Source organism: Camelus bactrianus, chromosome 3 (assembly GCF_048773025.1).
Source record: "Camelus bactrianus isolate YW-2024 breed Bactrian camel chromosome 3, ASM4877302v1, whole genome shotgun sequence".
Taxonomy (NCBI): Eukaryota; Metazoa; Chordata; class Mammalia; order Artiodactyla; family Camelidae; genus Camelus; species Camelus bactrianus.
This window is the reverse complement of record NC_133541.1, coordinates 14151645-14295823: the sequence shown is the minus strand read 5'-3', so window position 1 is coordinate 14295823 and position 144179 is coordinate 14151645. Positions and strand designations below refer to the sequence as shown.

Sequence of the window (144179 nt, the reverse complement as noted above, 5' to 3'; positions counted from 1 at the left end):
AAGTGTGAAATCCATTTCTATTCTATCCTTGATCATTTGCCAACCTTCAGTACTTTGTTCAAACCGCCTGGACAGACTTAAGCCAGCATGTCTGTGTCCCAAGTATCGAGAGCCATGCCTGACACTTTTTTTTTTTAATAAGCACTTAGATCTTCTCAAACGAATGAATGTATAAGTGATACCAATTTATTTGGGTTTAAAATAAGAAAATATGTGAAGACAGTCTGATGAGTCTGATGCATTCAAGGACTTTGATATAACTATTTACTTGCTCATAGTGCGTCATGGAGATCAGAAAAAGACATCGAGGATGCATCATTCTGTAAACGTCATCATCTTGCAGCTGCAAGTTCAGTCTCAAGCATCGCAATTTAGGATTTAAAGAAGCAGGGCAGCCCCTTCACCCAGCCACTTTCTGGCACAGCAGTTGAAGGATTTTGCCGTTGCTCTTAACTCCAATCCATCCCGAAAGCCTCATCTCGGGGGTCTTACTCGAACACCACTGCCTTGGTCTACTCAGGCTGTCATAACAGAATACCGTAGACGGGGTGAACCCAGCAACAGAAATCTATTTCTCACAGTGTCGGAGGCTGGGAGTCTGAGATCCGGATGCCAGCATGGGTTCTGGGAGGACCCTCTTCCTGGCTTGCAGACACCTGCCTTCTTACTGTGTCCTCATATGTCAGGGAGAGAGAAAGAAGGAAAGCTGGGGTGGGGAGGGGCTCAGCTGTCTCTTCTTATAAGGGCTTTATTACCACCGTAAAGTCCCCACACTCATAACCTTCGTCTAACCCTACTTATCTCCTAAAGGCATCATCTCCAAATATAGTCACACTGTGGGGTTAAGACTGCGATATATGAATTGGAGGAGGCGGAGGTGCAAATATTCAGTCCATAACGACCATCTTTTGTGTTTCTATCCTGCTCCCTGTAGTCTCAGCTCAAATAATTACTTAACACTACTTAACTTTGCCATCCATTGGCCCTGCCACTTTTCAGGGTCCTCCCTCTCCCTGGTGTCCTCCTTTTCCCACCTAGCCTAAATTCCATAATGGCTCAGTTAAAGCATCCACTCAAATACATTCTAAGCCACCAGAATCTCCCTCCACTATCCTGTGAGGTGACTGTTATCATCATCCCCATTTTACAGGTAAGAAAACCGAGGCACAAGGAGACGGGGCCAGCCAAGATCCAATCCCAGACTTCAGAGCCTCCACTTCTTCTTGTTTGGTTAAGTTGATTCACCTGGTCATTTGCTGCAGCTGGTTTGCTGGTGACTCCACTACGGAGTTGGTTTAACCGGAACTACTCCAAGCGTGGCCTGCTGACCAGGGCCCCCTGTAAACTGGTTGTTACCAGTTCACCACAGCGAGGTCGCTTCAGAAAATCTGGTACTTGCCTTCCGGGCTTCTTTTTTTAATCTCATTTTTCTAGTAGTTTATTTAATTGTATTTTATAGAAGTAACAATCCAGCATGGATTTGAAAATTAAAAAACAAATGGAGGAGAGGGTAGAGCTCAGTGGTAGCGTGCGTGCTTAGAGTGCCTGAGGTCCTGGGTTCAATCCCCAGTACCCCTATTAAAAAAATAAATAAAAAATAAATAAACCTAATTACTCCCTCCCACCAAAAAAGTAAATAAAAATACAAACAAACAGAAAAAAAACATTTTTTCACAGATAATGTTTAACGCTCTAGTTTAAACAACTAAAAATGCAAGTATATTTATTCCAGTATGTTCTAGATTCCAATTTTATTGGAAGAGAAAAATTTGTCATATGGGATTAAATGACAATTCCAATTAAACGACACTGATAACTTTAACACGGAAACTCAGTCCAAAGCCTTTTGAAATAAAAAAGAATATTAAGTATCTTTTCCAACTTCCCCCAACTCTTCACATCCCCCTTGTTACACATCTTTTTACCTAAATATGCGGATGATTATCAAATGGCAATATTTTTAATTTCATGCAAAATAACAACTTGAACATTTTTATTGCCTATTTTGCTAAATACACCATGCTTTTTCTCATTATTGGAATTTAAAACTAATAGAGAAAATCAATAGTACATGGTCTTGTAGTTTTACTTAGATCAGGATTTCCCAGAATACCTGGAAAACTTGTTAAAAGAGGGACTCCTGGGCAGAACCCCAGAGATTCCAATTCAGCAGATCTGGGATGGCCCGTGAGTTTCCCTCCCTAACAAGTTCCCACGTGGTGCTGACGCTGCGGATATGCCCGCCAAAGTTTGAAGAAGCACAAAAAATACCAGGTCACTCTGTGAATTCAGCTGAGATAGTAATTCATTCAATTATTTTTGTATGTTAAATATAACTTAGCAACTTAGAAACTAAAAGCGTGTTTTTAAATAGATTCAGATTAAGATCCGAGCTATTTGAGAAGCACCAGCTCTTAAAGATGACTATGGCAAATGACAGTCACACTTTCCAGCCCATAGCACTTTACACACTGTGGGTGTTTCGTAAATGTCAGCAGAAAAGAAAGGAAGTGGAGAGCGACAGAGAGTGTGGAGCCTCGCCTAGTTCCGTAAAACGCTTGGGAGTGGAGCTATCGGGATCTCAGGTCATGCATGTGTTAATCCATCCTGGTATAATCATGAACATAAACTAACCCGTATTTTGCCAAATAGGCTACTCTTCTCATTTGACTCCTCTCCCAATTCAAAAATATTGCCAGAGAATACCCTCAGATTGTTTGAAATATCACAAAGCTCTCAGAGAACTGGGATTCTGAGCTTTCCCATTCTCCATCTTCCCCGCTTTCCATGTGTCCTCCTCAGGAGAAAACCCAAAACTCCTTGCCCTTATGTGTGTAGTCTGGTCTCTAATTCAGTCCCCCGTAGCAGGCCTCCTGTCCATCCGTCTCCCATAGATGTAGTGAAATCTTCCAGATTAGCCCAAGCGTCAGCTGACGGTTAGGGTGTATTCAGCCCACCAAGCTCATGTCTTTATCATCCTCATTAGTTGGTAACAGGCAAGCTACTTCCTAGTTAAATATTTTATCTTAGGCTATCTCAGACTGATCACTACTCAAAGGCGTCTATTACAATTCTTCAGCTACATCCTGCGTGTCTGTGCAACTTAAATAAACATTTCGTTCATGCTAATATAGGGTCAGCTTAATAGACGGCCACATATCAGCCATCTGTGCTGTATCCCCATCATTCTTCTTGACATCTGTGAATAACAACTCAACCAACGGTTCCAGCAATGCCTTCGAGAGGTTGCTTTTCCATACGTTAGCACCCATACATCTTATAGAAAAGAAAATTGAGGCCTAGAGAATTAAACTATTTGCACAGTGGAACAATACTTACACAAGCTCTATATCCCAGTTCTCACTCTGATTCTGTTTATTTGGTCAAAGTGAAGAACCATATCAAACATATTCAGCTAAAGTCCATGTAGGTGGGAGATGGGAGGGAGTAGGAGGTAAATTCTAGTCCTGGGGAGAGAATAATTATAATTAAATTATAAATAAATAAATACAATTAAATAATTCTATAATAAATAAAAATATAACATGATTAAATATTATAAAATAGATCATTTAAATATAACTAAATGAAATATTTATAATTATAAATAGTATGAAACAAAAAGAAAAAGCTCATCATGCATATTTCAAGCAATACAAGAAGAAGAAAGAAATTTACATTCTGGAGGAGAGTAAGGGAGAAATACTCCCAAAAGGGAAAAAAAAAACCTAAGAGCTAGAAATTAGTCATGAATTGGTCACATTTACACAATAACCTTTAGCCTGCTTAAAAAATTCAACCTCATTTTTGTTTTCACTGCAAAACAGTACGTGTCCCAGAGTAGGGACTCAGAGTAGGTATTGTGGAATTGAACTTGAATTACTCCAGTTTGGCAAGATTATTTCTTTTTCATAGTGCTCTGAGGGAAAAATCATTAAACGGATTTTTTCATCCCACCTCTTATAAGTGATTCTGTAGTGTCGGCCCAGTGGAGGATTTGCCTTTTCAAGATTTTTACAGCTCGCTTCTTACCCGCTGTAGCTCCCTTCTCTGCTCTTGCACCAAAACTGCGAGTAAGAGAGACCCTCACTTGCCAAGCCCCCACTGTCAATTTTCAAAGAATCATCAAACATGTTAAGTGTCTTGAAGCCAACCTGTTTCCTCAAAGAGCCACCTGAACCCTGATTTTTGTTCCTGTGATGTTGCAGTCATTGTTTTATTTCAACCACCGCAGGCAGGGAAGAGGATTTTTCCTGGACTCTCAAGTCCATGTTTGTGTTTATTTAGAGTTTGCAAGTGCCCTGCACATTATCATAAACAAGAAAAACCGTTGGGGAACTTTAGAACTCTAGTTGGGGAAATCATTGCAATCAGCTCTTTCGCTGGTGGGTAGGCTGAAAGGCCCACTGGGGAGCCGATCAGAATTTTTGTTAACACAGTGTTAATTTTCCTTGAAAAGTTTGCATCAGTATGTCAAACTTCACAAATTCACCACCTTTTCAAATAAGGGCTGTTGTCTCAAAAGGCTTAGAATATATCTTGGAACTCATTCTCACTCCCATTTCACAAAATTATACTAAGCAGCAAAGTTTCACGTTTGAAAGAGACCTTCTCCCACTTTCTTCTTTAAACTTGTCCCACAGTCAGGGTCAGGGGAGAGGGGCTGACCTGGTAATTTCCCCATCTTGGGTGATTTTCCATTTATTTAAATGCGTAAGACTCTCTTCCTTTGGCACACACATGTGCGCGCTAATTAAAGTTTAGAATGGGTCAGCAAAGGCCATCTGGTCCCACTTTCTAAATTGACTGATGGCAAACTTGAGGCTCAGAGAGATTAAAATCCTCTCCTGAGAGGAGAAAAAGAGCCAGAATTAGAAGTAAAATCTACATAGAAGTTTTGTGGGGTTTTTGTTGTTGTTGTTTTGTTGTTGTTGTTGAGGCATAGTTTACAATGTTGTGTCAACTTCTGGTGCACAGCATAAAGTTTCAGTCACACATATACATACATATATTCATTTTCACATTCTTTTTCATTATAGGTTACTCCAAGATACTGTATATAGTTTCCTGTGCTGTACAGCAGAAGCTTACTGTTTATCTATTTTATATATGGTAGTTAGTATCTGCAAATCTCGAACACCCAGTTTATCCCCTCCCACCCCCTTCCCCCCTGGTAAGCATGAGTTTGCTTTCTCCGTCAGAAATGAAATCTAACAACTCCTAGGTGATTCTCTCCTCCACTCTAACCTCATAGGATTCTTCTACACTGTCATTTAAGTTTTTGTTTACCGACGTCTTATCTTGCCAACTAGATTGTCCTTAGTTTGGTTCCAAAACTATTCCCCAGTGAGCATCATCTCTGTTGTTGGTGTCATCCTGGATGCTAGTCAAAGATAAATGACACCTACCCCTCCTCCTCAAATGTTTGCCTGTGATGATTAAAGTTGAAGAAAATCAGGACTTGGTACTGATGTTCGTTCATGCATTCATTCACCAGATATGTACTGAGCACCTGTACTGTGACAGGTATCGTTTTAGGTACAACAGTGAATGAAAATAATAAAATTCCTTCTCTTATAGACATTATACTCAATTGGGAGGAGAAGCAGGAAATTAACAAATAAACATATGTCTGTTGGTGATAAGTGCTAGAAAGACAAAGGGTGAGGGGGACAAAAATGATGGGGGCATTGTTATAAATGGGCCAGAAAGGTCTTTCTGATAAGGTGACCTTTGAACCAAGACCTCAAGTAATTGAGACCAACCCAGCTGCTCGCCTGGTTTCCTCTGGGCCTGTCAGAAGTGCAACGATTGGGAGGGAAAAGTTGTGAGCATAAGGGGCATAGAAATTGAGTCTTTTTGTTGTCTTCTAGGTTTAGTCTTTTAAAATTATTTATTGAGATGAAATTCACATAACATAGGAGTAACTACTTTAAAGTGTATAGTTGAGTGGTACTTAGTACATTCACAGTGTTATGCAACCACCACCTCTATTCCTAGGAGATTATCCTCACCCCCAAAAGAAATCCCCATCCCCATTAGCAGTCACTTTCCATTCCCAGCAGACCCTAGTGACCACCAACCTGCCTTTCATTTCTACGTACTGTAAGATATTCGCTAGTCCCCAGATTTGCCAGTGGACTTACTCCAGGTTTTGCCCTGACGTTACACAAACTTTGTTGTGAAAAGCAAATGGGAAGAGATTGTTGTGTTTCTGATTGTGTCACTTGGCATTAAAGGAACCTCTAATTTATTTATTTAGCATGCCTCTGCTGACATCATTGCCCTGAAGCAATATCAGGCAGGTCTGATCCCAGCTTGTCTGCCACCTAAAGTCAACACCATTTAAATGAATTGTGACAATGAAAAGTCCCTTTCAATCGAGAGCCAAATATCTGCTCAAATAATCACTTGATCATTCGAAGCGCTGCAATTTTGGAAATGCACCAGAGCTTAGGAGACTGGAGATAGTCTTCGTCTTTCTAGGACTTGTTTGGACCTCCAAGCCCATAATCTGGCATTGCTCTACTTCCCCAGGATATTAAGTTACTCTACCTGACCTTAAGGTTGCAAGACTTATCCTATGTTTATGTTTACCTAATCCAATCAATATAGTCAAAATGATTATGAGTTGTACAACTCACTCCTTAATTAAGACTGTATTTCAATTCTTTTTTGTCTTCAAATACTGATGGGAGAGAGGGTTCTGTTTTATTTTATTTTTTCCCATGTTTTTTATTGAAGTGAGACCATATTTCAATTTTTAACATCAATTATGCCTTTTTTTTATTTCAACTAAAGTTTCCTTCATGCGTTCTGATATTAATAACGCTGATGAGAGAAAAAAGCTTGTGATGACTGGACTAACTCTGCAGTTGGAAGTTCCTCACCAACGCCAACCCCACGTCCCCGCAGAAGTGGCAGTTGTAAGAAAGACATGTCTTTCTTAAGCAAATAAAACAGTTCTCCTCATGATAATCAAGCTCCCTGTTTATACCTTTGCACCTAAGTTTCCTCTCCTTACAGAAGCAAATTCTGGCTCTGTTTTCAGTCACTGCAGAGCCGTCTACCTTCTCCATGAATCATATTGCAGACAGAAGGAAGCTTTCAGAAAACTCCCCCCAAACGTTCAAAGAAAAATACAGCAACAAGAGGTCTTCATCATCTCAGAGTTGAGTGACCCAACTGAGTTATCGTCACAGTTCGGCCAAACTCCAAGCAAAACAAATAACATCGTAAGCAAAATTTCTCTCAAAAGAAAAGTATTTTGCAACCTTGAAACTTTATTGCCATTGACTCAGTGAACTATACCCTGCAGACAAACAGGTGTCTGATGCCACAACCTCCATTTTCCAACTACAATGTCATTAAGAGGAAGGATCTGTATTTCTGGTGCCTGGTGATTAATATTATGATGCTGGATGAAAATGGAAATGAGTCGGTGCTCAATTTATCTTAGATGCTGAGCAAGTAGGTTCAATAAATTCCTCTTCCTAGAACTTGCAAACTCAGGGAACAGGCAGTTGTCAGTATTGCCAAGACTGTTGCAAGTATTTTAATCCTTTATTTGCAAGTATTAAATAGACCGTTCTGGAAAAAAAAAAAAAAAAACACCAATCATTTTGTAAGAAGGAATTTTTTTCATTTATTTCAAACTTGCTCTGCTGTCTGTCTTTCTCCTCCACTGGACAATAAACTGTTTCCTGGAAGAGACTATATCTTACTCATTGCATAACTGCACCAACTAGCATAGTGCCTATAATAATTCCTAGAATTTCTAGTTCTGTAACCATTTCTGTTCTTGTTAAACTGAATCGTTAAGAGGTTAATGATGAGATAAATCAGTCAGGTGGGACCGAGGCCCCACTACTAAAAGCAATTATCTCCTGACTAAGAATTTTGCACAGGAGCAATCACTGTTCCACTGACTCTGTGGTTGAAGGCAGTCTCTCCCACCCAGAACAAGTGGGAAAGAGATGGCCTGGGAGATTTTGGCCCCTTTGATTGAGAAAGGCCAAAAGCCCTTCCCAAGTCCTGTCTCCATGGTGGCAAAACTCATAGACATTATGTCCTGCATTGGTTTCTCAATGGATTTGAGGTTTCTCAGTAAAATTCCACTGCTTTCCCTTGAAAGAAAAATAAACACGTCTCCCTGAGTGCACGAGGATCTGTTAGGAACCTTTCACTGTAAGGCTAGGATTTCTGAGACAGAGCATGTTACCTACAGGAATGTTTTCAGACACCACCCCACGCCTTCAGCCACTCTCACGTTAGTCCCTTTGGTCCTGCAGAGAATGGTCAGGGCCACAGAAGGAGAGTATGGGACCTGCACATACACCAGGGACCCCAAGGAGAGGTGGGGGAGCTCTTTTGGTGTGAATGAACTTCCCAAAAGTTGTGGTATAGTGGAAAGAACACTGGGGGAGAAAGAAAGGAAGAAAGAACAATGGAAGGGAGGGAGGCACGGAGGGAGGAAGGAAGAAAGGAAGAAGGGCAGAAAAGGAGGGAAGGATGCTCATGGATCTGATGCTCATAGAAACCTTATGAGTAAGGCAAGGCAGGAGATTTCATCTCCATTTTATTAATGAGGAAATTGAGCCTCAGGAAAGTTATTTGGTCCAAATCTCACAAGTGGTGTCGATTGACCCCAAGTCTTCTGGTTCCTGGTCCTGTGGTCTTTCTGCTACAGATATTACAACACCTCTCTTTCTTCATTTTCCTTCCCTGTGCCTAATTAAAATTTCTGTGAAAGATTTATTGGCACATGGATGAAATTACATGGGTACAGGGACACCCCACTCTAGCAGGGTCTGTGGCCAAACTGCTTGGCGGTTCATGCAGACGGGAATGATTAGATAAATTATCCCAGGTATTGCCTAGGAGCGTGGGACAATTTGACGTGCCCTGATACGGCGCGATCTTCAAGATACATTAAGTGTGAAATAGGTGTGATGCGTATCAGCCGGCACAGTTATCAACGCAGGGTCCTCGGGAGTCAAGGCATCTCAACCAAGGGAGGGAAAGTTCTGTGCTCTCCTCTGGAATCCACCTTCACTCCTCTGCACCCCCGTCCAGCCCAGCTAGGGTGCAGGGCTGTGGGAATCCCTCAGTAATGCTCCGGGAGCGGCTCTCTACAGAATCTTGGCCGTGTCTGCAGAGCAAGAAACCCTCTACATAGGACACCTGGGAGTATGTTCCTCCAAGGAGCAGTTTACTCCCCGTAGAAGCCATAGAGTAATGACAAGAAAAGAAGTTTCCTCAGCAAGAAAACCAAGCAGCAGACAAACATCTCAGAGCTGTAAGATGGAGCAGAGAAGTGTAAGTGTCCAGCAGTTTTCAGTAGAAATTCTGGCCCAGGAACAGAAGTTGGGGGGGGGGGCTGTCTCAGAAGCCAGGTCTCAGCATTGAAGCAGCAGTGCCAATGGGGACCTCAAGGCAGTGGCTCAAGCTGCCAGTTGGATGCTCAGCAGAGCAGTGGTGGAGTCTTTGAAATCCCCAGAGCTGCAAGACCGGTGTAGGTGTGCAGATTCAAGGCTGAGAGGGGTCCAAGGGGAAGTCATAGAAGTACAGCCCTGGTGAGCGAGGGCGTCCCTGGGGGTGACATTGGCTGGGTGCCAGGCAGAGGTTCTCTGTGATGACCACCATCATGGAGGTGATGAGCATCTTAAGATCACCCGAGGGTTCACATCAAGGGGGTGAAATGTGTTGGTTCCTCCCCTCCCCACAATCTGTACAATTCAACTAATTTGGCACAAAGCTGAGTGCCACAAAGCCAACTCAAAGCTGATAAAAGATCCCCAAATAGTATTAGCCTGAGACTTTTATTACCTAGGACAAAATCTGGGGGTACCTCACCTACATAAGGATAAAAAGAAGTTTTTAGTAGCAGGGTGACTGTGTGACTATTCCAGTGTTTACTGAAGGCAAGAACTTTACAAATGAAAGGAAAGAGAGAATGACAAATTGATATTTAGCAACAGAAACTGTTGGTAGACCACATAAAAATATCGATAGAATATTCCTCATGACTGATATAATCCATTTTGATTTCCTGTTTCCATGATTTGATTAAAATGTGTGTTTGTCGTACTGTAGGTATGGCCATAAGGACATTTTACTTAATCTAAATTCCACTCCTACCATCCTAAATATGCCCCCAGCCACATCCTAATAGTTTAGGGAGGTTTATAACCACTGAAGAATATTAACAGGGGTTTCTTTTGTTCTATTATGAATTCAAGTTTTTAAGACTACCTTATGTGTAAGCCTTCTTTCCCCTAATATGCAATTTATAACTAAAGAAAATATACAATCCTTTTGGGAAATACATCACTATCCAGAGTTATACTATTATAACACATTATTATTATTTATTACAGTACATATTATAACATTATTATGCAAGATTACTACTGTAATCTAGCTCGATGTGGTGTCTTAATACGCATCTTTGCCTTTAATACATGTCTTATTTGACAAGGTCAAGCATGGGGGAGACTCAGAGATGGAGTGAATTTCAAAGATAGATGAGGCTAAGGTAATAGGCTGGAATCTATGGGCCAGATTTGGCCCACAAACTGTTATTTTTAGCCCACACATCTTAAAATGTTACATTAACTGACATAAAAATTCAGCAGCCTCACAGAGAAATCCAAATTGGGGGCTTCCTTTGAGGAAAAGGTCTGGCAACTGTGGGCCTGTTTTCACTTACAGCCACCATCTGTGGGAAGTAAGCAGTGGCCAGCCCGACAGCACTTTGCTGCAGTCCCCACTCAACCTTATGTAGCTCCTGCAAGGCCTAGGTTTGCAACTCCTGGATTCACAACTCCTGGGTTTGCAACTGAACTAGAGGATGAAGCAGTGTTCAGGGGCCAAGAAGGATGAGGACAGATTAAGAGCCGGGATGGGAGGAGGGTGAGGATGAAAGTCACAGATTCTGTAGGCTATATGTAGATGGCGTGTAAGGCACATGATTTTACAATTTGATGTGACACTAGAATGTTCTGCTTAATGTCAAAGACTGGTGGGGGCTTTGCCCTGGCATCTAGAGACACAAAGAAGAAACAGAAGAGGAGGCAGTAGGCAGTCCTTATAAAAAGCATGAGTGTCTGATGTGGGGAACAAAAAAACCCAGGAATGACACTGAGCATAATTTAAGCTTTCCTTTGTGATTTGGTCATTTTATACATATCAGATATGTTTATTGTGCATTGTAATGCAAGCTTGCTTTCAAGGGTTCTTGAGAAATGTTGGCAGAGATTCCTTAAATTCACTTTTAATTCTTCTGACTTTATCACTTTAGTATAATTTTTATAAACTTCTTTTTATTGAGGTATAATTGACAAGCAACATTATATGGGTTCCAGGTGTACAACATTTGATATTTGTATGTATTGTGAAATGATCACCACAGTGTCTAGTTAACATCAGTCATCATACATAGTTACAGAATTTCTGTGTGTGTGATGAGCTAAACTTGTAATTTAAATAGGAAAAAAGGGAGTTCTTCAAATTTGAAAAGATACATGCATCCCAACATTCATAGCAGCATAATTTACTATTGCAAAGACGTGGAAGTAACCTAAGTGTTCACTGACAGATGAATGGTTAAAGAAGATGTAGTATATATGTACAATGGAATACTACTCAGCCATAAAAAAGAATGAAATAATGCCATTTGAAGCAACATGGATGGACCTGGAGATTGTCATACAAAGTGAAGTAAATCAGACAAAGACAAATATCATATGATATCACCTCTATGTGAAATCTTAAAAAAATGATACAAATGAACTTATTTACAAAACAGAAATAGACTCACAGACATAGAAAAGAAACACAGCTACCAAAGGGGAAGGGAAGGAGGGATAAATTAAGAATTTGGGATTAATACATACATACTACTATATATAAAATAGATAAATAACAGGGACCTACTGTGGAGCACAGGGAACTGTATTCAATATCTTCTAGTAGCCTACAAAGGAAAAGAATCTGAAAAAGAATTATATATATATATAATACACATACATATACATATACATATATATGAATCATTTTGCTGTACACCTGAAATACTGTAAATCAACTATACTGCAATTTTAAAAAAAGATATGAGAAAATAGAACAGCAACAATTTAAAGAAAAAAGAGTCCCTGAGTCCTGTGGCCCCACTTGTCCTATGCATGATGAACTCAGACTCTGATACTTCTGCCCACATTGTACAGCTTTTTTTTTTGTCTCCTCTCCCTACCAACAACCATTCCTGCGTTATCAGCCATCTTTGTTGTCCACTCCCTTATTTGCAGAGAGACTGAGGACTTCTGGACCACAATGCCTAGTAGGCTTCATAACAGGAATTCTCTTTGATTTCTGCTCATGGTTTTCTTTGGCTTGTTTCTGGGCTAATGTCTCATGAGCTTCTATAAGTCTGACCTCCCCAGGTAAGAAGAATATCACAGCTCTGTGCAAATGTATTGAACTGTTTGGTCTTCATAAAATGTACTTAAAATATTTCAACTGGTTAAAAAAAATTATGACACAAACTTATTTACAAAACAAAAACAGACTCAAATACATAAAGAACAGCTTATGGTTAAGAAGAGGGAAGGGGTGAGGGTGGAAGGATAAATTAGGAGTTTGGGATTTGCAGATACTAACTACTATATATAAGATAGATAAATAGATAGACAACAACGTCCTACTGTATAAGACAGGGAACTATATTCAGTGCCTCGCAATAGCTTATAATGAAAAAGAATATGAAAAGGAATATATATATATATATATGACTGAATCACTATGCTGTACACCAGAAACTAACACAACATTGTAAACTGACTATACTTTAATACAAAAAAAAATTATTTCATTAAAACAAAAAGCTCATTTCTACCATTTGGAATGTACATGAGTATGGCTCCCAAAGTGCTTCAGTTCTTTAACTGTTGATTTTAAAGCCCAATATTTACTCTTGAAGGATGTTTCCCCCAATTTATGAGTGATCCTAGATAACAAATGTATCTTTCTCAAAGACTAGAAACTGTATAGTAAAAACAACTTTGGAAGGTCCAATCTTATTTCCATTTTTAGTCCTACTTTGATTTGATAGAAAAAAATGTGAACTGTTTCTTCCAAAAATTAATACTAACACAGCAATAATTCTTACATTCTTCCGTCTCAGGAGAGCAGAGAGTTGTGGCAATGACGTCATTCTTCACCCAATGCACTGACTGTCAACCAACACTTTGAAGTGATCACTGGTGTTTTGTGATTATCGTCCTATTTCTTCAGTGTGTTCATTTTCTATCTGCTTAGATGCACCTCCATGCACGTGCAAACATACACCTGCAGACACGTTCTTTAGCTGCCTAAGTTGGGAAAATTATTCAATGTCTACTGTCACTTGTTTGCTCACATATAAACTTAAAATAATAATAAAGGGCATGTCTGAATCTGCAGGGTCTCAGTCCAATTTCTTTTTCCTCTTTCTACCTCCAATAAATATGGCATATCAACCACATCCTTATCTGAACAAAAGCCCCTCCCAAACCATATTCATACCTCTCTAGGAACGTTGCCCTTTCAGAGGTCTGATTAACTAGACAAACAGGGCATGGAGCTCCAGCCTTATTTCCAACATGAAAGAAGAGCCTTTTGTTTTAAATTATGATGTTTCTCTGATGAAAACAGTGACTTTAACTTATGGGGACCAAAACGTAATTCCTCAAGGCAAGAATTGAATAACATCTCCCTTATTCCGGAAGTCAGACTTTCGGAAAGTCTAGCCATCTTGAACACAGATATGGATGCAGAAATAAGTTTGGCATTAGTGTGGAAAAAAATCCAGTTCATTAAATCAGAAAGTATGCCTAACATTGTATTTATTTAGCCAGCTGCTCGCTGAGCATGCGCCAAGCCTGTTTATGCCCAGTATTCGTTGCTTCCCCCTTGCAATAATTCAGACCAGAGAAAAAAATTACTTTCAAATAAACAGGCAGTTCAATCAAGAACAAGTAAGGCTTTCAGGCAGATTTAAACTAAGACACTAGCCATAAATCCACAGAAAGTCAGGATATTAGAAAATAGCAATGTAAAAACATATGGATGCTGTCAAACATTTATTTGAGATGAGATTTCCACATGGTAGAAAAATAGCCAAAATGTGAGTAATACTTACCACGGGCCTGGCACTATTAACCCCGTCCATCCCCACAAGAACCCCAAGGATAAGTACCCATTTTACAGATGTAACTGATGGTAAGTAAATAGCTGGGATTATCAGCGGTTCGAGTCAGAACTAGCCATCAAACCCAGTGAGTGAAACCCTTGTGTCTGTTGTTAACAAACTACACCATGTTTCCATGGTACCGATAAGCAAGAGAAATAAATCTTTTCTTTTTACCTGATGGTGTGGCTTTTTGTAAGGACTTTGAAATGTTAAAATATGGAGTGTGGTATCTTTCTTAAAAACACTCTGACTGTCTGTCCAAGACTTTGTAGCTTATATTCAGGTCGGTTTCCCTCCTCTGGTGCATAAGCACATGAGCCGAGCATTTAGGACAGGGCTTACCATCAGACAAAGAAGACAGTCATCCTGCACTTCCCAAAAATATCTCTCTCATCCACTGAGTACACTGCCTAAAATCGCATCCCCAGAAAACACGGGAAATGACCACATAGTTGCAGTTTAATGTAAATGTGTCTTCAAATTTTAATTGACGGTTTCACTCCCCTTCCAAAGATCCCACAGCAAAGGGCACCGGGTTATGGGACGCTTCATAGCAGTGGCACATCTGAGAGGGTGTTTTAACCACCTTTGCTTTACCTTATTGCTCAGGGAGAGATTTCCCACTCAAGAGTCATGGGGATGCACAACTACACGACTGCCAACTGTGGACAGAGGAGACCAACAGCAGCTTATTAGCCTCACACACTCACAGCCCAGGGGGGACACCACTCTACCAAGGCCCACAGGAGCCGTACTTGGAGCGAAGTGAATCAGTGGAGACTGTAGGAGGCAGGCTTTGTAGTAATAAGAAGGGAGAGGTTGGGGCGCTTCCAGAGGGAGGATGCGATGGACTTGTATGAACCAGTCTGTGGACTGGCAGGGAACTGAAGCCTGCTGCTCAGGGATAAGCAGGGCCAGTGCCTGGTCCCCATGACACGGGGGTGGGAGGCGCTGTTTGGCTGGGGCCCCCTGCCCACAGGAGCAGGGAGGCGAAGGAAGCACGCTGTTCGGCCATTCAAGCCCTTCCCCATTTCCCTAGATGTCAAGGCAACACATAATACTGGGCCTTAGTTTTAGGCCTTACACCACAGATGGACAAGGATGGAGGGAGACGGAAGAAAAGAGATGAAAAAAAGCGAGTTTAGGTCCTTGAAGCTGCATGACAAGATGTGTGAAGTTGAATGACCAAATTATTGGAAGGAAGGGCTGGAGGCAGCTCCTAGCAAACTTTAGGGAAAACATCTCAAGGGCAGAGCCTATACAGAGAAGCCACAAGTGATTTGTTTCTTCTAAACTAACGTATCTGTGAAGTAGCTGTAAGTTAGTGGCAAAGCCAGTTAAAGGAGCTCTTTGATAATATATTTTAAAGAGGACCCGATGTGATTTGATTCATATTCCTCTTTTCAGTTGATGGTGTTAGTAGCTTAGGTGCAATAGAAATTATGTTCAAAATAGCGGGAACAAAGACAATTTTTGTTGGGCACAGACAGAGTCTGGTCATTAATTTCCAGGCAGTGCGATGTCCACACTGGGGTCTGGCAAGACGGTGGTAGGTGGTTCCGGGAACCAACATGTAATAAAGCGCAGAGGTGCTTCCTTTTCGGTGCTCTTCAATCCAAACCCAGGTTAAGGCTCAGTTTGATCTAGAGTTTTTTTTCTCTCCACTCCAGCCCTGACTGATCTCCTTGCTTGAGCAAGTGCACCTCCCATCCAGAGTCTACGGCAGACCACACCACCTGGCTAGAATTCAAGTCTTCTGGTATCTCCTATTTATGGCAAATTATAATGGTTTTCCATTTTGACGGTGAAATAGATGTCCCTATTTAAATAAATGTCTCCATAAAAATAAACCACTGAGCTAATCTGAGGAAAACACTTAAGTAAACAAGTTCACATGTTACATGAATATAGCAAAATTATCAAGTTTGTATATGAGCTAGTGAAAGAAAACACTGAATTAGAGACATTTTTAATGTATGCATTTGTGTGTATACATACATGTGTATTTATTACATATATATCCCGATCAGTTTTTTTTTCTATTGAAGTGTGGTAGATTTACAATGTTAGTTTCAGGTATACAGCGAAGTGATTCAGTTATACATAAATATATGTTTTTTCTTTTCAGATTCTTTCCCATTATATGCTATTACAAGAAATTGTATATAGTTCCCCATGCTATACAGTAGGTCCACGTTGTTTCTCTATTTTATGTATAGTAATGTGTTAATTTCTAACCCCTGATTTATCCCTCCCCGTGCTTTTCCCTTTGGTAACATAGTTTGTTTTCTGTGTCCATGAGTCTGTTTTCATTTTGTGAATAGAGTTTGTATCATTTTTTTTTAGATTCCACCCATAAGTAATATCATATGATATTTGTCTTTCTCTGACTTCCTTCACTCAATATGTATATCCTGATCACTTTCAAATCTCCTTAAGTCTGACGAATAATAGCTTTATTTAAAAAAAAAAAAACTATAAGGAACTAAAAAGTATCTTTTTTTTTGGTAAAATAAGCTGTCAGGTCCCAGTGACAGTATCTGAGAGTTAACATTGTAGGTGGCCACACCTAAGTACTCTATAATCCTTTCTGGGCATGTAACTATAAAGAAAGGTAATAAGATTTATCCCTCACATTAACAGAATGGATGTGGGTTATAAGCTCCTGAGTCCCAGTCCAGAGATTAGGCAAAGAACTCTACCCCAAAACTTTCTATAACACCCTTGTCTCAAAATTTCAGTATGTGGTTCTTCTTCTGGTTGACACCATCACCAAACACTCAGAAACATCGGGAACAGCCACCTCCCTGGCACCCACGTTTCATCTCAGAATGTTGTCGGGCAAAGTCAGATTCACTGTGGAGCAAAGATCAGACTAGAGGAGGTAGACCCAGGAATAGGCCTGCCCCTTAATGTGGGGAATGCCCGGACTCCTAACAGTTTAGGGATGAAACTGAACAAAACCCCAGTATTCAGAGAATTCAGTAAATTTCGACCAGTCAAGGCAAACAGTGTTAGGATGTATAGGATGGAATAACAATGGGATTATCTGTGCAGGTAGGAGGGGCAGAGGATCCAGGTAAAAGGTGAAATTCAGAGATGCTACAGGTGGCCTCAGCAGAGACCGTGGAAAGCTCACGTTGGCTGCTGCAATCTTCCCACTGGCAGTGAGCTTAGGACCTGGCCTCCCAGCCAAGAAGAGGACTGTCATCATCTAAGAAAGACCTCAATTCTGGAGGAGTGCAGTTTAGGAAGGTTCTGGGATATGCTACTAATGCTCTTATCCTAAGTGTGTCCAAGGGCAGACTTGTCCAAGGGCAAACTTGTCCAAGGGCCTCAGAACCAAGGCCACAGTGCCATCATTAACCTCAGTGTTGGGCCAAGGCTTCCTAAGTCCCTTGACGAGACAGAGGTCAAGAAATTGTCCCCTAAGGTGCAGGCAAAGATGAACTTCACGTGGGACTGAAGTCTTCCCAGAGACAGGTGGAAGAGGGACTCACAGAATGAGAACCTGGCAGGGGCTGTTCACTGACAGAAGGCAACCGTGTGATCTTTCCATTATCACGTGGAGCACTCGCGACTTGTGAGGGTCAGTGACCCAGCCTTCTAAATCCACCAGGCTGTGCTCTGAGTCAGGGGTTCTCGTCCAGGGACAGGGATTACATTAGAGTCTATTCTTTTTGAGACAATCACTCAGTGATGAAGATTCAAACAGGCCCCAGCATCCTACAGGCCCCTGCTCTGCACAAGCCAAAGTTGTGCAGCATGAATTTGGCCCTGTTTCTATTTTAGTCCCCTGTGAATGTTGGGGGCGGAGGGTATGCTGGGAATGATCAGCGATCCTTTGAGAAACAGAAAACAATAACTCTCCACATATTTAAAGACACAGAACCTGTCATCTAGCTGTGGAGGCCAGGTAATAGCCATTCAACATTTCATGACTTAAGCCTAGCAATTAATCAGATATAGACATCAAAGGCAGAGGCCAAGGAATCTCTGTTTAAGTACCAGATTGGAAAAGACTACAAGCAGACCTTTGACATACACTCCCAGAAATAGATGAGCTCCAATTGTATAGAATAGGTCAATTATTTGGAATCCCATAAGCCCTAGCTATTGATGGGTGGAGCCAGGACCAGCAGTGTAGACACCCCTTGGAAGCTTTTTCTTCAGAAATGATGTGCTTTTGCCCTAGTCCAGACCTACTGAATCAGAATCTGCAATTTAATGTGGACCCCAGGTGACTGATATGCATATTATGTTGCAGAAATACTCTGAGATATATGCTAGTGCCTTCCTCTTTGCCGTGTGTTCAATCATGACAATTTAGCAAATTACATTCATTTCTTATGCAGAGACCTCTCCATCAGTTAGCATCAGTTATCTTGAAATATAATTCTTAATTAGGGAAGGTGAATATATTAAGGAGCTACTTCCCATCTCCACCCTCCACCTCTACCATTTCACAAAATTCCCTTGTACTCAGCAAACCTATTATCAGAAATACACATGGGATGAGGAATGATGTAAGCAGAAGGACGGAAGCCCACAGGTTCAGGAAAAGCCCTGGGAGGACTGGGGAGAAGTCAAAAGGCAGGAAAGATAGACTGGGGAGAAGTTTAAAGCATCGAGCATCTATGGTAAATGCACACGTGGTCGAGTGTTTGGCTTCATAAATCACAAAGATCTCTGATATTTGACCTTGTCCACTGACAAAGGGCCAAAGTGGGTTACCATCTTCTTCATCTGATCTGCTAGTTCCCAGTTAGCATGCTCATTTCTGGACCCTGTGGGCTTTCAGGCATCTCTCCTGTCTACAACTACACCCCTGCACATTGACCTTCCTAAGTGATCTTCCTCAAAGATCACACAAGACTTTCTTCTGACTTCCATAAACCCAAACTGTCTCAAGGAACAAGTGGAACCATAGTCTAAGATTAAAACAAACAAACAAAAACAAAGCCAAAATTCAAATGCAAAGTATCTTTAGGTTCAACTCAACAAAATTATCTGAATCATCAGCTACACTTTGGCCTCCTCTTGCTTTTGAGAGTACTGGTGGCTTGTAACTGGTAAGGATGAATTGTGCTTGCTTCAGAGAAATGGAAGAAGGGTAAAGTTGGAAGAATTCTGATTTGAACATCAGAAGGACCTTGTGTGAATGAATGTGGGCTGTGGAGTATAGATGGTTGGGTGCCAACAGAATGATGGGCCTTAAAAAAAGTTAACCAAGATTTAATCAAGCAATTTCTCAGTTGATAGATCCACTAATAGATCCAGGCATTTCCTCAAAGACCGAGATTATAAGAAACTATCAATCAAACTAGGTTGCACGACTAGCCAGCATTTCTCCCTAAAATCAGATGCCCAGGATAAATGAAGAAACGACTAATGTGAATGTTTTTTAAATATAATAATCCATATGCCTTATAACCTCATACAATTATTTTCATTGTATTATAAATTTGATAAGCAAATTTAAGGATAATAACAGGTTTTTTTTTTCTTTTTAAAAGTGTATTATAGTTGAAGTATATTTTCTGTGTGCCTTGTGTAAATGAAGAATAAGTCATTTTTTAATTGGCGAAATATAATGAAGATATAGGCATATGCTTAGCACACGATATAATGGATGGAAATTATGAACTCTTTATATTTTTACTTTTTTCCATCTAGGAAAAGAAAATATCATGATTCATAAGAAGAAAATCTGTAAGACAACTGTGTGTGTTTCCACCAGAAGTCAGCAAATCACCCCACAGTACATATAGAAAGAAGATGATATGTATGTTAGTTTACTGTAAGGGCTTTGCCAGAATAAACATACTCTCTGGTTACTTAATAACACTGATGGATTGATAATAGACTTAGCGTGTAAAGTCCTAGTTCCTTGTTTTAAAAAGATAAAGCCATTGAATTGCTATTAATTGTCTTTAGAGATTTGGAGAATTAGGTAAGGGAACGCCAGCTCTTGTAATCAGTAGAGAGCGGCCCCGGGAACTTTCAATGGGACCTTCAGGGAAAGGCTGAAACTCTGATTCTAAAACAGCTGTCAAACTTCCAGGAACGCATGAAGAACCCAACAATAAATGTTACTTTTTCCAAAGAATACCAAGTGAAATAAAGGCCATTCTAATTGCTTGTATTCTATCCAGATTGAATACACAGTATCACACAGTGTTTTCAGCAAGATCACTGTAAGGCCATCTGCCCAACGGCTGCCAGTCCCACAGGAAGACTATTGGAGATGCATCGGAGTCTATTCAGACGTCGGACGCTTAGTGAGGCAGCTCTATTCATATAGTAATGACTGGCTTCAGCCTGTGATTCACAGGTGCGTTTTCATTTCTAATATTTGAATTAGAACAAGCACTTACACCCCTTCTTTCCAAGAACTCGAGATTGTTATACTGTAAATTCATTAATAGGATGACAAATCATGTTGTTATCAGGTCATATCATGAAACAAACACCAAAGACAGGATTAGCCTTATTAACTGAGAATCAAAAACCAGCTGCATGTGATGCAGTTTCAGTGGTTCCCAGACGATCCTCACTGATAACGCTGCCCTGCCCACCGAAGCCACCCCGCCCTTCCCCAAATAACTCTCTCTCCTCCGCCTGACCTTTCACCTGAAATTGGACAGCTGAGAGTCATTTTTACTTAAATTTTTTGTCTCGTCGTAAAAGGCAAATAGATCTGGGAGAGGACATAGAGGTCATAGTATGTAAGTCACTTACACCTCAACAAATATTTTTAACATACTAAGTGTGAGGCAACATTCAGAGTACTCGAGATAAGAAAATGAGAAGTTAGGTCCCTGCCCTAGAGTCACACACGGTCCAGTGAGGAAGACACAGAACAGAGACGACTGGGGAAAGTCCGGTAAGGCTGGATTTTAGGAACCATTTGGAGAAACAGAAATTAGGCTGCGTGTTCTCTTTCGTCCCTCTCTAGGTCCCAGGTGCTGTGACTCAGGTCCATTGTATCATCTGCGTGACAACCCCGTGAGTTGCGTGATATTATTCCCATTTTACAGATAAGGAGGATGAAGCACAGAGAGGCCGAGTCACTTGCCTGAGGTCGCTAAGCTCATAAAGTCTCAGAGGCAAGCTTCAAACCAAGGAGTCAGAGAACATCTTCTAAGTGCAGGTTGTGAGAGAGGAAGGGTCAAGGAGCGTAAAGGCCTGGGAGGTCTTTGGAGAGGTTTGAGGTGGTCAGAACAATGTGTGCTGAGCCCACGTGTGAAGTAGGTTCACCACGTGTGCTTTGTTTGAGGTCCAGCCTGCAAGGTCTACTGCGGCAGAGTGGAGAATTCCTCTTTGGCCATTAGGGCCAGAACTCACTGTCCACCACGGGAGTGTTAGAGTTTCATCTCCATGTCTCTCATCTCCAATTATCATCAGTCCACACCCAAGGGGAAGCTTCCGGGGAACCCACGGGCTGCACCGTCATCATTCCCATAATGCACTATGTTTCCTCACCCAGGCTCAGCTGTGCTCTCCTCCCCGCCCCCCAAACTCTGCCGTTATGTGCTGCAGACCACAGTGTCAGCGCAGGCAAATTCCTTCTTATCCTCAGTTCCCTTTTTGGAACATCTCTTCTACCTCCTTGCCTTGACTGAAGACGCTGAGGCTGAGCTCCACCCCTCTCCAGTGGAGCTGGTGAGCACCTTGCTCCTCACTGCGACTTCTAGAAGTCTGTTCTCCCACTCTTTTGTGAAAAACAGCACCAAGTCTGCTTCGAGGCTTCTGCTTCTTGACTTGACCTTCCCTCCTCCTCACATCTTCACGGGCTCCTGTTTACTCCTTCTCTTTACCCACGGCTTGGCCACCAGCCTCCCGGGTGGCACTGCCTTCCACACGGACAACTTATCTGAAGCCCTGGGCTCTCAGCATCTTCACTTCCTCTTATTCAATAACCTCCTCACCCCTTCAGCCACCTTCTTCCCCAGTTACCAGGAGAACTGTCACCATGCAAAACATCTCCACCTCCAAAGCTTCAAATTCAAGTGTCTTGCTCCATGACTCGAACATGCTTTTCCGACTACTCTTACCGTGACTGTGGTTTGGCTTCTCCGGGGTGTTTATCCCACTGACTGCTTTCCTTTCTTCCCGTCCATCACTCTCCTGGTTCTTCACTCCCTCCCGGTCTGATTGTCATGCAATGGCCACCATATCAACAACAATCTTGCCAGGTCCCTAACTGGGTTTGGAGGTCTAGGTTTCTATCACATGCACCTAGAAGAATCCAATCCTGGAGTTTGTATCATTTGTATCATCATTTTAGAGTCCACATATAAGTGATATCATATGGTATTTTTCTTTCTCTTTCCAGCTTACTTCACTTAGAATAACTATCTCCAGTTCCATCCATGTTGCTGCAAATGGCTTTTTTTTTGGCTGAGTAGTATTCCATTGTATAAATATACCACAACTTCTTTATCCAGTCATCTGTCAATGGACATTTAGATTGTTTCCACATCATGGCTGCTATGAACATTGGGGTGCATGCATCTTTTCAAATTAAAGGTTTTGCCTTTTATGGTTATATGCCTAGGAGCTGGACTGCTGGATCATATGGTAAGTCTATCTTTAGTTTTACAAGGAATCTCCATACTGTTTTCCACAGTGGCTGCACCAATTTATATTCTCACCAACAGTGTACGAGGGTGCCCTTTCTCCACACCTTCTCCAGTGTTTATTATTTCTAGACATTTTGATAATAGCCATTATGACCAGTGTGAGGTACTACCTCATCATAGTTTTAATTTGCATTTCTCTAATAATTAGCCATGTTGAGCATTTTGTCACATTCCTGAAGAGTTCAACCATCCTTTGTTATCACTCCCTACTCCAGGAGTTTTTCAGTCATTTTTTCCTCTAGCTGTTCCCTACCTGTATGAAATTTCAATACCACAAATCCACTGTATACCTGTATATGTGCCATATGTGTTCCTGTGGCATACATATACAAAGGGTAAGATTTTTTTACTTCAGATGTGGGATGAATTACAGCCCTTAAAATTGCTATGTTGAAGTCCTAACCCCCAGCACCTCAGGATGTGACCACATCTGCAGATGAGGTATTTACAGAGGTGAAGTTAAAATGACATTGTAAGTGTAGACCCTAATCCGATCTGGCTGGTGTTTTATAAGAAGAGGAAAGTTACACACACAGAGAAACGTCAGGGACACTCGCACACAGAGGGCAGACCGCGTGAGGACACACCAAAAAAGTGAGCATCTGCAAGCCAAGGAGAGAGGCCTGAGAAGAACCAACCCTGACAAACTACAGCCCCCAGAACCAACTTCCACTCCCTTGAGGACAATATTGCCCCCGCAGAGGACACATGCCTTAACCTACCCCGCGGCCAGGACTGTGGATTTTACCTCTATTTAAGTGCCTCATCCGCCTCTTTTTCTCCATTTCTCTGTTGCTTCTGTAGTCCAAGCAGCCCTTCGTCTCAGTCTGGTGACTGCAAGAATTTCCTCATCAGACTTCCTGAATCCATCCTGGACCCTCGTCTGTTCCCCACACTGAACCTAGAATGATCTTTTCTTTCCTTCCCATATGCACCCACCCCACCCCACCCCATTTACATTCTCCTGTGGTGTGAGGAACAGAGTCCTCAGCCTGGCCTGCAAAGTCCTGCTTATACTGACCTCTCTGTGTCCAGACTCATCTTTTCCTCTTTTGCTTTTTCTCTGTGAATTCCTACTACTATGCACTCACCTCAGCTCCTCAAGAATTCCTTGTTCCCTCTGCACACAGGTCCCTAAATCATGCTGTTCCCTCTGCCTACAACATTTATCCCTCTCCCCAGCCTCATCCTGGTTATGGTTTTTCATGGAGCTTATGTTCCTTCATGGTATATAACTCAGATTTAACTATTCATTGTTGGAAGATTATGTTTAATTTTTACCTCTTCAACCACTAACTTTTTCATCCCTTTCAATAATATTTATTGACTTTCTACTCTGTCCTAGGTGCTAGAGGAACAAAAAAAAAAAAAGACAAAAGCTCAGCCTTATGGAGCTTATATTCTTGTGGTGGGAGACAGAATAAGCAAATTATTTAAGAAAAATGTATCATCTATGGATAATTAGCACTGTGGAGGAAAGAATTGGGGAATGGGGAAAAAGAGCAAGGTATGTTGCGGAGGGTAGGTAGATGGTGGGTTGAAATTTAAAATAGGATGGTCAAGGAGATCTCACTGAGAATGTGACATCTGAGCAAAGTTGTGAGGGAGGTGAGGGGGTTTGGAGGACACCTGGGCAGAGGGAATATCACGCTTAAAGACCCGAAATCAACAGGGTGCCTGGGATGGTCCCACTGGAGGAACAGCCAAGAAGCCAGCCTGGTTGAGCAGAAGGAATGAAAGACGGTAAAACTGGAGCTTATGGAGGGAAGGGAAGAAGGGAGACCCTAGGAGAACCTATAGGCAAGGCCTGGTTCATGGGCATGTCACCCGGGCCGACACACAGGACACTACGCTCAGAATAACCTCAGACCTACTTTAATATTCTGACCGTCTTGACATTCCTAAACATTTTTGGACAAGGACTTGCAAATTACACAGCTGGTCTGCCTGTTGTAAATTACACAGCTGGTCTGTTTGCAGGATCTAGTGGGTTACCGTTCCCTCTGCCTGTCTACTCTGGTTAAGACATTGTCATTCCCTCTGGGTGACACAGAGAGCCAGCTGAAGGTTTTGAGCTGAAGAATGACATGGTCTCGCTTACATTTCACCAAGGCCATTCTGGCTGCTCTGGTGAGATGAGTGTCAGAGGGTTGAGACAAGAGCAGAGCACTTGGTGAGAAGGCCCTTGCAATAAGCTGAATAAGAGACTCGGGTGACCTGGGCCAGGGTGACAACAGTGGTTGGATCCTGGTTGTAGCAGATGTATAAAGTCAACAGAATTTTCTGACATGTGGGATACTGAGTATGAGAAAAAGAAATGAGTCAAGGATGCAATCACTGATTTGTTGTATCTGGAAGATAGAGTTACCATTAGTTGAGCCAAAGAAGCCTGAAGGAGCAAGATTGGGAGGAAAGATTAGAAGTTCTTTGTGATCTGTGGCCTTTGAGACACCTGTAAGATGGCCAAGTAGCGGGTTCAAGAGGAAAGTTGTATTTTGGAGTCCAGAGTTGAGGGGAAAGTTCTGGACTCTGTTTTCATGATCATTGTATTCCTAACATTTACAGAAATATGATTCCTGGCAGATAGTAATTGCTTCATAAATATTTGGTGAATCAATGAATGAAGCAATGAAGAACACCCTAGGAAAGCTGACATCAGTGGAATGTTATACATACAGAATAAATAAAGATCCAACCAGAATTAATCTATAAAATAGGATTTTTCTTTAAAAGAGAAACTGATCATAAAAATCAGGGTGTGGGAAAGATGATTTGCCTCAGTCTTGACTATTCACTTGTTTGGAGGGAAATGCACGTTATATGCACAGTGCATCCATTCAATGAGTACTTAAGTTACTGAATTGGTCAGCTGGACTTGGCCAAGGGTCCTAGCCTGGGCTGAGAACCCTTGTCTTGGCCAGGACGGTTCTTTTTCCAACTAGATTCATGCAGCCAATGATGAAACCAATGCTGAGGCTGGAACAGCACAGGCTTTATTCAACTACCAAAGAATGGAGAAGCTGGGATCTAGTTTGAAAATCAACTTCTCAACCTAATTCAGGTGGAGACACTAAATATTTAGTAAGGTTGAGGTAAAAGGGAGGGACTTAGGTAGTGAGAGGGAAATTCAGATTTATCCGAGAACAGGGGTCTGGTTTGGACCTGGAACTGAGGCAACACTCTCTTTCAGTCCTTGTATGGGCATTTCCAGTTGCTGTCATGGCAATCGTCAACTGTCATGGCACTGGTGGGTGTGTCTTTTGCATGCTAATGTAGTGCAATGAGTGTACAATGATGCTTGAAGTCTCCTGGAAGTCAAATCTTCTGCCATCTTGGGCCTAGTTGGTTCTAACTAGTTCTTGTTTTTCTAATCTTTGCAGCTTCTTCCTGAAACTTATATAAGCGTAATTGGCTTCCGTCCAAGGGAGGGGAAGGGGCATGATTCTGGGGCAACAGCTTTGGTAACACTTATATACTACGTACTGTGCTAAACATGACCTTTGATGCTCTCCACGAACCCCCAAGACAGGTACATTCTCTAGTTTTCAGATTAGTATATTGAGGCTCCGGGAAGTGAAATCTGTCCCCAGGTCACAGAGCTGACCAAACAAAAGAGGTAGGATTCCAAGGTCTTCACCTGCCATTCACAAAGGCAATTCATTCTCCCTCCTTGATTCATATCTTAGTTGTCTCTGTACTCTCATTTGAATATTCTCAGGAAAACCATCTTGGATTTTAATCTCCCCCCAAAATGATTTCCATACATTGCATGTGTGTTTTATTTTTTTCCTATAAAGTGGGCTGCCTTGTCTAGGATAATTTGGGTCTTGATTCCATAGTCATTGCTTTTGTATTTCCAAGAAAACATTAAGATATGTCTTCCCATTATATTTTCTTTTACAATTTAAGTAAATAGACAGGCTAGAGCTTACAATCCCAGTTTTGTTTTGTTTTTGTTTGTTTGTTTGTTTGTTTCTGAAACTGAAGCCTCTGCTGTGGTTCATTGAGTATATATCAAGAGCTGGTTACTTCCAGCTCTTTTTAAAAATATTCACAGCAAATTATTATTCTTCCCTTTTTTTTCCTAATGAGGTAATTGAGCCCCAGAGATGTTAAGTAATTTACTTAAGATCGAAGAATAATCCACAAAAAAAGATTCTAACCCAAGTCTCTTCGCAAATCTTTGAAAGTTCCACGATCTCAGTGGATTCCCCAAGAAGGGCTTTATGAAACGTCTCCCTTCCTCCATCTTCCATAAGAACTACTGAGTCAGAAGCACGGCTTGGTGCCTGGAACGTTTTTATTTGAATATCCAAGAAAATTTTCCGTAGCCTAGTTGTATGGAATTTAGGAACCGCTGCCCTGCATTCTGGAAGAGAGCTTCTGGAGGTGAAACCTTAAAAATTCTCTTTTAGTAAATATTCTCCATCAAAGACCATTTGAAATTATCCTGAACATATCTGCTCTTAACCTCCCAGTTATTCTTATAGGTAAATGGTGGGGCGGGGGAGGGGAGAAAAGTAAATTACACATAATTTCCAAGTAAAGAATATTATTCTTTCTGAACAAAGAACAAATGAATATTAAGGGTTATGCAAAGCCAAAAAAAAGTACATTTAAAGTGTATTTGAGAAGTACATATTTAAGATGTATATAATTTTTATCATTTTGGCCCCTTGTACATATTTGCCCCAGTCAGTGTGAATTTGATGGAGGAAGGGAAGGAAGGAAGGAAAGAAAGAAGGAAGGAAAGAAAGAAGAGGAGAGGGAGGAAAAGAGGGAGGGAGAAAGGGAAGAAAGACAGTGACATCATCATTTTAGAATTTAATTAGCCGACCAAAAAAAGTAGTAGAAAACTTGATGGGAAAGACAAAAATGCAGAGGAAACAGAATAAAGAAGAGAGGAAATAAAAAATTATAATGAAGTTCTGACTAGCATCAGAAATGTAAGCAACTCTTTTTTTTTTTTTTTTTTGTCTTCTAATTATGTTCTTTTTGGTTTTGTTGATTTTTACTATTAAGTGAGTGAGTGTGTGTGTGTGTGTGTGTGTGTGTATTTTATTTTGAAACGGTAGAATTTGCTCTGAATGTCAAGGCAATTTCAGCTCCTGCAAGAGACGGCAGTTGAATAGGTAGCAAGCAAAATATAGTCTCTATTATCCTCAGCTAAAAGAAAAAAGAAGAAGAAAAAGAACCCTCTGGGGAATTTGCATACTAGTCAGACTTTGGTGGCTGCTGTGGGTGGTTCCGGCTGAGAGGCCGCTCTATTCTTAGACGTCTGTGCTGAGGCAGGGAGATGGAAATTGTTCACTGCTGCCATTGGACCGTCTTCCAGTCAGTGCTTTTAATGGGGTTCACCTGTCAGATCAAATTTCCCAAACCTGCGTAAAAGGCAGTTGTAATCAGACGTGTCACCCCCTCCTTCTCGTAGCAAATCTCCAAACAGGGCTGTTTCTGTCTGTAAAGGACCAAAATGGAGACTTTCCCTTCCATTAAGAAGATTGCTTTCTTTTTAGGGGCTCAGGGATTTTTTTTTTTTCCATTTTTCTTCACCATTCTTGTTGTTAACAAAAGTGTATCTTAAGTGAATGTATTTACCTCCAGGTGAAAAAGGTGCCCTTTTCCTTTGAGTAACATGATGGGCCTGACTTTCTGGCCGTGTGGCTCTTAAATACAATCCAGTCGACATCAGGGACTGATTTATTCAATTATAAAGCAAGAGTCTTTGGTGCCCTGATCCAACATATTTTCTACTTGAAAAAATTCATAGCTTAAAAAGCCAGAAGATAGTGAGGTTGCCAATAGCGTTTCTAGTGATTGAAACTCAGTCTTTAAGATACAGATATTTTTAAGGTCTCAGAATATTGAGGTTAAGTTTTAAAAAACAAATTTCTTTTTAAATTTAAGCAGCCTTTCCTCACCCACGGCTTCAGGGAAGCCTGCAGCCTGACAGGCTTCGCTTTTGTTACCTGAAATTCTGCCTCAGAATTGGGGACATGCCTGTAAAGTCATAAGAAGATGAGAATTCCTCCAGACAACACTTCTGAGACCCTTTCACTCTAACGCTTTTAAATTCTGGGCATGCAAAAGCGGAAACATATGTGAGGAGAGCAAACACGAACACTTTCTAAATGATTCTAAATTGGTGCTTATCGCTCCATCATTCTGTCAGTCGACCGTTGAGGACATGGACCTGATCAGCAATCCTGTGAGAAAAAGAGAACCTGAGGGAGTTAAAACAAGTGGATACACTCTAGAAGACCAATTAATTTATAAATGAGTGATATTAAAAGTGAATTTTCCTAGACTCAGAGGGAAACATAAAACCATCTTCAAAGGAAACAAAATGGAGAACAAATGTGGTATTTGGACCGTGGGACAATATGAAGGTCAAGCGTACGTGAGATAGAGTTATATGACATTGCAGTTTACTTTAATGTGTACAGTTGTACTCAGTATTCTTTTTCAAGAGCATAGTTCTTTTTCAAACAGACATTCCCTCTAGGAATTTAAATATGTATCCAAGTGGAAGAACATAGCTTCAGAAGGAAAAGTGCTCTTAATAAAATGAAGGCTGAGAGAAACTGGGAGAAATGTACTAAACCAGTGGTTCCTGGACTTTGAGATTTTGTACACTAATAAAATCTCTATCGTTAAAAAGGCATGAAGCATATAGGCTCATGAAAAGAAATTGTTTTTTTTTTAATCAAAGAGATATACCTTTCTGAAAAAACTCTCTATATTACTCTTTTCACTTTTCCATGAGCAGAAAGGGTTAAAAAAAGAAAAAAGAAAAAATTGCAACATCCTGCTCAAATAGCCTTCCCTGAGCTAAAGGATTAAAGATGGACTGCTTGGCTGACCAAAAACAGTATCAATTATAAATGAAACAAACTTTGCTTCCTTTTATAAAGATGCATATAATAGCTCATCTGGTTAATCCCACAAATATTAGTGGCACTGCTATTTGGTATATTCTTAAAATTATCTTCCAATCATCCAATTTCCATACTTGTGCAAATTAGTTAAAAATAAAGATCAAAATAACTGCGCCCGTTTCTCTGGAAAAGCAAAATAGAAGTCAAGATTGAAGATTAACCTCATCACTCTTGAGACAGGACGTTGGATAACAACAAAATAGTAAATTTCCTAAATAGATTTTTTTTTCCATAAGTGAAACTGGACTGAAATTTGCTGTATGTCAAAGCCTTGTATCTGTAAAGGAACAAAAAAAGATGGGTGTCCCAAAGCAGCTCCGGCAGTGAACGTTAATTGATATGTTGAACGTTTCAATGCAGATAGTGTGTTTCAATATACCATGGTATTTCATTTCATGAAAATTAAGATTTTGGGATACTTTATTGGAAAAACTGTATAACTTCTGGCACCTAATAATTTTCCCAACTTTGGCAGCTAAAGAATGTCTACATCTTCTCAGCACCAGACGGCTGACAACCAATTCCCTAATGTACACTGGACCTGGGTCTCGACTGCACCAAATGAAAGAAGACTTCAAGAATGGCCAAGTGGCGTTCCTGGATCGTGGCCATGTGTGGCCTCTGCCTCAGTGGCCAGGGACAGGTTGAAGATGGGCTGTTCTTAGGGCTGAGGCCAGGAATGGTCACCATGGGATGTCTGTCAACCCCTCAGCTCTTGGGGACTTGCGTCTATCCCCATCATACAGAGGCAGTGTCAGCTACTGGACAGGACATTCAAGGTAGACAGACAGAGCTGGTCACCATCGACAAGTTCATTTCAATTCCTGTCAGTTTCCTCCTTGCCGTCTGCACACAGACACTCAGTGTTAGACCCTGGAATCCTTTCTTCTTTGTAAGGGAGATGTTGAACACGCCTGAGTGTGGTGAGTCCCCAAACAACTTGCCTGCTAAGCACAAGTCTGTGTGTTACCTTCCCTTTAAGATCCTTCTTGAGGAGGGAGCAATCTAGGTTAATCCAAAATTAAAATGGATGCCAACATTGTTCCTTCCTGGCTGAGCCAGTCACTCCCACATAGAAGACACTTGCTGCTGATTACACAATTTCAAAGAAGTTTTTCTTAGCGTGGTAAAATTAAGTGTTATGAGCCATGGTTAGGTTAAAATTCTGATTTAAATATTTTGGGTGAGGGGCCTGGTATAGCTCAGGGATAGAGTGCATGCTTAGCATGCACAAGGTCCTGGGTTCAATCCCCAGTATCTCCATTAAAATAAATAAAGAAATAAACTTAATTACCCCCCCCAAAACAAATCTAAGGAAAAATGTTTCAAATAAATAAATACATATTTAGGGGATCACATTTCTGATACTTTTAGATTGCTTGAACACCTACTAGAGTTAGAAAAGAGAAAAATAGCTCAGATTTTAATTCTCCCAGGCAACAACTTTAAATGTAAATAAATGAAGAAAAACGTCCACTTAGTTTCACTTAGCCCTAAATGGCAAATTTATAGTGATTAACGCTACACCAGGAGGCTGATTTGAGTATTCTAATCACCAAAAAGCCTAGTGAAATTTTTTTTTATTAAAAGAAGGGGATGAACAGTGAATTTATAACATATTGCTTCCATCAAGCACATCTATCTGCAAGAAAAGCGTGGTATTTAATATTAGTAACCATTTAAATGCCCTCCATGGTTCAGAGAATCTGTTCTTTCCCCACCACCGCTACCAACCCACCCCCGAGCTATTTTATATAAGCTAGGACACACCCACAATAATTTGGACATTCCTCTGCTGTTTTTTCTTACCTAAAACAGTTGCTTGGTGGTTAATGTGTTTACATATATCTTGTTTGTTGTGCTTCCAAGCATTAATTTCACATTTATTTCACTATAGAAACAAGAACCAAAAGTGCCTAAAGTTGAACATAGATATGAATTAACCCCAACAAGTCTATTTGCCTAATATTCAGTTTCACTGTTTTCTTCTCCCATTTCATCCACTGGCGACACCTTAGGTATGGTCCACACTAGGCTACTGAGAAGATAATTGGAGTACTTTTTTCTTCTTTTTTATTTCATAACGCATTTGAACCGAATAGGGTCATCCTCATCCACCATATCGCTCATGTCCCTTTGGGAATTAATTCATGTATACTAGCCCTTCACAAATTCTGCAGAAAATTTTCTAGGTTAGAGTATGAAATTGTATTTTACTCTGGGTAATTACCATCCAATCCAACCCCCCTATCCCTGCAAAAAAAAAAAAAAAAAAACTTCCACTTAACTGAGAATCATGAGGAATTTTGGGGTGGCTAGGGTTCAATTCTTTTTTAAGTATTTTATGTTGGAGATTTGGTGGCTAATATCCAATTGGAAAAGACCCAAATCAACATCAAGAGAGTTGAAGCAACTCATCTTACATTACAGAACAGATGCACATGGCTGGCTGCTCCGAAAGCCGCTCCTGACCCCCAACCTCCAACCCCTCCCCATCTACGGAACTTGAGCAAACGGAGGAGCACTGTTTCAGCTCTGGGGAAGATTTCAAGGGATGAGGTGACATCACAGCTGTTGCTACATACCTATCCATCCTATAAATCCGCCATCAGGCACGTACACAAACTATTAAATATTTCAGACAAGGCTTTGCCCTAACCGTCTTGTAAGTAGAGCAGGGAAGCCCCGCAGTTTAAATGTAGCTTAAAAGCCATACAAGTCGTTCATGCTAAACCTGAACAGGATTAAAGTCACTGCCCTCCAGCATACTGCTCAACACTCAGGGCCCCTTGCCTGGCTCTCTCACAACAATGATAAACAGATAAAACAAAACCATCTTCAGTGGTTTCACAACTGACGTACGTGGCATGTTTCTTTTAAGATCTTGGAGTTCTCTTCTCTCCAGCCCTTCGTGATCAACTCCGTTTATTGTCTGTCTTCCAATGTATTTTATTCAAAATATTTGTGACTTTTAAGTAAATTCATCACAACCCCATTTTTATGGGGTACATCATAGACATAGTAAGTTTTTAGTTTCGATTCTTCTAAGATTTACTGACACCGATGAGCTAATTTTTTGAAACAGATAAGGTTGAGGCTCCTGCTTTATATGTCTGTCCAAATATATTCATGAAAACGCCCAATACATAAGTTCTGTCTGTCAGTAATTACTGGGGAGGTGGGGGCGCGGGGCAGGGCGGTGGTGGTAAAAGAAAACCAGGAGTCTTTGTGACTTCATTTTAATTGTTTAACTTTATTACTGTTGCACCATTTATACAATTACATATAATTTCAATGCATCCATTGTACTTTTTTTTTGTTTTTTTATTTTTATTTTTATTTTTTTTCCATTTTCCAATGAGTGGTGTGGTGGTGTCTGTGACACGGAATGGAAGAGAAACTGGAACTGCAATGAACGCAGACTTTTTTTTTTTTTTTTCATTTCCACTGACCAATAAACAGAACTACAGGTGCACCCAACCACGGACATGCATTAACTCGTCATGAGAAAATCTAGGGAGGCTAAGTAGGATGAGAGAATGTTTGTTACTCCCAAAAATACCTGGGGAGGAAGAATGGAGTCTTGGCCTTGAGATACATGTGGACAGGCTAAGTGGGCTGTCTGAAAGTTGGCATTCATTCACGACATTAAAAAAATACCAAAATAAGAAAGGCTGTAAATTAAAAAGAAAACACAGAAAATACTGCTCTCATAAAGATCTGATTGCCTTGGCACAGGCCCTGCGGGCAGAATCGAACACTCCGACTCCCCTTGCAGAAGGCAGGATGTTGGGATCTTAGTGGCAGAGTGCATGGAACAGCGGTTCAGGTACAAAAGATGTACTTTACTTTCAGACATTGAGCTTGAAAATCCAGAACTGACTGGCAGAGTTGACTGAAGGTATATTAGATATTTCCCCACAAAAATACTATTTGGATTCTCCCCACCCCCTCCCTCCCTCGATGGGACATCATCCTTTTTCTTGGGCAATACATCTCATTACTTCCAATTTGAAACAAGTTAGTATAGGAGAGAGAGAGACAGAGAGAGAGAGAGAGACAGAGAGACAGGTTGCTGTTAGACGGTATTCTTTTTTTCCATAGGCTGTCCGTGTTACTCTTTGACTGCTACGGTTTGATCCGAATTAGCTGCCGGCGCCTCGGCCGGTTTAACCTCGTCTGCGGGGGCCTGGGCCTTGGGCGTGGAACTGGGTGCTTCCGTGGCTGCGGGGGTCTCCTTGGAGGATGGGGCAGCCTCAGTGCTGCTGGGTTTTGAGTCTGAAGCTGGGGCCCCGTCACTTTTCGTCTCCTGCGCGGCAGGAGCGGCGGGAGCCTCAGTCTTTGTGGGTTCCCCTCCCTCCTTGCCCTTGTCATCCTTGGCGGGGGCGGCAGGCTCCTCGGCCTCCGAAGCCTTGGGGGCGTCGCCGCCCGCAGCGGGGCCCGAGGCGGCCGCCGGCTCCTGCTCGGCATCCTTCGGGGGCTCCGGCTTCCCCTCGCCTCCCTCCGTCTGCTCAGGCTCTGCCTTCGGGGCGTCTTCCTTGGCTGCCTCTGTGTCTTTCTCGCCTTCTTTGTCTTCGGGCTTGGTGGCCGCGTCCTGGGCATCCTTCTCGGGCTTCTCGTCCTTGCCCTCCTTCACCTCCGGGGTCTCCGCCGCCGCCTGGGTCTCGTTCTCCTTGGGGGTTCCCTCCTCTTCTGTCCCAGCTCCTTCGGCCTTCTTGTCCTTGTCCTTGGCCTTCTCATCATTCACATTGTACCCCTTCTTCTTCTTGCTCAGTTTGCCTCCCATCTCGGAGTTCTGTAACACAACGGGAAACAACACACAACGAGAAAAGAGTTACTTGTGGCTCCGGACGGAATGTGCGCGTCCTACTAAACCCATAGGTCGAAATCCTACCCGCCAGTGTGATGGCAGGAGGAGGTGGGCCTTGGGGAGGTGACCAGGGCAGCAGGTGGAGCCCCGGCTGATGGGATAAGTGCCCTCCCAGAAAAGACCCCACCGCTCAGCTCCCTGGTCCCCTTCCCATATGAGGACGCAGCCAGGACCCAGCCGTCCACGACCACAAAGCAGGTCCCCACCAGACACCAGATCTGCCTGCACTTTAATCTAGGATGTTCCATCCTGCAGAACTGGGAGAAATCAATTTCTGTTGTTTATAAGCACTCGGTCGGTGGTAATCTGTTACAGCGCGCCAACGGACAAAGATGTCTATGGAGTATAAAAACTGAAGAGGCTTCTGTTTACAAAGTGAAGAGTTCAGGAAGGATGCTCCTGAACTGTACACTTGAAAATGGTTAACATGGGAAGTCTTAGGCTACATGTACTTTGCCACAATTAAACATATAAAAAAAAAGTGTATCATAAAGTCAAACACTCAGTTATAAAAGGTCTAATCGCAGCCAGCAGAGGACCTATTAAGCTGAGATCAAAGAATCGGTAATTAAAAGAGTAAGCTTGTTACTCACAAACATCAGAGCAGTATTTGTTTTTTCTGCTTTCCAATGTCCAACTCAAGCCCCAAATGTTGAGCACTTGTGTACAAGATGACAGGCACAGCCATTTTAAGTCTATATTGTAGTGAGTAAAAGGCTTCATAATTTTAAAATACTTTCCAGAGAAATGGCCCAGCTGGAAAATCACACAAATCACAAATTTCAAGAAAACAATCTCACACTTCAAATTCCATTATTCAAATATGTTCATATATGCACACATGCCTCCAAAGACCAAAAGCAAAGAGGATTTGGTCTATCTCATTATTAAGTAGGACCAGTTAAAGGAGACTATCGCCCAAGAAATGAAAAGCATGGTGTTGCCAATTACATTTAGTTTGTTAGTTATGTCCAACTTCTATTCATTGCTTTCAAGGTATTTTGGGATTTTAAAAAATAGCTCCATGGTAATTAAAAACATCTTTCATTATCACTTTCCTGATGAGAATTCAAAAGAGATACACAACTTCAATGGTCATTAAGAGCCTTTTTCACTCAAAGTTAAGTCTCCAACTTCCCAGAGGCTGACACTAAGTCTGGTATAAAAACCCGTGAATGTATTTGAATCTTGAATTGCTCTCCCCTGGCACCAAAGCATTAATCCAAATCAATCAATTATAAATTTATAAATAACAGATTCAGTGCAGAACCGTTGCCGGAGCTAAACAAGTACTGCGTTTCTTTTTCCTCAAGTGCATTTTTACGACATCAGAGATCAGTGAGAAACTACTGAAATGTTGCTCTTTAGAGGAAAACCGGTTGCCTTTCCTTGATGAAGCATATGACAGAAATCACATGCCAGTATCCTCTTCAGTCCTCACAAATAAGAAGTCCAGTGGAGTGAGAAAGAGAGAGAGAGAGCGCCTTGCCCTGTGCCCCAAGTGTACAGGTGTACATATGAGACCTCCTGGTTCCATTCCAGGTCAGGGCTGTCTCCAGGCAAAATTATAATGTACTCTTTAACCAGTATTTTTTTTTTAAGGTATTATCCATTTAAAACAGAAAATTTGCTGCTTATTCATTCCATTCCTTGGAATCACGATTCATGACAGTGAATAACCTACATTTATCTCATTTAAAAGCCGGGTGTTGGTTAGCAAAGTGCTATTCGTCAGTCAAAATCTGTCTCACCACTCTGCATGTGAATTTCCCATCTGCAGTAACTTGAATTGTTGGGGAAGAAAAAAAAGCAATACATCAAAAGGTGACTAAAATACAGTTCCAATTCTCAAGGAAAGCCTTTATTATGTTACCAAAGAAAGAATTTCTCTTACACGTATCTTTTTAAAAACGGAGTAGCTTTTGGTCATAACCCACTTTGGACGTCCAGTGGGCTCTGTGTGACTTAATTTTTGGTTATTCTCTCTCAGAAGTGGGAACAAACATAAATGGTAAAAATACAATTAAATGTACTTTTATCCCATAAGCAGTCACAAAGCAATAAGTAAAAATATGAATACACTGGAGCAGAAGTTTAAATGATAGTTTACAACTCTTTCACTGAATTCTGAATTACCCAGCATGCGTGAACGGTGCATGTCAAAGTAACAGCTCTGATAGTTGAAGATATTTTGGGACATCAAGTTAGAGCTGCGACAGGTCTGCCTTTAGGATCTTCTCCCAATTCTATAATAGAAACCCATATACCAACTTAGAAACTACAAAAGAGAAGACAAAGTATAAATGTAGTGTGGATATGTACTTAACACGAGTGCCCCTTTCTGACCCCATACAGCATGAAATTCTATACAGCTATCCCCAGAGGCTTAAAGTCATGTTGGTTTACAAACCTAAAATCTACATTACTAAAATTGGTTTTCTGAAACACAGTTAGGGCCACTTCCTATTCTTTGTTTTAAGTCCAGCTGCGATTCGTCTCTGGGTAGGAAATGAATCTACAGAATCAAATTCTAAAAAAGTGTCTCTCCATTCCTGTTTGTTTTTTGAACACAAAGTTAATAAACACAGCTACTTTTTGCTAATTTTCTTCTGTTAGATATAGTGAGATATCAGAGGGAAGCTTAAAGAATCCACCAGAACTCTGGTAGTCTGGTTATTTCCCAAGACGTTCTGGGTGAAAACCTTGCCTTACAACTAGGGGGTAAATTAAAATTACAACTTAAAATCTATTAACTGTTTCCTGGGGTCCAGCACAACCCTAATCCCAAACACGTTACTAAGCCATTTTATTTAATCTTCTCAACAGTACCATGAGGTAGTAAGTATGTCATGAGCATCCTCCTTTTTACCCACATGGAAATTCTAACTAGCTGGGCCAGTACCACAGGCAAAAGGCCAAGTCCATCTGACAAAACTAGGTAAGGCAGGAGGGCCCCAGCCAGGGGGTCAAAGGGAATTCCACCAAGAAGCCAGCAAATAGGCAGAGCTCTCCTCTCAAGAATGGTACTCACTCTGGGTCACACGGTTGGTGCAGATCTGGGGTGACTCAAAACTCAAGATGTAGACAAGATAAGGATGAAATTCAGAATTTCAGGTACCCTCTGCCCCTAAACATTTTATCAGCCCATTTGCCAGAAGAGCTTTGTATCAAGATCCTTAAGAAATAAGGAGAGTGCTGGGCGTATTTATTTATTTATTATTTATTTAATTATATTAATATTTATAAACTAATATTCATTAGTTTAATTATGCCACTCATTTCTATTACTTTTAATTTTGAAAGAAATCAGTTGGTGTAGAAAGTCAGAAGTTGGAACTTCTAAGTTAAAAATAAAAAAGCAGTCAAACAAACACACATACACACACAGCAACTAGTCATCCACGCTGGAAGGTACTTAAACCCAAATTGAAGCTACAATGAAAGGGCCAAGACTACCTCTGCATTTCTCCACATTTGGGACATTCACCAGCCATTGAGTGGCACAGCAAAAAACTCAGACTCAGGCTGATGCACCGAACTAAGCTCTATGTGTTGATATGATAATCAAACACTAAAGTTGATTTATTAGTTAAAACATCTCAAAGGAGTGGGATATACAGAGGGAACCTTTATTCAAAAAAGACACTTGCACCCTAATGTTCCTAGCAGCACTGTATACAATAGCCAAGATACGCAAACAACCTAAATGTCCACTGGTGACTGGATAAAGAAGCTGTAGTATATTTATACAATGGAATACTAATCAGCCATAAAGAAGAATAAAATGATGCCATTTGCAGCAACATGGATGGATCTGGAGATTGTCATTCTAAGTGAGATCAGTCAGAAAGAAAAATACCATATGATATCACTTATACGTGGAATCTTAAAAAAAAAAAGGACAAACAAATTTATTTACAAAACAGAAACAGACTTACAGACATAGAAAACAAACTTATTGTTAGCAGTGGGGAAGGGGGTGGGAAGGGATAAATTGGGAGTTTGAGACTTGCAGACACTAACTAATATATATAAAATAGATAAATAAGTTTCTACTGTATAGCACAGGAAACTATATTCAACATCTTGTAATAACTTATGGTGAAAAAGAATATGAAAACAAATACACATATATTCATATATGACTGAAGCATTGTGCTGTACACTAGAAATTAACACAACATTGTAAATGGACTATACTTCAACAAAAATATATATAAACACACACACACACACACACACTAATCTCAAAGGAAAGCAAAGTCAGGAGTTTTCCTTTCAAATTACAAGAGAATACTATGTTACAAGGGCCAACACTACAGACTGATGGCTTCAAGTTGGCATAGGAAACAACTAATGACCAACAGCAGCAGAGAAAGAGGAGCTTCACTGAGTTTAATCTGGAAAATGTTGGACAGGAATTATTTCACAGAGACGCTGCACACTGCATCACGGAAGACTGGTGAGATGTTGTTCTGAGTTCCATCTCCACAGCTCACCTGCCCAGAATCCTGCGGCAAGTTACTTAACTTCACTGTCCTTTCATTTCCTGTCCGATAAGAAACATCAATCTTAGGGAAATTTAACATGAGGCATCAGTACAACGCCTGGCATTTCATGGGCCTGCAATAAATGTTGGTTCCTTTCCCCACCATTTAATTTTGCAATTCTTAGATAGTTCTGTGCTTGCAAACCCCAAGAGACCAGGAGGACATAGGTTCCACACACAAGTTCTAGAATCAGGAACTAGAAGCCCTGGAATTCAGGTATTTTAAAAATATTTTCGGGGGGGGGGTATATATAGCTCAAGTGGTAGAGCACATGCTTAGAATGCATGAGGTCCCAGGTTCAATTCCCCAGTACCTTCATTGAAAAAAAAATAATAGTAGAAACAAACAAATAAATAAATAAACCTAATTACCTCCCCCAAAATAAAAAATTTAAGAAATTTAAATTTAAAAATATTTTCAAATGTCATCAAGGAGATTTTCGGGGTGTGTGTTCCATGTATGTTCCTGCAGACTGGGTACATGTGGAAAGGAAGTTTGTATGGTTATCTGCTGTCGCCACATCATCACCATACTGCTCATATTAAAATTAAGTTTAAAATTAAAATTAAGTCAAAATTCTTTAACTTGAAACTTTTATGTACTTAAAATTCTCCAGGTTATGAGTCTTTTTAAGATATAAACAGTCTATTATACCAAGAAATCATTTTCCAGATAGAAGTAAAACTTATAGATTAGTCATCAAACCTCCTTCCTGCCAATCTGAGCTGATGCCAGAGTGATCATAAAAGAAATATCATTTCATCGTTTCACTACCTCTTCATCACTTGGTTCAAGGAAACGAGAGAGAAAAAAAATCTCCTCTTCAGTCACAAGGATGAAAAGAGGATCCAAATTCTTCGGTTAAAACTCACTTACTGACATACATGTGAAAGCAAAACACTTGAGCTACACCTTACCTTTGTTAAGAAGCTAAACATAAGATGTTTAGGAGGAAAGGTAGCAGTCAAATGCCACCCCCTATTTTTTTTTTCCACAGATCAAAATTTTCTTTATTATAAAGTACCAAAGCATTTCATATTTTTAAGGTACTAACAAACAGTGTTTTGTTTTGGGTTTTTTTTTTCCTTTTTTCTTTTTGGTTTGGTTGGTTTTCTTGGAGGGGGAAGTAATTAGGTTTACTTATTTATTTTTTTAATGGGGGTACTGGGGATTGAACCCAGGGCCTCATGCATGCTAGGCACGCACTCTACCTACTGAGCTATACCCTCCCCCCAACAGTTTTAAACCTCCCACAGCTGTCTTGTGACTCATTTCCCCATCTTACAAAAACCGAGCCTCGCTCTAGTTAACTAACCCCACTTGGCTATAAACAAATAGTCCAGGAGACTTAAAGTTCTGCTTTTGAGTGAAGAGAGGAAAGTGACAATCTAGCACTGCTAGGTGATCAGAGCCACCACGGATGGGACGTGGGAAAACAGGAGAGAAGCTGTGAAAGTTAGCGGGTGGTGGTCCAGCCAGCCATTTGCTGGCACATCCATCAGGGACTCAGAAGGAGGCAGCATCCAGGTGACTGATCCACCCACCACCTCTTGAGGCTGACTGCATAGCATGGTTGTTAGCTTACATGACACATTCACTTCTGACACTTTTCTTTGTTTATTGGCAGCGGATGACTTTTGCTAATGACGGTCTATATTTAAGAACTTTCACAAAACTTCTAATGGTGTGTTTCTCTAACGTCTTCAAGGCACGTAACAGAGGAACTTCCTAGCTGGGTAGGCTAAGTAAGGTGAGTATTCTTTTGTACTCAGAATTAAGTACATGAAGTAAAGTAATATATGGCCTAAATATTAGGTTTTAATTCCTTCCCCAAAGCAAATCTTTGAAGGATTTTGTTGAGTCTTGGAGCTAACAAGGATTTCTTTTCTTGTAAAAGGAAATTCTGTTTACAAGCTAATGTTCAACCACCAAGTTGACTAATATATATCTATAAAGGAAAAAGAAAAACTTGATCCTATATATTACCACTATAGCAAACCTAAAAAAAATTCTTTGAGGGATTAAGGACAAGAAATAATTTGAAATGCTTTTTTGTAACAAAGATAGTCTAACAGAGATAATCACCTGTACTAAGCGGTTTCAATTCTTTGTTCCTATGGCTGCAGGAAGCCTGCCAGTGAAGCCAGAAGGTGTTCTTTAGCCATTCAAATCGTCTAAGATGTGTTTATTCTGCACACACAATCCCAGGACACACTGGGCAGAACCACTTCTGTGTAAACTGAATTATCATGGGATTTCATTAAACAACCACAATTCTTGCAAATTCTAAGATGATCGACTCATCCAAAACTTTCCTAATAGGCACTTACCTGTTTTTTTCTGACCGTAATATAAACCAATCTAACCAGCATAGCCTACTGAATTGAAATTTTGAGAAAATAAAGGTAGACAGGCAAAGGACAAAATGTCATTTAGGAAAAAATTAAATTATTAATCTTTTCTTTAAGGCTCATGTCAAAAACAAGCCACCTAGCACTCACTTAGTATGACGTTTGCTAAAAATAGCAAACACACTGAGTGCTGGTCCCAGCTGTCAATAATTTTTTTTTTTTTGGAAAAAAATGGGGATTAGGTATATTTATTTTTATTATTTTTTAACAGAAGTACTGGGGATTGAACCCAAGACCTTGTGCATGCTAAACACATACTCTACCACTGAGCTATACCCTCCCACCCCAATAATTTGTTATAAAATTCTGAGCAAGTCACCTCCTGCTCTGGGTCTCAAATTTCCCTTTCAGTAAAAGATATTTGAAGTTTATTCCCCTTCTGAAAAAAAAAAAATTACATACACATACATATATAGATGGATAGATATATTTTATGGGTCCTTCTTGGCACTAAACAAAAAGGGGTATGTGAGAAAAATGTCCTATGATCAATGCTATGGTCTGAGTGTTTGTGTCTCTTTAAAATTCATGCTGAAACTTAACCCCCAAGGTTTACCTTTTCCCACCCTGTATCACGTGAGAACCATTTAAATTTATAAATTCAATATTTTGTAATCTAAAACTAATTAGTCTGTTTCCTATAGATAAAAAACACTTATACAACAAACTGGCACAACAGAGGAATGATTTTCTTGCCACACCATCTCTACCACCTCATCCAGAATTAGTTAACATTGGGAACAGTGTTTGCAAATCCTTTAGGAACACACATTTGGTGCAAATGGAAGACTTGCCTTCTTTCTAAGGCAAGACCGTGCTGTTTCATAGGACATTAACACCAAGCACTTAGTCATGTGTGGCCTCCCGACAAAGTATATTTTGTCTGTCAGAAACCAGCTTTCACCCACTTGCTACCGGTGAGAAAAATTATCTTAGTAGTGGCTAGACTCACTTCTTCCTCAATAAATCTTAAAATTCTCAAATTCTAAAATTCCTGACTATGGACTCCTCCCTCACCCAAAGGTCTCAAAGGATGTTTAAAATATGTGGGGCAGTTTCATTTACATCTAGAGTAATCTGCTTATGCAAAAAACATGATAAAGTATCTTGAATTTTATGAAGAAAGTGGATTAAATCCCTGAGTCAGAATAAATGTTACCATGATTAATAAATCTTGATAAATGTTACCATGATTAATAATGTACCAATGTTACAATGATTGTCCAATACAAAAATGGTCTACATTTTTGCCAAAGTTGAGGGTTTTAGCCACGGACTCATTCTCTTTTCATTCCTTCAACAAGTCTGAAGAGGTGAACAGAAAGCAAGCACTAGTACCACCAACTGATTATACCACTTGCTTTGGGAGGAACCATTTTTTGTTTGTTTGGTTTTGAATTGAGCCCAGAAATATGGAATGGTTCGTCTAAGGGGGAAAAAAAATAATTCACTTGTTTATGAAGGTCCATATGTTTTTGTGGATTCTCTTAATTAAACAGTTGTATCTAAGAATGTTCTCATGAATCGCATATTTTCAAAATCAAGGGGTAATTCATTTCTATACCCAATGTAATGGAAAGAGACACGGAACAAAACTAGGACATAGCACCATTTTTACTGTGCTATCAAAATGCAACATGTTAGAAGATTTTGTTTGGAGTTTATCATAGGTTGGGAAAGAGTTCCCAGCCAGTTATAGGTTTTTAATACCAACAGCTTTGCTTTGGGACTATCAGCATGAGGTCATGGTGGCTCTGAAAACAGTAAGATGCATCACCCAGACATAAAAGAGAGAGGGAGAGAGTCAGGAGAAAGAGAAAAATTCTCCCTATTACTGCTTCCGAGTATCTACTCCTCCACTGGATCCAATCTTTTTCTGAATTTTTATCTTATAGAAACTGAAGCCAAATATTTCATCCCATACCCTTTCCAGTAGGGCACCTTCACAGGCAAGAAATACCTAGTGGAAGAGGGTTTAAACCCTGACTTCATTCCACACTAAAGGTAAAGCAAAGTTACCATGAATCGGGAAGCCCATTGGGATAGCTTCCCTGTCCTCGGTGCTAAGAAAGGAGCCGATTGGCAGACTGTGATGAGTGGAGCCTTTAAGCTGACTTGGTCCTCAGTTGTCTCTATAGAAGACAGTTCTGCCCTTCCAGCGACTGAGGTTCTCAAAGCTTCTGGCTACCAAGTGAAAACACACAGCTCGGCCCCTCTGCCTGTATGTCCCTTTGGTTTTGGTCAAGACAATTGCCAACGTTGACATAACTCTACCCACCAGGGTGGAATTTAATCGCTATTTTAGCCGTTATTGGAAGTCGTTCTTACATGGCTTTTCAGTAAAACATGAGGGGTCTAGGAGCTATCACTTGCTGTTTCCTTTCTTTAGTCCTTGAAAGACTAGCCTTTACTGAATAGTCTGGTTGGGTGTAGGTGAGGGAGAAAGAAGAATACTGGATCAAAAGGAGTTTTGAGTAGGTGAAACAATAATTGTCACCACCAACTTTAAAATCTCAGTCCTTTAAGGCAGATCTGAGTAACAGCATGCCATCAGGCATCCGAGAAAAGTTCCACTAGAGAGCTGGGTCATCCAAAGAGCTTCAAGAACCATCCTGCATCCTGCTGGTGAGCAAGATTATTGGTAATTAAAGGTTAAGGTTTTTCTCAGCCCATCTACTGAATTTTCCATGTTTTGACATGCAAATGATCACCATTTGTGATGGAAGAAGCTTCACTGAGGTAGCACTTTGCTGGTGATAGCCATTAGTTAAGTGTTGCCCACACCTTCAGATGAAAAAGGCAAGCCCCAGTTAGAGCACTGACCCTCTTCAGAAAATGCAATCTTGTATCATGACAGTTTCCAGGCATTAACTATCCAAAAACCAAGGGCATTACAAGCACTGTATTCTTCCCGCAATAGTACGTATTCCAAGGCATCTCCCAATTCCATTTCTCATTAGCATATTTCTACATTTTTGTTACTCTGTCAATGAACAGCAACATAATTCTGTGACAATGAAAATCACTGGCATACATTTACTGGTGTATAAAACAAAACAAGGAAATGATAGAGAATTTCTCCATATGATCTGAAAGTTACTTTATTATGACTTCACGTGCTATTCTTATATCTTCTATCTCTGCGCTAATATCTAGGTACTTTCTGTATAGGACAGTTTGAATCATACAAAGGTCCCATCTAGTGCCACGTTTCTATTTTGAAAACACAAATTTGGATTAATTAACCATTTCATCTAGAACCAGAAGAATAAAGTTCTTAAGGATGATATCAAACAGAATACGAAGAAAAAGATGACTCCAAGCCTATAGCAAAACCCAACATGAATATGCAGCAGCGTGTGTCAGAGACTGGAGCATTATTTCTGGTTTGATTGCTGCTTCACTGTGAGATCAAGACAAGAAAGAGTCTCTTTTTCATTCTGCTTCCATCTGCGAAGCAGATACATTATCTTCTGATTATAAAACGGAAACAGAATCAAAAGGAGATTATTTCTTGTTTTGATCACATCATGAGAATGAATCAATGTTTCTTGACAAAGTTAAATCTGTGGCCGTAGCACATTAACTGTGTCATTCTGCAAATTCAGGGCTGCCAAGGTTCAACAGGTTTATATACAAGAAAATCCATACATACAAAGTTAGAACTGACTCATAAGTTGCGTCTGCAGACAAACATCACCAGACACATTGGGTTTATAATGACTCAGGCTCAAAGACTCCAAGTTGTTGGTTAAACCAAGCCGAAGCAAATGTTGGGATAAGAAAAAGGGGGGGAAAAATCTTTTTAACCTTAAGGAAAGAATTTACAAAGTATGGAGAAACACAACAAATTCAAAATACATTTTCAATAATAGAGGGGAAAAAATCTAAAACATATGGTTGGTTATGTGCAACAATTTCTGTTTTCAACAAATGGCTGGCTCTCTTCTTTCAAATGCCAAAACTTTTGCTCTAAAAGAGGAAAATGAAATAAAGATAATGCAGCCTGTGTGTATTTCTGGTATTCCTACTAGGATATGCTTTGTCATAATGATTTGCTCTCAGGTTTTATCAATGCCTGGTGATAATTTCCATTCTTGAATTATTGTTGTCAGTATCTGATTTGGTGAAAGCTTCTATTTAGCAACTGTAAAATCTCCAACATTTAGGGGCTGGGAATGTCCTCTGCGGAAGGGGAAGTATAGTAAGAGTTGTCAACTCATGTCTAAATTTCTAAGGCAAACCTATTAAATATCACGAGTAAAATTTTAGAGAAAACATTTGCAAGATAACCTACTTACTTGCCACAAAAAAAATGTTCAACATTGTAAAAAATGTACTGTACAATGTGCAAGAAATATTTGGAAAGCACACAGATGCACATACACTCACTGTTGCAACCCAATTTTCCCAAAGAGGTGGTTAAGATGAGTTAGATCTACAAAGTCAGAAAGTCCTCCAATAGAAAAGGAAATTAACCACAAGTGAAGCTTCCACTATTTTTCTTCATGAAGTTCGGGCTAGCCCTACAGAGCACCCTCAAAGTATCTCTGCAGATCACTCATCAAAAATCCAACATGCAAAAAAGACACAGATGAACTGATTTACAAAACAGAAACAGACTCACAGACATAGAGAACAAATTTATGGTTACCAGGGGGGTAAAAGTACTGAGAAGGGATAAATTGGATGTTCGATATTTGCAGATACTAACTACTATATATGAAATAAACAAGTTTCTACTGTATAGCAGAGGGAACTATATTCAAAATCTTGGGGTAGCCTATGATGAAAAAGAATATGAAAAATGAATATATGTATGTATATGTGTGACTGAAACTTTATGCTGTACACCAGAAATTGACACAAAGTTGTAAACTGACTATATTTCAATTAAAAAGAGTGCAAATAAAAACATTTTTTTTAATCCAACATGCAGAGTAGCCTCAAGAACTTCAAATCTTCAGAAATAATTCTACAAAAAAATACACCTCATCTTTGGTAGGAAAAGAAATTTTTTTGAAGTCAAGTAAGACATGGCAGGGAATATAAGAGGGGAAAGAGAACCTACTCTAGTCCAGCACTAGGGTTAAGACAAACAGAGACAAGTAAAATGAGAGGAAGTCAGGCGTCATAACAGAGCAAAAAATAAGTTTTCCCAGAAGAGATGAACTTTAGTTGGAGTCAAGAGTCAGAAAAGTTTTATACGGAAGCTGCAGTTTGAGATGGTAGAAATATTAAAAGTACTTATACATATAGTACTTACTCTAGGACTGTCTTACTATTTAATCTTGACAAATATTAAACCATCAACTGTCTCATCAATCCTACAAGGAAGGAATTATTATTACCGTCTCCACTTTACCATTAGGAAACAAAGGAGCCAAATAACTTACCCAAGATCATACAACTAGTGGTCTGGAGATGTGGTGTGAACCCACGCAGTCTGGCACTGAGTGAGCACTCGTAACCATCACGATAAACTGCCTTGGAAGATGACTAGGCTGTCTTTCGATGAAGACGGAGAAGTGGAGAGTATGTTAGAGCAAACTAACAGGAAGAATCCAGTCAAGAGTGTTAAGAAACCCCTATTTTCCTTTAGGAGATAGGTCAGGACCCATCCACCTGGAGGGACGGATGATGGATACACCTATCAAGGTTGCCTAATGGAATGTTTGTATTTAGGTGGCAGAAGGCAGAAAACCAGAAAGGGGGCAAAATATGCCTCAGAAATCAAAAGAAGAGAGAATTTTAGGAAGCGGCCTGGAGGAGTGATATTCAGCTGCAAAAAGACTAAGAAAGATAGGAACAGAGGTTGTACAATTTGATCTTGCGATGAGTTGTTAACAGCTGACCCTGGAGTGACTCAGGTAGAAGAGCAAAGACATATGCCTCTCTGGAAGGGCTCAGAGAACTCAGCCAGCGAAGAGATCCACAAAGGCCCACGTAAAAGAGAGTCAGTGAAGTAACAGCAAGAGTCAAGGCAAGAATTTGCAATTTTGTCAAAACGGAGTTTTGTTCATTTGTTTATAAGGATTTGGAAGAACTGAAAGTATATACAGGAAGATGGGAGGAGACAAAGAAGAAAGAAAGTAGAAACATAAAGGAGAAACAATTGATAGGGCAAGGTTCTGGAAGACTCAGGAAGGTCAGTCACGGTTAAGCTTGGTTCGGTAAGGAGGAACCCTTATGATACAGATCAGGAGCGAGAGAGAAGAGTGAGTGAAATTCCAGACCCAGGGGTCTTCCCAGACTGGGCACTGACATCACTCTCGTTCAGGTGCATGCAGTTAAATCTGAATTCTTCCAGACCAAACACTCAGTAAGTTCTCTCTCTAGTAAATATTTGATTGTGTCTTTAAATCATTAGTCTTTAGGTCTTCATATGTCCAGTCATTTATCTTCTCAGTTCCTTCACATAACAGTTAGGATTTCTCAAGTACTGGAAGGAAGAGACAGACATTTCATCAACTAAAATGCTTTAAAGTGCTAAAGAATTAACATAGTGACCACTAAACCAGGAGAGGTCTGATGGTGAAACAATTTGATGTGCAAAGGAGAGCAGAGTGGCTCACTGCATTACAAAAGGGTTTAAGAGTTTCTTAGGTAAGAAATGCATTGATATCTAGACCTGCATTCACAATGTAAATATAAAAGGACCTTAATTCTTTAGAAGTCTTTTCTACCCTTATTCTTTCCTTATTATGCAATCTAGTCTTGGTCTTTAGATAAGTCTCCATTTTGACCATTTATCTGTATCATCATTGCTTAACCCTTTTATATTCGAAGTTCAAAGTTTTAACAGTAAAACAGATCTGGGCTCACTTCAACATCGACCTAAAGTCTAACTTCAATTTACTCAACGGATATATGATGACCCCAGAACAAAGGTTATGTTTTAAGGTTGGCAATACATGATGGTTACTGGGTCAATATTACAGACTCACTCTCCACTGAAACATGCAATTTTCAAGTTATAAACTCTGGAGATCAAAGAGTCTACACAATCATCACCATTGAGTTATGTAAACTCAGCTTTCACTTGGTGATAGAAATAAGTCTGCTAAATTAGAAGTGAAATTTCCATTCCATTAAATAAGACACGGCCAAGTTCTAGGGATCATCCATGATGGCAAACTCTAAGGCACTAGGATCCATCACATAATTAAAGATGAGAACATAGAAATCTCTGTAATCACAGTGAAAAGACATTTTTCTTCTAAGCTACTATGCATTTCAAAAGCTATCTCCTAACTGATTCTACAAGTTTTGAGCATAAAACTCTGAACTGATGATGCCGCTATAAATATGGCAGGTGACAGTTAAGCTCTCCTTTGAAGATAAAGGTTAACTAAATGCAGACTTTATGCAGAAGTGCTTTTTCTCCCCCTTTGAAAATATCCTGCCACATGCAGCAAACACTATCAGAAAACATTCATTATTCATTCTCATCAATAGTCTAATATGCTTTTAGAGTCTACTGTCCATTCACATTGTTACTTATTTGCACTTAACGGGTGGTCCTTTCAAAAGCCCTGGTTGCAGCATTCTAACATCTGACTTTATGTTATAAATCACCTGCTCCTTTAGTCAATAAAGCTAGTAAGTGAACCACAACCAGCCCAGGAAATGCAAACTGCTGAGATCACTTCTGAACCATCCCTCTCTTCCACAGACCCAGGAAACTAATATGTCTTATGACCGCAACTAATTTCGAACGCTCAAAACAGAATTAAAATAAAGCACAGGGAAAAAACCTGCAGCAGCCAAGATATTTTTGCTGCTTATTAACGGTTAACGGACTAGATAGATCATCATGGGCTTTGGAGCCACAAAGGGCTCGCTCAGTGCACCCACTCGACAAAGACCGGCTGCTGGCCAAGGCGAAGGAAGGAGGCCCACCTAACAGCGAGAAGAACTGTAACTTTACTTCCAGTAATTTTTAAAATTTTTTATTAATTTATTTTTTGTGAGGGAGGTAATTAGGTTTACTTACTTACATATTTATATATTTATTTTTTAGAGGAGGTACTGGGAATTGAACCCAGGACCTTGTAGATGTTAAGCATACGCTCTATTGCTTGAGCTGTACCCTTTCCCTACTTCCAGTCATTTCTATCTCCAATTATAAAGCGTAGTTCACACTTTTTATGATCACCTAAAATTGCCACAAGCTGACATTTATTTAATGTGTCTTTTTTTTCCCTCGGCACCAATAGCAAATGTCAGATTTCCAGCCCTAAAGCTATTTCATATTTTAATCATTTTTGATGAAAACCATTCTAGAATTCTTTATATGTGTCCTTGATTTTTAAACAAAGAATTTGCTTTGGTTCTTGGTGTTTATGCTCAGCACAAATATGGATTCAGTAAATGTATGCTGAATTAAGAAACAATGTATTCAATCCACAAGTAAATAGCATGAGTTACCTCCGTCTTCAAGAGGCTCTTACAATGCTGAGTTTAAGCAACACAGGGGAACATTTAATGCCATCTGCAACCCAGCCTCTCCTTACAAATCCAGATATATCTCTCAAAGCTTCTTAAACATTCTATCCCAAGCTGCCATGCTTTTGCCTTCTTCAAATTTGAGCATCTTGGCTATTTCATGAGGCACTGAGCAATGAAGAAACATTAAAGGTTTGAGTCCCAGAATGCTCTAAGACTTTAAAAACATAACTGAGGGGGTATGTCTTCCTAACCATGGAACTCTTTAAGAAAAAAGACGATGTTTTTATCCTCAGACCTGGCATACGGTAAAAGCTCAATACATAGATTCTTAAGTAGTGAATGAAAGGTTACGAATTCTAACTGAAGCAACTAGAACTAAATACCAGTTTGTTCCTTGTTCATGATGTGATTTAGAGCAAAGTCTCTCAAATTTTCTTCTTTGTCGATACTTCAGTCTGTATCAAACAGTAATAGTGAAATTAATGTCTACAGAAGTCACCGGAGGAGCCTATTAAAAATGTAATTTAGGGGTCACATTACAGAGATTAATTAATGGGTCCAGAATGGGGCCTAAGAATCTATTTTTCAACAAGTTGACCAGGTAAAGCTGAAGCCAGTGTCTCAAGGGCCATTCACTGAGAAATACAGATACATGGCGTTGGAAGTGACATTGGGTCAGCTAATGATTTTGCATCATCTGTAAAAACTAAAACCTGAAAATCCCAAAGACCAGTGTGATTACTGGAGCTTACCAAGCTAGAAAGAAGCATGGCAGAAGACCTACGTAGGTCCAGCCTGGAGGTGAGGGTGGACAGAACAAGGTGGCATCAGCCCCAATGAAATCTCATTAACTACTAAGCCATTTTGTCCTTGGGTCCTCTTTGCTACCAGAATCTCAAATAAATTAGAATTGTCAGGGCTCATTCTCCTTCCCCAAAGCTCCCTGGCACCCAACTGCCCGCCCCCCACCGCCTGTCCCACCCTCTCCCACCTAACCCCTCCACTAGCGCCCTTGTTTTGCCACATGAGGCACACCGCACAGCAGCCTGCTGGGAAGAGCAAGGTTCCGGACCAGCAGCAGCAGCTGCTGAGAAGCCCCACGCCTCCGCCAGGCCGTGGGCGGTCCCTTGTCTCCCCAGCAACTTCTGCCACTGGTGGGGGAAGCACAGCACGGTGGACATTCAGCTCTGCAAACTCCCTTCTCGCATAATGTGAGGCTTCAATTGTTGTTCAAAGTTTACAGTCCGCCCTGTTGAGACGATACTGTGTTTTCAGAAGCATCCATTTTATGTAATTAGAGTTCACGTTTCAGAAAACAGGTTTTTTTGTTTTAGTTTCAAACAGAACTTTGATAGCTGGCCAATGAGTTCTGCGCCCTGATCCAACATACTCTGTGGGAGAAAGCATATGGGCAGTGGAGTCAGCAGATCAAGTTCAGCTACGTGAACTTGGGCAGGACAGTTAGCCTCAGCAAACTCAAACTCACCCATAAAAGAAAGGGGGAGGAGGTTATTAACCCATTTAAATAGAGTATTTACAGGAAAGTACACAGTTCAGCTAACAACACACTCACTCTTTTACTCCTTTACCTAAAACCCATTTCTCAGCCCTGTTTCTATATAATAGAGTCATCTTGAATTTCAAGAGTAAGTAGAAGAGAGGTGTAACAAATTACTGTATTCAAAACAGGCGAACAAATAGAAATTGATTCAATTTAATTAAAATCATCATCATCACCATCATGTCCCTTAACATGTAAATTCTAGATTAAAGTTTGCAGTATACACAACATAATCTGTAGGTTTAAGAGCAGGTAAGTGTTACTAACCAGGCAAAATCTTACAACAGTGAGAATGATGTTGGTTCTTGGACACGAATCTGCCTTCTCCCCAGGTTGCTGGCCTCCTGAACAAAGCAACCTTTCCTTTCCAACCAACACCTGTCTCTCGAGGATTGGCTTTTGAGCAGTGAGCAGCTGAACTTGAGTTCAGTAACGCTGGAAAAAGATGAATGCCAACCAGGAACACCAAACACCGAGTGAGCCCAGCGTACATGGGAAAATACTGCATGGAAAATCAAAAGGGAGAAGGGCCTTAAACAACCTTGGGAAAGGGAGAGTCTCTCCTAACTCTGTTTCCATCTTGCTTTCAATTGAGAGGCTGCAGCAAAGGGCCACACACAATACTCTGTTTTGCCCATTTCACCTGCTTAGAGTTCAATAACAGTTTTAAAGTGGAAATATCAATAAACCTTTTCCCCAGGAATATCTTATTTTTCATCCACAGTTATAAAATAATACATTTAAACACAAAGGAAAGGAAATAATTAACCAGATATCCTTCCTCAATCTTAGCAAAAAAAAAATTAAGTAAATAAATCAGGCGAGAAGCCAGACACTTTTTAATTTTTTCCTATAGGCTCAGAAAAGCAAGTTAAGGAAACCCAAAGGCCCATATCCATGAGCATTTTTCTTGGAATTAGGGAACCACTAGGGAATGTAGCATTGCATTCGGAGACACACCAACATCACGTTAGATCTCGGCCTGCTGACCAGGTGATAAATACCATCCTGACAAGTGGAACTTAAAACAGGGCCCCCAGTTAATGTCTCAGCGGAGGCTCTCTCGGGCTGCTCAAGCCACACAATTAACTCATCTGAATCAGTCTCCTCGGAAAAGGAACTAACACAATTCCTTGTACCTGCTTTTGTGAACCTGAGTCTGGGCTTGAGTCTCACCACGGCCACTACCAGCTGCTTACGCTAAACAAGCCACTTGTAACTCCCCAGGGCTTGGTTATGTCACTTGTAATACACATGACTAGAACGATATCCCTTAGGTCTGCAATTTTTCATCCTTCCACAAATGAGCTGTAATAATGTACATATTTAATTGGATTATACTGAGCACTCAAATCTACGGGAACATTGTTACTGCCCGTAGATCTCTGTCTAGGTCACAGGAAAAATCACGCCTCCTCAAAAGGTCAAAGGTAACAGCACGTGCTAGCTTTTGGGCTGGATTCTGCCGATACAGCTTAAGTTACTTTAACAAGTACACTACAACAGAAAGTCAATTTATTTTGCAAAAGTTAGAGCAGATCTTTGCTAATGAGGCTCTCCTGGAGAAGTCCAAGCTGTTGTTTTTTGTAATTTTTTATTGAAGTGTAGTTAGTTTCAGGTGTACAGCAAAGTGATTCAGTTAAACATATACACACGTGTATATTTTTTTCCTTTCAGATTCTTTTCCATTATGTTATTATAAGAAATATTGAATATAGTTCCCTGTGCTCTACAGTAGGTCCTTTTTTTTTTTTAATCTATTTTGTATATAGTCATGTGTGTCTGTTAATCCCCAACCCCTGTTTTATCCCTCCCCACCCTTTCTCCTTTGGTAACCACAGTGTGTTTTCTATGTCTGTGAGTCTGTTCCTTCAAGTTTTTTGTGAACTGTCTGAGACATGGACCAAGGTGAGAGCTGCTGACAGTGGAGGGCTGAAAGGTGGGGGTGGAGAGGCACGCTCAGACCAGACAAATGAGGACAAGGGATACTTTAGGTGTCAATGACAGACACTCCACGAGTCAGTCAGTTGTGGGGAAGGTATAGTTCAGTGGTAGAGTACAGGCTTGGCATGCCGGGGTCCTGGGTTCAATGCCCCGTACCTCCATTAAATAAATAAATAAACCTAATTACCCCCCACCCAAAATGACAACACTAACAAAAAAGAGCCACTCAGTCAGACACAAATTCCTGCTCACTAGGAGACCAAGGGTCGTATCCCATGCACTCAGCCCACGTCTCCTCCGTGTGGCTGTCTATTCACTGTCTATAAATGTACTCAGGTCTGTAGGACGTTGCTAAATGGAATATGCCAGAGGCAGCGTGAGTCTTAAGCAATCCTGAAGTTGTGACAGAGACATTTGAGGAGGGGTGGACTGTCTTAATAAGAAAGTCAAAGGCCAACGCAGTGTCCCTTTAAAACAGAAGGTGGACTGCACACAACCAAGCTTAGTGGATTCACATAAGCAGGAAAAACTAAGGCTCAGTGAAGATCCCGAGGGTTCTGCTGCTCATCCCCACCACCAACCCTGCACTCCCTCAACTTCCTACCCTGTAAGAGCATCAGAGGGAGCGGGGAACCCATTACAACATTTCCTGACCTATACCGGGCATCAGCATGGGGCAAGAGATTTCAAAACACACAACAGCCTGAGACTAGCCCAGGTACCACAGATACCGTGGAACCCCTGGATGTAAGGAGAGTGCAGAATACAAGCTTGCAAGGCAGCACTCAGCTATGACTCATGGGTCTGTTTGAACGGGAAAATCCTAGTGAACTTATTATAGTATTAAGTGGGTGAATTATTTTACTATGTCACTACCACGAGACCTAAAATAGATTAAGTAGAGCCAAAGGGAAGGAGAATCTTTGCTAGAACGGCATCTTCTAGCTCCTGTGACTGTCCACCTCTCCCTCACATCTCTGGACTGACAGGGTTTTTCTGTAAAACAAAGGGATCGAACTACTTCATCTCGCATGTGTCTAAAACACTATTACAATAAATAGCAATACAGAAAACTTTGCGCGTCCCCAACAGTTCACTTGTCCAAATCAGTAATGAGTCCAAATAAGCAAATAAATAAATAGGTTGCTGATTAGAATAAATTATAATGCAACATGAAGAAAAATCAAAGCTGTACCTTCTGTCAGTTGGTAGGCTAAAAAGAAGAAGGTGAGTTGAAATTACCTGAGAGCATCCAAAAAAGAGGGAGCATCTATGAAGATAAAGATCTGTGTCAGAACACGTTTTTTTCTTTCGGTATCAACTGAAATAGGCTGTCCACGTGCCACCTACTGAAATAAGGACACTCAACTCCGACGGGGCTTTAAGATTCATTCTCTCCACTTTAATACCGGACCTCTTACCAATCCAAGCCTAAAATGTCTTAGGGATCATCACCAAGCACGGTGTAAAGGACAAGTTTCCTATTTCACATCACGCGGTTCTCACTTTGTGATGACTCAAATGGGGGCTTTGCCAATCTTACCAAATTAAAATCTGTTATTCAAAGCATATTGAGTTCTTCATTACATACTGAAGGACCATTGTAAACTGAACATGTCTATCAACATACCTTGCTTTACTTATTCAGATTTTTCCATTTATGACGCAGCTTTGAAAGCAAGTGACACTAAAATCCGAACCATCTTCTCAGCCAAAATTGTCTCTTTTTATTTGGAATTAGTACAATTTGACTGTCACAGGTGATTATCATAGACTTACACAGAGGATTTGCCAAACCCTGTCACGTCTTCTCAGTTCCTCCAGTCACTCTAACTTCAAAGACCTTCTGCACGAGAAGAAATATTTTATTTCCTGTAAGTCATGAGGAAAACCAAAGGCCAAACAGAGAAACAGCATTTAACAGTGGCGGAAGGGATATTCACCGAAGATGCATCCTGTGTTAATACAACGCACGCGGCCTGCCTTGCCTGGGAGGGACAGAGCAATTTTAAATGAACGTGAAGGATGGATTACAATGATTTTTAGTAAAAATGTGCTTTTTCAATTACAAGTAAATGAGAACTAACTGATAAAAAGAATCAAGAACCTGCTTATGAGTCTTTTCTGAATTAATTATCCTCATTTGTCATAATCAACACTTATTTGCATACAAGATGCTCAAGTCCTCTTACTTTGTTCTTTCATGGGAAGAAGACAGTTCCCTTAAAAATTCCATCTAATGGCTTTATTCCTTTGATAACTATGTAAGTTTAAAAAGTTAAAACTCTAATCTGTTCTTAGAAACAATCAGTACATATATGTAAGCTAAAATAAAATGTGCAGTATACTGTATATGTATTTACATACAATATAATGTATAATTGTAGTCTGACTGTAATAAATCTATGTAATAAAACTGAAAAAGGAAAAAAAAATTCCATCTAGTTCCTGTTACCAAAAACTCACCTACCATACAACTGCAGATGAGCAATTTGAACCTATCAGGAAGCTATCAACATGCAAACTGCACTTTTAGAAAAATGCTTTTCTAAAATAGCTACATACATCTATTTGCTTAATACAAATAAAAATCAGGAGATAAAGTAACAAATGGTCAAGGATTTTTCTGTTCCCTAAAGCCCCCTGAATGTGCTAGTGGGCTTATCATTGGTGAGGCAAACGCAGGGAACTTTGCTAAGAATGAAAGTGTCCCAACTGTCTCACAGGCACAGATTCCAGCCACAGATATTGGGGTACACGTGGGTGACGATCAAAGCAACTCAATGCCTCAAGTTTGGTAACCAAGCGTCTCCATGATTTAGGGGTTGACTTGAAAGATACGGATTGTTCTGAGAGATCTGGAAGGACCTTGATAATTCAGCATTCCATCAGGACTCCCAGGAGAAAACAAAATAGAGAACCAAATAAGGAATCTCATTTCATATTTTGCAGCTGTTCTTCCAAAACTGTCATTACACATCTAAAAGTTCATTACAGAGCTAAGTTAGTTTTAAAAACAAAATGTGCTCAATATTTGGAGTTCTGAAAATGAAAAGGAACAATTGCCTATGTTCACAATTTTGTCAGATAATTTTGCTTGCAGGATTAAAAGCAGAAATTCTAGAATGAAGCTTTCTCCCAGAGCAGGGGTCAGTAAACTGGGCCACCTGCTTGTCGTTATTTTTTTTAAATAAAGCTTAACTGGCACACAGCCACGCCCTTCAACGCTGCAAAAGCTTTGGGTAGTTGTGAGGGAAATTGTAGGGCTGGCAAAGTCTTGTGACCGAAAAATGTTGCAAACCGTATCAGTAAACAAAGAATGCTAAAACCATCAAGTCATGGGGGGGGGGGGGCTGCCCCACACCCCAGGGAAGACAAGCCTGCAGCCCCGCCTCTGCAGCCACTCACAATGGTGCACCCCGAGGGGACTCAGGGTAAGAAAGGACAGGATACTGGCCCTAGATAGGTAGGTGCTTGTCAGAGGAATGAATTCAATGAGCCCAAATGTTTGCTTCCTCCCATACATAGAAAAGCACTAAATTCTTTAACTTGAGATGCCTGGTTTTCTTTAGACAACAAGGAATCTTTTATTGTTCCAACTACCTGATCTTTGTTGTAAAGCTCCTATATATCTTAGTTCCTCCCCTACCTCTTGGGTGCAGTCCCTCAGAGCGATCTGAGAGGCTGTCATTCCAGCTTGAGTCCTCCCGCCAAATACATAACTCTCAACTTTTAGGCTATGCATTTATTTCAGTCGACAGTCTAAAATATTTACTACCTGGTCCTTTAAGAAGAAGTTTGCTGACCCCAGTCTAGAGTCTTGGATGAACATACTTAACCAGTGACTCGGTTCTAATCAGATGAGAGTGTGATTCAAGCTTAAAAGATGCTGCAAAGATTAATCAGGCCCTTTTCGGTCTGCAACAATATTATCAGTAAAGAAGAATGTCACATGGGAATGTTTTAAGATTGGGAAACAAGATAGCCTTTTTTTTTAAACCTCTTATCACTTATTCTCTGTATTCTGACTGCCCAAGAGCAAAGAGACTTAGGTTTTGTATCAACACAGCACTTCCAGGTCAAAAACTCTGGACAAGCCAGTCTCAGGAGGCTTGGTGCCACAGCACAAAAGCCAGACCAGAACCAAAAAACCTGCTTGGGTGCTAAGTCAGAGCTCCACTCCTTTCTGCTGCATGGCACAGAGTTTCCCATCCTCTGTGAGCCTGTTTTTTCACAAGCATAAAATGGGGATAATACCCACTTTATGAGAAACTAACTATATAAAATAGATAAACAGCAAGGTCCTACTGTATAGACCAGGAAACTAGATTCAATATCTTGTAATAGCCTATAATGAAAAAGAATCTGAAAAGGAATATAAATATATGTGAACATTTATATTTATATATGTATTTAAATATTAAATTTATATATATATATATATGAATCACTATGCTGTACACCAGAAACTAACACAACATTGTAAACCGACTACACATCAATAAAAAAATAAAATAAATTTTTTTTAATAGGGATAATATCCAATTTATGAGAAAAGATTTATTTGTAACATTTAAAACAGACAACAAAGACTTCAATACGCCTCTCGAGCAGAGGGCATGGCCTTGTGACACCCTTCCGATGATATCCGGCCTGGCCTTCTCTGAAGTTCAAACGCACATCATTGGGACGCTGCCATAATATCAAACAATGAAGAAAGGGAAACGGAAGAAAACACAGCTTCTGCTTTCCTTTCATTTCCCCCGACCTATCTTTCTCATCTTCCCTCCACCTAAGTTTCTCTCCTGTCCACGACTTCCTTCAAAGGTCCATGGGGGCATCGCCTTTGCACCTCATCAATTAGGCCTCGTTCTACCTGGGAGATCCACCCACTTGCACGGTTTCAAGAGCTTTCTGGGATGCTGAGGATCCCAAGTGCCTACAGCTCACTGTCACTTCCTGAGTGTCACAGCCATGCACACAGAGTGTACCATTGACCCAATATGGATGTCCCTTGGGGATTTCAAATTCAAGCTCTCCCCAGGTGAGCTCACTGCTACCTTTCCCACCTACCTGAACCTACTCCTTTTCCTGCGTTCCCATTCATGAGACTAGAACCACCATTCCCCCTCATTGCCTGGGCAGATACACATGGGTCTTTGTGGACCAACCTGTACCACCACCACCATTGTGGACCAATCTGTACCACCACCACCATTCTCACATCCAATTGCTTAAAAACTGTTCATAATTCCACAGCCAAGTTCTGGCAAACAAAATATGACCTGAAGTGTTGTAAATTCTTCTAAAGAAAGACAGCTTGGGGCTCCAGCTGCCATTTTTAATCATGAGCACAGAAAGACACCACTGAACCACCACATCAGCGCGGGAGAGGGCCCACCTCTGGAACTTTGTGTAAGAGGCAATTCACTTCCCTCTCATTTAAGCCATTATAACTTTGGATTTTCTGTTCTATCTATGCAGCAAAAACTAATACTAAGAGAGGGTAGATTTCTCAAAATCACTTTAGGCACCAAAAGTTCAGGTTAAAATAAAATATCTCAACACATGGGGCAATAAATTATTCACATGACTTCCTCCCACCATGACTATTTCTTAACTTTTTATAGTCAAGCAGAATGTATATCAAATTGAAAAAAAGAGGTGTACTTTAATACAGATGGACCAAACAACACTAGCAGCAGTGAGTCTTAGCAAGAAGCAAAAGCAAACAGGAACCCTAGGAACACACCTGAATGAGAAGCCTTAAAGATGGTCAAGAAAAAAGTTGTGGGTTAAAAAAAAAAAAAAATTAATGAGGCAGGGAGAAGCAAAGCAAAGATAGAAGTGTTAGTATGGAAAAAGCACCATTTATACAAAACATAACAGAAAATAAACACAAGTTAAAAAAAGGCAAAGAGTAATTTTAAGTAGAGTTCAAAAACTGTGTACTGGGACACCACCTTAGCATTGACTGAACAGGACAGAGAGGGTCTCTGGGAGCTAGTTACTGAATTTGGCTTTTCAAAGTCCACATCAGTTTTCATCCCATCCATCTAGACTTTCGCTGGTCCCCAGCTCAGGAGGGAACTACCATGTCCAAGGGCCTGAACACTGCAACTCAAGGGTATGGATGACAGCTCTGACTTGTTGCTACAGGCCTGCACAAGACAGGAGTAGACGGCTTCTCACCTGTCACCAAATTTTCTTCCAGGTGAAAAACAAAAGGCTTCAGGAAGACTGGTACCGCACCCGACGAGGTCAGACCCACCCACCAAGAGGTGAAGCGACGCAGGCCAGCCACAGGGATGGTTCCTGCGTCAGGCCCCGCTGCAGGCACAGGGTGAGGGTGTCTGAGCTCCCAAGGCCCTGGAAAGTCTAAAAACTTGAGCTCTCAAAGAAATAAAATAGAGCCTCCAAAAAATAAAAAGAAGACTCCAGATTTTAACTAGTAAGTGTTTGTGTTGCTGTAGACTGAGCATTAGCTCCCTCCTTACCCCCACCAAAATTCACATGTTGAAACCTAACCCACAACGAGATCGTGTCTGGAGGCGGGGTCTTTTCAAGGTGTTAAGTCAAAAAGGCAAAGCCCTGGTGAATGGGTTTAGTGTTTTTATAAAACCGACCCCAGAGAGTTACTTGCCCCTTCCAGACACCAGATCTGCTGGTGCTTTGAGCCTGGACTTTCTGGCCTCCAAAGCTAAGTGAAATTAATATTTACCGTTTAAGTCACTCTATGGTATTTATGACAGCAGCCCAAATGGACTAGGACAAATGTGTCTACAGTAATAGTATGCCAGTGAGCTGCTACAGTTCAACACAGAGATGTATAGTTACGCACATTATACTTAATTTGGGATGCAAGTGTTTTAACGTTGACTATGATGTGGAGTAAGAGAGGCTAGAACTTGTGGAATGATGGTATGAGACTAGAAAAAGGTAATCAAGGAGGCCTAAAAAGGTCAACAAGATATAAAAGTGCTTTAAAAGCTATTCAAGAAGCACAATTGCAATGTGGCATGTATTTATAGCAAGGTCTGATGGTGTTGGTTATCCGGTGCCCTCCTGTTTGATGTGGGCCCCCATGGTCATGCTTGTTTGAGGGCGCCACGCTGGACTGCGGGCTGGGAGCTACGGACATCTTGCAGGCAATACATTGCATTGTGCCTTCCTTCTGAGGTGGAAAGAACACTTCCGTGACTGAATTTGGTTTTGTTAATCCTCTAGTTCATGCAATGAGAATGCTCAATCTTAGAATAAACATCTAGGGGGCGGGGGCGGGGAAGAAAAAAAGAATAAACATTGAATAACATAATGAACTGTCGAACTCTGCAGACATAACCTCCCATTGAAATTTACGCAACGTCGTCAACTGTAGAATCCGTGCCACGTGTGCACTGACATTTGGCAATAAATTTTAGTGACAAAATCCTTATCCAGCACCATAACATATGATGGGGAAAAAAAACCCCTTCTATTTATACGATGCAATTGTTTTCAAATCAGATCAACAGATTGAAGTCACAGCAGAGGCTGCTGATACACACATTTACTGGTCACTTTCTCCAGGTAATGGACACTGGATGTGAACGTGGTCTTTTCATAGTTTACAAACAACAGCTAAATTTAAGTGTGTGCCAGAGAGACTGTTGCGTTTATAGCTGAAGTGAGAATTCTAACAGTATGACTGCACGCAACCATCTAAAATATATTTACTAGAATACTGACTAGCATGAAACCATCTGTTCCCCATCCCAGATCTGGAATATTTCAATGTTTCAACTGCAATAATCATAAGTAACTGAGAACAAGACAGAAACCTCATGACCCTGGGGCTCCCGGCCAGTCTATGCCTAAGACAGCTTCGTGGTGTCCCAGATGCAAAGGGGGTCACAATTTCTCTGCTCACTGATGTCTTTCTTCCAGGAAACAGTGGGGCACTGCTCAAGAGACCACAAAAATGCTAACTATTTTCCAAATCCTCTGCACTACACTTATCCCCTGATTCTCATTAACAAGAACTCGACCAATTCTTTTAAGTTAAATCTGGGACATGTGAAGTGCCATTGTTCAGCCGCACTCATGAACTTCATTCCTGCCACTGTCTTATATGCCAAAAGGGACACAATTTCAGTCACATTGCTTAAATCTGACTGAGGGGTGATTCCATCAAAAGCAGACTTAAGTGCCCGCCCAGGAACTTTCGGGCCACATCAAAGCTGATTCCCAACCACGGGTACCTTTTGAAGAAGCGGCATCCGGGAGACTGTTTCAGCTTTGGCGAATGGGTCTCAAAAGCCTGACAGTAGAGGAACACACCCCACTGGGCAGTCTGGTATTCAACTGATTTCTCCCCTAGCTGAAGGAAGACACAGTAACACGGTTTTCGATCCTCTGAACCAAACAAAAACATCACAATAACATCGTTACACGGATGAAGTCAGGATCCACATCCTTTAGCGAGCCCTTGGAGCACTTTTCCGCGCGGAGGGTCCCTGGAGCAAAGCCGTCTCAGATGGCCAGTCCTCTGTATGCTCAGAATCTTAACGCAAGTTAAGAATCAAACATTCAGAAATCCAGATGACTTTTAAAAGATGATACAAAATGACCAATGGAAGACAGGGCAATTCTCAGCATTCACGGTCAGAGTTCAAACCCCCAGAGGCTCAGAGGTAGAAAAATGCGATTTTGAAAAAGACCCCCTCCTGCAGATGTTGCCAAGTTACAAACACCCGTGTGAGCTCGTATCTAGTTACAGAGCTGTGAGCTGACACAAAGCACAGCATCATTTCTCTAATAATTTGTGTCTAACAAAGTTCTGATTGAACAGCAATCACTGAGATAATAACCGGGGCCCAATTCTCTATCTAAAATTCCCCTCTCAGGTTTACTAGTTTAGCCCCTGACACATGAGGGAATGTATAATGTACATATTCTTCTCAAGAGGATATATATTGGATATATTTAATATAGAGATTCTCACTGAATAGAAAGTTATTATCTTCCAATATTTGAGAACGTAAAATACCAAGCAGAAATCTTCCATTCGGTGTTAGTTTCCAGTATAAGGATATAATTGCAAGGAATTAACTTTACCTGCTTCCCACAGCACCCAGCACGTATTGCCCTGGAGAAACGGTGCCTGCTAAACACATTGGCAAGAGCTCCGGTGTTTTGTCTGGCGCCGGCAGCGGGTAACTAGACATTGAAGACGTACGAGGTGCAGATGCTGAAGACCCAGCCGTGGATGAGACAAACCTGGGCTGGCAGCAGAGAGCTTACCCGGTCCACGCACAAATAAGACAAATTCCCCAACAAAAGAATCACTACGTGTCAAAAATGCTATAAGATTAGGGCAGGGAGGGAGAGGACAGTAACTATCACCCCTTCTGGAGGAATTACTCCAGTGCCTGGAGAAGCCTTCTCATAACAGGAGGGAGACATCATTCGCGTCCAGTGAGGCACAAACTAGCTGAAGCTAAGAAGGTTGAAGGTTGGAGGAACTGATCCAAGTCAATATAGGGATAAACAAGGCATGGAGCAAAGGTTTAAGTCCAGATCGGTCTATCACAGTTCTGTTTCACCATCTATCGCCTGAGCCTGGTGGAGGCAGTATGCTACGGGTGTTCCAGAATGTCCATTTTCCCTTTACACACATGTTACACTCTTAGACTCAGACTTTAAGAAAAGGGCAAACTTCTGGGGATGGAAGGACTTACAAAAATGTCATTTTATAAGCACAAGTTCACTTATTTAAAGGGATGCCCTCCCCCCTCCACAAAAATTCCTTTTAGAAGGGAAAAGATACTTTTTTCTTAAAACTGAGTTGATTTTTTTCTAAACTTCCACTCTGTTAGAAGATTAGTAAGTTGAGCAAATAGGCAGGACTATAAATAACGTTAATTTTTGTTGCTGTTTAAAGATTTTAAAACATATTATCAGTAGTCATAATGACATAAAAATGCACTTACACTCAAACCCCCTTAAATTAAATGAGAAGGCCTGACTTGAACATTGATCAAGAGACAAAGTTATGATACAGTCATGGTGGATACGTGTCATTGTACATCAGTCCAAACCCACGGAATGTACAACACAAAGTGTGAAATGAACCCTAATGTCAGCTCTGGACTTCGGGTGATGATGGTGTGTCAGTGTAGGTTCACCAGCTGTAACACATGTACCATGCTGGTGGGGGTTGCTGATATTGCGGGGAGGCTCTGCATGTATCCGGGCAGGGCATACATGGGAAATCTCTGTGCCTTCCGCTCCATTTTGCTGTGCACCTAAAACTACTCTAAAAAGTATTAAAACAGAAAGGGAGAGAGGGAGGGAGAGATGAACCCACAGGATCGTTCTTACCACCGTTTGTTGCTGACAGGGGTGCACGCTAAACTTCCACTTCTTCTTGCTTTTTTATTAACTGAGTCAACAAAATTTAAAAAAAAAAAAAAAAGGAACTGCAAATTCACTGTGGCTGACAGTAACTGTCAAAACTATGGAGGGTGCATGAAGCATGCCTTCTTACTCTGGGGACCAGCACAAGAAAACAGCACCTTACTGAGATTTTGCTCCTTCCTCGGCCACTCCAGAAAGGATACAGAATTTCGAGGGGATGGGGTACTTTCTCTCTGGGATAACTGCTTCCCCTTAAATGCAGCACACCTCATAGTTTATGGAGGGACCACAGTCCAGTTCAATATTTCAGTTGAGTCCCCTGATTTAATTTTTAAACTTAAGTTTGAGTCTCAGAAAATCCCAAGTTGGCAAGCTGGCTCCGTGTACTGGTTTTGCAGCTTTGACCCCAAATCCTCAAGATCCTGGTCACTCAGGGGGGTCCGGAGTCTCAATTTTGTTTTGGTGAATTGACCCACAGGCCGCATTCCCACCCAGTCACCGCTGTGCACACGGGCTCCACTCCAGCTCCAGAACAGACCTATGACAGCTTTGGAATCTTGTTCATTTCCAACAAACGCAGTTGACGGGTGGCACTGACTTAAAGAAGTTGAAGAGAAGTTACCCAAACAGAAAGGAACAAATTAAGCCCTCCTATTGACCAGGATGCTTCTGGCAAGATAAGAGCAGGGAAATGTGGACCAAGAAAAGCTGGTCACACTGGCTACGTGACCTGTGCCTTATATCTCTGCGTCTCAGTCTCCTCGTTCGTACAATGGGGTGACAAGTCACCAGGTTGCCACATCTTAAAATGTCAGTCTTTGTAAAGTTGGGAGCACTGCCAGGGTTCAGTAGATGAAAAGGTTTTATTTTGTAATAATATAATTTTAGAAGATTACAAAGTGTTGTGAAATGCCATTTAAAAAAAACACAACACCTTCGCATAGTTTTGCTGTCCCTGTCATGATGGTTTTACGTTATCAACTTGGAATCAAAATCACCACAGCCCAGGCTTTTTATTTGGTAGACTCTTTGAAATGGCATCTCTCTTAACTGTTCCAAACACAGGACTACAGAGTGAAAAGGAAAAAACCACCACCACCACACCACTGAGTGACTTTTCCAAAGGCTCCACCAGCACCAGCACCAGCACCAGCACCAGCACCAGCACCAGCACCAGCACCAGCACGGCGCTTACAGCGAAGAGGACTTTGCAGACTCAAGGTGGTGGGGGAGGGGAAATCCAAACTGGAGGAGTTTTGCCGCACTAAGTGAAGCTTCTGTTTTCAACCATAAGAACTTAACAAATGAAAATAAGCCACGTGCGTCTAAATTCCTCACTGGGTCCAAACTAGATCAGCCTTGCTTTGCAAGGTCCTGGAAGGAAAGTAACAGAAGTTGTAATTAAGACTATCTCAAACACGCCCTTCAGGACGCTGAGACCTAGATCCCAGGGTGAGTGGCAGAGAGGCAGCGATCATCACCAAACATATGGCCTCCAGCTACACGGACTAACAGTGATCTACCTTATTTGGACCCTGGGTTTGACAACTTCACAAATGGTTTTCCTGGTGGGAAGGGCATAGCTCAGTGGTAGAGTGTGTGCTTAGCATGCAGGAGGTTCTACAGTACCTCCATTAAAAATAAGTAAATAAATCTAATTACCTCCCCCCAACCAAAGAAAAAAAATTTTTTTAAATAAACGACACCTTCAAAAAAAAAAAAAAAAGGTTTACCAAGAAAAACCAAAGTAGGTGAGGGAATTTTTCACAGATGCCCTATCTTCTTTCAGGAGCTAAAGTGGTGTGTAATATTAAGTCAAGTGCTGACTGATTATCCAGGTAAGAGTAAGAAGTTGTGTGGCTTTATTCCCCGACCCCTTTATACATTCCATTGGCTCAAGCCAGCTCCATTGGTTTCTTATTTGGTTGAAATGAGTTAGCACTAAAGCCATCCCCCTTTTCCAGGCATTTATCAGAAAGCTGGGCAGTCTTTATCTGAGTGGAAATGCACTTAACAATTACCAAAGATAACCGAAGTGGAATAGAAGGTTGGTGATTAATAGCTTACACTCAAAAATGAGTTTACACTCCACAGATTCTTGGAAAAGTCATTGTCGTATCAATATTTAAATACAATTCCTAATGAGTCATATTTAAAGTGTCATATCTTTTGTGCCACACTTCAGATGTTTATCAGAAATTAGGAATAGTTCACGGTGATGGAGCATAGGATGACAAATTGGAGATGGCACAAGGCAGGAAGAAGAGACAGCAAGAGATGTAGAAGAAAAGGTGGGTCAAGTTCAGGGGTGAAATGGCTGTGGCTACACTTCAGTGCGTTCGGTTGAGACCACTAGGGGGCCTCTAAGCATTTTTACTCCTGGATGTCATGGATTCCATAGAAACCCTTGACCACAGGGTATCAAATGCTCAACAAAAAATATTAAAGGTTTCTACACACTGTTCTGAAGGTTGCCATTGGCCTCCATTAACACCTAACTACATGTTTCATCCAATAAACATCAAATTACTCCCAAGGATAAACATCAGGAGGTGTTAGTTGAAAGAGAGAATGGACGCTCAAGCTTCTTCAGTTCCTTTGAAGTCTTATTTTGCTCGCAATAAAAACTCAGAGAGCCAGCCAGGTAAACTGAGTTGGTTGGAAACAGTAACCACTCTTCCAGGACAATAAGACTGAGATGTTGAGCAGAACCAAATGCATCTGGAATGATTTTAAGGAGAAGCGAAGTCCCCTGCTATTCTGAAAAGACAGAGTAATTTAAATAGAGAATAGCAAGGCACCTAGACAAGGGAATGGGTATAGCGGGCAAAGATGTTTCAAGTCGTGAAGCAAATAAAGGGTTAGTAGAAGCATCAAACTGCTCAGACCCGCCCACGACTTCGAACTGGGAAAAGACAGGACTCCCCCAAATGAGCATCCATATTAAAGAGCCTCCTGACACACGTGTTACGTTCTGTACTCGTTTGGTGGCGCTGCAAGTGCTCTGAATTTGGAAAGCAGCATCAGGGGACACCTAGGAAGGGCCAGGCTATAGAAGCCTTGCAGCAGCATCTCATTTCTGGATGTCTACACCTGTATTACCTGCAAGTTCAACCCCAGATTCAGGCAGTTTCCCTTCTTCCAAATGAAAATTATCCAAGTCACTAATGTTAAAAACCCGACTTTTGGTTTGTGTTTTAAGTCGGAAAAGAATTCCAGACGAGCAAGGAGGGTTCTTTGCTTCCTTATCAGAGAGACTTATCAGCCTTCCTTACGACACCTCCAGGAAGAATTCCTGGTTGTTTACTGCAAGGTGGGCTGGAACATTCCATGAACAAGCTTTCAAAGGTATACAGAAAAAATTCTAGCTTTTGAAAATTTCAGAGGGAATTACCCAATACCGTTTTTGCCACGAATTGATTTATTTATTAATTACATCAAGGCTGAAGAATTGTTTAAGATGGAACTAATTAAAAGTGTGCATCACTCGCCACCTACTCACCTATTAGATATTAGGGTCTCTGAAGATTTTATTTAAATCTTTAACTCCTATTATTAAAATATTTGTTTTGGGGGGAGTATAGTTCAGTGGTAGAGTGCATGCTTAGCATGTATGAAGTCCTGGGTTCAATCTCCAGTACCACCATTAAAAAATATATATATTTGGTTTTTGTAAACAATGACATGAAACCAAACTCAGGACATGAACTCAGGATCGATTCAGTAGCCATTTAACTACTCGGGAAAGACCATCTGCAGAGAGTGAAGAATTCCCACTGATCAGCCGGGAAACTAGCTCTCAGAATGATTTGCCCAAGAGACCCGCAATGTAGCACTGGTTTAAATTCAAGTAACAAGCAATTTTAAAACTGTGAAAAATAATCATTTTTTGCTCTTCTCCCCCAAAGTAGAATAATCTCCAAGATCAATACATTGATTTACATTGAGCAATTATTCTGGGTCAATTAGTGCCTTAAATTCTAGGAGAACAACAGTCAAGCAAGACAGGTGTTCTGGTCCAAGGAGTTTTCCTGTGAGGGTGAGAAATAACCATCTGTCAATCAGCCAATACAGATGGCAGGGAGTACAAATCAGACTAGAAGGTGAAGGCTCGAGGAATGGTGAGAGATTGGTTACCAACCTTGCCCTAAATTCAATGAAGGATTTTTTTTTTAAATATATATGTATCATATTCAAGAATCCCTGTAAGCTATTTATAATTGAGGAGTCAAGAGAAACCAGCACTTTAGGGCAAAAAAGACTAGACACATAAGGAAATATAATTCCTATGACAAAACATTAACAGAAAAGTGATCTGTTATCAACTTTAGCACTGCAAATGTACCCAACCCAAGAAGAAACTGGAATGAGCATTTCCCAAGCACATATTATCAAAAATAAAATGTTTTGTCTAGAGACACTCCTTAGTCACATGCCATGTGCAATTCAGAGTCCCTTCCACACATTGTGTGCCTGGAGATTACATCTCCAAAGGACAAGCACCTTTCATTCCTGGATTCAGGGAGTAATGTCCCTAGAATAAAGATCTGAAGGATCCTGCAAACGACTGGGTGCTTTTCTTAGACTCTAGAAGATGAGAACAGAAATCCTTCCCCCTGTTTCTCAAGCTGAGCAGCCTGTCTCCCAGCAGTTAGGCTGGCAGGGAGGAGCCGCAGCTGGGGGCGCTTTCCCACGGCGGCGTCCGGTTACTCTAAGGAAGCAGCTCTGCTCAAGATCTAAAGCATATTCTTACTGTGTTTTAGGAACTAACTATTCTTATATATGTTCATGTATAACTGAAAAATTGTGCTCTACACTGGAACTTGACACAACATTGTAAAATGATTATAAATCAATAAAAAAAGTCAAAAAAAAAGAGAGAAATCACTGACAAGAATTACAGTTATGTACATGGAGTCATTTTTTTTCTTAAAAAAATAAAAAGAACTAACTATTCTTGAAGGCTTTTCCTTTGATTTATAATCCCAAAGTACTTTGTTTTTGATGAAAATTTAAGATAGGTAAATGGCTTTGCTCCGGAGTGATTAAAAAGACCTTCGAATTAAGTGAAATCAATCCTGAATTCCTTATTCTCAAAAGTGATAGTTACATAAAACTCGTTAAATAATAGCCAGTTGAACTTGGAATATCCCCCACGGTTTAGGCGAGTGAAAGAGATGGCTCTACTGACAGGGGAACAGAGAAAGGACAGAGGTCCATGTAGTTAATCCAATGATTATCTGCTAGTGTCTCTATCCTGTGTGTCTACCCACTCATCTCGCTGTAATTACTGGTGTACTCATTTGCCTTCCCCGACTGTAAGCTCCTTATAAACAAGGTAACAGGTCTTTGCATCTCTCAGCTCATTCAATAAACAAACACTAATTCTACAAGATTTTAACGCGGTTTGTATTTTCCCACATTGCATTAACAGAGTAGAAAACTCCCACGTCAGCTGCTCTTTGGAACTGCTTTTAAAAGGCTTAGTCTTATATGCCTAACAATGCCACCGATCTTTAAATAAAGAATGAATTCATCACCAAAGCAACACTTTCACCTTTTAACTATATAAAATAAATGTTTAAACTTATGTCTTCAGCTGGGTAAGTGTACATCATGCGTGTCCAACCCAATAACGCACGGATAGAGCAGAAATAGAATGATTTTCATACAGTTGAAGGGGAATGACGTATGTACCCACAATAGCAGAAGACAGAGACTCACAGGGAATGAATGCTTCCTGGAGTTGGGAGTTGGCGGAATTCAAAGCCAATCATGCCTTGGGCTTCCTGACTGCAGCGACAGCAACTTTTCTGTTTATATTCCTTAATTTCAAAACCAAAATGACACCTCTACCCTAGCAAGTCACATGAGAGGATTTAAAAAAAATAAAATAAAGCAAGGAAAATATCACCCAGGAAACTGCTTGGAAATATACACCCAAAGGTCTATCAGTCATCCAGTTACTCATGTGTGTCAGAAACTGCTGCTCAACCATCAGTACCATGTCATTCCAGCTAATTACAGATTCCAAGTACATAATCTACAGCCTCGAGGCTGCAAAGAAAATCATGAAGTTTGGTGAGAAATCAGCTGTCAGTAAGTAGGGTGAGTTAGGGAAGGGACACTCAACGGTGCATAAGATTAAAAAAATTAACTGAAAAGAGCTATCACCACCCTTTTCATTCTACAGCCCAATTTAAATCAAATGGACTTGACCCTACAGAGTAGATGATCCCTAGCTGTGCCCCCATCTCCCAATGGCCAGTTCCTTTAGGTCCATCTGGAAGGGCCATTCTACCTGTTGGGGGGGGGGGGCATCAGGGACAGGAGGGCGAGATGAAGGAGCCACAGCTGCAGAAAATGCCACTGGCTCATTCATAAACTGAATTCATTTAAAATGAGACCATTTTAAGACAAAGTATTGATTTCATAGTAAAAGCAGCCGGTGTTCATGGTATAAATCATGTAGATGACACAACAATGTCTTAGAGGCCAATGGATATGGACAGTAAAGACCTGACAATCACCTCAACACAACTGCACTTTGAATATGTAAAACAGAAGCCTATTAAAGCAAAAATTTTACAAATAAAGCACCAAATCTAAAAATGTTTTAGAATGAGTAAACTGTATTGTCAGATTAGACTTGCTTCCTGGAAACCTGCATTATTATTTCTTAACCACAGGTTACTTTAGAAACCAGTGTCCTATCATTGTAAAAAAAAAAACTACAAATCTTTTTTTCGTTAACAAGAATTCCATCGTTAAGGATCAGCTTTCGAAAACTAGACACTGACCTGTGAGAGATCTCAGGGTTAACATGAAATATTTATCTTTAAGAATCTCAGTTCAAACTGAGGCCAAAGACACTCAGGGATGAGACAAGGAAAGCTGATACTGACCATCCAGGAGTACGTGTAAATGAGGGGCTGAAGAGTAAATCACAGATGTAGTCTTAATTGTGTTTATCCCGCCCACCCCAAAGAAAACCCTGTGATATTTGCTAAAGGTTCATTGCAAGCTGGTTCCCAGATGTGGTTCCCAACACTCTGAAATATGCCTTATTTGTCAAACGGCCATAAACCAGTGTCCTTCAGTGCCTTCAGCCCTTACTGGACCATAGGTTTTGTGCTAGAAACTGACATCCAAAGATGAACAAAGCAAAGTCCTGGACTGGAGGAACTCAGCATTTAAAGTAAGTGGTCCCTGCACAGAACCAGGGTTAAATTCATATTTACTTCAGCAGGTTTACAATCCACGAGTGTGTTCAGATTTAAAACCATCTGGAGGCCTAACACTCCTGACTTCACAAAGACTGTTATGAAAATGCATTGGTTAAGACGTTCAGTATAATGGATCCGTAGCAGACCCATGGCATTCAACAACTTGGGAGGAACAGATGAGAAACAGAACGACCATGAGCACCAGCTTTCATTCCTTGTGGTTTATTTCTGGGGAAAAAAAAAACAACCCACAACGTCATACTATTCGTTTCCCAAATAACAACACAATTTCATTTTTCCTTTGAGACTCTACCTTAGGAGAAAGCTTGGAAGCAGTAATTAGTAGGACTAATTACTCGTAATGTCACAGGGCTTTAGAACAATTACTACTAAGGTTACTGCTTGGAAACCGAATAATTACACTAATTGGAGCTCATCAGATATTCATCTTCAGAGTAAGCACAACTGATGAGGTGAAATTTAGTGTCCATAAACGGAAGTCGTCTCAGCTGCCAAAGGTGACTTTCAGAAGACGTGTGCCCTCCATGAATATAATGGACTATGGGCAACCTTCGACACCGGACAAGTAAGGCTTCCTCGGGATGGACCAGAACTGTTGTACAGCGCTGTTATGGGTCAACAGAACCGACACATCCCTGCCTCCTGGGTCTCTCCGTCTAGAGGAGAAGAGACACTAATCAATCACATCAGTTCTGATAAATGTGGGGGCAAAAATGCCAAATGCTGTGAGAGGAGTGGGGACAGTCAGGAGAAGCGCCTCTGAGAAAGTGGCAGTTAGGCTGAGGAGCACTTGGACAGTGGGGAAAAGAATATTCCAGGCAGGAGGACAGCAGGAAAGAGCCTGGAGCGTTGGGAGACCTGAAAGGCAGGCCACGTGGGAACAGAGGGTGGGTGAGAGAGAGGATGCAAGGAGGCAGAAGAGGGAAATGGGAAAAGATGAACACGCAGGAACTCACAGGTCAGCAAAGGACTTTGATGTTTTATTCCAAGTGTAACAGAAAATCTTGATATAAAAGTCTTAGGCACAGGCATGCCGTGCTTAGATTCAGAGGAGCATTAGGGGAGCAGTCAAGGGGAGGGACAGAAGCTTCGACTAGATCCGTGACTCAGTGTACAGGGAAATGGACGGACGTATGTGAGGGGTAATTACAAGATAGACTTTACAGAACTTTGTCAGCAGAAAGATCCCAGTTTTCTGGAATGAATGGAGGAAGGTGCTATTGACCAGAAAGCGAGCACCGAAAACCACAGACGTGGGCTCGGCGGTAGATGTTGTTTGAATTAAAGACTTAAGATAAAAAATTCTACAGCAACCCCCATTGCAGGTTTTATGCCGGAAATAATTTACCGGTGAAAATTTTTAATAAAAGATAATAAACATTACCAGCTTTCAGTTAGTGTAGGGCTGGTGGCTCATCGAGTATAGTCAGATTGAATTATTATATTCAATTACATTGTGGATTAATGAGGTAATATTCTTTATTGCCATCGTTAACACAACATGACGTGACTTGAAGTTTGAAACAGAAAGGCAATGACTGAATCACCTGACAGGGCACTTTCAAAAGCTGTAAACTGCTTTAAAAAATAAAACCCTCTCAAGTGTTAAGTGAGGATATCCCCACATCCACATTTGCTGAGAATGCCCCTCAAAAAATCCCTTCAGTATCACTACTTGTTTTATTACTTGGAAAGGCCCCAAAATTCATTAGCCTTGGTTTTTGCAGTCATCAAAGACTCCATATGATGCCTGCCACTAACTGCCCAATCCTCACTGTCCACCATACAGAAACCTAGAAAATTCCAAGCATTCTTCCCACATCTGCTTTCTGGTAAAGTCTGTATCTTCTAATCCATCCAGTAAAACTTGCCCTGTGGTTAAGATTCAGTCGGGTGAATCCCCTACCAATGGCAGAATAGGATTGTCAACTGGCAGGAAGGTCAACCCTTCCATACAGGGTAGGAAGGGTTCTTTCTTGAGCCACTATCAAATGGGCTTTCCCAGAATAACTCTATTTTAATTTACTCGAGATTGGCTAGTTCATTACACTGCATGGACTAAGTAAATCCTTCTCTCTTCCTTTATTCATTCTTGTCATATTTGGGTAACCAAATGGGAAAGGCTTCACACAGAGGAAAAGCATGATAACACAGCACTAGAATGAAAAATGCCACATGCTAACGCCTACTGAATGGTGGCAACTGCCTAGAGCACTGTGTTGAGAAGGATTCTGAGGCCTCGTCCATGTACCCATGTCCAGCACGAGTGCACAGAGGGAGGGGTACCTGCATACACCCTTTGCCATCCCTGGTACAACAAAGCCACAGAAATAGGCTTTGAATCCCACACCAGGCTCTACCTGTCCTAGTAATGCCAATCTTAGCAAAATTAATTTTTTTTGCGTCTCATGTTGTCAGAAGAGGATATATGTTTGCCTCACATGGAGTCGTGAGGATTAAGTCAGGCTGGAGTGTAGCTGATTCTCCCCACTCCTTTCTTCCTGCCAAGTGAAACTGCACTTCGCACAGGGGCTGTAAATGTTCTTCACTGTAAACCACTTTTCTTAATATGAAGCACGAATTGTTGCAACCTGCGTTGTGCCCCACCCGCCACCCCCATTCATATGCTGAAGCTCTAAACTGCAGTCTTTGCAGATAGGGCCTTTAAGAGGTTAATTAATTTCAAATGAAGCCATCGAGGTGGGCCTTCACCCATCGGGCTGGTGCCCTAATGAAAAGAGACTGGGACTGAAAGAGACACCAGGGGTGCATGCACGCAGACACAAGACCCTGTGAGAACACAGCAGGAAGGCAGCCGTCTGCAAGCCTAGGAGAGAGACCACAGAGGAAACCAAACCTGTCAACACCCTGACCTTGGAGTTCTAGCCTCCTGGTCCTGTGCTCTGTTCTGGCAGCCCCAGCAGAGAAACGTGGGAACAAAGCACCCCTGCGTCTACCATTCCTGTTTCTGCAGATATGCCTCCATCCTCCCCTCTCCCACCCCTCCCCTTCCTCCTCTCATGCTCTCTTCTCTTTTTTGCCCCTGGAAACACTAGAAGGAGGGAGTGGTGGGGCTTAGAAACAAGAGGTCATTGACTGTTGATCTAGACCAATGTAGTTTTGCTTCCTGTACTTACCAGAAATCCTGCCCACACAAGGGGAATCCGGACACCCTTAGGAACAGAAAGGAATGGTGTTCCCCTCTCTCCATCCAGAACCATGGCTGCAAAAGTACCTCATCGCCACTTCCCTCAAGTACAGCCATTTCCTCCTTTTCAGAAGGTTTTACAAACCTCCATATTTAACAAGGGCTACCCATGCCTGTCCCTCTCTCGAGTGGATTGGTTAATTAGGTAGGGCGGTAGCTAAATACATCTTCAGAATCAGATTTCAGTGGGAATTCATCCCCAGCCACTTAAACCTCACACTAACCGTGGTGCATATGAGCGACCCAAAACATTTGTTCTAGCAGTCAGGTATTTCCTCTACCAGGTAAACCAGGCAGACAATTGCTAACAAGTCAGGGCCTGCTGGCGCTGCTGACATCAATTGTATTCTATTCTGCTGCCTAAATACCCTAAGGGTTTGAGCGGTTGGGAGGGGCTGGTTTGTTTTTCAGATGTATCTCCCCCAGTTCACACCCTCTTGCAACAGGAATCATGCCCAACTCAAAACTGGCTTGAGCTTTTTTTTCACTCCTCTTAGAAACAGCAGTAACATTTTTTGCAGTATTACATCATTCTGGACTTCTTTACCCTTTATCTGGGATTCTTGGCTCTCATACTACAAAAATGGTAAAGGAGCCTCCGCGGGTGGTATGCCCAGCAGTGGGGATGAGCACAGGTAAGTGGCATGCAAGTCATAGCTCCCGGTCTTAAAGAAGGCAAGGGGGTAGCATGAGTACAAACCCTAATTTAGTTTAGGACAAATTGAATGAGGACCAATCCTAACTAATTCGCCAGTTGCTTCCTCTAACCACCATTTCTTCTCCCCTTAACTTGGCAATACTTACTGCTGGAAATCAGGATACAGTCAAAGAATGTGTTACTACTGACGTTTAAAGTGCCACAAAGTGATATCTTTTAAGCAGGAAGGACTAACCAACAGGGTTGGGTGAGGCAGAGAGATGGAAGCCTGCCGACATTCAAATTCAGTTTCGTAAAATACAGTTTTTGCTACATTCTCAGCATTCTGTTAGTAGTAAATTAAACATCATAGCTTAGAAGGATGAGTAGAACTCCTTTCGGATTTAAAACTACAGCTCTTACCTTAGTGGAATCATGTGTTCTAATTCCACTGTGTAGTGGCTTCTCTCTGCACTGTGGCCGGTTGAGTTCTCCTAGGATGAGCCGATACCCACCCACCCAGAGGACTTTCATATAGCTGAAATCAAGGTGAAGCTCTCTGGATGGTGGAAACAAAACCGGTTAGAATAGAAAGGATGGAGATAAATGTAGGGACCTAGTGTTTCTGTCTCTTCCACCGATAGAACTTTCAAGGAGACTTTCCATTAGTCAACCGCCAGATTGACAAGGGGGAACAGAGATATTCAGGTGTGAGCCACATGAAGCAACACGTACCTGGGAAACCACTGTCCATCTTGTATTAACAGCCTTCTGGACAACATTGCTACCAACACTTGTTACTATTTGTCTGAAAACGACACACTGAAAGTTCTGGAAGCAGGTTTCTACTAAAGTCCAGTTGGGTGAGCCCTGGGAATTCAAAGCTTGAGGTCTCAACAAAAGATCACCAGAGCGACTGAGGAAACCCTAGTGCCAAAATAAACCATGGTTAAGTGGGGCAGGATCCACCGAGGTTGGGTGACCATGAGATGCTAAGCGCTATTGTCACCACCAATTGTTAATTGAGAGTCTTTCTTTTTTTCTTTAGGAAAATGAGTCATTCAGAGACGATTCCAGAACCCCTCATTTAATCATTTAAGTCCTTAGTAAATACTCAAGTGGCCACATAACCTCAGCCTACCTTCTTGATGGAATGCAGGGTAATGGCAGGAGGAAGTCATTGCTAATCTACCCCCCTGTAAGTCACTGATTTCTCTAGATGCTCCTTTTCTCCAATCATCTTAAATATGTCTATGGCAAATACAGATGCTGTTGACCTGGACTGAAACAGCTGAGAGCATTTGTAAAGAAAAATACCCCTACTGCCTGTACAGTTTCCAAGACAAGCCCAGAGAGGCTTAAAGCGATACTTTGTAAAGACTCGACAATTCCGAGGAGACTGTCTTCTATCCTTAGGGAACAGGGATGTCTTCAGTTACCCAATGGTTGCTACTGTTTTCGCCTTTGATAAACTATTTCCCCACTGAGATCTTGTTAATATTTAACTTGGCTGTTGTATTAATCTGTGTGGTAACGGTGTTTTGAACAGCTGTCAATGGGTAAATGATGTGGGTCTTTTCAAATTCACTTCGCCAAGCAATCCAGGAAACTTGTAATTTAGAAAGTTCAACCCGGAAAAGCTGTTTTCTAACATCTTATTCTTCATAAACTTAAAAAAAAAAAAAGGTTTTAATTTGGGCTTATTTTAGGAATATATTCATTTCTGAACCTGTAAAACTGTAATAATGAAAAGCACGACAAAAACTGCAAAGTCACTTGTTTAGGGCAGGTTTCCCTGGGAAAAAAAATATAAATTCACTCAAGGCTTATTCTCCACCTACTGAAATGTCTAAATAAGTCATTTTAAATATAAATTAAAACTCTCTCCTCTAAAACTAATCTTATCACAATTTTTCAAAATACAAATGCACATAAACAGTTTACATTGCTAAACTCCGTTTCAAACATCCGAATATTAAGCTTTATGAAGTATTTTAACAACTTAAGTACTTAAGTTCCATATTTTAATGACAACTTCAGAAACTTCTAGCCCTTTTAAATCTCCTAAATCAGCGCAAATACTATAAATGACAATTCTAAAGAAGAAAAGATTTAACCATGTCTTTTATGCAGCTCTCAAACCAGTAAGCCAGATCACACGAGAAACTGGCATAAAAGTTCCTGTCCATCACTGTGCATGGTGGATCTTCCAAGAGATTCCAGAGCATTTCCAGGGCACCATGCTTGACCGCTCCACTCACTCAGCAGCCCCCAAATGAGTCTAAGACCAACTGGCTTTCTTGTCAAACTCCTATCCCTCCATCTGCAGGCTCCAAACCCTGCACCACTCCTTATTTCTGCAGGAAAACAAAGATATGATACTAACATTTTAGTTTTATGGGAAAAACTACTTCAACGTATGCCGTAAGTTCTTTGCCATATGAAGGAAACCACATGTCTGTAGTGTAAGAGCAAAAAAGAGGTAAGTTGAGGAGTAGAGATGGCGAGCAGATCGCGCAGTGGCAGGTAGTAACGAGAGAGCTGCACAAGGGATGCTATCAAAATGCAGACCAGGGTCTGTCTCTGAGGAGGGCAGCAGGGAGAGACACAGGATCAGGATCGGATTCCCAAAAAATGGTATCAGAGCCAAAGAATGGTAGGAATTTTTCTTTTTAAGTTGTGGACAGTGAGTAAGAGTTTGACTCAATTAGAAAGAAGGGAGGGCGGCAGGAGTGAGGCTTTTTTGGGAAATAACCTGGGTTTCTACTCAGCCACTACCCAGCTCATGAGACCTTGACTAAGCCACCAAATTGTCCAAGGTCCTTTTGAGTTACAGAGTAAGTGTTTTAATTATGAGCTTTCAACTTATGATGGCAAGTATTTACAAAGGACTGAGGCTGTAGTTTAGAAAGTAAAAGCTATCACCAACTTTCTGTAAATGAACTCTGCATGGAGGCAGAAAAAAAAGGGGGTAGCCAATTTAGGGCTTGGTTTATTTCTCATCAGGCAACCATTACTACATAGCTGCAGGAGGGCTGACTAGCCTCTCTGGTGAGTATTTTAAAAGCTGAATTACAGGTAAGGCATTTGAGTGATTACTGTGGGCCACCTGTGAAGTGTAATGAGGAAAGTGAAGGGGCCGACTACCCACATTTATCCAAAGTCCCGAAGAGGAGCCATCATCCTCACCCTCTTCATCCTCATCATCGCAGAACAGAGGTGACTTAAGGACATCAGCCCATGTTCACCATGACAAGGAAGAATTTCTCATCTAGGTTACTTAATATATGTATGGATTAAAACTTTTTTGTAAGCTGTATCTCTTCTATGATAATTCTTCATGTTACAACTTAGTACAACTCTCTCTAATGAAGATGCTAATATGTTGGAACATGTCATCCGTTTTATCCTCAAGTGTCCATATGACATGAGATAAAATGGCCAAGACTTAAGGGAAAGACAGAATAGCGTGGGGCCATCAGACACGGGTTCAAATTCTGTCACATTCTCCTGGCTCCAGGATCTCAGGTACATTATTTAACCCTCTATTTTTCATTTATTCACAGATAAAATGCATTTAACAATTTTTTTGAGGGGATAAAATTCAACTAAAGCATATGACATACAATAAATAGTCAATTTCATTAAGTGTCCAATTTCATTCCTAAACTTCTCTAGATATAAAAGAAAAAAATTTTGATGAAGTTTTTTAAATGATACAATCACCATATCCAAAATCTCTTTCCTACAGTGAATATTTGACAGATAAAGTTAAATATAATTACCATCCTGATTCATAAGAGTCAAAAACCCATTTAAAGAAACTATTAAAAAAATAATTTAGCCAAAATGAGAATGACTTGACCTTCATGGAACAGCAAAGCCCAAGGATCCAGAAGGCCAAAAACAAGTTAGTTAAGCAGATCCCAGAATTAAATGCCTACAAGGTCAAACCAGATTCCAGGATGATCCATCTCAAATATCTGAAATTCCAAAGAACTTCCTTGTTTTTTTTTTTTTTTTAAGATTCCACAGTGACTGAGGTTGCCAGGGGGATAATTATTTCCAAAGACTTTTGTCAACAGGTGATACAGTCACATTCCTGCATAAGATAAGCTTCAGTTTTACTCCTGGAGTGGGTGGTGGGGATGTGGGAAAGCGAAAGCCTGCACCTGGTGTGTCCTGAGGATTTTAAACACATAAATTGGTTTATACAATCTTTGTACTAAGGACTAAGACACTCCTTTCAAATGCTAATGAATTCATCTTGATTCAGGACACCACAACGCCAAGTTTCAGGAATATGAAGGACTTCTGTCAATACCCAAGGTCATCCAGTGGAGTCCAGATGTCAACATATCAAAACACTGAGCCTTTCTCTGAGGCTCTCAGGACTTTCACATCATTGCTTTTCATTTCAATACCAACTCAGTTTGGAGGCTGGAGTTGTATCCATCTACCCACTTTGGACTTTTGAAACTAGTACAAGAGGATTTTTCTAAACCACAGACTTCTATGTTCTCCCAACTCCTGTCCACCAACAGCCTGTCTTGCAATAATGACCTTTGAAATAAGCCTAGAGACAGCTACAGACATAGAGGATGAAGTAAAGAAAGCTGGTCTCCTCACCACTTGACAGTGAAAGTGCATTATAGAGATGCAGAAAATATGTATAAGGCATTGTCCTAAGTGTGTGATGACTTCATTTAATCTCTATAATAACTGCATTATAAACCCCCCCCCATTTTATAGATGAGAAGTGGGGCACAGAGAAGCTAAGCAATTTACCAAAGATCACACAGCTAGACAATGGCTGAGACAAGATTCTTAACCTAGTGAATCTGGCTCCACACTCAGCCCTCCAAGTCACACTTTCTAAATACCGTACGCCCTACAGTGTACAAACCATAGCTGAAACGTATATTTCAAAGCAAAGTTCAAGAAACAAACCAGTGAAGACCAGCCCTTCCTCCCTCATCCAAAATGAACAAAAGAATAAAAAAATCAATTTAAAAACAAGTTCGTAAAGTGTTTAAGCAATAAGAAGGAAATGTGTAAACGCCGGGCCTTTCCCCACTGAACACCACTTTCTTATATCATCTTGACATGTTTCCTTATGACCTGGGTCCCTGTTGTGTTTGCAGATGGCTTCTATTTCTAAATCTCTCAGGCTTTCAGGAATTTATTCCTAGACTTCGAGGCATGCTCAATCACAGCCTCCCCTCACTGGCAGCCTTGGCTAGTCCACACAATTCCTGCATTCCCTGTTTTTATTAAAAAAAAAAAAAAAAAAAACTGCTGCCTTTAGAAAGCCTGATTTTGTAAGTTACTTAAATTCTTTGCAAGCATAAAGAAAACACGTGATGAGACTTTCTCTGCATCCCATCTCATCGGGCTTCTGAGTTCCAGGGGGAAGAAGAGAATGTTGTTTTAATCACCTTGCTTGTATCTTTTCAAAATTGCACTTTAACTCTATCCTGGTAAGAATCTGATTATCTACGTGATTATCTTTTACTTTTGATAAGGTTTACTGGACATTTTTTTTTCCTCACAAGACACTTACCTAGATGTCTGTCTTAATAGCAGTGGAGGGAATGGCATTTACCAAAAATCCTCCTTTGGCAGGCTGGGAGCGCCTGTGGTTTTAAGACTACTCCTATATTTTCTCAAAAGAACTTAAATGCTGTCTCTTGAGTTCCAGAAGCAGCCATGGGAAATTTGATGAGGGTGGCCATTCTGGCTTCACTCAATCCACTCTGGGGCAAATTCCCATACATTTCTGTCTCACAGAATTTCAAATATGTATCTCTATGTGGTTTGAAATATCCTATTTCTGACTGAATACACGGAAACCCTCAGGTCTTGATTAATCAGCATGGAAGAAAACTGCAGCTTAATATAGAGAAATTAGTTATCGATGTCAATCACACCGCCTGTGTTGATAATGCAGACTGAGAGGGCAAGGGGCCCCTAAGAGCCAGCCACTGTCCTTACACACTTTCCAGACATACATGTCATCCTTCGGATAGCCTAAAAATAGGAATTATTACTCCAATTTTACAATAACAATTTTTATAAAGTGAAATTTAGAGAGGTTTGAAGTAATTTGCCCAAAGTGGCCCAGCCAGTACCTAGAGATTTTTCAAACCAACTAAGCCCGAGGAAGCCTCCCGATCAAGACTATTTTCTTTAAAAAAAAATTCTGGCTGTCCACAACCTCAGTTATTTCCTGCTATTAATCCACCATAATTAAGCTGAAGAGTAAAATTCACATTGCACTGTGTTATCCAAAGTTTTACGAGTCAGAATAAATGGAAAAGATTCGGTGAGTTGAGAAAACGTGACAAAAAGACAGATACCACACCCATTTCCCCCAGAACTTCAACGCATCTACACGTTTGGCTTTTCCTCAGTTACCTGGTTTCCAGTTTACCAGCTAAAACAGTCATTAAGAAGATGTTAATCTTTTGATAAAAAGGGTGTAAAATGAGTAGGTAAAAACTACATATTAGAAAGATAAAGACCTAAGCAAATCAAAGCGTTTCTTTTAACAGAATCAGACACCAAAGGCAATTGCTTTTGACAAATGATACTTGGTAGGCCTTTTCTGGATATTTTTCAAAACAAAATTTTACAAGTGATCAGAAAAATAAGGCAGAGCAACTTTATAAATCTTTTATTTAGTAAGCATTGTTTATTACAGCTCTTCAAGTTCGGTAGTGCTTCATGTGAATGTTTAAGCCTGTAAATGAACATGTTAATTTAAGATGCTCAGTACAACCCATTTGTTTCAGGGGTACACTGGTAAAACTTAGAAGTGAGCATCTTAGTAGACTAGCTAGGCTCTCCCTTCAATATACACTGAGAAAAACAGAAAATTAATTATTTTCCAAAGACTATTATGAAGCACTATAAAATGATAGTCTATACCAATCAGTTTCATTTCATATCATTAATTAAATTTTATTTTATAGCATGAGTCTATATGTATAAATTATGTGTGTGTATAAATATATATGGCACCTTAACTGATTTAAAAAAGGGTTTGGATTTTGCTTTTTTTTTCCCCACAGTGAAGTATTACAGACGTCCATTTTAGAGTGAGCAAATCCTCTCCAAACCTAAGTTTCTCACACTCCACTTATGACCAAGGAAAACAATACTTTGGGATTGTTCTTAATGTGAATTTTTAAAAAAAAGACAAAAACTAAAGAGACAGAATACATCACATCTTCTAGTAAATCCAGGAAGATTATAAAGACGCCTCCAAAGATAAGGAGCTGAAGCCCATAGGGCTCTTCCATTCAGATTAGGGTGTTCAAATTAGATGTTCAACCTGGGGTGGTCTGGGGGGAGGGAAGGCCCTCTTCTGCCCACAAAGAAAGCAGGAGCACCAGTTAAGGAGAGGCCCGCCACTGGCACCACTGATAATACAGTCATTGTTGGTGCATTTTGTCACAAGGCCCAATTTCCCCTTTCTCCACCTGCTACAGCTTGCCAAAAAGCTAGCTGGATAAAAGAATAAGGTAAATGATCATTTAGAATTCAATTGAAAAATTACCTTGCTCAAAAACCTGAGACTCATTGAATTGGGGGCATATTGTTATATATTTGCTATTGCATATGGTCTGTCTGCCGACTCATCCCTCCCTCAAAAACAAAACCTAAAAAGAAAAAGAAAAATCTACATCTAGCCCCCTAAACCATAAAAAACAAACAAACAAACAAAAAAACCCACTCAGTACTATGAAGTAGAGAGGGTACCAGGCAGCTACCCTACCAAGTAAAGGCTCTGCTATATTAAACTTGATCAATATCAAGTTTTTATTAAAAGGGACAAAAGAGATGATTTCCATTTTCCTGCCACATGTTGTCTTACCAGGATTCACTGAGAATACTTAAGCATAAAATTCTTTCAAGCATAACGTACCATTGCGAAAATATAATATTTAGCTCCTATTTCGTACAGTTAAGTCTTCTTTCAGTTGATAGAACAAACTAGCCCAAAAAGAAATCTTAAGGGCCATACATGGTCCTTGGATAATACATCATTGGTAAGAAAATCATCCATCAACCACCAAAGGTATGTATATATGTATATATATCATGGTTTCTGGTAGACATTGAAAAAAAATTAAGAACTTAATCAACCATCATCTTCACCCCAGCAGCCCCAGCTGACTTCTTCCTCCCCATCAGTGGATTTCCAACTCCATGGGGTTCGTCTTTGGGATCCCTAATGAAACAATGAGGAAAATCAAGGGAGAACAATCAGGAAATCAAGAGAAAACAGACATAGTTAGGATCCTGATAAGGTAACCATTTTCTCAGCTCTGGGTTTTGTAGGCCATCTTGTTCGCATAAATGCCAAAATGTCTTCATTTTTCCCAAATGGTGACACTAGGGGCGATACCCACTGTCAATTTTAAGACGAATATCCCTTAATCAAATGGCCAACAGCAAAAATCTGTCAGAGAAACGGTTAATTGATGCAAATTAAGAGAGCCACCATCACTGCAGTGCAAAACGATGCAGGAAAAAGAACAATGAACAGTATTAGAAAGAAAATAGCAGTGTTCGGTTACAAAAAAATATTTAATCCACAGTTTGACCTCACCATCAAGGCTAATCTTATTTTTCATCAATTGAAATCACTAAGAAAGCAAACGATTAGATAGGCTGGAAAGGAAGAAATATACACACAGGAGGGAAAAACTTGTCATTTGCGTCCAAGGGTTTCACGCAACATTTAGGGTAAACGCCTTTGTTCCTGGTTTTGGTAAGGGAGTGGGTGGGTGGGTGATGCAGAGATCAGATGGGGCTGCCGGGGCCCTCCACACCCTGCTCTCAGGCGCATGCGCGAGGCCAAGACAAAGGAATAGGTAATTACAGTCCCGATTCATTCATTTTGCCCGCAGTGCTGAGGATCTCTTAGCCCCGGTAATCCCTGGGAGGTTGATCCACACCGCTATAGCAGGAAGACCACCTCGATGCTAGTGTCCGATTTTAACCCGCCATCACAGATGTGCTAGTGGCCTCGCGGCAGACCGAGGTGTGGCGTCAATTCTGTTTAAGGTACTAAAAATGCACCCGTGCGCGCTGTACTAATTTCAGCGGAGTGAAAATTACACAGGCAAAGACTGTTCGCGGAGTTCGTTTCAAGGCGGAAATGTCTCTGGGGAAGCAGATAAGGAGCCCAGCCAAGCGTTCGATGAATATTCATGAAAAGAATGCGGTTTGGAGCCACGCATTGTGTGTGCGCTCGGATCCAGGGATTCGGCAATTTTTATTCTTGAGGGGGAGGGGACGGTAAGGCGGGGAGGGGCAACAGGGACCCAGCGTCGGGTTTCAGTGTTAGCACTTCAGGCAAAACCTGCTAAACCCCAAACCTTCGGTCACAGCGGGTCTGGGCCGTTAGGGGCCGCGCGCTGTCAGGTTCAAGCTCACACCCTCCCCGCCGGGCCGCGCGGGTAGAGGCGCCCAGCGCATTCTCTGAAGGCGAAGACTCGAAAAAATAAATGCTCAGATGTAGCCCACCGGTTAATGGGAAGGCAGTTCAGCCAAGTCCGAGGCTGGGGCTTTGATCTGCTCAAATGTGCTTTGGAGGCACGTTGTCGTGTGAACCTCGCATTCCTTGGCCACCCCAAGCCAAGATTCAGGCGTCCCACAGGTCAAGGAAACCCATTTGCTAAACCAAAAAGCACCTCCTTCCTTCCGATCACACCAGAGTCCCCGTATTCTTGCTCCCCCTAACTCCCGCCACACCCCACCCCCACCCTCCATCTTTTGCTGCTGCGCCCCTCGCACCAAGCGCTTTCTTCCCGGCTGTGAATGGTGCCGATGACAGATAACTCTTAAGCCTCAAAAAACCGTCTCTTCGGGTCTCAATGGATTAAAGGGTTTCACAGGCGGCAATTTCCTCCTTAACTAGAAGCTTCCCTCCCACTACTCACCCCCTCAACTCCATTTATCAGGCTCACCAACCCTCCATCCTCCCCACCCCGTGAGTGGCGGAATCCACCCACCTCCGGGGCCCCCACCACCCAAGATCCCCGTAGCGCGACGGAGCAGTCACTGAGGGGATCCCGTGTCCGGCGCCGTCTAATTGGGCCCTGCACCATTTCCCCCTCAGCCCCGGCTGCAGCTAGGGGAGAGAACAAAGGGCCTCGGGGGTGGGGCGGGTGCAGGAGGGGAACGGAGGCCCCGGGGATGCCGGCACCCCAGGTCCGCCGCGGCAGCGGGGCGACAGGGCGCGCCTGCTTACCGGCTCTGGGTGCCTGTGCCGCCCCTGGGTGAACGCGGTGCCGCCGAGGGGCCCGGGTCGCTGGTGTCGTCCGGTCGGGTGCCTGGCCGCTGGCAGAAGATCTCTCTCCGGCTCGACGGCGGAGCCCGGAGCGAGGAGCGAGTTGGAGCGCTGCCGCCGCCGCCGCCGCCGCTGCCGCTACTGCCGCCGCCGCCGCCGCTGCAGCCTCTGCATTTCTCGCGCTCGCGCTCCCCCTCCCCTTCCTGCCCAGCGCCCTCCCCCGGCGCGTCCGTCCGCCCAGCCTCCCTCCTCTCGCTCACCCCGCCCGCCTCCCTCCCCTCCCCTCCCCTCCCCTCCCCTCCCCTCCCCTCCATCCCGGTGCCCCGCCCGCCTCCCCTCAACTCCCCGCAGTCCTGGTGCCCCGCCCGCCTCCGTTCAATCCCCTCCAGCCCTTCTCTCTCCTTACATCTCCTTCCCTCCATCCCGGGTCCCCCCCACCCCCTTCTCCAAAGGGATTGTCCTCTCCTTTCGCTCTCCCCTTCCCTTCATCCCTGTGCCCCTCCTGCCTCTCTACATCAGCCTTGAATGCCTGTTTCCCACACCCTCCCCACCTCTCCTCCATTCCTCTCCAGCAGCTTGCCCCCAGCCCTCGTCGTCTCCCCTCCCCCGCCGCGCGGCGGGGCTGTCCACAGGCACTTTCTCTCTCTCTTTCTGCCTCTCTCTCTCCCTTTCTCCCTCTCTGGAACGGTTGGAAAAGAAGTGCTCGGGCTCTCGCTCACACTCAGAGGGCTGCCTGGAGGTGATGAATGACGCCCCCTGCCACCTGCTACCTGTCTCAGCATCCCAGTCCGGCCGCTCGAGACGTCTGGCTGAGATTCCGATACCCGGGCAGGCAGTGAGGTTGGGGGTGACCTGCTAGCTCCCCTCAACCCGTCAGGACAGATGCCCGCGGGTTTGAGGGTGGCCTCCAACGGTAGACGCGTCTGGGCGGCGCCCCCGGGGGGACCAAGCGCGCTGGGCTGGCGGCTCCCGCACTCGCTGGGCTGAGCCGCGAAAGCTGCGGCTTTGGGCGAGCGCGGCGCTAAGTTCCAGCTGTCCAGGCGAGCGGCGTTGCCCCTGCGAGGGTGCTCTCGGGACTTGGGAGAGGAGGGAGTGAAGACAAGAGCCCTGGGAAAGGAACCGTCGGTTTTTGATGGCAGCCAGCTCTCAGGAAGACTGAGTTAGCCGAGGCAACCCGCACAGTGCCGCTCAGAGACGCACAGATCAAAACCGTGGCCAACTGCGGTGTGTCAGGGTGTCCCGGGGGCCTGGGACTTTGTTTAATACCGAGATAAGAAATAACCACCCGGGTGGGCAGATATGCTCACCTTGCTTATCCGTTGGCAAGCAAATGCAAAGATAATAATAACGTAATATGACATCGCTTACAACGGTAACTCTCACTAAACAAAAGCCAATTTTACCTTCCCGCAAAACCCATCTGAACCTTTGGAACTCTCATTTGCGGCATTTGGGCGCCCTCTGGCTGTGTCTGGATTACTTTCATGGTCGCCTACATCTCAGCAAAGAAAAAAAAAAAAAAAGGATGGAGCTGCTGGTTCTCCAGGATGGTTCTGCCCTCCTGACCTGGGCGTGGATTTGAGAGCAGGAATATTATCCAAAATCAGGGTGACAAAATGTAACCATATTTAGAGAGGCAGACTCCAAAGGCAATTGCATCTGCATTCAGCTGGGGAAAGGTAAGTCCATTTTCAATTAATAGGAAAAAACTTACCAGAATTTAATTACTATTTTAAATGAATCTGGGTGGCCGTGAAGACCCCATACTACGCTAGAGGTTTTGCAGCGGAACAGACTCCTGGACTGCACAGGTGTTGACAGTTTATATGAACCACACTAAATTAGACAAAGGCAATGCAGGCTGGAAATGTTCACATGTTAAAGCCAGGGGCAGAGGAATTTTGCTGTCTTTTTCATTTCTTCTTTTGTCTTTCTGCCATTGAAATGAAAGAACAAAGAATATGGTATAAGAGAAACATGGCATAAGAACAGGGAAGCAAATTACAACTAGGGTTACCTCTAAAGCTTTTAATTTATTTGAACATAAATATTCAACAATTTAATATGGTCAGTATTAATTGACCCTCATTCCAGCACACCCTCCATGAAGCTAGATGTAGTTCTCACCCTCCTGTTTGGGGCAGATAATTTTCTGTTGTCGGGGGGATGGACCTGCCCAGTGGACTGTAGTCTGTTCAGCATCATTATTGGCCTCCATCCGTCCACTAGTTACCAGTAACACATACGACCATCACCACCATCACCAGTTGTGACAACCAAAATGTCTCCAGACATTGCCAAATGTGCCCTGGGAGGCAAAAATCACTCCAGGTTGAAAACTATTGGGCTCTAAATTTTTGTTTAATTGTTGTGAGCAAGTGTCTAAGTCTTTAACTTATTAAATTGAATAAGCATTAGCAATTTTATGCTCAAAGCATTTATTGAGTGTACTTGTTATGGAATATCTGTGTAGCTGTCTCATTTAGCATTCAGTTTTTGTCCCTGTGATCTTCCAGGCATGTAAACTTATCTTAAAATTCGTAAACATATGTTCCTATTGTGGTTCCATGATAAATCTCTGGATGTTATCTCAGTTCTATCTTCTCTTTTTCTGATTTTTGAAAAAAAACATAAAAATTATAATTTGGTACTTTCAGTGCTTCCAGCTAAATTTTCATGATGGAGAAAGCAAGCCTTTTAAAGGTGTGATTGGAATACGGATCACAGGTTGCCACAGAAATGGGAGGCAAAAGCTTACACCAATGAGACTGCAGGTCTCCTCAGTTTTGTCTTCCATCAGATTTAGTTGTTCATTTAAAAGATTTTTTAAAAGAATTCTTTAATGACATAATGATGTAACTGGCTCATAGTGCTATTAATCCTAAGAATGGAAGCTTTTCCAGAATTTATAGTTATACATCAAATGGTACCCAAAATATTATATCTCAACACATTACTATGTAAAATCCAATTTGGTGATGTTTTTAGTCTCATTTTTAATTGTTCATCTAACATCTTCATTTTTAATTTGCATGCTCTTGAAAGTTTTTTTTTTTTTTCAACACATACTTAGGGAATTAATGAATAAGCATTTAAAGCTCTGGAGTTTAGAAAATTTTTAATATTAACTATTGTGGATGTCACTAGCTGTTTAGATTACAGACTAATGAACTTGGGAGTCTATGTTAAAGGTGCAATTTATGACAAATTTAATTACCTTTCAACATTACAGTCATGAAAATAAAAATGGCTTTACTCTCCAAAAGGAATGAATAATTCTTTAATAAACAAAGCTAGACTTCCTGGGTTGTAAAATGAATTCCACTGTCATCTTCAATTGCCTACACATTTTGCTTCAGTGAAGCATAACCTGCATTATGAAAATATTCATCAAAAAGATAAATGATTCAGTGATGACTGATTTTTGCTAAAGGATTTGCCATAGAATTGCTTGCAATGTCATGGACTCATTGGCACCTAAATTAGTAGGTTTATGACAACTTCAACATGTGCTTAGCTTTTCAAATCGTATCTATGGTCAGTTGAGACGCGTACAATAGATGATTACATCGACCTCATCTCATCTCACCTCCAAACCTCACCCATAACTCCCCTCTTGGTACCTCTCATATCACCCACCAAGGTTTAGCATCTTCCTCAGTTCCCCATCCTTTCCTCCTAAACAGTAAAAAGGGAATTCAGGTCCCAAGTAAAACATGTAGACCAACATGAATGAAGCAAAAAGCACAGTGACAGTAGTGTCACCCCGTGTCACTCCAGCCACCTCTGCTTGACATCTTTTTGACTGGCTCCCGTTCAAGGCCACTGAATTAACGCGAGCCCTCAGACACCCATGTAGGGAATTTGATCAGTTCAGCTCGACGGCTAAGTATTGGGTGGAGGACTGAACTGCTGTAATTTGATCACAAGATCTCTTCTACAAATCAAGCGAAAGACCAAACAGCCAATATTACGTAGAAAAGTAGACAGCTTTTCTTTCTTAAGAATATTAATCATTTTTAATCCAAGGAAAATATTGAAATCTGTATATGTATCGCATCCTTCTCCCTTTCTATCCCCTGCCCCCAGCACCATTATTACAACCTCACCCTTCACATAGCCCAGTGAAAGGGCTTCCTTTGTTTCAATCAGTCGGTCTCAAGCAGGGGCTCTTCTGCTCCCCAGAGGACTGTGGGAGTATCTGGAGGCTTTGGGGGAAGGGAGTATAAGGCGGATAAGTGCTCTGGCATCTCATGGGTAAAGATCAGGTTTGCTGTTAAACATCCTACATGCAGAACAGCCCCACAATGGGCAATTATCCATCCCAACATGTCAATATGAGGAGGTTGAGAATCCCGTGGTTTGAAAGAGCATGAGGCTGGAAAAGACCTGATTCTTTTTTTTTGGGAAGAGCACACGCTGCATGGGGGACTGCTTCTTGCCATGGTACACGGTGTCTGCAGCAAGTAGCAGGTCTGGAGGTGCAAAGATTTCACAGTGATTTTCCTTTTAGCAGGGACTGAGTTGCACCCTGAGCCCTTCTTGCCATCTAGCTGGACTAGAACACAAATTTAGGCGCCCCCTTGCAGAGCAATGGCCAAGGTTCCCATCAGGGATTCTGAATTCCACTCTGTCACTCCACGCTGGGTGACTGGAAAAAAACAGCTTAACGGCAGGTCCCCTAGTTCACCCTCCTGGGTATGTCCTGTAACAGGATAGCTGGGAAGCCTAAGGAATTGTGTATTTACCATGAAACCTTGGATTTGAAGTGGAAGGAGCAACCTGGCCTGAGCACCACACTGGGAACATTTTTGCCCACGATAAAAAATGGATAAAACACAACATTATACCCTACCTAAACAGTTCTCATTCCCAACTGCCTTCTCCCTTTCATAGTCCAGAATCCCGCCCACAATCCCACCCCCATCAATCCTTTCAATCTCAAAGCAATTTTTCAACTCATCACATTTTCTATGAAGAAAATACATAAAACCGGTGATCCAGGGACATTTGCCTCACTAACCATTGAGGGCTTTTTTCAGGCAGTGCCTGCCTGTTTCTACAGACACAGGGCAGGGGATTAGAACAGAGGGACTTTAGTCTTGGGAAAATAGTCCTTAATTCCTTGGCTACCCTTCCCCCATAATCACCGGTTAAACCCTTCAAATAACAAGTTACTTTACAATGGCATAAAGAATGTTGTAGAGCAGTTTTTCACGTGGCTTCCCTTTTGGGTAAACGAGACTACCGAGGTTCCAGCGTTAAATAGTGTGAACCTTAAGTCCAGCCCCGCTCCTTGTTACCACCAGCTCCTGCTCTCTGATCAGACCCTACTGGTCATGAAAATATTTTTACTTTAACTGCAGTGCAAGGAATGGTGGCCAAAACAAACTGGTGAGTGCAAAAGCTAGTTGCCAAAGAGACCGCTGAGGATGTGCATTTGGGCTGTAAATTAAGGGATGCAGCTTTGCCGACTTCTCCAAGTGCAAATACTGTCAAATTCCAACAGCAACCTAACTCCGCCCTTTGGACAGACTCCCTAAGTCTCTCGGTCAGATGCTGTGATCCTCTTGCTTCTCAAGACCAGGAATCCCCTACTCAGATAAGTCCAATTCAGTGTCAGAAAGAATGACTTCTCCCCAAACATAAAAAAGTATAGTCAGAAATGAGAGAGCCAGGCTTAAAATATATTAAGGAAAAAACTGGCATAAATAGTTGAGGATATCCAAAAACAAAGAAACACCCCCCCCTCAAAAAAAAAAAACAAAAAAAACCAGCTATGGTGTCAGTAGTTTTAAGGGGAACCATCTGTGACAATGAGGCAGACCATCACAGTGGTGGACCAGGGTATTGAACACAACTAGAAAATCGTGGTTCCTGTCTTAAAACATCAGCATTCCTGGAGGACAGGAAACAAAAAAGAAAAGCAGTTTCATTGTAGTGATTAAAATATTCATCTGATCAAAGTCAAACAAAAGGAAAGATGTCAAAAACAGCTTCTAAGGTGCCTAAAGTAAGCTGCTGAACAATATAGAGAGTATGATTGTCCTTATGTTACATTATAAATAAATACATGGGAAATATCTGCAGGACTGCAGCCCAAACTGCTAATAGTAGCTCTCACTGGGAATCGGTGTCATTTCAGAGGTGGGTGGAGGGTTGCTCAGCTTTCTAATACCATGTTCTGAAGTTCTATGTTGAATGAATGTTTTTGCAATAACCACTCATTACTTTGGGAATCAGAATATATCATTTGGAGGGGAGGGTATAGCTCCAGTGGTAGAGCAATGCTTACCCTGCTTGAGGTCCTGGGTTCAATCCCCAGTACCTCCTCTAAAAATAAATAAACCTAATTACCTCCCCCCACCAAGATAAAGTAAAATAAAATGATATAATAGTAAATAAAAAAATATAATATTTTTTTTAAAAGAATATATATCATTTGGTACATTGCTCCAGAAACCGGCTCTGGGCTAGGCAGTCCCTATGTGGAAACTGCCTCTCGAGCACCCGGTATTTTAACACTACGCTTCTGCTTCTTGCATCTTTTTGCTTCTTCACCTTTAAATTAGTGGCTCAGTTTGGATGAAGAATGTGTCGAAGCCCTGGCACTTCCCTTTTGGTCCTAATCCAACCCACTTCTAATGCAAGAGACCACCCCAGCCCGCATCCCAAGCTTTTGAGATGATTGCAGAAACAAGAAGATTTTAGCCTAAAGTTAGTCCCTGCTACTCCATCAGATATTAACTTACTTTTTGGTTAATGAACCCATAATCAACACAAAGTTCTGATTTCTGTGAAACATTGTGTTTTATGTCTTCCTCGGTGTATTTGAGTGGGCATCTAGAGCGTCATTGCTGCTAAATCAAAGTCACTTAAGCATTTTATCTTCTATTGAAGACAATTATTGTCTCCTTTCTGGCTTTTACTCCTGATAATCCTGCGATGACAGCTTCAAACACATAGTTCTCATCTTTTAAAATATTTCCTCAGTTTCAGTTTCTAGAAATGAGATCCATCCATCAACGTTTTAAGTTGCATATATTCAATTACCAACAGGATTAGATGCTGTCTTTCCAGTGTTGGTTCACTGCTTGGATTTAATCTGGTGTAACAGTCTCAGTCTCCTATGAAAAAGTTACTATCAACTCTGTAGATTAAAGTCTTCTCACTGTTCATCCTTGTGATCATTTCGTCCATGGAAAAATTGATCCCATCTTTACATCTGTTGAACTCCACCGCAGTATGACTTGGGGAAACTGTCCATCTCAGGGGCTGAGCTGACAAGCTCAGTTTTTAGACGGTAATGGTTTCAAATCCTAACTTTGCCTCCGCTTTCTAGAATTATGAGTTTGAACACAATCCTCCCTGCCTTTTAACCTTAGTGGTTTCATCTAGAAAATGGGAAAATTACCAGCTTCACTGAGTTGTTCTGAAAATTATATAAGAAAATGGATTTAAGGCCTTCAGCCAATTCAGAAAACACATTCAGAAAATGTGTCTTAAAGAAGCTGGTTTTATAGCACCACCAACAGGACCATTAAGGAAGGAATAAAAAAATTAGAGTTAAGGACCGAATCAGGGAAGACAGGAGGGCACAGATAGTTCTGACGGAAAACCTGAAGTATGACACTCTGTTTGCACAAAGAATTTAACTCTAAGCTTCCTGGCAGCCAAGAGGAAAAAAAATCGAAATATTATGGTGTATTGATATTTCTCATAACAGAAAACATTTCAGGTGCGTCAGAAGGGGCAACTCTTCCCAGCAATCAACTTTAAGGAGAACATATCTCTATATCCCTTTATGTAAAAGATACTGTTTTTCTTAAAAATAATTTTTCGATAATGATTTTTACTGGAGATAAGGAAATTCTCTCATGAGGTAATTTATTATATCAACCTGCAAACTGCAGAAACCATCTTAGTATAATTCTGCTGAAGTATCTGTATGAAAAGAGTAAAAATAATGTGGTCCAGACCAGCATCTTTGTGCTGGAGCACACAGGAAGATTCTCCGAGTGGATGGAGGGTGCAGGAAGGAAGCAGGAACCCTCTCCCTGGACTGTGCACACTGTCCATTAAGGGAGCGAGGTCTGTTCAGAATATGTGTCCACCCTCACCCCAGGCGGTGATGCCACCTCTGCACTTCAGTCTCAGGCAGAAGTTTTCAACCTGGGACTCCAGGCTCCTAGGAGACTTCAGGGTGGCCATCAGGGAATTATCCTCCCCTCTCGCTTAGCTGCTTCTTACTAAAAGCCAGGCATTTTGATGTGAACTTTAAGCAAACACTGCAGCACAAGAATTGACTTGAGTATTGTGTTAGCAGAAAAATAATAAGAAATATTTGTATTTTAAGGTTTTCTTTTAAACTTAAGACCTTGGCTTATATTTTGGCTGAAATAGAGGGCACCCCCATTTCTTCCTGAAGGGGTGCCCTGGGAGTCTGGCAAGCGACAGACACCTTACATCTTGTTGGCAGCTGCTTAAAATCTTCCCAAGGGCCTGGAAATTGCTCCAGAGGCTGGAAGAGGCAGCCTGGACCAGGAAGGAAGACTCTTGAGGGCAGTTGTTACCAACCAACCAACCAACCAACTGGATGGACTCAAAGATGCCTTAAGTGGCTCCTGGGAAGCATCCAGGCTGGAAGGTCATGGCCCTGATGTCCTGCTGTGCAGAGCGCCCTTCTTGGTGGGACACCCTGCAGAGCCCAGCTGAGGATGGGGAAGCAGAAGGTACAGAACTTTCTCTGAGAGCAAAGAAAAACAGAGTTGGCTTAAAGGACACAGGTAACTACTGATAGAAAATGCCACCCACTGCATCAATTTATGTTTTATACTATGTTTCTTAAAGTTGTTGTTAACTGATCATCTTAAAGGGATTGATATTTTTTTAAGAGAAATTAAAAACCAAGGTTAAACTTAGAATCCTTCCCTTCAAAAATATAAAATCTAATGGAGAAACTCATACTCTAGAAAGAGCCAAATACTAAATATTTTAGGTTTTGCAAGCCACGAGATTTCTGTCTGCCACTGGGGACTCTGCCATTGTCACAGGAAAGCAACCACGTACAACATAAAAACAAATGGATAGGGCCGTGTTCCAATAAACTTTATTTACAAAAACATGTTGGCAGTCAGCTTTGACCCAAGGGCTACAATTTACCCAACCTGATCTAGGTCATTAAGAATTTCTTCCTGCTAAGATCTCCAGTCACTGTCTTTTCTTTTCACTAAGATAACTCCACACATTCTTTTAAGTCTTCATATCCATTCAGATGGCTTTTTAATCCACTCAAAACATTTATAACTAACTGAACTGTAAAGTGATGAAAATTTCCATTTAATCCCGATTTCCATTTAAAAGGGCTTACCCTCCCTTCTGAGGTGTATTGTGTCTTAATCTCATTAATTTCACATGTATTGTCCCTGTAATTGAAATATAGCTTGAAATATTTGTCAGTCTGGCCTGGAATTACCTCCTCATAAAGAAGCAAGATGGAGCAAAGAAAGCAAATGAATCCAGCCAACTTAAGAGAAGAGAAGATAACACATCTTACAGGGAAATAAAATACTAGGCATAATAAACAGCAGACAGTGCAGGACATTTTTCTGAAAGGAACATTTTTAATATACAGTAAAAGGCCTTTCCTTGATGCTATAAGACATCAGATGAACTCTGGCTAAATATGTAGGTGTTAGATCTGTTTCCACTCATCTTAGATTTATTCCTGGAGATCATCGTTTGTAATGTTGAGTCTAATTCTTACTCTATCATTAAATGTTGAGAACTGCTCAAAGGTTTAAGTTTTGTTCAAATCTAAAATGCAGTTGAAACAACAAGGTTTTGAGACTCTGTCTTTTTAAATCACTTTACTTTCAGAGCGGAGGGAAACCACGTGACTCAAGTGTACACAGCCACAACCAGTGGCTGTCACTGATCAATCCATATCAGTCAATGACAGCAGGCTTCTCCTAGCCAGAACATTCTTTGTAATACTGTACCCAAGATGCCACTACTAATTAGATCTCACCCCAAGACTGATAGGTAATTGTCATCTCCAATGTAGTCCAGTTCCTCATTTTACAAATTGGGAAGCCATGAGGTTCAGGCATCTTCCCAAGGGCTAAGCGTGATTCTCATCGATTTAATGCCTTGTTTACTTCTGTTTTCCAAATACCAGTTTACCCAGAAACCAAAGACTGATGGGAGTCACCATTCTTGCAAAAGGAATTCATGTGCAAACTAAACATTTATCAAGCACCTATTAAATGCCAGGAACTGTTCTGAGGAGTAGAATTCAGCAATGAACAAGGTGGACGAGGTTCTTGTGGACACAAGGGATTAAAAACTTTGGAAAATTTTATTGCGATGGAAAGCAGAGAAATGCAGCATTAGCTAGAGAGCATTTGGGATTAAGGAAAGGGCTTTTTTGGTTTTTTGTTTTGTTTTGTTTTGATGTCAGCTATTGGAGCATGTGTATGTGCGAGAGGGAGGAAGATTGAGAATATAGGGGAGAGGGGGGTAATTACAGGTGCAGGGTCCTTGAGTCTTTGACAGGGAAAGAGGTATTGGATCCACAGAATAAGACAGGGAAGAGCTGACCTAAAGCAGCTCACATAAAGCAGGAGAAGTGATCGAGAAGACGGCACACATGCCCATAGGATATTAGGTTAACAGGTTATAAAAGGGGGTCACATTTCCAAATTTTAACTTACATACGCAAGTCTTTATCCTTTAAAACGTAAGCACCAGGAGGGCAGAGATTCTTGTCCATTTCATTAACGGTCATAAGTTGAGTACCTAGGACACCGCTTGGTACACACTGGGAGGTCAAAAAATACTTATTGAAGGAAAAGTACTGCAGAGCACTTGTTTTGCCAAGTCTGGTTTTCCAAGTGACCACAAGGTGGCAGGCTTGTACAAGAAAACACTGGCACCTGGTTGGCTACTTGCCGTACTGTGATAAACGCTAGACCCAGAGAAGGGGTGACTTTTTAATGAACATTCTAATGAACTAGAAAAAAATTTCTAGCATGGGGGGTATGTACTTATGTGTCTTGATAAGTATTTGCTTGACAGAAAAGACTTTATGCAACAGGAGAAAGGAAATAAAATGCAAAGACTGGCTAGGTACCTAAGAGTTTACAATATGCTTCTGGTGATGTGAAATTATTTCCTCTTAAAACGATAACGCTGCCTCAGCTATGTCGCACATTTGGCAAGTTTCAGAGTTACGTGATGAATGTGAAACATTACAGAATTCCCCAAAGTGAAACAGGATCCCCTTTGAGACCACCTAAGCTGTCTGAAATCTAGATTTTTAGAACCTGAATTTAATTTGTAGAAATAACATCAGATGGGCCCTTTTGTAAGGAAATCTCTTGGTGTTAGTCCTTAAAGATAATATCTTCACTTTTTTTTTTCCCTTTCCCAACTACCTCCTGAAATAATAACATGCAGGTGAAAATTAGTTCTTTCTCTGTTTTAAAAAAAGTGGCATACAAGGTTTGATTCTAACATTTCTGCTTTATTAAGTCCTTGACGTTATGTTTTGGTTTGGTTTTGCTGGTTTCATTTTGTCTGCGATGGGTTGTTTTACTCAAAATATTTGCTGCTTTTCTGGATGCAAGATGGTACTTCCCCCCTGGCTGATATCAGACTTGGCCACATGATTTGAGGTGTGTCTCCAGGAAATAGAATAAAACCTCCCTGACACAGGGAGGTCAGGAGGGGCCGTGGGACTTACTTTGGCCATTGAATGGAGGGGAGAAGTGACTGTGAACAGAAGTTTTAAGAACCAGCTTATGGTTTGCCACCTCTCCTGTCCCGTCACCTGAGACTAAAACGTCCACGCAGAGGCTGCTCTGCCTTCTGGGTCCCGGGGATACAGCCCCACGATGGACACGTCATGTGAATAAAACATAAATATGTGCTGTCATAGTCCTCTGAGATCTAGGGGCTACTTTTTATTGCAGGATAACTTAATCTAAATTGACTGATACAAAATCGTATATGGTGGTTGTCAGAATAAGTAAACAAATATCTATAAAATGCTTAGCCCTGGGTGTGATGTATATTAAGCAATAGATTAAGTTATTAGAGTCATTGATCGTTTCCATTCATTCATTTGACCTGCAATATTCATGATAAAAAAAAAAAGTAGGCTTTATCTCACTTGCATTAGAAGGCATTGGCATCATTTGTTTAAAATGAGATTTAGAGTCCAGTAAAGAGACTCAGACGTCCGCTACATGGAGAGGGACGGAAAGTGTGGATAAGTAAGTGCCGTCATGGGATGGATGGCATGTGCTCGAGAGTATTCACTGAGTAACCAGTGCTGCTTCCCCTGGCACTGGCACTCTGCCTTTACCGCCTCTTTATTCAGAAGGTACACATTTCTCTGACTGTTAAGTACATCCAATCAAAACCAGTTACTTAACCTAAGATATTCTGATGTTTAAAGTCCATTCCAGTAAACAATTTTGTTCTCTCCGCTTGCGTCCTTGGCATCAAGAAAAGGGAAGCACATACTCCCCCTACTGGCCCTAGGGCAGAGTAACAGAGCGAAGTCTATTTGGTGCCAAATTAGAATTATTTTTACACCCCATTGATGTGTGTGGAAGAATGCATTCTAATGTTCCAAAGAGTACAAACTGACTTTCAAGTTGGTAACCGCTTAGTGTTCTTAATACGGCTTTCAGTGTTTGCTTGTTAACAGCCAGCATCCTGAGTCATGTAGATTCTGACCCACAGCTCCTGCTGATTCTGTCAACCCAGATCAAGCATCACAGTTCCACAATTCACAACAATACTTCTTCAAGTGGTCCCTTTAATGAAAAAGAAAACGGTTTAAACTGTAATTCTTTGGAAGACTTGGAGGTGGCAGATCCCCAAAGGCAGAGGGGCAGTGCCGGGGGGTGGGGGATGAAAGTCCCTGTGTAGAATGAACGTACCCCCCACCGATCCCCTCACCAACCATTCATCCGACGCAACCACCTCTAAACCACCGACCCCCAGCCCTGACTGGAAAGACGCTCTAGAACTCCAAGAGGCCCCAGCCTAATCGTTACTGATGAGCGCAGAAACAAGGTGAGGCACAGACCTGAAAGCGGGCACATGAACTGAGAGTTGGCCCAATGATGGTAGAATTCTCAGCCCATTTTCTACAACCGGATGCCAGAAACACTTCCCAGAGCTCAGTGCCTGTATTTTCCTGCAGCCAGAAAGTACCCTCCAACCCCATAGAAGATTGGAGGCTTCTCTGGAGAAATGGCTCCCTAATGAAAAGGCACAGCCAAAATTTTAGTTTGACAGCATTGTGAAGCCCACTTGCCCACAGCTCCGCTCACAGACAGCTGGAAGCCACCCAGACCTCCTTCAGTGGGTGAATGATGGAACACGATATGGCACGTCCATGCCCTGGAGTACTGCTGAGCGATAAAAAGGACAATTACTGATACATGAACACCGTAGATGATTCTCTGATTGCACTGAGTGAAAAAAGCCCATCCTCAAAGGCTGTATATGGCACGAGTCCATTTATATATCATTCCTTGAATTTAAAAATTATGAAAATAGAGAACATATTAGTGTTTGTCAGGGGTCCAGGAAGGGGTGGGGAGATGGCAGGAAGTGGGCGTGACCACAGAAGGGCCACCTGAGGGACCCTGAGGTGATGGAGACGTTCTGCATCTTGACTGTCTCAGTGTCGACATTCTGGTTGCATTATTGTGCTATGGTTTTGTAAGAAGTTACCATTGGGGGAAACTGGGTAAAGGGTACATGGGATTTCTTTGTATTTTTCTTACAGCTGCATGTAAGCCTACAATTTTCTCAAAATAAAAAGCTTAATTTAAAAAATTAAAAAATTTTTTAAAAAATAATTAAAAAAAAAGAAACAGGCTGGCTGGTTCAACAAGGGAGGGCATTTGTCATTACACTGTCTGGCGAATACAGCTACTGAGCATTTAGCACAATAATACTGAGTTTTATGACTATATCATTCCTTGTTTGTCCCTAGACAAGTATATTCTGCTTAAAATCTTATTTTCAGGGTTGGGGGTAGGGTATAGCTTAGTGGTAGAGTGTGTGCTTGGCATGCACAAGGTCCCAGTTTCAATCCCCAGTTACCTCCATCAAAAAATAAATAAATAAACAAACAAACAAACAAACAAACAAACCTAATTACCTCCCCCCCCCCAAAAAAAACACTTAAAAAAAGAAAGAAAGAAAAGTTAAAAAGAAGATCTTTATTTTTGGGGTCACACAGAGTTATAGACCTAGGAGTACTTTCTTGATGCTCTTAGCCCAAAGGAATAATTTAAGGTTCTGAGAACTCAGTCTTTTCCCATTTTTGACGTGCTCTCAACGAATTGGAAGTTTAAGTTGTAAATGCATGAATAATAGTTAAGAGTCCTGTGGTTCTCAGCATGCCCCTGGCAGGGTTCTAAGAACTTTACCCATATTTTCCTCATTTAATCCTCACCAAAATCCAGTTGGTACCCATTTTATACCCGTGGTCATACCCATTTCACAGATGAGGAAACCAAGGCCCAGAAAAGATTAACAACTTGCCCACCATTGCTTGGGAAAGCTGGGTTCCAGCCCAAGAAGTCAAGCTCCAAACCACACTCCAACTGCTATAAGAGTGTAATCAGGGTAACTACTCACAAATACGTTTACATGATGCATATTTCCTTTTAGGATGCCAAACCATTCAACTCCATATAAGTGTTCCAGGCTTTTGCTCCAAAACTTATGGATTCGAAAATAAACTAATTTATTTTCTGTTGACTGGGAGAGAGAAGCTGAAGCCTGCAATTCTAGACACAGTTCATAAATTGACACATACAAAGTATGATTAGAATACACAAATGACTGAGATCAATGACCTAAAAGGTATAGCAAAACACTGACAGTTGAAAATTTACATTAAATGTGGAAATAGTGAATGACTAGCACTGTACAGGAAGTGTGTCAAACATAGGCTTAGAATATTGGGGACTATATTCGTTTCTGTAACTACTTTAACCACAAACTTGGTGGCTTAAAACAACAGAAGGGCATTCTCTCCCAGTCCTGGAGGCCAGAAGTGCAAAATCAAGGTGTTGGCAGAGCCCCATGAAGGCTCTAGAGGAGAATCCTTTCCTTGTCTCTTCCAGCCTCTGGGAGCTGCCTGCATTCCCCGGCGTGTGGCAGTAACCCTCCAGTCTCTGCCTTCATCTTCACATCACCTTCTCCGTGTGTCTCTCCCTTGTGTGTCTTTTACAAGGACTCTTGTCATTGGATTTAGAACCCAGTGAGATAATCCAAGACGGTCTTCCCATTGGAAGACCCTTAACCTAATTAGATCTGCAAAGTCCACTTTTCCAAAAAAAAAAAGTAGCGTTCATATGTCCCAGGGATTAGGACGTGCACATTTCTTTTGGGGAGGGTAGGAAGCGGGAATTACTTAACTGAGATATCATCAAAACCAACAAATTGAGTTAAATAGTTGCAATACACAACTAATTCAAAGCTTGGGAACATAAGACAAGGCGAACAGGAAGATACACAGCCAACAAAAATGTAAGAGTACACAGTGCCCAGATTCTGAAAATTGCACAGAATAGGAAAACGCATCAATGGTGCAGGTGTTCACTGGCCACTGGACGCTAGGATACTGTAGACCATCCGGAACAATACATGGGAAAGGAAAACTAAGTTTGAAAAAAAAAATAACAATTGGATATTTGTAAAATGATGGCTTTAAAGAAAGAACAAGAAGATTAAGCATGGATAAGAGAAAGCTTGGAATATAAAATAACAGATCCAAGCCCAGCAAGCAAAGGCTGCCAAGAAGGGCCTCTGATGTTGGCTTTTCTTCAGCTCACAGGTACTAGTAGGTAAAGGATATATACCTCAGGGGGTGGGGGTGAGGGATGAGAGTAAGTGTCAGAAGACCCCAGCCCAGGCACCCACCATCTGGAGGTGGGCGGTGTTCAAGGCTGCAGTGTCAGGCGGGGTGGTGCGTATGGGGTAGGGCCCGCCTCTCCAGAGAGCATTTTGGTGAATTTCTGCTTGTCTTTAGCCTCTTTTAGGTGAATTAGTGACTTTGTAATATGGGGAAATTAAGCTATGTGATTTTAGGTCCATTTGGCTCTAAGCTGATGTAAATCTGTGAATTTCCTTTTTGAGAGTGTGCATTCCCACAGGTAAGAGTGCCATGTTCAGGGATGCTTTGGCCCTGAAAATGGGTCCTGAATCCTAATTTCAAAGAAATCGCATAGTGGAGGTGTTCTCCAAATCATGCCAGAGAGTCTCAGAATTCGGGGCAAAGTTCCCACCCCATCCCCAAAAGCCAGTCCACAGACACACATTTATTAGTCTTTTTAAGAGCAAACCAGTGAAGGACAGGACACAAACCTTTGCTTCCCTTATGTATTTATAAATGAAAAAATTTATAATGCAAATGCCCTCCTTAAAAAACTTATGTACAAATCACAACATTACAGATAACCTTTTTTTTGTTTCTTTTGCTTCACATGGAGAACTAAGAGACTCAATTCATTTCAAGAGACCTAAGTATGAGTATTCCAAGGAAATATTACAAATTGGAAACATCTTGGATTTTTACAAATATATTTCAATACATAAACTTGTATGCATGCTTTAAACAAACAGTATATTTCAAGAATGAGAAAACCTAAAGAAAAGGTATGACCAGCACCAGCATTTAAGTTTTCTGATTTTAATGACAGTCTGACAGAGCGTTAGTAACCATGCTGCCCTGAAATATGTAATACACATACACACAGATGTAACACAAAAAACACATCTTCCCCTGGAAGAAACCTCCTTCTATAATCTATAAAGTCTTATCTTTTGTATTAAATTAAGCTGTCATTTCTTTTATAAACTAATGTTGATAGTAGCTGTTTAATTCTCACTTTTAATGACTTTGGCTGGGGAATGATTTTTTTAATTAGCCATCTTTTTTAATCTCCCATTTACAACTTTCTTTCCTATTTGGCTTGTTTATAAAATCTCAACGTCTGGGCATCTCTGTGATACCTTTACAATTACTTACACAAGCCTTGAGAACTCCCCAAATCTGTTTCCTGTATGAGACAATCCTTACTTGAATCCTTTGATTTCACTGCCAGGCTGTCTCCTGGAAGCTACAGATCAAGGAAGTGAAGCCAGCGCCTTCACCTCCACCCCAATTATGGACCAGAAGGAGAGGGAGCACACAGGGCAGCCGGAGATCCGAGTCTTAGCTGAGTAAATGGGGACAAAATCACAGGCAGAATATCTTTATGCAAAGCAGCAAGAAAGTCACCTTTATCTGGGGACCTGCTGTTTCCTCGCCATGCACTTTGTCACAAGCCCTCTGGCAAAAACAGAGGTTAGACTCTGGCTAAACGGATTCATATCTTTATCCTGCTTTTAAAATTGTTTAGCCATGATAATCTCAGTTTTAAAGCCCCACTATAGCCGTTTTTTTCAGCATTTTACTTCTCTAGATCCATATATCATGTACCAGCCACAGGTCAGAAGACCTTATGGTCATTTCCTTCGGTGCCTGTTTCCTTACACCTCTGCCCTCTTTCCTGAACTAGGAAGAGGGGACTTGTAGAGAATTTCATGTGAACAATTAGAGGATTACACATATCCACAATCTGGTCATGTATTGAAGTGAACTTTAGTAAGAAAAGAAAAAAGAAACAAAACATAGACCCACTTTAGAAAAAACAAGTTTGTTCAAAATGCATTCCTAGTGGTCAACCGTGAGAACCTGGTTATAAAAGTAGCCACTAGGAGGCAGTGCAGTCAAAGCAGACAGGAATGAACTCCAAAGCTCTCATCAACTTGGACCAACCAGAGCCATTGCGTTAATACTGTCAAAAGTGAATTATCTTCACAAAATGAGAGGCCACCATTTTCACATTTTTGTTGAAGAAAAAAAAATTTTTTTCTGGCAGCAGAAGCTGCAAAGTAGCTGACTCTTGGCATCCAGAATTGGCCTTGTGCTAAGGTTAATGTACATGACCCTTCAGGGGAATGTGAACCCAGAGGGTCAGGGCAGAGGTAACAGGCGGGTCTTGTAATTGTCACACTGCACGTGCTCTGCTCTGCTGAAAACATCCTCCTGCCTCCCCCCTCCTCTCCCCCAACCCCAGCACCCCTGCTGATAGTCATCGACAAGAAAATTTAGGGGACTCGGAGAAGCCTTAAAATAAGATTCAGGAGTAGAAGGCATTTAATTTCATAATGCATCTGAGATCACCAGCTGACTCCAGCTGGGCGAGGGCATAATGTCGACCGAGACGTGGTCCTTTGCCACCCATGGAAGGTCAAGAATGGCTTCTTTGGGGCTGCAGCAAATGGATCCAAGGAAAATAGAATGCAAGAGACCAGGAACACGTGTTCTGACCCATTTTTTGAAAAACATTTGACTTTCATTTAGCTAACTCCTTTTTTAAAAAACATTTGATTTATTTGTTAAACTAAACATAACTTCCTTGGACTGAGAGTTGAAGAACCATTCAGGCCAGGGAGAGGGCAGGATGGAGCCCAGGAAAGAAGCTACAGCAGAGACACTGCACAGACTCGTACAGCGCAGTTCAGGTTCCTGGGCTACAGCTCGGACCCTGGGCTTCCTGCCCGCCCCATGAGGCACCCTAAGATGCCTTACCCACACACAGAAGCGACCAGTGCCTCGATCACCTGGGCAAAGGAAAGATCTATTTTTAACTTGGTCAATGTTGTAGGTTGAATTATCCCCCCATCTCAAAAAAAAAAAAAAAATATATATATATATATATATATATATATATATATATATATATATATATATATATATATATATTGACATCCTAACCTCCCAATACATGTGAATATGACTTTATTTGGAAAGAAGTTCCTTGCCAATGTCATCAAATTAACATGAAGTCATTCGGGTGCACCCTAAACTAGTATGACTGTTGTCCTTGTGAGAAGAGCAGATTTCACACAGAGACACGCAGAGAGAATGTTACATGATCTAAGACGCAAAGCGGGGTGATGATACACCCACAGTCAAGGACATTGACAGCTCTCAGTGGCTGGGAGAGAAGGATGGACCGGACCCTCCCTCAGAGCCTGTGGAAGAAACCAGCCCTGCCCACACCTGGGTCCCAGATTCCCACATCCAGCATGGTGAGAAAATCAATGTCTGTTGTTTTCAGCCACCTTGTTGGTGGCGCTTTGTTACTGCATCCCTGGGAAACTGATTACTTATGACCAAACTCAGCAACAGTAAGATGGGGTTCTGGGAACGGCGATGGAGGAAGAGTTAACTACCTAAGGAGAAGGATTTAGAGGGTTTTTCCTGTGCTTTCTCCCTTTCTCTTCTTTTCCCCCTGTCTACCCAACCTCAGTATTCCACCTTTTAATTAAATATAAAGCATTATTTTTATTCCTCTTTAGATGTACCGCTCTCAGTGCTTTCCAAGGATGTGTCTATTTTTTTTTTCCTGGTGCATTTTATAGTTCTCTTCAAATACCTAAAGATTTCACAGACCAGATGGCATTTTTAAAGCACTTTGCTCCTTTGAGTTGCTCAAAGTATTTGCCATAAATGTCCCCTTATTCTTCATGACATCTTAAAGGAGGAGGGTTTTTCTTTTTAATGAGCAGTTATTTTAAAGCTCTGGAAACATAGAGCCAAGTTAAGCATTGGGGCCTAAATCACATAACGTTTCAGTGAATGAACAGGGTTTGAGAGACGGATCTCCCAACTCCCTGTATACGGTAGTTTCCCCTAATCCAAGGTTTCACTTTCCATGGTTTCAGTTACTCATGGTCAACTGAAGTCCAAAAATACCAAAAGGAAAATTCCAGGAATAAGCAATTCATAAATCTTAAATTGTGCACGATTCTGAGCAGCATGATGAAATCTCACGCTGTCCCACTCGGTCCTGCAAGGGATATGAATCATCCCGTTGTCCAGGGTAGCTGCCCGTTAGAGAGGAAAAAACAGTGTATACACAGTGTGTGTTGCCATCTGCGGTTTCAGGCATCTCCTGGGGGTCTTGGAACATATCCCTGTGGATGAGGGGCGAGGGGAGGCTACTGCAGTCTCTTTCCCATATAGTACAGTCATTTTTTTATTCTTCATTATCCACCTATAAGAGGAGAGTGGATAAAGCCTCCAAAATCACTCAAGAGTTGTCTTTTGGGTACATTTTCTGTATTTTGGATAGAAATGTCCGATGCTGTGGGAATTCATAAAACCTCAAGCCATAAGGTACAAGTAAATTGTCATGTTCTAATTTCCCAGTATCCACCAGCATTTCTTCTCCCTTCCTCCCTGTTCCATCCTGAGAAGGGGGCCACTCCACTTCCCGAAATAATGGGAAGGAACAAGCACAGGAGGAGCTAAACCTTCTCCCCATCTTTCCTGGCTCCACACGTCCCTGGGACAGGAAGGTCATTGGCTTGCTGGCTCTGGGAGCCAAGGTGCTTCAGGATGCCTTAGTAAGCCCTCAGCCTGAGTTCCTCTGCCACCCCATTCTGCCTCCCAAAGAGGAGTGGCATCTTACGGGTCTGGCCCACACTAGCACAGAACCCTTATCCTTGCCGTGAATCCACAGGGCTGAGACAGACTGGAATTTCCAAAAGTACCAAAGAAAAATTCAAGAGAAGTCAAAGACAGTCATGGAAGCACAGAAACACAGCCGGGTTTGTCCCAGGGCTCAGAGGTCCTGTCCCTTCCCTCACCTGGGCTCATCCACTGACTTCAGATGGGGCTCACCTCCTCCTCCTCCTTGTGTCTCAGCTGCTGAGTCATTCTCATGTGAAAAGTGCCCTCGCTCCTTCCTGCCAGGCCAGTGTCCTAGACGACTCATCCCCTGGGGTCAAGGCCATTCCTGGCCTGAGGCCTCATCTCCAGAGGAGAGGGTGAGCGTCTTCATGTAGAGTGGTTTAGCTCCAAGATGATTCTTATAATGGAGGAATTATGCAAATACAACCATAGAACAAAGAACATTCATACAAGATGAATCACATCCACATCACAGCCTGCGTAGGTTGCAGGGAAAGTAACCATCTGACCAAGGCTGAAGGGTTCAAGCTAGTGACACAAAAAGACAAGGACGTGATGGGGAAGAAGGCAGTGGCTCTGGCAGTGAAGAGGACAGGGCATTGTCGTTAGAAAGTGGGATAGGCATGTGGCAGAGACGCCTGCCCTGAGTTAAAGACGGCCTGGCGGGGAAGGCTTGTGTAGTTGCAAAGAACGCTGACGCTTCCCCAGGTGATGGTGGGATTTGGGAAAGCAAGCAGCAGCCAATAGGAGAATAGTTCACAAGAGCATTGAGGTATGCCAGAAATGTGCCCATCACTTTGCGTAAATTTCATTTCACCTTCAGGACAACCTGTACTATGGGAGGTACTGTTATCTGCATTTTATAGAAGAGCTCAACACATTCAGTCACTTGGCCAAAGTCATACAAAAGTGGAAATTAGAGTCCAAGTCAGCAGATGTTACACCTAGGGTCTTGACACTATATAGGTACACACACACACTCAGTCACATCTTCATTGAATTTGGGAGATGGGTGGGAGCAGTCACCAGGAGATCCCAAAGGAGACAGCAAGGAGGAAAGGGAGAAGGGTCACACAATGTCAAGGACTCAAGAGACGGGGGATATTTTCCAAAAAAGCAGGAAGAGTAATGGATTGCAAGTGATCGGGGGCATTGGCGTAACACTGGATCCCCAGCTGAGATGATGGAATGTGGAAAAGTGGAATAAAGCCAGATTTCAGTTAAGGTTAGCATCCTTTGACGACTCTGAGGATGCAGGAGAAATTATCCACCTTGTAACAAGGAACCCAGCAGCACAATGGGAAGAGTTGGCACAGGAGCCGAAGAGGAGCCAGAAGTCCACGGGAAAGACCCACAGAGCAGCAGGGAGCAAAGGAGACAGATTACCAGAGGGGCCAGCACTTGGGTGATCCCTGGAGATAACAGACTGGCAGGCAGAATGGGTCTTGCCAGTGTCCAGGAGGAGGAAGGACTCCGCTTCACCAGCTGATGGCTGGGAGCTGCCAGTCCCACAGGAGGAGAATTAGCTGCTCTAGGAAGCTTACCCTGATAGAGGGAAGGTAAAATAATCTGCCTAATATATATTCCTTTTTCCACTGGAAAATATGAAATAGAGAACAATTTGTCGTAAAGTGTGGCTGTACCTTCCACTCATCTGGAAGGGGTGGGAGCAGGAGTGATGCAAAAAAAAAAAATAATAAGCAAGCCCTGTAGTAATTATGATAATTAAGACCCTAAAACTGAAGCCCTCTCTTCTCGCCCCCAAGTAGAGCCCGAGATGTAGCGGTCATATGACTAATCTCGGCCTCACTGGATTTAGTCCATCTTCCTAATCTTCCAGGCATGTTTCTATTTGGAAACCGTCTCAGCAAGCCACTGACTGTACGTCATAGGCTTTCTCGACCGTCTTGTACTCCTGCCATCTCTGACCCCTCCCAGGGCTGGATCATGTTGAAATCACTTTTGAGTGTATTTTTCAAGTTCCAGGGAAACTTTTTTTTAAGTCTCCTTAAAAAATGGGTTAGAACTAAATGGAGTCTGTGCTTCTGTTCAGCTCTCCTTGAAGGCTCTCACAAGCTGAGAACAGCCCAATACTAGGACCATGATCATTTCTCTTGGCCCCCGTTTTCTTTCTCTTTTTCCTTTTTTTTTTTTCCTTAAGTAAGGAACGTTTTAAATGTGCACAACAGCGTGGAGGAAATAATGATGACGCCCTATATATCCATCCCTCAACTTCAACAATCTTCAGCTCATTTTGGCCACTATGTTCAGTAGACAATGTTCCCAAAACAAAACAAAACAAAAAAACCAAAAAACAAACCAGGAAGAAAGAGAAACAAAAATGCATCAAAATATTGCACACAGTTTGTAGTGCACTCCCACATCTCCTCTCACACTGGAACCCAGATTGAAATAATTCTCAGCACAAATTACATACAATCTTTTTTTGCAAACTCTTCCTAGATTGTGAATTTCATGCAGATTTCAGGGAAATCGTTAGGTTAGAAGATTTAGGAGCCTCCTTAAAAAGGAATTTATCTCATGTCACTTACTATTCTGAATATGACTCTAAAATAAAACTGATTCTTGATGCCAAGCTCACATTTCACTTCTTAGGGATTTTAACCACACGCAGCAAATTCCAGTAAGAAGCTTTAAAACTTTCCCAGCTAAAGAAATGCTGGTAGTGGCAGGATTGGGGCAGGAGTAGGAAGGAGTGGGGGTGCAAATAACCTTTGATTTCTGAAAACTCCAGCCAAGTCATGCAAGTTTACATTTCAGACTGTTGAAAAAGTCCACAGGAGGTCATTTTAGGGTGAGTCAATGGAGGGAGTCAGCCTAGTCTTGAGTAGGGATGAGACATCGATCTGCTTATTGAGAGCTGTTCAAAGGTAGCTTGTGACTTCCTTCTTTCTGTCTTTTTTTAAACACCTTTTTTGTATGATTTATTTTATTACACAGTATGATTCCTGTATAGTAAACTACACATATTTCAGATGTACAATTTGATGAATTTTGATAGATACATATGTACACTGAGGAAATCACCACCACAGTCAAGATGGTCAACATTTCCATCTTTCTGACTTTTTAAAGAGCGTGGCCTTATTTTTAAAAAGAGAATTTATATCATCAGTACTAGCCGTCACACGGTCACGCTTCTGTTTTCTGTTAGCAGGTAAAAGTGAGAAGGAAAACTATGAGCAGTAGGTACCCATTCTAGCTCAGGATCTAGCCACGCTGATTATTTCCAGAGTCACTGGAAAGCTCCCATTGTGGGATTCAGTGAACCCACATGCCTGCCCTCAGATACTGACCATGTCTACGTAGCAGCAAACAGGTTTGGCATGAAATAGACCAGGGTCTGAAGTCTTGGCCAGAGGCATCTCCACTTCCATGTGTATTCCTCCCTGGAATAAAATGCTTAAGGCAGATATGTCTCCAAAAGGAATGCGGTCCCACGGAGGAGGGTGGAATGCAGAGCTTACACACACACACACACACACACACACACACACACACATGCACGCACACGCTACACAAATAGAAATAAGAAGACTCATTCTCTTGGCCGTGAATACTCTGGCAGGCTCCTCGTCATCAGACATCCTGGAATGGAAGTTTCCTCGTGGACTCCAGAGAGGGCTGTATCCACTTGGGACAACTTGTGGCTTTCCTGTCCATCAGCAGAGGTGCTAAAGGAAAGACCACCCTCCAGAGAGTTAGTGGCCTGGGTTTGGTTTGCACCCTGTCAGGGATTTAAGTTTCAGGACCTAATTTCTTCTGCTTTGCTGTAAGGGGAGGAAGTGAACCAGATGATTTCTGAAGATCTAAAGGCAGCTCTAAATGCACAGCGAGCTGTGAACAGGGACCAGAGCTCCGCATCTGCCCGCATCCAGCCATAGCTCCGCACATCCAAGCTGTGTATCCGCGGGAATGTCACTTGATTTCTTCTGTAAACTAGAGAGAGGAATACCTATATCACAGGTTTCTGTAAGGATTGGATTCTTGAAACATAATCCCAGTACCCTCCTTCCTAAAAGGCTATGATTTCAAATATCAAGGAATCTGGGAAGTTTGCCTTTCTGGAACAAAACTAGATAATTTAGTCCAAATTATTTCCCATTCTTATTACTCATAGTAGCATGAAAATTATGCAAATCTCAGTCAGTACTACGGGAAGATATAATGAGCTCAAAGTACAGCATAGTTCGTGTCTTACATGAGATAGTTCAGATTTTTCCCCCTAATTTGTTCCAAGTCACTCAGAAATAAAAGAAATGATATGCGTTAAAGCCAGCTGGGAAAGTGAAGTCTTGACCCAGTTTACATTGCTAATTAAATTAAGGTTTCCAGCAGATCAAGGACAAAGAACTGGGTTCAACAACATACTTCTTTTGATCTCCAGATTTTTTTACTTCAAAGATTAACCAGTGGGATCACACAGGCTGCTGGTGGCCCCTCCTTTCCCTACGAGGGGCTGACGGTGAGAGAACTTCTGAGGGTCTGCTTCAGAGCAGTGGACGCCTGCATGACTGGCCCTGCCCCAGCCAGTCCCAGTGTGAGGTGTCTTGAAAGAAAATAAAGGAGTTGGAAGACGTGGATTCAAGGGACTTGCATCTGCCACTTACCCACATCCCGTGAGAAAGTCACTTGACCTCCATCTTTGTGAAATGGGACAATAAAACCTCACCTATTTATCTCCGAGATTTGATATAAAGATTATTTTGGGTCTTTGGACCCAACAAATACTGACATAAGATTAAGAAATAAAACCCACTAGCAGGATCCTACAGCAGTTTCTTTTTTTTATTTCCAAGAAGAGTTTTTCCACCATTGTCTCTCTGGTGCTTTTCGTAGTAGGTGCTTGACAAGTCTCTGCTGAATGAGCAAAGGGACAAATGAACAGAGGTGAGGGAGGGACCAGGGACTCTCGGCCACTTAGATTTTCTCTTCCCTCCTCGCAGCTCCTTGATGCATCTGCCACTGCAGCCCTGGTTCTGCTTAATCCTGGGATGTATTAAAAAAGAAAAACCAGGGTGGGGGTGGGAGTGGGGAGAAGGGCCGGGGGAGAAGGCAGGGCTACCCAGCAGCAGGGAGGGAAGGAGGACGGCTCTGGGGACACAAGGGGATTTCCTGTGACACCTGCGAATGGGAACTTGCTCCGTCCCAGCTCAATGTGTCACACGCTGCCGTGGACAAGAATCTCCCTTTAAGTCCATGTTGACCTCTGATTGAATGGATTGAACATGTATACGTTTCCAAATTTTCATCATCCTGGAGAGACAAACAGCCCACTCACTAGTGAAATGCAACTTTGTCAGCCTGGGTTCTTAGTCACTAAAGAGGGCTTGGGAGACGGAAACCCAGACGTTGACTCCACTATGACAGCATACTGAACAGACTTTAAGAATAAACACTGCAGCCCTTTTGGGGGAGGTTTCAAGTCTCCCTATCTCTCTGAGTTTCTCTTCACGTCACTTTTGGACAAACTTCATTTATCAGAATCAGAGATAGCGGCGGGTGCTGAGAAGCTGAGCTTTGCTGTGACATCAGCCCAGGGTCAGGCATGAGTGGAATCTCCCTGTGAGTGTCTCTATCTAGATATTTCAACATTGGCGCTCCCAAGCCTCAGGTGGGTTCTTCCTCTCTCAGTTCGGGGTGGTTACCTGATCCACGTCCGCTGTGAATCGGCCCTTGGTGGAGGTATGACTCAGTGGACGAGCATGGTTGGGAACTCCAGATGAAGAGCCACTCAAAGATACAGTACCAGTTAGGACGCTTTAGGCTGCAAGTCAGGGGACATTCAACCTAAAGTGGCCTAAACCTTGTACACCACAAACTGACACAACATTGTACACCGACTGTACTTCAGTAAAAGAGAATAAAAAGTAATAAAAATAAAGTGGCTTAAACCCAAGGATGTGCATTTATCTCATATATGAAGAAGTTTAGAAATGGATGGTTCCAAGGGTAAGCAGTTCTCTTGGTTCTAGAAAGGCAGTATGGTGTGGCAGTGGGGGGCACAGCTCTGCCATCAGTGTCCCTGGGTTCAAGTCCCAGCTTTGGTAGCTTCTTGGTTGTGGGACTTTTGCCAAGTGAACTTCTCTGAGCTTCAGTTCTCTCCTCTGAAAAATTGGAGGTAACATAACACCTCTCTCCCAGGGGTCTTGCTAGCATTAAATTAGTTAATGTATATAAACTGACTGGCCAGGGTGTAGCGTGTAATAGGCACTATTAACATTAGTTCTTATCATCTTTAGTTATTAAAGTCATCCTCTCATTGTCACAAGAGGGTTCCCAAGGCACCAGCTTCGTATTGCCCATGACAAGATACAGGATGGGGGGAAGTGTGGGAGGGGGACAGAGCAGGGGACGAGAATGACAGGAGCTTCCTAGAGCATCTCTCTCCTTTAGCGAGGAGAAAAGTCTTTCCTAGATACACTCATCCCTTTGCACTAGAGCCTGTAAGTCAGGATTGGGCCACGTGGCGATGTCTGGCAATATCTGTCAAAAAGAACAGGGACCATCATGGTTTGGAGTCTTTGTACAATCTGATACGGTAGCCATTAGGTACATGAAGCAAGTTAGAGTTAAATTATGATGAATTAAAATTATAAATTCAGTTGCTCACTCACACAAGCCAGGTTTCAAGGACTCAGTAGTCTCCTGAGGCCAGTGGTCTCTGTAAGGGAAGTGCAGATACAGATGGCTTCCATTCTCACAGAAAGTTCTTTTGCACAGCCCTGGAACCAGAGTTCATGCATGAGGGACCCACCTTCCCCAAGCACATTTTCCCTTGGTTTCTGAACAGCTTCAGGGCTCTGTTCACAAGAAAGAAGTGGAGGTGAAGATTGGGCTGGTAAACAATGACAAAGGAGGAACAGAAGGGAGGGTACACCAGAGCCCAGCTATTGGATGTGGTGGAAATTGGAATTATCAGAAAGGATTTGCTAGACCACCACCTAAGCAGTTTCAGATTCCAAAGGACAAAAATGAACCTCCAGCTCACCTACAGCCCCCAACCTGGTGTAACAACAATACTCTGCAAATCAGCACACTGATGTTGGCTATATTTATGATTGTCACGTAAATTGGGGTAATAACCACTTTCCACTTTGCATAATCACGGTGAGGCACAACAGACAATATGACAAAGCTGGCAGGAAAGTGCTCCCTATCTACCTGCAAAACACAGCAATGGGCTCATCCTTGGCTTGTCCCAGGGGACTTGGGCAGCAGTAAAAGTACTCAGAGCTCCTCTAAGCATTTGAGAAGGTGTGAGTTGACTGCAGCAGGAATGATGTTGGAGTAATAATAATAACAACTGATGTGCAGTTATACTTAAGTATATGCCAGGCATTCACCTAAGGTCAGGAAGTGGCAGAGTAGAATTTGCATGCAGTTGTTCTGCTGCAAAGCCCAGGCACACTGCCACATTTTCTCCCCCAAACTCTAGATGACTAAGCTCTTCTGCGTGATAGTGCTTGAATTCCAAGGTGCATCAGAATCATCCAGACAACTTGTTGAAACACAGCTCTCTGGGCCGGTAGCATGCCAGAGCGGGTTCCTCAATCACCTTGAGAGAGCTGATTGCCTGTATCTCTTTCCAACTCAATAGCAATGCATTCTGTAACATCACTTTGGTAACTTGAAATCAGTCATAGTGGGAGAATTTAAATCATGGGAATCAGCAAACTCTCAGGCATATCTTCCCCTGATGAGCCAGTTGTTAAACTTTTATCAGCACACCATTGGCAAGTCCCCATCCGCAGAGTCTCTGATTCAGTAAACTTGAGATGGGCCCTGAGAATTTACGTTTCTGATAAGTTCCCAGGTGATGCTGGTTCTACTGGTCCAGGGACCACACACTGAGAATTGCTTCAGAGAGCCCTGAAATGGACAACAGTTTCTTGTCCTGATATAAGCCATCATGGACATAAGAATCCTGGTAGTCTCAGCAAGGAATGATGGCTGTAGATAACCCTACATCAAATTGCTACTAGTAAGAGCTAATATTTATGGAGTGTTGACTGCAGGCAGCCAATGTCCTAGCCACACTATGCATTAACTCATTTAATCCTCCCAACAACCGTAGACAGCAGGTTCTTTTATTATGGGTGAGGACAAAGCACAAAGCAAATGACTTGCTCAAGGTTGTACAAGGAGTAAGTGGAGAAAATACTAAAATCAGCAAGAGAAAAGCAACAAATAATATACATAACATACAAGGCAACTCCCATAAGGTTATCAGCCGATTTTTCAGCAGAACCTCTACAGGCCAGAAGGGAGTGACATGATATATTTAAAGTGATGAAAGGGAAAAACTTCTTACAACCAAGCTTACTCTATCCAGCAAGGCTCTCATTCAGATTTGATGGAGAAATCAAAAGCTTCACAGATAAACAAAAGCTAAAAGAATTCAGCACCACCAAACCAGCTTTACAACAAATGTTAAAGGAACTTCTCTAGTCATCAAACCACAAGAAAAGAGAACAAAAAGAAGAAAGAGAAAAAAAGACCTACAAAACAAACCCAAATTAATTAACAAAATGGCAATAAGAATATATGTATCGATAATTACCTTAAATGAAAATGAATTTAACACTCCAACCAAAAGAGACAGCCTGGCTGAATGGATACAGAAAAACAAAACCCATATATATGCTATCTACAAGAGACCGACTTCAGCGCTAGAGACACATGCAGATTGAAAGTGAGGGGATGGAAAAAAATATTCCATGCAAAGAGAAACCAAAAGAAAGCTGGAGTAGCAATACTTATATGAGACAACATCAACTTTGAAATAAAGACTGTTACAAGAGACAAAGATAATACATAATGCTCAAGGGATCAATCCAAGAAGATGATATAACAATTATAAATATATATGCACCTAACATAGGGGCACCTCAAGATATAAGGCAACTGTTAACAGACATAAAAGGAGAAATTGACAGTAACACAATAATGTAGGGGGGACCTTAACACCCCCCTTACATCAATGGACAGATCATCCAGACAGAAAATCAGTGAGGAAACACAGGCCCTAACTGACACATATGAGGTTAGAAATCAACTACAAGGGAAAAGAAAAAAAACTGCTAACACGTGGAGGCTGAACAATATGCTACTAAACAACTAGTGGATCATGAAGAAATCAAAGAGGAAATCAAAAAATACTTGAGACAGATGAAAACGAAAACACAACAATCCAAAACCTTTGGGATGCGGCAAAAGCAGTTCTAAGGGGTAAGTCTGTGGTGATGAGGGCCTGCCTCAGGAAACAGGAGGGGTCTCAAATGCACACCCTTACCTTACCCCTGGGCCAGCTGGGAAAAGAAGAATGAACAGAACCCAGAGTTGGTAGAAGCAGGGAACTCATGGAGATCAGAGCAGAAATGGATGAAGTGGAGACTAAAGGAGTAATAGAAAAGATCAATGAAACTAGGGTCTGGTTCTTTGAAATGATAAACAAAATTGATGAAACTTTGGTCAGGTTCATCAAGAAACAAATGGAGAGGACTCAGCTCAATAAAGTTGGAAATGGAAAGGGAGAGATCACGGCTGGGTAACAGTGCCTCGTAACTAGCCATGCAGAGACACCACACGCAGTGACCACATGAAGGTGTGCTGGCTGCATGCCCAGCTAAGAGCCCAGCCAACAGCTAAGCTCAACTACCAGACGTGTGTGAAGATGCAACCAGGTGACCGCAGCCTCCGGGTACCAGCACACCCCATCTGAGGTCCCGGCTCAGTATACACAATGTTAGGGCTTTTTTTTTTTTTTTTTTTTTTTTTAATATCTCAATGGTTCTTTTCTATTTATAATTTCAGACTTTCACAAAATGTACAAAAAATTCCATAAATTTGTTTTCCTTGAACTGCTTTTTGCCATGGTAGGTAGATCATTAAACACAACATTTACTCTTATAAATGAGATTTTCTGATCATCTGGAACATTGACACTTAATTTCAATTGGCAGTGTCTTTTTATTTTGACTAAATATATTAATGTTCCTCTGAATGGTATTGATAAATCGTCCAGAAGAGAAACTCATTGAAGTAAAAGTAATATTTATTCATGGTGATCAGTTAAATTATTTGCCTAATTTAAGGAAACTACTGCACAAAACTCTCAATCTGACATGAGGTGATAGAAAAGGGTCTGAGTCTGCCTATGGAATATGTTGGTTTCTTTTCAGTGTTTGAAGATACAGTCAAAGACAATTGATTTGGGAAGACATCATATAATTTTAAGTTAGCCTGCAAGCTGTTAATGTGTTTTATGTTTAAATAAAGAGGAAAATTTTTATTGAAATGTAAAAAGAAAGAAAGAAAGAGAGGGAGGGAAGAAAGAAAGAAAGAAAGAAAGAAAGAAAGAAAGAAAGAAAGAAAGAAAGAAAGAAAGAGAGAGAGAAAGAGAGAGAGAAAGAGAGAGAGAAAGAGAGAGAGAAAGAGAGAGAGAAAGAGAGAGAGAAAGAAAGAAAGAAAGAAAGAGAGAGAGAAAGAGAGAGAGAAAGGAAGGAAGGAAGGAAGGAAGGAAGGAAGGAAGGAAGAAAGGAAGGAAGGAAGAAAGAAAGAAAGGAAGAAAGGAAGGAAGAAAGGAAGGAAGAAAGGAAGGAAGGAAGAAAGGAAGGAAGGAAGAAAGGAAGGAAGAAAGGAAGAAAGAAAGGAAGAAAGAAAGAAAGAAAGAAAGAAAGAAAGAAAGAAAGAAAGAAAGAAAGAAAGAAAGAAAGAAAGAAAGAAAGAAAGAAAGAAAGAAAGAAAGAAAAAGAAAAAAGGAGAGGAGAGGAGAGGAGAGAAAAGGAAAGAAAGAAACTCTCTCTGGATTCCTATTGAATATTGCCTTAAGGTCAGACTCCTCAGCCTGGCTTTCAAGACCTGCTATGACCCAGCCTCATTTTTCTCCCTCCTCGTTTATCTCAAACGCATTCAATTTTATACCCACAGGTTATGCCTTGAGTAAGAAGATTCAAGGGTTTAGTCAAGTGAGACAAGTGTTTCAATTAAAGCAACAAAGAGACATGGAAGAACCATAATCACAGCCAAGAGAAAGACAGAGCTGGAAGCAGCAAGCAAATCTAGAAATCAAAGGAAGGACGTGGGACGAAGTTTCAGAAATAAGGCCATAGACTATTACCCCACTTCTGTGGTGTCTGGTACTTGGCGCCTGGACAGATGTGGGATCTTAAGAGAAAAACAGGGCTAATGCCTTAAGTCAGTGCTTCCCAAACTTGCCTTCCTGTTAGAATCACCTGGGTGACTTTAAATATTAAATAGTAAGTATTAATAGTCCCCATCCCAGAGCCAGAAAAAGGGCCAGAGAATCTGAATTTTAATAAATGCTTAAGATCCTTCAAGTCTGGGGAAAGGCTGACTTCAAATTAAAGTCACCCAGAGGCTATGCAGAGATGACACATGGAGTGACCACATGAAGGTGGTCATGCCTGCCCAGCTAAGGTTCCAGCCAACAGATAGGTTCGATTGCCAGACGTGTGTGAAGATGCTCCCGGGTGACCGCAGCTTCCGGGTACCAGCACACCCCAGCTGAGGCCCCACATGTCGTGGAACAGAGACAAGTTATTCCCTTTTTGCCCTGCCCAAATTTCCGGACCAATAGCCTCCAGGAGCCCAATAAATTTGTTTCATGTTTTTTAAAAAAGTCATCTGGGGAACTTCTAAAAATGTTAGAGCTTAAGTTCTGTCCCCAGGACATCCTGATGTATTCAGTCTAGAGTAGGATCTGGTATTCATTTTCCCCCTACTTTTTTTAATAAAGATTTTAAACATCAAGAAGAGTTAAGAGAATAATATGTGGAAATCTGTGAACCCATCACAATTGTGAGTATTTTGTATTATGGTAGGTAGGTAGGTAGGTAGGTAGGTAGATAGATAGATAGATAGATAGATAGATAGATAGATAGATAGATAGATAGACAGATAGTAGATAAAACACAGATATACAAATAGATACGTATAGCTGATCTATTTGAAAATAATTTGCAGACGTGACATTTTACCTGTAAGTACTTAAGCATGGAACTACCCAAAAATAAGTACCTTACCCTCCATAAACAATACCATTATCATGTCTGAGAAAACACAGCAATTCCATAATATCTAGTCTGTACTCAAATCTCAATTGTCTCAAAAATCTCATTTTTTGCTCTTTTATCAAACCAGAAGCCAATCAGTTTTCATGCACTGCATTTGCTTGTTCAGATTCTTTAGTCTAGTGTTCTTCTATTTATTTATTTTAAAAATTGTGTTGACTTTTTAAAGCAACCATGTCTTCTGGCACATTCTGCTACCTATGTTAGTCTGATCATGTCTTGATGGTATTATTTAACTGACACGTCTATTCCCAGGTCCTAAACTGAAATTTAAATGTAAAGAGATGATTCAGGTCAAGCTTTGGGGCGAGTATAATTCACAGGAGGTGGGTATTAACATCCCACCAAGCGGCACCTAGAGTCGGGTTGTTATGCCATTAGTGATCCTGACCTTGACTGCTGATTACCTCTCCATTAAAACTCATTTTCCTATTTGCAAATAGCAAGCAATCTGTGAGGTGGTATTCTGGCACGTGAATGTCCTGTTTCCCCAACAAAATTCCATCCTGTAGCTTTAACATCCAATGATGACTCTTGCCTGAAAGAATTACTGGGACTTTGCAAAATGGTCTTCTTTTTTTTTTTTTTTTTTTAACTTTGTATTAGGGCATCATCCATGCCCAAGAAAATTTCACTCTTTTTTCTGTATGATTTTGTGGGTCTTGAAAAATGTATGTATATTTTCGGGCAACCGCCACAACCACTAAGATATAGAATATTTCTACCACCCACCAGTAATTCCCCTACATCCTGTTCTGTGCAGTCAACCCCCGACCCTGGCCCTTGTCAGTCACTAATCTGTTTTCTGTCCCTTTAGATTTGCCTTTTCCAAAATGTCACATACATGGAACTGACATTGGGTCACCTTTTAAGTATGACTTTTCTTTCACTTAACAAAATGTGTTTGAGACCATCCATGCTGTTCACGTATTAGCAGTCCCTTCCTGTTTATTGCTGAGCAGAATCCCACTGCAGGGGTGCACTGCCATCTGTTGAGCCATCCCAAGTTGAGGGACGTTTGGGTTGTTCACAGTTTGAGGCAATTGCGAACAAAGCCGTACAAACATTCTCATCCAGGCCTTCGGGGGAACTTGAGTTTTCATTCCACTTGGGTAAATGCTTAGGAATAGGATTTCCAGGTTTTTTAGTAAGTGTATGTTTAACCTTATAAGAAAATGCTAAACTCTCTTCCACAGTGGCTGTGCTATCTTACATCTCACTCATGCTGGGAGTTATATGGTCATTTTTAAAATTCTGTCATCATTTATATTTCTTAACTGACACTCTCCCATCGGGGAGGGGGAACACTATCTCATCAACTTGAGATGAACTGTATTTGTTATCATAAAAGCATACTAAATGCTAATTCTTTTTGCTTAATTACCAGTTTTTAGAGTAAAGAGTTTTCATAGGCATCACCTCTAATCGTAGCAAGATTTTCTTTTTCATTCCTCTCTCTTTTCTGTAACTATGGACTTCTGAATTCTTACTTATTCCATATTTTACAATCAACAACATTTATCATTCTTTTTAATGCTCAAAGTGCCCCAAGTTTGCCTAATGGAAGTGTAATTGAGTTGGTCCTTTGACCTCTGGATGACTTCATTAACCTTTGACACCTTTTTCCTTTCTCGGCAATAAGATTCCCATTCTTTCCTTGAACCAGGCCTCGGACCAGACATTTCTCCAAAAGTACTGAATTCTTTAAATGATAGTTAGAAACCAGGTAGGCAGTAGCCTTCTTGTGGCGACTGGAATGTCCTCACATTTAGGTTTTTTCAGTGGAAACACACACACACACTTTAAATCAAGAAAGAAGGTATCGCGTCCGGCCCTCGGGGAAGATGGCCTCTGTGCAGGCTGCTGAAGTCAAAGGAGATGGCTGAGAGCCGAAACTGAGCAAAGTGGTGCCAGTCAGTAGTTCCAGGGTGTCCTGCCATGCTGACATAAGCTGCTGTAAGGCCTGCTAGGGGGTCCCTGCGCCAAACCTGCGGGGCACAGTGGGGGCAGAGGGACCTGTGCCTGTGTCGGCTTGCTCCTTTCTCAGCAATTCACAAGGACCAGCCACTTTCTGATAAAAGAAGTGTGCTAAGCTAAAGAGATGCCTGGAAGCTGAGAAGAAAATAGCAGAGAAGGAGGCCAAGCAGAAGGAGCTCAGTGAGAAACAGCTAAGCCTGGCCACTGCTGCTGCCACCAACCATGCCGCTGACACTGATGCGGGTGCAGAGGAGGAGAGCCGGGCCCCAAATCATACTACAAGATCTGCAGCCAAGGGGTCCAACAAATGAAAGTCAACGAGGATGACCCAAACCCACACCAGTTCCATGTAGACATCTTGCTCACTCATTTCATCCAAGAATACAGTCACCTGCAGCCTGGGGACCACCTGATTGACATCACCTTAAAGGCGGCAGGTAGGATCCGTGCCAAAAGAGCTGCTGGGGGAAAGCTCATCTTCAACAACCTTCAAGGAGAGGGGGTTAAGTTGTAAGTCATGGCCAACTCCAGGAATTATAAGTCAGAAGAAGAATTTATTCATATCAGCAACAAACTGCTCTGGGGAGACAGTTGGTGTCCAGGGCAATCCTGGGGAAACCAAGAAGAGTGAACTGAGCGTCATTTCCGAGGAGAGCACACTGCTGTCTCCCTGTTTGCACATGGTACCTATCTTCACTTTGGCCTCAAAGGCAAGGAAACACGGTATCATCAGAGATACTCGGACTTGATCCTGAATGACTTTGTGAGGCAGAAATTTATCATCCACTCTAAGATCGTCACATATATAAGAAGTTTCTTGGAAGAGTTGGACTTCCGGAGATTGAAATTCCCATGATGAACATCTTCCCTAGGGGAGCTGTGGCCAAGCGTTCATCACCCATCACAACGAGCTGGATGCGAATTGCCCCAGAACTTTACTGTGAGGGGCTAGTGGTCAGTGGCATTGACCAGGTTTAGGAAATTGGATGCCAGTTCCAGAATGAAGGAATTGATCTGACCCACAATGTGAATTCTACATGGCCTATGCAGACTACCATGATTGCATGGAAATCACAGAGAAGATGATTACAGGGGTAGAGAAGCACATTACAGGCAGCTACAGGGTCACCTATCATCCAGATTGCCCGGAGGGCCGAGCATCTGAGATTAACTTCACCCCACCCTTCCGGAAAATCAGCATGGTAGAAAAGTTTGAGAAAGCCCTGGACATGAAGTTGCCAGAAACTAACCTCTGTGAAACTGAATAAACTTGCAAAATTCTTGATGATATCTTTGTGGCAAAAGCTGTTGAGTGCCTGTAACCTCGGACCACAGCCAGGCTCCTTGATAAGCCTGTCAGGGAGTTCTTGAAAGTGACATTCATCAGTCCTACATTCATCTGTGATCACCCACAGATAACAAGCCCTCTGGTCAAATGGCCCCGCTCTAAAGAAGGTCTGACTGAATGCTCTGAGCTATTTGTCGTGAAGAAGGAAATATGCAGTGCCTACACCGAGCTGAATGACCCCATGCAACAGTGGCAGCTTTTTGAAGAACAGGCCAAGGCCAAAGCTGCTGGGGGTGATGAGGCCATGTTCAGAGATGAAACCTTCTGACCACCTGGAATACAGGCTGCCCCCCACGGATGGCTGGGGTACAGGCATCAGCTGCATCACCATGCTTCTCCCAGACTCCAACAACATGAAGGAACTGCTTCTGTCTCCTGCCCTGAAACCCGAAGACAAGAAGGAGAATGTCACGACCACTGACACGTTGGAAAGCACAGCTGCCGGCACTTCTGTCCAGAAAACAACAATTGCAAGTCCTGCGACTCTGGCATCTTCGCGTTTCTGCAAAAACTCAAGGGCTGGGAGGGGGTTCCTGTGTGTGTTACTATCTGTTTGACTTACCACAGTCCAGTCCAGCCCTCAGAAGACAGAAGAATTTTATTCCTTGTTACTAAATAAACCATTTGTCTCAAAAAAAAACCCAAAAAACTAAGATATCTACATACATATAAATCATGAATTTATACCAATATTTCCTGTTAAAATTTAGCCTTCTCAACCTTTTATTACTTTTTAATTTGTATCTCTTTTCCCTTTCACTAAACATTAATTAAAATGAACGTATTTACTAAATTGCTTTATCTCATCACACAAATGAGAGTATCAAAATCACAGCTACTACTAATTAAACTGTTGAGGGAAGTTTACGATTTCTCTGCAATTCCTTCTAACCTTACATTACCTCCTGCTAAGGATGTCTAGTCAGAGTACTGAGTTCAAAAGTCACTTGGAATAATTCTTTCCCTGGGTGGTTATGTTCCAACCTGATACACAGTTAGGTGTATTTATTCCCATTTGTCTTCCATTTTATGGTCTGGCCTCAGTATATTTTTAAAAGCTCCCAGGGGATTCCAGGTGCAGCTGCAGGTTGAGAAGCTCTGACTCGGTTGTTAATTCTCTCTTCCCTTTCCCTTCCCCAAAACAGCCTTTCTCCCATTTCCTTTTATTGAAATCCCACCTTTCCTTGATGGCTCGCTTCCTCGATCCCATTAGTCAGGGGTACCAGCTCCCCTCTCTGGAACACTAGAGCCTTTTGGCCATTCCTGATAGGACTTTAATGAAGGTACAGATTTAAAGTTCTACCTTGCATGATAGTCCTTGTGCTAAGGGTCAGCAAACTTTGGCTCTAAATGGTCAGATAGTACAACTTGTAGACTTTGCAAGTCATGGGCATCTCTGTCACATGCTCTTCTTGTCTGTAATCCTTCATATTCTTAGTTAGCAAGACCAACAAAAACGGGCAGTGCCTTGTGATTTGGCTCTTGGGTAGTTTGCCAACACATCCTTATGTCATTTTCTTATTTCACGTATCTCGGAGGCAGAAAAAGTCTTACTCATCCCTGTATGCCTCACTTACAGCAGAGCACGTGGGAAGGGATGCTCACTCAATGTCTGCTAAATTCATGAATATACAATATTGTTATGTGGCTTACTTACAAGAGTTTGTTATTAATGCAGAAAATTGAGTTCTACAGAACTATAAAAACACTACATATAAACAGAGAGCACTGATCACAGGCAGTCCCATCCTGTGTGTTCAGTCTTTTGCCAAGTCTTCTTCGAAGGGTGAGGGGAGGTTGGTGGCAGTGTGGAGGTGCTGATTGTCATGGACGTGGAGGTTCTCAGAACTAAACACAAGTGGCCATGAGAAGAGTTAACAGCTGCCAATGTACAGGAACAGACAAGACAGCAGAGGTGGGAGTAATTCAATCTCCCTCCTGGTAACCCCAGTGCCCGTGAAGGTGTGACCTCCCCTCTCCAGGAGAAGATGCTGACAAGATGAGAGACAGCTCTGGCTTTCAGAAGCCTGCCTCCATTTTCATTTATGCCTGAAAGAGGAACAGAGTTTGATACCATCTGGAAGAGAATGGAAACAGACCTGGAGCTCATGTCTAGCTCTTGGGCACTCCGAGTGTGTTAGTGAGACAGGGAGGAAGGGGGCAAGGCACAGCCACTCAAGGAATGACACAGCAGTTAACACCAAGATAGTAGAAGATTCAGCTCTCAATAGGCCCTGAGGCCCAAGATGGCGGGAGATTTGACTTCTGATAGACATTGAGCTTCATTATACGTTCACTGTAATATATTAGCTGCTCAATGGCACTCCCACAGGTGCCATGACAGTGCTGAGGCTGACCATAAATGGTCAAAAAGTAGGCAGTGGTCCAATTCCTGGGAATCCCCACCCTTTCCTCAAAGTAATGGGAATAATCCTCCCACTTGTTAACATATGAAGCTTCCGAGACCATAAAACTGACAGCTCCCGCACCTCACAGCCTCTCTTCCAAGTGAAACAGCCGCACTCTGTCCGCGGAAAACGTATCTCTCTGAATAAATCTACTTTTACTCAACCGTGGCTCACTCTTGAATTCTTTCCTGTGCGAAGCCAAGGACCCTCACTTGGCAGGGTGTGTCCCAGGGACTCAGCGCAGACCTGGGGTATGGCCATCCTCTCGCCCCACATTTTTTCCTGTATCATTAGGACTAAAGAATTAAAAATGGGGCAGGACTAAGTCTGAAGGACACTGTTGTGCCAAGATTTCCGCCTCACTGCCTTCCTGAAACAGCTCCTTAGTGCAGAATACTAATTTTACTCGTAGAGGGAAAAAAACCTGGAAATGCTTTTTAAAAACCTGTTGTCTTGTGTTCCGGGAAGTTCCTACCGACACTCAATTTCCGCTTGTGACTTGAATCCTCGTATCAGGTGATGTTACTTCCTACAGCCAGGACCTCCAACCTAAGCAGCTTACATCTCACATTAAAAAGTAGATGTCTTTGTGGTTGCTGCCAAAGAATTTAAGAGTCCATTTGAAGTGTTTTCATTCTAAGAAAATTTATTTCCATATGCAGTTGGAATGAAAACTGTATGAAATCCCTTTAAAACTAGGTGCTTTATAATAACGATGTTTGAAGTTACAATTCTGTTTCTTCCCTTAGCCTGTCTTATCTTAAGCCATATGTTGCTGTAAATTAAAAGAAAGGGGCATTTAAACCAAATGGTTTCTCTGAATAGCATTAATCCCGTCAAGAGCAGTTTGTGACAAAAGCTAAAACAAAAGTTGTGCCTTTTAAGCACAACAAACTTAAACATCTGAACTATTTCTGCTGTCTCTTAAATATTAAGACGTAACACATTTGTGATATTTGTTGACATTTGTTATACTTCTGATGAACAATTAGCCTGCAAGAATATTAACAGGAAATTCCATTCATGAGATAAGCAGCTATTCCTGCAAAGCTTCAGCCAGATCATGGGACCAAAAATCTTCTTTATGCAACTACTGTTTGTTGAATAGTCAGCATTCCTTACGTATCCAAAAGGAAATGCTTTGAGAATAACTTTTATGGCTAATTTTGACTGAATATTTCGTAAGGAAAAAAATAAGTTTTATGATTAATTTGGACTCAGGCTTGCAGTTTGTAAACTGTGAGGGTTTAATAGTGTCCTTAATCACCATGTAAATTTCAACAACTCACTCCAGTAATTTCCAACCTGTAATGCAGAATCATGACGCCAGCCTTAACGTCCCTAATTCCACAGCGCAGCCGAGGGCATTCTTATTTCATTCTTGAAGCAAAAGGCTAAGAGTGCCTACCATTATATGAAATGCTGTCTTTTTCAAAAATGTGAGTCTCTTCCAGGGATTAAAACGTTTAACGTCACGGTCACATTGCAACATTAATTTAGCACCCTCTAAATTGCTAGGAATGCATCTCCAAAAGACCAGGAGGAAAAGGACTGCTAAGCAGGTAGATTACATGTTGTCACAGACTCGAGGGCAGTTCTGTGGAAGTGCTAGAAAGGCAACACATTCTTCACTAAGGGGCAAGGGTTTTATCAAAGATTCACTCACAAATCATCAATCACCAAATCCTGAGTACCATTTCCATTTGCCACGTCCTCTTTATCCCAGCGGTTTCAGCTCCTCCTCTTTTCTACCCCATGATGGACAAAAAGGGAAATCTGGTGGGGGGGGGGTGGTATTTTAAAGTAAGAGCAGAAGGCCATCATTGTGTTCCTTTCAGGAAAACAGTTCTAATCAGGCATTCCCAATCTGTGAGCACTTACTTACAAGTTATACACACGTGCCACTCTGAAGTAGTGCATTAAATAGCAGTAGAATTTAGTGTCTTCTTTTTTCAAATAAAAGAGTGTACATCTGCAGCCAATTTTCTTCTAATATTTTCTCGCATACTTTTCAGTGTACAAGCCTCCTCTGCAACTTGTGAGACCAATGCTCAAAACAGACACCAGAGCAAACTTTCCGAAATGATGTCAGATCGTAATTAAGACCCTTTCTGAAGTCCTGCGATTTTATGGTCCTTAGCTTTTACTTTAAAATAAACCGAAAGCCATTCTGGATTTCCTTTTTGGCTCCCTGTAGCCTCAGATCTGGCTCTAAAGATAAACAGGTATCTACTCAGATAAGCAGACCCCACACGTCCCCATCTTCACCCTCATCTCCCCCCACCCCAGCCCTCTGCTCCAGCCCTGCTGAACTCTGGGCAGCAAAGGAGTTAAGACAGAAGAGGTGGCAGTTCCTGACTGCCAGATGCCAAGTTGTTTTCCAGTTGAGAACACCCCTGAGGTTTGATTGGCCAGAAGTCTGAACTACAACTTTTCAGGATGATTAAGAAGTTCCCTTTCACTGAAGGTGGCCAAGAGGTAGGAACTTCCAGTTATGAGATTAAGTAAGTCCTGGGGATGTAGTGGACAGCATGGTGACTGTCGTTAATGGTCCTGTATTGTACATTTGAAAGTTGCTAGAAGAGTAATCTTAAAAGTTTTCAACATAGGGAAAATTTTTTGTAACTATGTGTGGTGATGGATGTTAATTAAACTAATTGTGGTCATCACTTTGCAATTTACACGTATACTAAAATCATTATGTTAAACTGATACAATGGTGTATGTCAATTATATCTCAACTAAATATATATACAAATAATCATAATAGTACGTGCCTCTTTTAAGAAATTTTAAATCCTGGAGAGTCAGGTGAGTCCTGCTGTTTGACAGATGGGACGTGGGCCCATGCATCTTCTAACTGGTTCCAACTGGCTATAACTATAAACTGTAAATCCAAAAGGTAATCCCAACATATACACCAAGACCTTCACTATTCCCCATCATTCACATGATTTCAACCAACTTCTCCCAAATTTAATAGAATTGAATATGTAAAATAGATAAACAGCAAGGACCTCCTGTATAGTACAGGGAAATCTATATTCAACATCTTGTAATAACCTGTAATGGGAAAGAATCTGAAATAGAAGTATATGTATATGTATATGTATATGTATATGTATATGTATATGTATAACTGAATCACTTTGCTGTACACCTGAAACTAGCACAACATTGTAAAGCAACTATACTTAGAAAGAAAGAAAGAAAGAAAGAAAGAAAGAAAGAAAGAAAGAAAGAAAGAAGGAAGGAAAATAAATATTCTTAGGGTAGAAGATGAGGCCCTGAGAGTGTAATTTGGAAGCAAACTATAGGAAGATAGTTCAACAGCTTTGCTTATTTAGTGGAAGAGAATTAGATGGATGCGGGGGGGGGGGGCAGGAAAGGCAGGTGGGGAAGGAGAGAAGGGAGGCAGAGAACAGAAAGAGATCTCACCAGAACAGTGGAGGAATGGAATTAGAGTTGGTGGAAATGCCCAAGAAATGTTTTGCAGACCAGGGGAGTCGATTATTCAGTTTTAAATTAATTGCTCCCTGGCCCTGCAATGCAACCTTCCTTGTCATCAAGTCACCAACAGAAATCTACTGCACACAGCTGCATCGTATATTGCATTTTAATGGAAGGAGCAAATAATCCAAGGTTATGGCCCATGTTTGGGTTGATTCCAAGGAAAAGATAAAAGAACAGCTGCAAGACGCAGAGAGGAGAACACAAATTCAGCAGAAGCTGGACCCTGAAAGCAGAGGTGATGGGGAGTGTGACACCAGGGATGGAGAGAAGTTTTGGCAACAGGGCTCAACTTCCTGGTAGGTGGGGAGTTTGAGCAGATCTGAACCAGATCTAAGAAGGGCAGGGAGGCTAGCCCAGCTGAGATCTGCTTTACTCAGATATGTGACCCCATGGTGTCTGCAATCTTTGAGAGCCTAAACTAGGAACTCCACAAGGACAGGAGGATAAGGCATTCATTTTCTCCCAGCAGAGCAAGGTGCCTGCTTCACAAGAGGTAATGGAAGAATATTAATACACTACTTTACAGCTTCTAATAAGTACTGAGAGGTTATCATAGTTGGTGGCCTAAGATTCTGCGATTGCTAACCTAAGCGATTTATTATCTAAAGGCACTCCAGGTTCTTAAATTTATTATATTATAAGAGTATATTATAGCATTATATTTACATTATTAAACTTTTTTCCTGGGATTAAAACATTCTTTTATGGTATCAAGCAGTGTGCCACTCCCTTGAGATACCCATCATTCTTCAGTGTAGTAATAAACATCCTGAAGAAGTTCGGGTCCCAGGTACCTACCAGGGCCAGAAGATGACCAGTCCTGTAGGGACTGTCATGGGCTGAATTGTGTTCCTGCCCCCTCAAACCCCCAAATTCATACGTTGAAGTCCTAACTGCCAGTACTTGAGGATAAGATGGTTTGGGGAGATAGGGCCATTAAAGAGGTAATGAAGGTAACACAAGGTCGTATGGGTGGACCCTAATCCAATCTTACCTCTGTCCTTATAAGAAGAGGAAATTCAGATCCAAATTTGCGTGAACACGGAGCAAAGACCACGTGAAGACACAGCCCAAAGGTGGCCGTCTGCAGGCCAGGGAGAGAAGCCTCAGAAGAAACCAGCCCTACCAGCGCCTTGGCCTTGGACTTCTAGCCTCCAGATCTGTGAGAAAATCAAGTTCTGTGGTTTAAGCCCCCCAGTCCGTGGTATTGTGTTATGGCCATCCTAGAGAATGAATCCAAGGATCAAATTTTCCTAACTGCAAATTTGGACATGTGGCCTGTCAAGTACAAGTGATTTATAGAATCAAGTAACTGGAATATCCTCTATTTGAAACCCAGCCACACCTAATCCGTGGTCCCACTTCCGAAAAGGACGTGACTTAATCCTAGAAAACTATTTCTCCTCAATTCTATACAAAAGAGAGTTCTACTACCACCACTGGAAGTGTACCAAGTCCCAATTCTGAAAATGAGGCTTTCCCACCATGCATCATTTTGACGCCATTTAAAAACCAAACCAAACCTAATTTAGAGAGAATTAGGGGCAGAAATCCATGGACTTTTTGTCCTTAACATATAAGTGTGGACTAAATGGTTATAAGGACACATTGTTCTACTTTTAGGCAAGAGGAAACCTAAGAACCCTGAATGCCTTCAAGAAGACAAATCCTGTAAGAGAAATAGCATAGACCAGCATTTGCAGACTCTGAGGCCAACCAACGACATAATTAGCAAACACTAGGGGGCGCAGGTGGAAAGAGGTGATTTTAAACTAAGTATTTTTTAAGATCCAACTCAAGGAATAACTTGGAATCTGTCCACTGTAGTTGATACAGTGCATATTAAACACAATGCCCATTTTCTCCTTTAGAGCTAGAATTAAAAATCAAATCTCTTATTAATATGCCCAACACAAAAATACCCATATATATTTTATATATATACATACATATATATGTATGTGTGTATATATGTGTGTGTGTGTGTGTGTGTACACACACACACATATATATATATATTTAAAATTCCATTAGATCCAAAGAAAATAATGCAACAAGTGGAATCCTTATCAAATGCAAGCCAGGTGTGAATTTGCGGGGGGGGGGGGGGCGGGGGGAGGTAGGTAGATAGGTTTATTTATGTATTTTTTTAATGGAGATACTGGGGATTGAACCCAGAACCTCATGCATGGTAGACACACACTCTACCTCTGAGCTACACCCTCCTCCCCAGGTGTGAATTTTTTTTTTAACCTTTTGCCAGAAAACTTCAGACTTACAGACTGTATTATAAAGCTGCATCTCCAATCTCTCCACAGGCTACAGAAATACAGCTAAATAACAAAGAAAATGAAATCATAAATGTTTCTGAAGGACATACAATTATTTGACAAAGTGTAACCAAATTACAAAATTGCTCAATTCACAAGAGCCAATGAAGACAATAAGGAAAAACAAGCCAGAGAAAAAGAAATTGTATCAACTGTTCTTAAGCAGACGAGGAGGGGAAACCCATGTTAAATCCTTGAAAAGTTTTACCCAGAAAAAACCTGTGTGTTTACAAAGGTGGGAAGGTAGCTGGTAGCCTCCATTCCCCGGGAACAGTACCAAAACAGAAAGATGAGTGGGTAAAATGTTGGGAGAAATTCTCCCTAATCCGCCCCTTCCCCATTTAAAGGAAAGCCAGCCCAAGGGAACAGGTAGTGTGTCCCTGGGGACATGAGTGGACTGTTTCCCTGGAACATGAATTTCAACCTCTCTGCCCACTGACTCGACCACCGGGACCATAAAGAGAAAAAAGAATGTGCATGAAAGCCCGTAATTGTCTCTACTAACACATAGGGGTTCCTAAGGATGAAAGACAAAAGAGAAATAAGACAAAAAGCAAAGAGATTGCAGGGGTGCAAAGCATGAGGTGGCACAGACGCCTCACTGAAAATCCTCACCCTCTCTTCAGGTTAAAATTGCCATCAAGGGGGAGATGAAAGAGGCTCCACTCCTCACTAGCTGTGTGACGTTGGGCAGGTTACTTAACATCTCTCAGCATCAGTTTCCTCATCCGTAAAATGGGAATTCTGATACCTACAAACAAAGATACAATGAGTTAATATATAGAAAGTACTTAGAAAAGTGCAGGGCACATAATGAACACTATATGAGTGTTGACTATTACTATTATTATTATTATTATTACTATTATTGTCAAAGTCCATAAACCTTCCTTCTCTTTTGCTCCTCTGGCTGGGATGGGTGTGGGAGGACCCATCATGGACCACCTAAGATACTGGTGATTTAAAATCAAAAGATTCAATGCCTGGCTTAGCGAAGCTCTCCATCTATTGGGAATAGGGAAGGGCAGACGTAGAAGCCAGTGACCACATAAGCTCCAGCACTGATTGCCCCTGTCTGTCCATGACTGTGTACTTAAGCAGCCCTTGGAGATTTATCTGAGGGATCCCCACTGCCAACACCAGTCATCAACTCCTCTTTCAGTAGCCAATTGTGTTTCAGTCATTTTTAAATAGTCTGTTTCTGTCCTTCCTGCTCTGGTGTCTTGCAAGAACATCACTACCCTAAGCCAGCTCCTTCTTGTCATACCCCCTGCATAATTTGCCACTGGAGTGTGGTACATCAAAGCACCACAAAACTTCTCTCCTCACCTCCTGCCTTAGACACATTAGCATCCTGACCCAACCTGTCCCCATGTCTTTTCCTTCATTCCTCTTGAATTAATGCAGCAATCTTGCACATGTAAATTTGACACATTACAGTCTTCATCTTCTTTTTAGCCTTCTTCTCCATTCCTGCGATTCTTAAGAACAAAGAATAGGAAAACAGCTCAAAAATAATGCCATGATGTAGCACACTGTGCCCATTGTGCACCCTTCTGTGAACAAGTTTCCTCAAGTTGTGCAGTCTGCCACCTGAACAACCTTATGCAGCAACTCTGCTGACATGATTTCTCACGGACTGTAATATGGTACATTGGAGGTACAGTAGAGAGACTGCTCAACTCTATTTGGGAAGATTCAGGGAAAGGTGTTCAAAACAAGCAGTCGTTGACCTGGACTTTGAGGCATAAGTAGGGATTCTCCATTCTTCCAAAGGTCTGGGGATGGTGTTGTAGGGAGAAGTGTGTAAAAAGGCATTGAAAAGTAAAACAGTGCAACTCCCTAGTATTACAAGATTAGCAAGGACTGGGGAACATCTAGAGCTGAGGGGATAAGGGGAGGCACAGCTGGAGGTGAAGCCGAAGATACAATCCTGTGGGGACCTGCATGCTACGCCAAAACATTTGAGAGTGTGAGCAGCCTGGGGGGAGGCGGTTACACAGGATCAGACTTGTGCCTCAGAAAGATCTCCATAGCAGTGTAAATGCCTGACTGGGGCTGGGCTGACCCGCGAGACCTTTTGGAAGCTCTCATCATAGTCCATGATCTACAGATGAGTATCAATACTGATTAATGCAGAGATTCCAAAAACACGTAAGAGATGCAGTAGACAAGCCATATTGCCTAATTCGGATAGAGAGCAAAATGAAGGAGATTAGGATAAACATCAGAACCCTAACTAACCTTGATAACTGAGTAAAGGATAGTACTTTTTACCAGTTCTAAAAGATTAGGGGAAAAGCAGTTCTGAAAGGATTGAAATAAGTTGAGTTAGAAGAACCCTTGAGGCATGCTGGTATTGAATGACCAGCTGGTATTCTGGGTCTGGAGTTCAAGAAAAAGATCTGTATTTGATTTCAACGTCATTAGAAAAGATGAAAGCTTGTGGAAATAAGAAGTGGAGATGGCTACTGTGGGTTGTTGTATGAACTTTGTGAAGGAAAATAAACAAAATGCAAGACTTTGTAAAGGAAAATAGACAAAATGCAAGATGGAGGAGGATTTTTTTTTTCTGCTAAAGCTTGAAAATATAAATGGATGCAGGAGACAAGAAATAGGCAAGAAGGAAGACTGAAATAAGAGAAAGATGGAATCACTGGGACCAGATCAGGGAAGGCATGTGATGAAGAGCACAGTTGAGAGGGTTCTTCTAGAACAGAGATCTTTCTGGAAATCCAAGCTCACTCAGGTGTAGGTTGGAAAATGAGGGCACTCATATCTAGAAACTTGAGTTTCTCCAGAAAATAGGAAATCAGTCATTCATTAATTGCCATTTTTTCAATAAAGATTTTCTGAGCAGCTGCTAAGTACCCTGGCACCAAAGCATAATCTTGGTTCTCTTAGAGTTTACAGTCTGATGGAGTGGCAGGCATTAACCCAAAATTCCAACAAGTAAATGTAAAATTGCAAGTGTGACACATGCTGTGAGGATTTGCATGGTGCAGTAAGAGTTCAAAGCAAAAGAAATTGACCTACTAAGGTATCAAAAAAGCCATCTTTGCTAGGATAACGCAAGTAGGACGTGCCACTTGAGAAAGAGAGATGACTCCAATCCACAAGTTGGAGTAAACTAGAGAAAAAATAGAAGGAAATTTCAGCATCCACAAAAGTCCAGTGAAAGTGTTGGGTATTGGAAGAACTACAGTGAAAAGACAGGCAATGTGGCTGGAGCAGAAAAAGTGAGGTAGAGCATGAGGAAGGTTGAAGCTGGAGACAGAAGTCAGACCAGAACAGGCAGGGCCTTGTAGGACGCATCAGGAAGGCAGTCCGCAAAGTCCTGGGAAGCCATTGAGGAAGTTTTAGAGGGACTGGAGGCAGTGGGAACAAGATCACATTTGCATTTCATAAAGTTGATGTTGGCTGTAGCCCAGAGAACAGAAGAGTCAGGAGAGGATAAAATGGACCCATTTCTGTAATCCTGGGAAGAAATGACTATAGCTCAAAAAAGGTGGGCGTGGTTAAAAACTGAGAGTTGATGTCAAGAGATATGTATGAAGTGAAATTCCATAAGACAAGGTGACAGAGTGTTGAGGTTTTGGATTTCCAGTCGGTGCTAAAATGAGGTACACTGCAGGTGGGCTGGGTTTGGGGGAACGATTATGAGTTTACTTCTAGATGTACTGATTTTAATGTGTCTTTGAGACATTCAAGATAGACTGCTAGACAAAGGGGTCTGGATCCCAAAGGAGAAGTCTAATCTGTAGATATAAAGTGTCGGCATCACTAGAGTCAGCTTGTTTATTGAAAGATCATAGAAGAAAGGCGAGGGTCCCAGACAGAATTCTGAGGAGCTCAGACATTCAGTGGATGCATAGAAGACGGTGAGACAGTGCAGAGAAAGAAGAACTGGCCAGAAAGATTAGAAGAAAATGAAGATAATTTTGTGGCATGAAAAATAAGAGATGAGAATGTTCTAGAAGATATCTAAGAATGTTGCTAGGAAGAAAGATGGGAGTAGAAATGTCCACTGAGTTGACACAGAATTTGATCATGGAGCCAGAAATTACATGGAGGCAGGGTGAGAAATGAGCGAGAGAAGAGGAAAAAGGAAGTAGTAAATAGGGACCATTTGACCAAGAAAGCTGGCTGAGTCAGCAATGGAGAACCAGAAGGATAAAGGCTGAGAAGATGCCTTGAGGAAAGAGGGAAAATTTAGTCGAGCCGCTGAGTGTTATTAAAGACAGGGCTGACCTAGAACAAGTAAATATAATGAACTGGGGAGACAGACTTCCATTAATTTGTGGTGGCACCAGTGTGCCTGGGCGGGCAATTCTTTCTTGCTATTACAGGCTGAACTTAGATGGGAAATACCAAATTGTGGTTGCAAAAGAAAAAGAAAAAAGAAGAAGAAAACAACAGCAAGGAGACAATGAAGTTGAGAGGCTGGAGAGAAAGCAGCTCAAATTGTCCTTGGGACCCAGGCTCCATATGGAAGGAATTGTGGTAGCAGGAAGCTGATCATTCAGCCAGGAATGAATGAGTCAAGGGATTAGGGACCTCAATAGCAACAAGAGCCATGTTTAGGGGAAAGGCAGCATCAAGAGAGCTGAACTGGTAGATGAAGTGGTGCTCTCATCCTTATATCTATGCCCCCTTCTCTGGCTAGACTATTACTTGCTTTTGGTTCTGTACATTTCAGGCTAGAACATCAAGCAGTTAATGTCCACTAGAAGCAGCCCTTAGCCAAGGGCTGATGGGAATTGGTGAATCACCGCCCAGCTCCTATCCTCCAGGTAGGATAACTCTAATGGATGTTCTGCTTCCTTTTCCTCCTTGTCTCAGTCACTCCTCTCCCCTGCTGGGATTACCTCCCAATAAACTACTTTTACTGGAATCTGTCTTCAGGGTTTACTTCTTGGGAGATTCAAACCAAAACATTAGGCTATTGCTGTTGGAGTTTTCAGAAGTGACACTGTTTGGCAGTAAAAAGGTACAGGGTGTGCTAGTGAAAGAGGGATGCTGAAATGTAGTTGGGGGTAAAGGCACTGATTCTGAGACCAAGAAGCCTTAGAGGTCACCATGTCCAAGGTTAGCCACATGGATGTCAAATCGACCCTATACGTAGATGGTGACCCAGAGAAGACCATGAACCAAGTACCAAGGTGTTCTATAATGTGGGAGAAAGATCAGGAGACCAGTAGATGACAGTGATCCACAGGGGTACAGGGTGGATTAGGTGGATGGCATGACCCAAAACAAAGGATTTCTACCCGAGGGAAATGGAGTAATAGCCAGGCACAGGAAAGGGGATTGAGGACAGTGTTGACACCCTCTTCCAGATAAAAGATACTATAGACTATAGGAGAGAGAGCAGAACCCACTTATTCAAGTAAAACAGTGTCCCTACAGGAGGACAACAGATTAGTCTACAATGGCATGAAGATATAAAGAAAGTCTTTGCAACAGCAAAACCAGGAGGTTCCAGAAGCACAATTGAAAGGTTTTGGATGGAGGTCAACAGGAAGGTCCATAGAGAAGGGTATGCATTTGGGGGAGAAACATCAACCAGAGGTTGTGTATTTTTTGCTTGTTCATTTTGAACCTATAATTTATTTTTTTGTATTGAAGTATAGTTGATGTATAATATTATATAAATTATAGGTGTAAGATAAAGTGATTCACAATTTTTAATGGTTATAATCCATTTATAGTTATTATAAAATGATGGCTCTATTTCCCATGTTGTACAATATATCCTTGAACTTATCTTATACCCAACAGTTTGTACCTCACTCCACCACCCCTATACCTCCCCCTTTCCTCTCCCCACTGGTAACCACTAGTTTGTTCTCTATATCTATGAGTTTGCTACTTTTTTTTGTTACATTCACTAGTTTGGTGTATTTTTTTAGATTCCACTTATAAATTATATCATACAGTATTTGTCTTTCTCTGTCTGACCTATGTCACTTAGCATAATGCCCTCCAAGTCCATCTATGTTGCTGCAAATGGCAACATTTACTTCTTTTTATGGCTAAGTAATATTCCATTGCATATATATATATATACACCACATCTTCTTTATCCATTTGTCTACTGATGGACACTTAGGTTGCTTCCATAGCTTGGCTATGGTAAATAAGGCTACCAAGAACATTGGAGTGCATGTGTCTTTTCAAATTAGGGTTTTGGGGGTTTTTTTGGAAATATACCCAGGGGTGGAATTGCTGGGTCGAGCAGTGAGGTTGTGTATTTTGAGCAGTGCCCTGGAGTGAAACTCTCCAACCATCTTCTAAGGCAGCACCCGGGAACCTGAGGCCCATGGTCACATAACCCGTGTGTGGTGGAACTGGAGACAGTGAACCAGGCAGTCTGGCTCTAGAGGCCGGGCTGTCTCTAGCCACTACTCCTTCCTTGCCCTGAGTTTCAGGGCTCCAAAGACTCCCTCAAAGGCAGGAGCAGGAATTTATGCTTACATCATGCGATACTTTAAAATAGATGATGCACAATACGTAATTGTGTGGAAATATGCAAAATAATGAAACAGTCAAATACAACCAGCCCATTTTCAGGTACATGGTCTTTATCTCCTCCTCCTCCTCCTCCTTCTTTTTTTTTTAAAACTGAAGTATAGTTGATTTACAATGTTGTGTTAGTTCCTAGTATACAGCACAATGATTCATTTTATATATATGTATTTTTTTCATATTTCTTTTCATTATAGGTTATTACAAGCTTTTGAATATAGTTCCCTGTGCTATACAGTAGGACCTCGTTGTTTATCTATTCTATATGTAGTAGTTTATATCTGTTAATCCCAAACTCCTAATTTATCCCTCTCCCCCTTTCTCTTTGGTAACCTAAGCTTGTTTTCTATCTCTGTCTGTTTGTTTTGTAAATAAGTTCATTTGCATTATTTTTTTAGATTCCACAGATAAATGATATCATATGATATTTGTCTTTCTCTGTCTGACTTACTTCACTTAGTATGATAAACTCTAAGTCCATCCATGTTGCTACAAATGGCATTATTTCATTCTTTTTTATGACTGAGTAATACACAGTAATGACTGTGGTATATATATATATATGTATATATACATATATACACACACACACACACCCCACAACTTCTTTATCCAGTCATCCGTCGATGGACATTCAGGTTGTTTCCATGTCTTGGCTACTGTAAATAATGCCGCTATTTTGTCTTTTTAAATAATAGTTTTCTCCAGATACATGCCCAGGAGTGGGACTGCTGGATCATAGGGTAAGTCTATTTTTAGTTTTTTAAGGAACCTACATACTGTTCTCCATAGTGACTGCACCAAATTACATCCCCACCAGCAGTGTAGGAGGGTCCCTTTTCTCCACAGCCTCTCCAGGATTTTTCATTTGTGGACTTTTGAATGATCACCATTCTGACTGGCGTGAGGTGAGACCTCATTGTAGTTTTGCATTTCTCTGATAATTAGCAATATTGAGCGTCTTTTCCTGTGCCTGTTGGCCATCTGCATGCCTTCATTGGAGAACTGTCTCTTTAGGTCTTCTGCCCATTTTTGGATTGGGTTGTTTGTTGTTTTTTTGTTGTTGTTGATATTGAGTTGATTGAGCTGTTTGTATATTCCGGAGGTTGAGCCCTTGCCAGTCTCATCGTTTGCAAATATTTTCTCCCATTCCGTAGGTTGTCTTTTCATTTTGTTTATGGTTTGTTTTTTTTTTTTTTTACTGTGCATTAGCATAAAAGTTTAATTAGGTCTCATTTGTTTATTTTTGCTTTTATTTCTATTGCCTGGGTAGACTGACCTAGGAAAACATTGCTACCATTTACGTCAGAGAATGTTTTGCCTTTCTTCTCATTCCTTTTAAATTCAGACTTCCTTACCACCATCTCTACCCTATCAAAGTAAATAGAATTTAGCATCCAAAAGGCTGACGTTAAAAGGATTATTACTATCTTTCCAGGGCTTGTTTCAAAAAGTAGTCTGCTGTGCAGCCAGCCACTCCTGTGTTGGGTTCAGTCTATGTTCCTCGATGCATCACAGAAATCAGTGTAGAACATTTTAATCTAATAATCTCCTGCATGGGAGGAAGCAAGACTCTTGGAGAGATGGGATGAGTCCCACGGTGGGCCTTGCAGTGTTTAGGACAGACATTCCCTTGCCTCCCCAGGAATGAAAGCTCATGCCCCCAGCTGCTATCTGGGCCCAGACTCCCGACGTGTGGCCCCCACGAGGACTGCCACGGCTAAAAGGAGAGTCTTCACTCGGGGTGACATCCCCTTCTTGCAATACCCGCATCCAGTGACTGACTCACGGGAGTTATAAAGGCCGAGACCCTTGCCCCAAGATGTGTCAACTCTGAGGGCCACCTTGTTTTGTTTTCAGAGCTCCTGGAGGGATGAGTCAGCGCCTTAGTCAGGCTGCATCCCAGCTCAGCTTCCCTCACTTAATCCTGTGTCCTCCCTCCCTTTTGTACAGGTGTCCATGTCAAAAACTCGCCCGAATAAACACCCTTCAGGTAATCGCCATCACAGAGTTCCGAGGAGCCACAAATGATATGGCTGCTGAAAGAGTAAAACTTCAAGAAGTCTGATTTGATTCTGTAAAACTGGTTGATAGAAAATATAATGCCATTTGCTAGGTATTCAAAGGGGGAGGGGAAAAGCCTGTACTCTCTCCCAAGGACTTGGAATTGAGCTCCCATCTCACATTTTCTCAGAAGAAGAAATAATCTGAAGACTCGAGATAAAGTATGATTAGAATTCATCAGACTCAGATTCTAGCCTCCATCCTGACTTTTGCGGGGATAAACAGCTTCATCTTCTTGGGTCTCAATGTGCTCATATAATTAGATGATTCCTGAGGTACCTGGTCCCACTAACAGGATAACACCGGCTGCCATTGTTTGAAAATACATCATATTCCAACATCCTGAAATTCTAAGACATGATTCGTCGCTTCTCAGAAGGTTAAAACATCATCTCAAACAGAACTATTTTGATGGGGAATATAAAGACATGTTCTAAACCATAAAATTTAGACCCTTAAAACCTTTTTCACCTCAAGCTACCTTCAAACATAAATACAGGTTGTCTCTAATTTTTAAACAAATTGTGCTATAAAAGTTTGTAATTCAAAATCCATTTCCCCCATGGAAGCAAGAGTATAAGTGAAGGTTAGTTCTGTCCAGTAAAAATATTTCCGTGTGCCAATCACATTTCAGACCCCAGGCACAAAAAGGCTGCAGTGGGAAATTTCCCAAGTCAGAGCACAGAAGCCTATTCAGTCTGTAAAGGATTCTAGAGACTTCTAACCATCACTTGTAATAATTTTTTTTTACTGAGGAAAAGTCATCTTCTTAGTCAGAACTTTGGAAATCAGAAACGCATTTCTCTTCCACCCTTGTAGTGAATAGGGAAGGTCAGTAGATGCTTCCAGAAAGCCAAAACTTGCTTAATAGAAAACGCAGCCCAACATGTTTATTACTGCACAAGATTAAAAAGGACAGCTGAAAATTGTGTTTCCAACTTCAGTGATGGGTTTGGGGTTGTCTTCTCATATCACCACGATATCACCAAGCAGTCTTCGAACACCAGCTGGCTGTCCAGCAATTCAGCTCAATTCTGACACTCTCCATCAGGAGACACTGTCAGATCCCACAGGTTAAGCGCTCAGTCCCACAGGACTGCCCCCACTTCAGGCACCAAAAGCAAGTCCAGATCATCACCTGGGCTTCTGCTTGACCAGCTGTAGATCAGAGGTTCCAACAACCCCCTCCTTGTGTTCAATTAATTTGGTAGTGCAGCTTACAGAACTCAGAGACACATTTTACTTACTAGATCATCAGTTTACTATAAAAGGATACAATTCAGGAACAACCAGATGGAAGAGATGCACGGGACAAAATAGGGGGAAAGGACTCAGAGCTTCCATGATGTCTCAACAACTCAGAAGCTCTCTGAGCCCCGTCTTTTTGGATTTTTATGGAGCCTTCTTTATAGGCATGATCGATTAAATCATTGGCCACTGATGATGGATTCAACATCTAGTCCTTCTGCCCTCCTCAGAAATCAGGGTGGGAGAGAAAGTTCCAACCCTTTATTCATGGTTAGTTTTCCTGGCAACCAGCCCCCATCCTTATGTGCTCTCCAAAACTTACCTTATTAACGTAAACCCAGTTGTGCTGGAAAGGGGCTTATTATGAATAATAAGACGCCCATGTTGCCCTTATGGCACTGAAATTATTTCACAAACTGAGGGAAAGAGGCCAAATAGGATGACAAAAGATACTTTCTTTGCTCTTATCACTCAGGAAATTCCAAGGGTTTTGGGAGCTATGAACCAGGAACCCTGGATGAAGACCAAATATACATAAGAAATGTATTTCTTCTTATAAATCACAGTATCAGCAGAACCATAAGAGTATTTTCCAAGTTATCATCAACAGATGTTTCCAAGGGGTCCGTAGCTGTATGTTTGGGTAACAATAAGTTTTAACAGGTGTACTTGCTGAAGAACTCATCAAGTGCCTCCGTGTATTCTCTTTTATATCTCTAAAAGGAAAGGTGAAAACCGTAGGAAGCCATTTCTCACATTTTTTGGTTTGGTTTTGTTTTCTTTTATTTTTAAATGGAGGTACTGATGATTGAACCCAGGACTGCATGCATGGTAAGCACGCACTCTACCACTGAGCTATACCCTACCCCCAGTTTCTAAAGTTTTTTGACTACAGAACCATTCTGTGCTCAGTATTTCTCTTAGAGCTGAGAGTGGGCTAGCTCTCCTGATTTCCCCAGGACTGGGGGCCATTCCTGGAATGCATGGAACTTTCAGGACTGAAACTGGGACAGTCCTGGAAAAACCAGGACAGCTGGTCCCCCAACCTAAAGACGCCCTACACACAGCCTGGAGGATATTGCTCAAGGTCAGTAACTTTGGGGAGCTTGGGATCAAGAAAAAAAGGGTTGTTGCCCCCATGAAGGCAGAAGGGCTGGAACCTGCTACTCTATCCCTGTGACCCCGCTTCTACCGCCAGTTCCTCTGTATGAGCTGATCTCAGTCAAGTGTCCAGACCTTAGACTAGACAGTAGTGGGCCTGGAATTGCCCTGTTTTGTAATACTGAGGAGTCTACCTAAGAAGGAAATCCATGCTCTATCTCCAGATAAACTGAAGCTTAAGAAATCTGTGACCCACCCAAAGTTCTGAAAGAAGAATGCTAGAGTCAGAAACCAGTGTTAAATCAGAAGAAGCTCTGATTTCCCCAGTTCACTTCCACCTGCTATGACGATTGAAATAGCTAGAAGAAAACAAAAGGCCAAATAGGTTATAATTCTGTCTCAACCAGCTCGAGGAGGAGCCAGCCCTACACCCCTGCTTAGCTTGTTCTAAAGAACGTCTCCCTATAAATTGGAACAACTGGACAGTTGAACCCAAAAGTGATTCCACGGCGGTCCCCCACATTCATGTACCTTTCATGTTATAATGTCTGGAACGTCGTTTGAATACATTTGCAGCAAGAGCGTCCTTAAATTGTAACTTGCATCCTCCAGCAGGGGCTTCCTAACTCTGTGTGGATTTTGTGAATCGCAGGCCAGAAGGGATTTCCCTGGCATCTGTGTGTACGTGCACGCCCGCCCCGTCCCAAAGGGAACTCGGGCTCTGTGTACGGACAGCAAAGACCGCAATTTACATTCAGGACCCAGGACAAAGCCCTCCACACGGTAGGCATGCAATAAAAGTTTTCCCAGATGAATGCAACTGCATACTTCATTCTGGGGCTTTCGTAGCTGTTTATATGATCATGTAACCAGCTACCTAAAATAGACTAAAACGGGGAAAGCACAGACAGGTCCAAAAAGAGTATTGGATCATTGGATCCTGTGTTCCCTGTTTGTGGCCAGAACAGAAGTCCTTTAGGTGCTGTGGGGATCCCAGGACCCCAGAGACACTCTTTGTGAAAAATCTCCCCAAATGAGCAATTATACCAGCACCCCTGACAGCCTCCCACTTCACTTTTTGCAGAAGCCTGCATCCTAAATTCTCCTTATTTGTTTTTCAAAACCTTGAAATAGAGGATGCCATCACCCACAGCAGTTTCCCACAGAGATCTGCTTCGTGCCTGGGTCATAGGTCAGAGAGGAGGCCCTTGACTCGGGGCTCCCGGGGCTCTCTCCCAAAGAGGGGTGGCGTCACTCTAAGTGATGAACTTGGGGGGAAAACGTTTGCTGGAGGAAGTGTGTTGCACAATCGTTAGGTCATGATGCAGAATCTATCACAAGCATTCCATCGTCTGCTTATTTTAATGCCTCTAAACAGTGAGAAGTTAAAATTTGGGGTAACAAGGAGTGCTCATTACTTTGAATAAATAGTGTTTTACACAGGCTGACCAAGGGCTTTTGGCAAGCAGCCAGTAGCCAAAAAGACATAAACACAAGTAGACTGAGAATAATTTTCATTTTATTTCCACTCGGATGTATAACAAACTATCTCCATTGATGTTTGTTATTCTCAAGAGGCATCTATAAAGCCATAGAGTTCCACGGGGGTCACATTTAGTGATAAGTCATTAGTCATAACTCATCTGGTCAAAAGAGTAAGACAACTTAAAATAAGGGTCAGAATAACATTTACCAAAAGAGCAAAAATGAGGAAAAAAGAGCATCTCATAATCCGACAGTTTATTTTTAATGACTTTATTGACTCTCTAATTCGCTGTGAGATTTTGCTCAGTTCTCTTGTTAAAGGGTCAGCATGAAAGAGTGTTTTTTTCAATGAGAGGCTCTGGGATATTTATTAAAAGGTCACACACACACAGAGCAATTGCTGTCCTCACATTAACATGCAACAGATTGGCACAAGTATCTCATGTGTTTCTTGTGAAACTGGCTTTTTGGCTGGCTTTTCAAAATACGTCTCAGTCCAGGTTGTTCTATGACAGGGAGAGTAACGCTGTCCATGTGGAAATATTCTCCACACTGGCCAAAATAAATCATTTTAAAATTCCAAAGAAGAGGGCTACATATTTTTCATTTTTGCCTCCAGGTTTTGATGAAAATTAAAAGCAGACTTTATGAGGAGATACTACAGTTTCCTAACGAGGGCAAAAGCATTTACAGTCACAACAGACCCTTGGGAAGTTATTGCACTTTGTGAAACAATGGTTAGGGTGGAATTTATCTTTCTGCACTTCACGTGTTTAAAAACAGCTGTCTTCTGTTTTGGGGTTTTATTTTTGAAAGAAACTTCCCCCCTCCTCCAAATTTCTTGCCAGTCATAATGGCTTTTGCCCATGCCATTTGGGAAATGCAATTGTGATTTTCCGATTTATCCATTTATTACAAATATCATAAAACAAATGAGGCACTTATGCCCAACATTACTGCTGTATGGTGGAAAAATGACTCTAACTTTCATATTCTGGCATAGGGACCAATCCCCTAAAATACTCCTTTTGTAGGGGAGGGGATAGCTCAAGTGGTAGAGCACATGTTTAGGATATATGAGGTCCTTGGCTCAAGCCCCAGTACCTCCTCCAAAGCTAAAAATAAATAAATAACCCTAATTACCTCCCTCTCTCACCCCCCAAAAAAAATTCAAAAAAAATTTTAAAATAAAATAAAATAAAATACTCCTTTTAATTACTGTCCAAAAACACAGAAAATGTTTAGAATGATTTCTCTTTAGCTGAATGAGAGAGAATTACCTTTCATTTTAAATTACTTAACCATGCCTGCAGTCATGTGTTTGAACAGGTAGTAGATGAGGCTATGGGCTAAAGTCTATTTCTTCTTTCTTGAGACTTTGAGCTTTTCTCTGCCTTTAGAGCTGATTTTCATTAAGACACTTCAAGAAACCAGATGTCACAATGTTTCGTCAAGGGTTGGAAAATTTCAAGGGTTTGTTTTTGTAGTTGCTTTGCTTTGGACCCTGAAAAATACAAGCCTTTGTGATGCTCAATGTGGTTCCTAAGAAAAATGCAGGAAAACAACAACAAAGCCTGCCCCACCCGTGAGGTTTGTGAGTTACAATATTTAAAAAAAAAATCAAAGACTTCAAGTTCAAATTAGAAAGCAAATAACTCGTATACACGTGATTGCATTAAAAAGATGTTTAATTGAATTAGGCAAATTAAAGAGACATCGGTTAAGATGGTGATCTGTCTTCAGTCAAACGTTTGCTGCAGAGCAAATTATCTCAAAATGGAGTGCCATCTAAGCCCAGTTCTTTATTTAGTTCACAAGGACATGGGTCAGTAATTTGGTCTGGGCTCAGCTGGGTGATTCTTCTGTGTTCTCCGCTACAGTCACACATGTATCTGTGATCAGCTGCTGGTTTGAGGTTGATGGGTGGGTCCTCTGGAGGCTGGCTCTCCCCCGCTCGCCTCATTCACATGTCTGGCAGTTGGCTGGTTTTTGACTGGGGCACCATGGTTGTCTTCCACGTGGCATCTCATCTTGCAGGCGGTTAGCTCCGGCTGGCGTAGGAAGAGAGAGAGAGAGCAAAAGTTGCAAGGCCTCTTGCGTCT

At 41.7% G+C, this 144179-nt stretch overlaps 1 protein-coding gene and 1 pseudogene across 1 annotated transcript; one reads left to right on the top strand and one right to left on the bottom strand.

The window, feature by feature from the left end:
• Window positions 1–33046: 33046 nt before the first annotated feature.
• BASP1 (brain abundant membrane attached signal protein 1) lies at window positions 33047–85583 on the bottom strand. Its single transcript, XM_010957272.2, has 2 exons — window positions 85355–85583; window positions 33047–34608 (listed from the first exon to the last, which is right to left on the bottom strand). Exon 2 carries the CDS (start codon window positions 34597–34599, stop codon window positions 33928–33930), a length of 672 nt encoding a protein of 223 aa, XP_010955574.1. The 5' UTR covers window positions 34600–34608; window positions 85355–85583; the 3' UTR covers window positions 33047–33927.
• Window positions 85584–120013: 34430 nt separating this feature from the next.
• On the top strand, window positions 120014–121957 carry LOC105070794 (lysine--tRNA ligase pseudogene; annotated as a pseudogene).
• The last annotated feature ends 22222 nt before the right edge of the window (window positions 121958–144179 follow it).

What these genes read in the sequence shown, in the direction of transcription:
- BASP1 (XM_010957272.2), bottom strand. Translation starts at nt 34,599, where the DNA reads ATGGGAGGCAAACTGAGCAAGAAGAAGAAGGGGTACAATGTGAATGAT.